The sequence below is a fragment of the Monodelphis domestica genome, chromosome 7 (assembly GCF_027887165.1).
Source record: "Monodelphis domestica isolate mMonDom1 chromosome 7, mMonDom1.pri, whole genome shotgun sequence".
Classification (NCBI taxonomy): Eukaryota; Metazoa; Chordata; class Mammalia; order Didelphimorphia; family Didelphidae; genus Monodelphis; species Monodelphis domestica.
This window is the reverse complement of record NC_077233.1, coordinates 77,812,861-77,946,713: the sequence shown is the minus strand read 5'-3', so window position 1 is coordinate 77,946,713 and position 133,853 is coordinate 77,812,861. Positions and strand designations below refer to the sequence as shown.

The following is a 133,853-nucleotide window of genomic DNA, read 5'->3' as shown; positions in this document are numbered from 1 at the left end:
TCTTTGCAATTTATAGTCTTTATCTACTAGGCAATACTACCTCTCAGTTTATACATATTTATGTGTAAGGTTTTCATATTAATCTAGAAATATATTTGAAAAGTTATGGGTGACAAAGGTTTGAAAACCTCAAAGAGTTGTAGGATGATGGCAACCTCAAAAGAAATATGAATTTAATTAATTAATTTAAAAAAGAAATATGGATGTTTAGAGAAGGGATAGGCTAGGGGAAGAAACAGATGAGTCCTTTTTTGTTCTATGTAGCTTATCTATCCTAATTACTTGCTAGTATTTAGAATGTTGGCAATAGGAAAGACCCAAATACAGCATTTTGGAAAACACGTCCTCCTCAAGAATATACAGAGATCGGATAACCAGATGGCTCAGTGGGTTGAAACCCAGGCCTCGAGATGGGAGGTCCTAGGTTTAAATCTGGTCTCAGATACTTTCTAACTATGTGACCTTGGGTAAGACACTTAACCCCCATTGCCTTGGCCCTTCCACTCTTCTGCATTGGAACCAAAACTTAGTATGGATCCTAAAACAGAAGGTAAGGATTAAAGAAGAAGAAGAAGAAGAAGAAGAAGAATATACACATATGTGGAAGTTGCACAATTATTTAGGACTTACTTTATTTGTAGGAATTCAATCATGCTCGTGTATGGGATTAATTACTATATAATTTTTCCCCTAAAACCTAATCTAGTATTCTGTAGCTAGGAAGTAGCTGTGCCTATCACCCTGGATCAAAGTCTATGTCATAGGAATATGAGCTCTAATAAGTCTTATGAAAGTGTAAAGGTTTTGATTATGGGATGTGACAGACTACATATCAGTTGTCTAAGGACCAATCAGCTAAATTTGGAAAGATTCATCATAGATCATCAGGTCTTCCTGTTTCCTGAACCCTTCTCTGCCCACCCCACTCTCCTCCATGTTTCCTGGCTCCCATTTGTGTAATGGGGATTAGAGTTGGAGTGGAAGGGGACCTCAAGAGTCATCATGTTAAATTCTCTCATTTTATCCCCAAAGAAATGGAATCCTAGAGAGGGATTACTTTACAGTTTTTGTTTTACTTCTGGCATCTAGCATAATGCCTTGTGTTTGTTGAATCGCGTGGAAATAAGTGGAAATAGAATTTTTATCGATGAAAGCATCAATTCTAAATGAAAAGTAATTCTAAAACTATTCTCTAAATAAAAGGTTCTAAACTATTATCTCTTATTTATGTTATGATAATGCTTCTCAGAGTAGCTCAAACATGTCAGTCTTCCCCCATTACCTTTATAATAACTAGCATTCCTATTTCTTTTCACTATCACTGTTTTTCTTGTTAGCTACCATCAAAAATATATTGATGTGTATATGGTATTTGTAACAGTTAAATTTAGTATGTCTACTAAAAGTATTATATTTTAGAGGTTTATTAAAGATTATTAGAAATCAAGGATAAAGAAAATGCAAAATAAGAAAGCACATGCCTAGGGGACATAGCCCATTCATAGCCACTTACATCTTCTTGCCTGCGTGCACTTAGAAGTGGAAGAAGAGAGCCCAAGTAGGCAGTACAGTCAGTTTAAATACAAATTTTGTTCTTGGGCCAGGTGGGGATCTCAGGTGAGATTATAGGGTATTCTGGGAAGTGCCAAGAACTTCTGGGGATTAAACTCCAGGGTTCAAATCTCAATTTTTACATTCCCCCCCCCTTTGATCGTTATTGGGAAGTTTCCCCACAAAAGGATCATGAAAACATAATCAAGATAATAAAGATTACAATAATTTGAGGATAAGAGGAAAAAAGAAGGAAACTAATAATTGCTAGATGCACTGAAAAAAAGCCAGTTAGGTGCAGTCCCCTTTGGCATGAAAGTATACATATAAATAAATGTTCAATCAACTACACCCAAAGTTCATTCTTGATCTTCTCGTGCAGCTTGTAGTCTGGAGACATCTTCATGGTGTTGTCTCCAAACAGTTTCTGGATCCCGAGAGGTAGCATGATCCTTAACCTAAAATTCTTCTCAAAAGGAATTTAAACTTTGCAATTTAAAATAATAATATTTTTGCATTCCCCCTTGAAGAGGGTGATTGAAAAACACAGGGATCATTTAGGGATGCATGGCTGAATTATGAGGTATATGAATCAATTGGCAAGAGAAATTAAAAAGACATCAGAAAAATACAAATAAAAAAGATAATTTCTGGATGAAAATATAGACTATCAAAGTCTTATGTGTACAAATTCTAAGTAAAGGAAAAATAAATCTATAACAGGTCCTTGAATCAGGGCCCAATTAAAATGATATAAGCAAGTAAGCATTAACCAATCAGTATCCAGGACTACATAAAGTTTGCCATACTATGAAAGACAGAAAAGGGACTAGATTATAGGATCCAGGTTAGGAGCCAAGTTTGGGATACTCTTCTGTAAGTATTTTCACAAAGAGTATAAATACAAAGAAGGCCTACGTCTTAATGTATGTTAAGCATCACAACCTTGAGTCTTCACACTAGGTTCAAGTCCTTTGTATTGGCTTAGAAGTATATCAATCCTTCCTGGATTGGTTTATATGTTGACCTGTGTGCTCTTTTGGCACAATTCAGGTTTAGCTTTGTGCTTCTTTGGCCCTGTGAAATGGCTCTTTTGTATATCTTGTCCTGGAATCAGACAGACTCATTAAGCAAATTCCCATAATTTTTTCTTTAAACATTTAGTGGCATCATTTTTATAGTCTCAAGCTTTTGGGGCATGCAATGACATTATAGCAAATGTACTTTAAACTTATATTACTGCAAAATCAAAAAAGGTAAAGAAAATATTAATACTGGTGACATGTGTTCCAAATATAAAAAGGAAAGAAAAAATAAAAAACAACTGAAATAGTATATTGCACATGCAAGAAAAATATAATGAAAGAGTTTTAAAAATAAAAATATAGCTTATAATCATTGACACACTGTGTCAGCTAAGAAAATATAGAATACAAGGCTTTCTCACCAATAATGAGATCAATTTCCTATTCATATCTGGCCATGATCCACTATGAGTACAAGCAAATGAATCTTACAAGGTAACAGTTTGTTTTTTTTATAAAGAACAGTAGTACAAATGTGTAGGTATCAATATCCCCAAAATTCTCAATAGCCCGATTAATTACAATAACAAACAAACCCACTATCATATTTCACATAAATTGCTATATAGCATTTTTAAAAGCCTATGAACTGATGGATATTTGTCACAACTTTTACTAACATAGCAAATCTTTCAACCTTGGTAAACATATTTTTAAACAAAGTAAAACTTATTTTTGGTTTTGAACATCATCAAGCATTCTAGATATCATTCTGGTGGAAGTAAAGTGAGATGAAGAGTTATAAATGAGAGATGCTCTTCTTTGGGGAGTGCTCCAGGGATACTATATGCCCTGGGATTAACTTCCCAGCTCCATGGTACCACATTTTTATAAATGTGGGAGGTGGGAATTATAATTTTATTTCACTTTAGCTACTAAAATGGACCTTGTCTCCTGTTAGGGGCAGGCAAAATGACCAGAGATTGTTAAGAAAAATTCTAAAAATCATGTCTAAAGGCCCCTTAAAATCAATTTGAAATATTTAGCTCATTAAATTTTCCAAAGGTTGTTATACAATTGTAGCAATGTTCTGATGGAGTCTATGTGACAATTTACAAAGTCAAAAATAGAAAAGTTGTTTTTATATGGGCTTACTCAATAATATTTGTTCAGTATAGTTATAGGAGAAAAGCAACAGAATATATCAGTAGTTAAAACTCAGTACATTAAAATGATTCAGTGTAACAGAATAGTATTGAATGTAGTAATATATGAACTTAAAACCACAAAATTAAATCTTAAACAATACAATCAGCAAAATGCAATAGAATACAGAAATTTTTATAAAACATTGGAGTCTGAAATACCTTAAACATATAACCTCTAGTCTCTTTAAAGGTCCTTGGGTTTTTTTTTTAGATTATCCATTTAGATGCCTATTGTCAGAGGGCAGAAAATTGGTAAGGGGTAGGCAATGGGAGTTAAATGACCTGCCCAGGGCCACACCGCCAGGAAGTGTCTGAGGCCAGATTTTAACCCAGGACCTCCCATCTCTAGGCCTGGCTCTCAATCCACTGAGCCACTAAACTGCTTCCCCATAGTGAGGGTGGGTGTTTGGAATCTCAATTTTGGCCAAAGAATTGCAGGGAGCTGAATTTTTCCCCTGAAGTAACAGAATCAGTACACTCAAAAGAGATCCTCTTAAAGCAGTCATGCTTATAACTTTCTGTTTGGAAAAGTCTCTTCCTTCTCCTCTCCCCCCACCCGGTACCCCTTCCCCCTTGCCACGTGGTGGCTAATTGTAGCCTAAGGAAAAATTACCCCCATTTTCACCAGCTGGCATTTGATCCTGAAGAAATTGGGTCTGCTACCAGCAGCCTGGGTCCTGGAGCTGGGCCTGGGCAGATGAGCCATCTGGGTCAGAGGCCAGAGTTGCTTGGGCTGGGGATCAGCTGGGCCAGGTGAGTGAGAGAGAGACTAGGAGCAGGAGCCAGGAGCCAGGAGCCAGGAGCCACGAGCCGGGAGCCAGGGTGGGCAGGTCTGGGACCAGGTGAGCACAATCTGGGTCCAGATTACAGGCAGGAGTGAGATGAGTCAAGAGGCTTGCTAAAAAGCCTTGGAGAAACATGGCTTAGAAATCATTATCTAGGCTATCTTTTTTTTTTTAATTGAGAGTTTTTCCCATTTGGTTGCCATTAACTGTAACAGTTAAATTTAGTATCTCTACTAAAAGTATTATATTTTTTTGAGGTTTATTAGAGATTATTAGAAATCACGGATAAAGAAAACACAAAATAAAGTGTGTGCCTAGGGCACACAACCCATTCTCAGCCACTTACATCTTGCCTGAATGTGCTTAGAAGCAGAAGAAGAGAGCCCAAGTAGGTGGTACAGTCAGTTTAAATACAAATTTTGTTCTCGGCCCAGGTGGGGATCTCAGGTGAGATTATAGGGCATTCTGGAAAGTGCCAAGGACTTCTGGGGATTGAAGTCTGGGATTCAAATCTCCATTTTTACATATTGAAAATATATTGATGATACAGAGTATATTCAAATTCTAAATGTGGAAAATGGGCAAACAGAAAACCTCATATTAACTTAATTTTCATATTCAAAATGAAAGGACAATTATTCATTGAGAAGAATCATTAAGAAGAGCCATAATCAGTAAAAATAATTAAGCCAAAAATCTGATGAATTAATTTTTTTCTAAACAGACAAGAATGGATAGCCTCAAATGTATTATGTAACTGTTTTCCTACAAGTTTATTGATAGTTAAATTAAAAAAAAGAAATTTGAAGATCATATATTCCAATTAATATTTGAATAGTTCATCCAACCATAATCTGTAGAGGTATAATAAAATGCAAACACATTATATCTATCCCTTGATAAAATAGAGCTATAGGATTTCATACATATAGCATTTATGTGGGATAAAATAGAATAAAAATTGCCCTAGAAACCATATATTTACTGCTGTAGTAATAGAATTGATGGCTGCAATAGGAGTGGTAACAGAGTGGCTAGGACTTCAGGAGGTCAATTCAACCTCAGAAAATAATTACAGTCCAGAATAAAGTCATTGCCACAAACATCTCCTCTCTCTCCCCTCCCCTGTCTCCTGTCTCATTTCTCTCTTTCTGCCTTCTCTCCCTCTCCATCTCTATATCTCTCTTTATTCTCTCGTTTTCTGTCTCTCTAGTCTGATTCTTTCTCTCTATATGTCTTTCCCTCCTTCTCTCGCTGTCTCTGTCTCTGTCTCTCCTTCCACAAAGGGACCTCATAGAATGAGAAAATTCTCATCTAGTCCAAGGTCCTTGTATGAATTAAAAAACAGAGCCCCAGAGAGATACTGTGATTTGTCCATCATCTGTGACCAAATCAGAAAAAAGAATCAATCTGTATGTATTAAGCACCTACGATATTCCAAAGATGCAAGTTCAGAGAATCAAACCATCCCTTTTGAGTCTTGGACCAGTATTCTTCGTGCTACATTATGCTACTCACATACAATAGGAATTGGAAAGGAAAAAGAATTTGTATATGAAATTTCCCTTCATAAGTCCACCTGCTGAAATACATTCAGCCTGCCAATGATTCTTATGCTATTTATTCTCTATTCATAATAATTATTATTATGATTATGTTATAAATAGGAATGAGGAAACAAGAATCACTGAACTGGTATTCACTATATAGATGAGAAATCAGCTTTTTAAAATGAAAAATCATTCTTTTCCCTAAGAAGATGTATAGTTCTATAATTCCGAAGCTGAAGTTACAGCAAAATAGGACAGAGATCTTTCTAACTGGTGAACCTGACAAATATATGAGATATTGTAGAAGGGATTCATGCTTCAGTTGAGGACTGAACCAGATGATCTTCTGGGTTTTTTTAACTCTATATTAAATGATTCTATGACAAAATGCAGAAATGAGGATATCTGCATCATGGTTTTGATGGAGACACACTGGTATATAGGAAAAAAAACCTTTATGCGAAACTCATATGTGCTTAATAAATTCTTAACTTGCTTATTAGATAATGAGATCTCTAACATATATTTGTAATCAAATTTTAATTTCTTAAAATCTCTCATATCGTCCCCTTCTCTCCACTCACAAAGCCAGTACCTTAATTCAAGTTCTCATAAACTTAACCCAGATTATTTAAATAAACTCCTATTTAATCTTCCTTTTAGCTGAGCCTTCCTTGACTACACTCATTCACCTCCAGGTTAATGCCCTCTTTCTTTAAATTTGCTGGTATTTACTTATGTATGTAACTGGCATCAGAGTTGGAGTGGAAAGGGACCCCTGGCACCATCAGGTTAAATTCTTCATTATATACCCAAGAAATGGAGATGATCCAAAGTCCCAAGGTTTGAGGCTTAGATATGCTGGAAGATGTGTGCTTTTAGGCAAGTTACTTTCTGAGATGCAGATCCTCATCCATAGAGTCGACATAATAACTTACATTACCTATCTCACATGTGGTTCCTGTGAATCAAATAACCTAATGTCTGCCCAACTATTCTCTAAACTGTAAAGTGCTATGCTAATTGTGCTACTGTAATGGCTGCTACTAGCAAACCATGTCTATGGATGCATGCAAAAATAGCCAATATAGAAAAAGCCTGAGAGCTTCAAGGTTATACAGGGTGATAAGGAGGAGGATTATAATTCAAAGGGCCATTAACAATCCATCTTTTTAGTTAGTCTGCTTAATTCTGTTACTGTCATCACGACTGAAATCCTGGAAATAGATCTTCCCTGCACCCATCTTTTTCATGTTGTATCAGGAAATCTGAATTACGAAGAAAACATTAAAATATTAGAATAGGATGGGAAAGTAAATTCAGCAGCAATGCAATATTTAATTAACTTGGGTATAGGAAGAAAAATGCATCAGGAGGAAATTTGCAATTGAGTCAATAAAGAACCCAAAATAGCACATTAAAAGGTTTTAAAATATTAAGAAATATGACTATAAGTAGACTTAATAAATTAGATTATGAATCAGAGAGCCCTTTTAGAAGAAATCTGACAAGATGACAAAATACAGAGGCAATTATTAATAAGGAAAAAAAAACCTTCTGAGGTAACAAACTTCATGGAAAAATTATTTCTATTATACTAGCCAGAGAGGTTCTGTCTATAAGATGCAAAAATATTGTGTATTTATTCAAGGTTGTAATTACATTTGGAAAAAAAGGAAGAGTTTAAGGGATTAATAAACTAATTTATCTCTGCAACATCTCGTGTCCATCCTTCCTTCTCCATTCACATATCCATTTACCATAATTCAAACCATCTCCAGCTCTTACCTGCACTACTGCAATAAGCTCAAACTGACCTCTATGTTTCAAATCTTTTCACTAACTAATACACCAACTGCTGAAGTAACATTATTCCTGTAGAACAAATGTGACCATGTTACCCTCTTGATTCAATAGTTCTCTGTTCTCTAGAATCAAATACAAACTCCTCCATTGGAGTCCCTGATCTAATATTGGAATTAAAATAAGCATTTGGGGTAATTAGGATCTTAGTAGCTAAGGCCAGGGTCACATTACCTTTAAAGCCAGCTGGAATCTGGAGCAGAGTTCCTGATAAGGAATTCTGAGAAACCTGAGAAGCTGTTGGTTTCCAACTGCCAGGACGCTCTTGGAGAGAATTTTACTCTAAGAGGAAGCGGGTTGTTTCTTCTTGGAAAACTGGGAAAACTGAGTGGCAGTTGAAAGAGGAAAGCAGGTTGAAGTGTCAGGAATGTTTGTGGAGAAGACCAACAAAAAGTGAAGGATAGTCTGTTTTTCCTCTTGGTGGCTGCAGAGATAAGTATGCCATCTGAGGCCTCCCAAAGCCTACTGAAGTCTGACCTAGGCCTAAAAAGCTGACAGTTGGCAGAGTGAACAACCAAACTGATTCACAGCTGGAAGAGATATACAGAGACAACAAACTTAATTATCTAAGAGAATTATAAATTAGTATAGTATATTTAGTATAGAACCTGGGTATTAGTGTTAGAATAAGGAGTTTTAAAGAGGCTTGGGGAAACTCGAGCAGGAAGATGATTCTTGTGAACCAGAGGGTTACGTTAAGTTTAGTTTCTTTTTAGATAAGGGAATAAATCATAAATCCTTTGTTAACCTTTCCTTTCCTACCTTAATCCTTTCAACAATTATTAAATAGTTTTTGTAAATCTGTCTTCAAGTAGTTTTACTCAGCCATAATCTGACTAGGCCTAACAGTTATACAGAGCCTTGGCTCACAACATCTGGCAGCCAACTGCCTTTTACAACAAAAACAGAGATAACAAAGATACTGTATCCCAATTTCCAGCTAACACTTGTTTCCCCAGTTTAGCAGACATTATTTACCTTTACCAAAATAGGCCTTGCTATTGCTCATACACAACATACTACATCTTGGGTAGTTCATTATTACTAATTTTATCATATATAAAAACACACATACATTTAAATCCCATGCATAAAAATATATAAATATGTTATATATATACATATATATAACATATTTTTATAAAAGCAATAGTCACTCTATTTATCTAACATATTAGTCACAGCCAAATCAAATTAATTTTAGTTAATGTAGGTCTGAGAGACTATAACAAAAATGTATTTCTGTACATTATTCCAAATCACTGCAACATTTACATCACATGTGCATACCCAGCATGAGTTTTGCAATTTGTTTCTTCCCTCATGGAAACCAGGAATAATTCAAATATGATCACTTCATAAATATAGCCTGTCATTTGAAGGTAGATTTCATAATCACTATTTAAAATATTCCCATAATCTTATTTTTAAATGGAAGTTCCTTTTAAAAATTATTTTGAGGGGGGGGCACCAAGGTAGCAAAAAAGGAACAAGGTCCCTCCTGATCTATCCCAAATTATTTTCCAAATGACTTTGATACTTATGCTTCCAAACAAATTCTAGAGCAGCAGAGTCCACAAAAAAGACAGGATGAAACAATTTTTCAGTCCAAAGCAACTTAGGGAGTCCAGAGTAAATGTCTACCATACCAAGGTGGGAGTAGAGACCTAATGGGGAGCCACATCAGGTCTCACCACAAGAATCCAGCATAAGCCTTGGGGTCAAAAAAAAAAAAAGAAATGGCTTCAGGATCTGTCAACACACTAATGACAAAGGGGTGAGAAAACTGGTCAACAAGAGATTCCTGGGGTCTCTTTGCTGGCTCATAGTGCAGGAACCAGTTGCATTGCTCATACATTGTTCCAGGTCACAGTCCTGGGTCACCATCATAAGGTGAGGAAGGGCATTAGCAGATCAGGGTTTGTGGACACAGGGGAGCAAGAGACCCTGGTTACAGAATGGAAATAAGTGCTTATGGTTGCTCACAGACTAGAGCACAATCCAGGAGAGTATTTAACATACTTTTCCTTAGATTTTAACTTTGGAAGAACTGAAAACTCATAGACCTCTGGAGTTACCTCTGAAAGCAGCTGCACAAAGACCCTGAATCTTCAGATAGTGCTTCTTTCACTACAGGAAATGAGCCCAATCTTAATCGTTTTTTAAAGTTAAAAGTCAAGAAAATGTATGGGGAAAGAGCAAACAAAAAAAAATAAAGTCAGTATAGAAAGTTATTTTGGTGATGAGGAAGAACAAAACAAAAATTCAGAAGACAACAAAGTCAAAACTACTACATCCAAAGCCTCAAAAAAAGTGTGAATTTGTCTCAAGTTTAAAAAGAATTTCTAGAGGAGCTCAAAAAGATTTTAAAAATAAATAAGAGAAGTAGAAGAAAAATTGGGGAAAGAAATGAGAGGCAAAAGAATCAAGTCAACACCTTGGTAAAGGAGGCACAAAAATACTGAAGAAAATAGTATTTTAAAAACAGAATAGATCAACTGGTAAAAAGAGGTACAAAAAATCTTCTGAAGAGAACTCCTTCAAAAGAAAACTGGTCAAATGGAAAGGGATATACAAAAATTGACTAAAGAGAAGAAATTCTTAAAAGACAGAATTGGCCACATTGAAAATGATGTATAAAAATTCACTAAAGAAAAGAATTCTTTTAAAAAGTTTAATTGTCCAAATAAGAAAAGGTGATATAAAAACTTACTAAAGAAAAAATAAATTAAGTCAGAATTAAGCAAGTGGGAGCTAATGTTCCGTGAAGCATCAAGAAATAATAAAAGAAAAAATTTAAAAATAATAGAAAAAATGTGAAATATCTCATTAGAAAAACAACTGATCTGGAAAACAGACCTAAGAGAGATAATGTAAAAATTATTGGACTACTTGAAAACCATGATCATAAAAAGAGCCTAAGCATCGTCTTTCAAGAAATTATCAAAGAAAAATGCTCTGATATTCTAGAATCAGAGGGTAAAATAAAAATTTAAAGAATTCACCAATCGCCTCTTGAAAGAGCTACAAAATGAAAACTCCCAGGAATATTATAGCCAAATACCAGAAGTCCCAGGTCAGAGAGGAAAATATTACAAGCAGACAAAAAAGAAGTAATTCAAATATTTTGGATCTGCAATTAGGAGATAAGGAAAGATTTAGCAGCTGCTACATTAAAGGATTAGAGGGCCGGTAATATAATATTCCAGAGTGCAAAAGAACTAAAAATGGAACTAAGAATCACATGTATCCCCTCCAGTAGCATTTCTCTCTCTCTCAGATGTATCTTTCAGTATCCTTTCTAATACAATTGGCAGTTATTATAACATCTCCCTCAGTATCCTTTCTATTATACTGCCCAATTGAAACTGAGTATGATCCTTCTGGGGTGGGGGTGGGGGAGCTGAGGAATGGGAGAGGGGAATGGGCATTCACTTTGTTCCAATTTGTATGTAAAATAAGGGAGTTGGACCAGATGATCACTAAATGGCTTCAGCTCAAATATTATATTTGAATCAATGTGCCATCACATGTGCATCATGTGCATGTGCATCACATGTGCATCACAATGTGCAATCAATGAATCAATATGCCATATTGCTCAAAGATTCTGCTAGTAGCCTATCTACCATTGCTATATTCTAAAAATATTGGGGATTTCCTTTGTTTGACTGGAAAAAAATTGAAGTTAGATAAAACTATTTTGTGTTGAACTATTCTAAAAAACAATCACTTACTCATATATTTCCATTCAAGTGTTTCTTTTTACCAGGCAAGTTATATCCAGTAAGATTTTTTGACATGAAAGCTTTTTAATATAATTGTTTAAATTTTTTAATATTCTTTTTTGTTTAATTTTGAGTTTTATATTCTCTCCTTACCTCAAAGAAAAGATGCAGGAAAACTGTCTCATCCCAAACTCAATAGGGAAGGAGGGCTAAATAAGGATTCCTTCCAAATGAGAACTCACTGACATCTAAACTCCACTGAGAAGGTAAGCAATTCAATATAGTTGTTAAAAGAAAATGAACAATGAATAGGACACATGCCCAATTAATTTTATTGTAGCTCTTGAGTTTTAAAAAATGAACTGTTAACTTTACTTTTTGCTTTTAAAAATAAAACCAACATAGCCAATATTCCATATACCTCCAAGTAATATGTACAATGTATCCTTATTCTTTTTTTTTTCTTGGTTACTTCTAGGCTTTGGATTTCCAGAAATATGATACTTCTGAGTTACCTATCTAAATAGCCTTTCTTGTTAGGAAAAGAAAAAGTGTCCTAAATTCAAGTTTCTTTTTTAAAAAATGGAACTGAAACAAAGATGCAGGAAAACAGCCTCATCCCAAACTCAATAGGGAAGGAAGGCTAAATAAGGATTTCTTCCAAATAAGAACTTACTGCCCTCTAAACTCCATTCTGGCTGTGAGATCCTCTGATTCTATGAAATGCTGGCTTCTTAAAATGCAGATTAGAGATTACATAACTTCCTATATTCCACTGAGCTTTGAAAATGTTAAAGAGAAATGTGGGGCATATTTGTTAAGAAAAAAAAGAAAGAATATTCTCAGAATAAGTACAACTCCATTTTGTAAAGATACCATTGAATTATCTACTATTACAAAGAAAAAAAGGAAGCAAGAAATAAATGTACATAGGTTAAAAATAATATTATCCAAACAGCACCTTCCACGGCATGATTCCATAGGTTGAATGCCTTGATATGTGCATTAACTTGTTCAAACAACTTGTGTCCTTTAGTATTAGTGCTAAATGAGTAATAACTAATGGTCATGTCAATAACTCAATTTCAGTTCAATGGTGAAAGTAATTTATAGTTTGGGAAATAGAATGTGCCTCTTCCTCTAATACATCTTACACCTATTTGATCTCACTAAGACCTAGCTTCCCCTGGACAATACTCCGTCCCTAGCTATCATCTCCAGTGCTGACATCTTCATTCATATTCACTCATTCTGGAAGAGAAGCTGGCATATTCTTTGATCTTCACAACCACTTGGAGATTCTTAATTTGCTTCCATCATTCAATCTCTCCATCTTTGAAATTCACTCTTTTAATTATTTTATGTGATTTAGAGCACTGTGGCTATTGAATATAGATCCCCAGGATCATTACTCCTCCTTTTTATGTTGACTCTCTTCCCCAATAATAGAGGACTTCATCATTCATACTAATGCTTACTCAAAACTACCTCAATATCCTCAAATCTTATAGCCTGTCCCTACATTCAACCTGAACCGCATTCAGTAATGGTCACAGCTTGAATCTCATCATTACCAATAAGTGTTCTTTTGCTTGATCAAAAACTTTGACATTCCTTTTATTATCATCATCATCAACCAACCCTATCTACTACTTTTCTTCTAATATTTTCAAACATGTCCATATTTCACCCATCCAAATATGGTAACTGACAAAGAGCAACTGGTGAATTACAAAGAAACAGTAATATTCACCATTTGAGAATATATATATATATATATATATATATATATATATATATATATATAAACAAAATTATTGATTCCTGAAATACCAAATTAAGTACTACAATATAGTGGGTCAGTCTCAATTTATAAATAGTATTTTGGCATCTGTATCTGGGAACCAGAATTAATAGAAGAAAAAACTGTACTTATTTTGGGTTGGAAGAAGAAGGAAAGTATTAAAATTCTTATGAATTCTAAGTTTCTCACTAAGCTTACTTGTCATTCATTTGTTTCTTAGTGGAAAAAATTTTAACATGTTCAATTTATAGTAACCTAAAGAAAAAAATTACTCTGCAAAAAAAAATTTGCAAAAAGAAAATGGGTTACTAAAACAAATTATATTTCCTTACCTAATGCAGTGCTACTTAATAAATTACTTGGAGACACATAATGGAATGTGAGTGTTCACTAGGTTATCTAAGCACTATTTCCTTTGGCATTAATGATTATAATATGACAGTGTTGTTTACATGAGTTATGCCCTTACTTAATGTAACGATAGCTTACCAAAACAATGTTACTGTTCTAATTAATTTGAATCACTCTTTTTCTCAGGCATTAAGGGTGGGTGATTTACCATGTTCTCCATTCTCCATCAGGTTTATCATGAAAACAAAACAAAACAAAAATTTTAGATCCATTGACCTATTTTCTGTTGTCCAATAAAACAAAATGCTTTTATTTGCTATCTCAGGAATGTTCTGAAGCAAGTGACCTTTCTCCACATTTTTAAGGTTAAATCCCATAGGAATATATACACAAACTTGAGGAGAAATGCCAAAATGATTGATTTATTGAAGCAGAAATTAGAATAGAAGGATTCTGCAATGTTTTTCATTATTCAACATGTCATTTGTTCTGGTATATTGTATAGTTAAAGAAAAACTAGAAAGTTATTCTTCCTAAGTACAGAAATGATGCATTCTGTGTATTTCTTCCTAATATCTTTCTAAATATTAATAATTATAACTTTTCCTTAGCAAAACTTTATGTCAATATTTTATTACTAAGCCTCGAAAATGGGATTTTGCAAAAAGAAACTTCAACGGCTTGTCAATTACAAAGATAGTATTTAGTGGTTATTACATGAGAGCTGATTACTGATTGCCAATATGGAACAAGTTCAGTTCTATTCAACAAACATTCATCCTGCAACTTTTATTTGCAAGGCATTCAGTCTTTGGAATTCAAAGATCAAAAAGGTTCCTATCCTCAAGGAACTTATAGTTTACTAGTGGAAATAACGTGTATATGAATAAGTAAATGTGAAATATTCCAGTAAAATTAAGGGAAAGTGTACTACTACTTTACAGAAGACAAGAAAGTTCTTGTGGCAGGAATAGCAATTGAGCTGAGCTTTAAAGCAAGTTAAGAATTCTAGAAGGCAGAGATGAGTTGGCAGTGCACTTGAGAAATAGGGATAAGGAGTCACTTATGAAGAGGAGAGAGATTTAATATAGTTACAGTTAACAGCTAGCTAAGCAGAAAGCATAATGGCTCAATTCCTACTTATTTCTGTTTTCTCTTAGCCATTAGTCTATGATCATGATCTTCAAATTTTTCAGTTTTTCAAATCTACCTTTTCAGGGTAGCAAATATTTTTAAGAGGAAACAAAGGAGCAGCGAGGTGGCACAATGGATAGAGGGTCAGGCCTTGCCCTTTTGTCTTAGAGTTGCTACTAAGATAGGAACTAAGGGTTTTAGATGGCAAGAGTTTCTGTGCTCAAGGGAGAATGGACTAGAAACCCAACTGAGATCAGTCCTCATCCCTAAGGGTTTACTATTGCCCTCACATGTCCTCCAACATTGGGGATCTAAGTAAATCGAAATTTGAGGAAATGTGTGCAACAGTAGAAATAGAAAAAGCCAATGTGTAAAGAGGGAAACCATAGACACACAAAATTAGGTTATGTGACAAGGCTTAAAAGACTAAAAGTTCAAGGTAAAAAGTCTGAGAATAATAGAAGCAGATAAATTAAGAAAAGAACCAAAACCATAAAGAATGAGCATAAAGTCAAAGGGAGATCAAAAACAAAATCAACAAGCATAATCTGAAGGAAAATAAAATAACATTTCTTATCCATAAGAATTCTTCAGACTATACAAAGATGATGGAAAAACAGCAAGAAAGTACAGAGCAGACCAAAAGAGAAATAAAAATGGCAAATGAAAATAATAGGAAAAAAACTGTCAGAAAGTGAGTCCCTTCATAATGCAAAATTTAAAAAGCAAAACAAAAAAAACAAATAAGGTACTGAACTTTGATGGCACAATGGAGAGTCTCTTTAGAGAAACAGAAGTTGAGAGAGAAAGCATCTTGAAAATAAATAAAAAAAGAAAAGAAAAATTAGCAAAGTAGACGCAAAAGACAACAATGTTAAACACTTATTCTAGAGGAAGAAGAGAAGGAGGAAGAGGAAAAGGAGGAGGTGGAGAGAGATGAGATGAGGTGTAGAAGTGCAAGCCTCAACAAGAGAATAGGGTTTAAAATCCTATTTAAACCTAAAGTTATGAGACAACTGGGGGTGTACTGTATTCAAAAGAATTGTACACCTGGGGCAAGGACTTACTTTCTTTTCTAGATGAAAAGCACTCATTCAAGCTACCCAAAGTTCAGGAAACAAACCCAATATGGAAGAAATTCACTGAGCTTGTTTCCCCCACCTATTCTTATGATTAGATGGGCTAAGATTCTGACTTTTCTATAAGGACTGTAATAAAAAACTCCTTTGGGATTTAAACTAGTGGTGACAGAACCTTCTTTTGTTTCAAAAGAGGGCTTGGTGCATATAAGTTTGAATATGTATCCCTACTCTAGGCTGTATTTACCTGGCAGTCAATGTTAGATGTCAACTGCATGCCACACAAGCTCAATGGGGAAAAGATGTAGGATAAGCAGTATGATTACAGCATCAGAAAATATCAATAATCCTATACCATCAAGGGTATGAGCTGCCATTCCATAATATATCCTGTCCATACATGTTTCTTACATTTGCTCCCCTACAAATATATCCTTCAACAGTTACTTGTTCCATTGATAGCATGTATTTTTTATGGGAGAATGTACTTTAGGTTTAGTGGAGAAAATGTTTTGTTGATATTTTTCTCATTATTAATAGTTGCTCCTAAAAAAATAACTCAACCATTACTGAGAAGAAATAAACACTGGAAAGAATATAACCATATATGAATACAATTAATGATTTTCTATGAAAGTCCAAAGAACCACAGAGAAATTAGGACGGACTTTAAATTTAATATGTAGTCTATTTTATTTCTATTCCTTTTTATTTGTTATTCAAAGGAATATATATTTGCACGAGAATCCCAAAGCAATTTTCACCTACCAGGTCAGTCAATTTTATCAAATAACAAAATTATTTGTTTAAAATTGACATTTGGTAGATTAAATTAATTTTTATTTTTAAGTGAATTGTATTGTTGGTTCAGATCCAATTTTGTCTGTATTTGCGAAGGCAGATAAAGGAAGAGGGAATAGCTAATATAGCAAAGAACAGAATTGGTAAATGAAGACATGAATCAAGACATTGTGCTGGACACAAAGAATACTGTTAAACTAATGTAAGCTGTAAATTTGTTTTTCACAATATTTATGTAGAGAATTTAACTTTTTGGCATGCATAAACAACCACATACATCAACCCTGTGAAATAGGTCATTATTGAGTCATTTTTAACAGTTGAGGGAATGAGACTACAAAGAGATGATGTGATTTTTTTCCTAAAAATGACAACTATTAGAGATAGAAAAGTCTTAGGTCCATTCTACATTAGCAAAATAGAGACATGTAATTCCACTGCATTAATAGAGTCACTTACTAAACATATATATATATATATATATATATATATATATATATATATATATATTTAAACCCTTTCTTTACATCTTGGAGTCAATATTATGTATTGGCTCCAAGGCAGAAGAGTGGTACGGGCTAGGCAATGGGGGTCAAGTGACTTGCCCAGGGTCACACAGCTGGGAAGTATCTGAGGCCAGATTTGAACCCAGGACCTCCCGTCTCTAGGCCTGACTCTCAATCCACTGAGCCACCCAACTGCCCCTTAAACATAAATATATTATGAAACCATTGCCACCCGATATTTAGCACACTAAGACCTGTAGTGACTATACTGGAATTGCCCTCAGTAAAATCCACTGTGTATAGTGCATACAGTTTCCTCCTATGTAATAAGGTTAGATTAATATAAATTACATGGGATACCTCTGAAACAATGAAGAAATCCTCAATGAAGAGAATGTATATGAAAAATGAAATAGTCTGAGACCCCAAATAGGGATTTCACATCAGAGTTTTGGAATTTGAGTTGTAAAGGATGAGCTCATCCAAATTAACCCTTTCATTGCACAGATAAAGAGACTAAAGGCCAGAAAGATGCAGGAATTTGCCCAAAGTTCACACAGTCAATAGGTGGCAGTACCAGGACAAAAATTCAGATCTTCTGAATTACAATTCATTTTTCATTCACAATGTTTTTGTGCCAAAATTTTTAAATCTTTTTAGTTTATTTTCATGAAAGGGATAAATGGAGAATATAACATATTCTAGTATATTTTTGAATCACAGTGATGCGGGACATGGTGTGGATACATTTTACCCTTAAGTCTAAAATAAATAAATTATATTAATAAATTGGGAACTTTGCCCTTTACAGTCTTAGTAGAGAATTTGCATTTCCATATTGAAACACTTGATTAAAATGATGACTCACATTCTTTTTTTAATAAACGTATTTTACTTATGCAAAGTACTGGATATATTTTAACTTTTAAAATTTATTAAAGTGTTAAGAAGCATAAAATAATGGTACTTTAGCATTTTGTTGCTCCAAATGTGTGGCTCCTGTTGCACTGAAGGCAGTGAATTCCAATGTGTGGGTTATAGGTTCCAGGGGTACAGATCACTGTAAATAAAGAATAACCTAATAAATAAAGGATCTCTAAAAAAGGTAATCTGTGTTGATATGATGTTATACTTAGAGAATTCTAGAGAATTAACTTTAAAATGAGCTGAAATAATTAACAATTTCACCAAAGTTACAGGATACAAAAAAACTGATATAACTTATCGGCATTTCTACATATTGTCAACAAAAGCCATCAGCAAGAGATAGAAAAAAATTCCAGTTAAATTAAAGTTAAATGATATAAAATACTTGGGAATCTACCTGCTAAGACAAACCCAGAAACTATATGAACTCTATAACAAAATATTTTTCATACTAATAATGTCAGCTCTAAACAATTAGAGTAATATTATATGTTTATGGAGAGGCTAGACAAGTATAATAAAAATGATAATTTTACCTAAATTAACTTATTCAGTGTCATACCAGTCAAATTGCCCAAAAATTATTTTATGGAGGTAGGGAAAATAATAACAGAATTCATTTGGGAGAACAAAGGTCATGAATATCAGGAGAATCAATGAAAAACAATGTGAAGGAAAGTAGCCTTGCAATCCTGGATCTAAGTGTGTTACAAAGCAATAATCATTAAAACAATCTGGTAATAATTAAGAAATAGAGTGATATATAAAGCAGTGGTCATCAAAACAATATGGTACTGGCTAAGAGACAGAAAGGAGGATCCCTGGAATAGACTTGGAGTAAGTGACCTCAGAAAGACAATCTATGATAAACCCAAAGATGCCAGCTTTTGGGACAAAATTTCACTATTTGACAAAAACTGCTGGGAAAATTGGAAGACAGTATTGGAGAGATTAGGTTTAGATCAATATCTAACACCCTACAACAAGATAAACTTAGAATTAGTGAATGACTTGAATATAAAGAAGGAAACTTTAAGTAAATTGGGTGAACACAGAATAGTATACTTGTCAGATCTTTGGGAAGGGAAAGATTTTAAGACCAAGCAACAGTTAAAAAAAATTACAAATTGTAAAATCAATAATTTTGACTACATCAAATTAAAAAGTTTTTTTTACAAACAAAAACAATGCAACCAAAATTAGATGGGAAGACACTAACTGGAGAAAAAATCTTCATAACAAAAACCCCTGACAAAGGTCTAATTACTCAAATGTATAAAGAGATAAATCAATTGTATAAAAAACCAAGTCATTTCCCAATTGATAAATGGGCAAGGGACATGAATAGGAAATTTTCAGATAAAAACCATTAATAAGCATATGAAAAAGTGTTCTAAATCTCTTATAATCAGAGAAATGAAAATCAAAACAACTCTGAGGTATCACCTCACACCCAGCAGATAACATGACAGCAAAGGAAAGTAATGACTGTTGGAGGGGGTGTGACAAAATTGAGACATTAATGCACTGCTGGCGGAGTTGTGAATTTGCTCCAACCATTCTGGAAGGCAGTTTGGAACTATGCCCAAAGGGTGATAAAAGACTGTCTGCCCTTTGATCCAGCCATAGCACTGCTGGGTTTGTACCCCAAAGAGATAATAAGGAAACAGACTTGTACAAGAATATTCATAGCTGCGCTCTTTGTGGTGGCAAAAAAATTGGAAAATGAGGGGATGCCCATCAATTGGGGAATGGCTGAACAAACTGTGGTATATGTTGTTGATGCAATACTTTTGTGCTCAAAGGAATAATAAAGTGGAGGAATTCCACGGAGACTGGAACAACCTCCAGGAATTGATGCAGAGTGAAAGGAGCAGAACCAGGAGAACATTATACACAGACTGATACACTGTGGTACAATCGAATGTAATGGACTTCTCCATTAGGGGCAGTGCAATGTCCCTGAACAATTCGGAGGGACTCATAAGAAAGGACACCATCCACATCCATAGTAAAAACTGTGGGAAAAGAAACACAGAAGAAAAACAACTGCTTGATTAAATGGGTTAATGGGGATATGATTGGGGATATAGACTCTAAATGATCACCCTAGTGCAAACATCAATAATATGGAAATAGGCTTTGATCAAGGACACATATAAAATCCAGTGGAATTGTGTGTCGGCTATGGGAGAGGGAAGGGAGAGGGGAGGGAAAGAATATGATTCTTGTGACCAAGGAAAAATATTCTAAATTTACTAATTAAATAAAATTTTCAAAAACAAAAGAATAAAAAACAAAATGCTAAAATAATAAATTTAATTAAGAAGAAAAAAGAAATAAAGTGATGAATCAGTGGAAAAGATTAGTTATACACACCTACTAATAAATGACCACAGTTATTTAGTGCTTGATAAATCAAGAGCTTTTGGAATAAGAACTATTTGACAAAAACTATTAGAAAAATTGAAAAATGCTATGGCAGAGTATGGAAAAAGATCATTATCTTCTACCATACCATACACGAAGATAAGTCAACATGGGTACATGATTAAGACATTAAAGGTGATACAAGCAAATTAAGGGGAAATGGAATAGTTTACATGGATGAGGGAAGAATTTAGGGTCAAATAAGACATAAAGAATATTATTGGATGCAAAATGGATAATTTTAATTATGTCAAATTTAAAAAGCAAACAAAACCAAGTTTAGAAGGAAAGTAGAAAGATACAGGAAATTGTTTATAGGAAATTCCTTTGATAAAAAATTTCAAATATGTAGAGAACTAAGTCAAATTTATAAAAATATAAGTCATTCTCCAATTGATAGTCAAAAGATAAGAACAGGCAGTTTTCCGATGAAGAAATCAAAGCCAACTTTGTCATATGAAAAAATACTCTAAATCACTCTTTGAGAAGTTCAAATTAAAGCATCTCTGAGGTACCACCTCATACATATCAGTAGGTATGGCAATATGACAAAGAAGGAAAATGACAAAAGTTGGGAAGGATGCAGGAAAATTGGCATACTATTCCATTGTTGGTATAGTTGTGATCTGATCCAACCAATTCTAGAGAGCAATTTGAAACTAAGATCAAAGGGATCTAAAACTCTGCATATGATTTGACTCACCAAAACCAATACTAAGTCTGTATCCCAAAGAGATCAAGAAGGAAAAAAAAAGTAAAAAATCAATTTATACAAAAATATTTATTGCACTCTTTTTTGTGGTAGCAAAGGGCTAGAAATTATGGGATTGTTCATTAACTGGGGAATGGCAAAACAAGTTGTGGTATATGATTTTGATGGAATATTATTGTGTTATAAGAAATTTTAAACAGAATGATTCTGGAAAAACTTACATGACCTAATTAAAATGAAGTGAGCTGAACCAGGGGTACATTGTACATTATGCCAGCAATATTCTTTGATAAAGAACTGAGAATGACTTATTCTCAGCAATGCAGTGAACCAAGAGTATGTTAGAGAGTCATGATGTAAAATGCCATCTGCCCTCCAAGTAAAAACTAAAGGACTATGAATGAAGACCAAAACATATGACATTATAATCTTATTTCTCCTTCCAATAAGTACTCTGAAAGTTGACTGTGATCTTGACTTCCATGTTAGTACAATAAATACTATTTCCATCTGAATGGCACTGATCAAAAAAAGGTTTTCACACATATGGGCACAGATTTGTATCCTCACAACTCTATGAAGTAGGTTGGGCAGGTCGTGTCATTCACATCTTATAGGTTAGTTAAGAAAGGTCCAGAGATGATCAAAATCAGGTGGGTACTTATTGGTAGAACCCAGGTTTGGTTTTTTGTCTTTCTTCTAGTGTTCTTTTTATTATGTAATGCTGGTTCTCAACCTGATAAAAGTTGCCTCTGGCCTTCCCATACAACTGATCCAATTAAAAAAAAATCTTTCATGAATTGCAGGGTAAGACGGAAAATAGTGACATTACTAAGAGACATCAGAGGGAAAAGAGGCAGACAGTAAATAGTGGGGGGAAATAAAGGGAAGAAAACCTTGAAATTATCCAAAATATCAGGAAAAAGAAAACCCAAAGACCTTGAACATAAGTAAGAACTTGAACAGGGAAGACATTAACAGCAGAAGGAAATGTGGTCCCCATTTCTATTAAATCAGTTCAGGCATCTATGAATAAATAGTGCAGAACAAGGAAAAACAATCATCACTTGAGGAAATAGAGCAACCTGTGAAATTTGAGGAGAACATGGAACCACAACTCACTATTTCAGAGTAATTTAAAAGGGAAATGAGAATAATGAGAGCAAAATTTTTGGCTTATAAACAAAAATAATGGGCAGAAGAGAAAAACCAGAATCTGTAATGACAAACCTGATAAACAAAAGAGAGAACAATAGATTGGGAATACAAATACATAGAAATGAAGGGCATTCTAGAGGAGAAGGGAAAAATAACATTAAAAGAAGTTATCTCCACTGGGCAATAAAAACATGCCATTTACAAAGATAGGATATATAGACAACCTAAAGATCATACATCTTCCACAGGAACATGATGGGACAAAAAACTTTAACACCATAATGATGGAAATAGTAGAAGAGAACTGCCCAGAACTTCTGAAAATAGAAAATGTATTATCAATTAAAAAGAATTCAAAGATCTCTTCCAAAAAATGTCCAAAGCTACAAACTCTAAGACAAACACATAGTGATTAAATGTAACAATACAATTGTATTGGACTGGAAAACAAGCAAACAACAACAAAAATAATAATCTGACCATAGAAAGCATGATGGTGGTAGGGAAGATAAAGAAAAACTCAGAATACAGCAAATACAAATCACTTATGCTCAATGCCTCAAAGATAATGTGCATTGATCTCAGGATCAAAAAGAATTACTAGGAGAGCTCAAAATGAATTTTAGAAATCAAGTAAGGAAAAGAAAAACTGGAAAAAGAAATGAGGATGGAAGAAAATGGGGGGGGGGAGTACAATAGCTTCATAAAGGAAGCACAAAGAAATACTGGGGGAAATAATGCCTTGAAAAAAAGAGTGAATGGAAAAAGATGTCCAAAAATTCACTGAAGAGAAGAACTTAAAAAGAAGAGTCAAATGTGAAAATGTACAAAAATTAAAGGAAGAAAATAACTTTTTATAAAGTATTATTTTCCAAGTAGAAAGGGAGAAAGATAGAAAATAGAAAAGTTCTGTTATGATTAAAATTATTTCCACAGGCTGGTTTTGGGAAGAATGTCTATTTACTGGGTGAGTATTTTAACCAATAAAGTAATAGGTCAGCAGCCCCTTTCAATGACCAAAGACCCCAAACTCCATTAAGTATATCTATAAATAGAGTTTTAGGAGCTTATTATTCAGCCCTTCTCTTGAATTCCAAGACATCTCTAATTGGAAAATAGCTAATTAGGAGGTGGTCCATCAAACTATCAACCCCTATGCTACCCTGTGATTAGGGTCAGATAGTCAGGAAGGGAATGCTTGTCTCACTTTTCTATTAAATAAATTTTGTTAAAAGGGAGACATTCATTGGGTTTCTTAAGTTCAAAGAAAATGTAAAAAGCAGTCTTTGATCTAGAACCCAGAAAGAGAAATATATGGTAAATCTCTGCAAACTACAACACTTATAGAGAAATTAATATAGTTTATGAAAAATGAATTCTCATAATCACCCCATTGTTTCCTGTGGAGGCTGGGCCTCAGTTTTCCCAACAAAGCACCACAAATATGATGAATACATGACAGACTTAATTATGATACTTGGGTGTTTCTTAACATGATGTTAAAATAATTTAATAAGCACACTGACAAATAGCAATTGGGGGCACTCCCCTTCTGGCACAAGTGTCTTACAAACAAACAAAATAATGGTGCATGGGAGAGGCATGAAAAGGGCAAGTGACCCAACTCCCACTGTCCAATCTGTAATGTCCAAGAACTCAGAATTTCATGATGCAGGTGCCTGATTCCTGAGGATATCTTCTTTGTTGTCAGCTAGAGTCATGCTGGTAGATCTGCTTTGTCCTGGTCCAGATCATCAATAGCATTTTTCTCTAAAATTTCTCAAAAAAATATATCTTTATAAAACTTAACAGTCACTAAATCACTAAAATTTTGTAGTGCCAGATGATGAGAGTTAACTCAAATCTTGGGATTCTAAAATTATTAATATAAAAGATATCTAATTATGAACCTCTGCACTAAGGAATTTACATTTCCTATACTTTTAGCTGTTTTTTATTTTTATCTGAACTAGGACTTGCTTTGGAAAACTGCCAATAACAGATTGAAAGGAAATGTAAAAGAATCTATGAGAATTTAACCTTTAGAGCTAGCTTGTATGGTAAAAAATTATATATGTGTGTGTGTGTATATATATATATATATAAAATATAAATGTATGTATATATATGATTTCTGCAACTTGGTATTAGAATGTTAAATGTCTTAAAAATTGGAAACACTCATATTTGATATATACTTGTCTTACCTTTCTACATTCTTAAAATTTTTTTTCACTTTATTTCACTACCATTATTTATTATAACTTATTATTTTGTATTATTTGTTATTATTATTTATTCACTTTAATCTTCTCAAACTTTAATTTTCTCAATCCCCTCTCAGGAGGATAAGATCTGTTAAGGATCTTGTCCTATATAAAAGCCTTAGGCAACAATGCTCTTTACAAACATGTGGCTTCCATGCCTAAGCTTGATGCCTGAACAAATTTACCCAAAAGATGTTTTACCTCATTATTATGACAAGAGTCTTGGAATTGGATTACTAAAAAGCTGGGCAAATTATTTTACTTTGTTTCAAATAAGTTGTCTATAGTGAAATAGAGTAAGTTTCTACCTATGCTCAAATAAACTAGATATTATATTTATATAGAGTAATGCTCTATCTTTCCCATAGCTTTGTGTAATCTGCTTGCATTTCAGAGTATATCCCATACACAAGTGAAGGTCTTACAACAAATAACAAGTGTTAAGTAGAATTAGATGTCACTTATAGATAACGAAAGATAGACTCTAAAATATTTTTTTCTAAGTAAATGCACAAAATTATTTTAACCCCAATCAGAAAAATGTCTCTGATGTAACCTTATCAAAGAGTGGAATTATATCCTAGTTTAGATGTTCACAGATCACTACCTAATTGTCTAATCATTCCTATCCTACTCTGAAATATTTGAAGGACTTTAAATAATTATTGATAGGTAACAAGCCCAAATACTTATCCATTTGATTATATTCAGACGAATGAAAAGAATTACAAATTCAGGTTTAATAGCTTTGATCTTACAAACTAATAGCTTAGATATTTTAGCGTTAGACTACTAGATAAACATTAATATTATATTCACATATTTAACTGATCAATTGTTCTGATTAAGAGATTTTGTGAGAGGAAGAAATAGGGTTATAATGAAAACAGCTTCAAAACTCATCCTTCAGGCCTATATGAATTCAAATATGAATTATAAAGGCTCATCATGAAGCCAGGGGGAATCACAAAGAGATTCTGATCCATTTAAGTGCCCTATTTCTCAAGATGGGGACCAAGTCAAGGGAATTCAACCTTCAGCTTCACAAGGTCATTCTCTTACCTTTCCCAGAAACAGACCTTGGACTGCAGGAACATATGGCACTTCCTTTAATGGTGGCCTTATGCAGGGTTACATATTGATATGTGAAATCAAAACTTAACAGTAGCTTAAAGTTCCCCAAAAAACCTTCTCCTCAAAAGCAAAATCTTAGTAAGTTACAGCTTAGGGTCAGAGTATTCCTATTTTTTCATGTCTTAATATCTATCGATCAGGGTATACAATGAGTATACAATGATCTGGCATAAGAATAGTTATAATGTAAACTTTCACAGTGAATAGTAGTTTCAAAAATGCAGAAATACTAAGAGCAACAATTAAACATAATCTTCCATAAAATTCCACTGTTTTTCACTCAATTCATGGTATAAAATAAGACTAAAGCCTTTTGAGAACAGTGACTATTGGATATTTTCCCTTAAACAAACATGTCATTTGCTATCCAGCTAATACACAAGATGCTAGTTACTTTAGTCAAATTAATCCATTTCAAAATAACTATCCAAACATGGTTATAAAAATCAGATCATAATCTTATTAAATCATTACATGAAAAAGATTTCATAACTCACAAGTAAATATTTCTGTGAGATAAATTCTTAATGACCCCCTCTGACAATAACTTTCCCTCTAATTATGGAGTGGCTATAATGGAGAAAGGGATAAAAAATTTTAAATTGATGTCATGAATTTTAAAAACCATTTTTATGAATATTCAATTTTAAAATGCCCCAATTCCCCATAACTTTATCCCTATTTTCTCTTAAGGAGCTAGATCAAGTTTTAGTCTCCACCCAAAAGGCCTAATCAATTTCTTCAGTGTCCACTGAAAGAGCTATTGCTAAGGAAAAACAAATAAACTGTAGCCCCATCACGCAAAATCAGGCTAGCTCAGTACAAAAGAAATTAGAATGAAAATTAAGAGGCCCAGGATATTTTAATCTAGGCAATTTGTGAACTTTTAAGAGGAACAAAACCATCTCAGACTAACTTCCTAACAAGAAGTTGGTCACTGTTTATGTTAAATATTCAATGAAGAATCTCTCTAGCTACTTGTCTCAGCACAGAAGAATTTTACAATTCTAGTTGCTTACTTAAACAGACTTCACTTTATTTTTTGAGGAAAGGGCAAAAAATAATAATTCTTAAGGATTCAAATACATGATAAATATTTAAATCGGCAAGATCCATATAATTGGCTGCATAATTTCTAACTTTAAAATCAACTCAAGTATGATTTTAATTCAATTTTTCAAAGTCCAATTGTGTTTCAATAAAAATCTCTTACTTTTCAGACCTCTCAATTCTCTTAATTCGAATTTTTAAAGAACATCAATTCAAAATTCACTATATAGAACATAGATCACAAGACACCTAGAGATTTTCTTTTTAAATCTAAGTTTTGTGCACACAAATTGCTGAAACCATTTAAATACACAGACCAGACAATTAAACAAGTTTGTTTACATACATAGACATATAACAGACAGCATAAGATTTTTTCATGACTAGACATTAATAAAAAAATTCTTTTTTCCCCATAATTTGTAATAACAGGAAGAGGCAAACTAACAAATTATCACATACTTTCTAACTTAAGCCTTATCTATTTCAAACATAAATAGCCAAGCGAGGATAAAATCTTCGCTGATGTTATAACAGATTTTATGTCTCTGTCCTGGAACCATGACCCCAGACTGGATAATTAGGTTAAAGAGCTGCCAGATGGCACCTTTTCCTGTTCCCAATGCTATTACAAGGATTCCTTGAGATCTCTTTCTAATTAAATATTCAGTCCTGTTATCATCCCTGGGTTCTGGACTTTTTCTGGTGCCATTACCACTGCCTACACAGATCTTTCCATATTCCTAAACTAACCTAAGCTTGAAAAAAATGATCCAGTGTGACTTTTTTCTTGACTGTGCTACTCAGAATTTAGTTTGGCACATTTAAAAAAATTGTTGTAGAGGAAATGTATTGGGAGAGCTCATCAAAAATGCTAGCATCATTCCACCATCTTGGTTCCACCTCCCTTTTGATACAATCTCAAAATAAACAAATCAGTGTCACCACTGGCTTCTGGCTTCCCATAAACTTCCACATCAAAGGCATGGACTGTCAGAGTCTTCATATTTGAACCCTCATCTCTACCTACAGTAGTCAGTGAATATTTCAAACTGAGTGGAGTTGGTTCCAATCAATGCTGAGAGACTGGAGGTGTTTGCAGGTCCGTATAAACAAGAATCGTTTTACTTCCTGAGTGACATCTACAAATTCTTTAGGGAAGGTGAGGCTTACACTGATGAAGCCCAAATATTACTCTTCACTCTAACCTTGGTTTTCTTTTTCAAGTGCCTTTCATAAAATCGCTGAAATGAAACTATTACTTAAGATCCATTGTTCAAGACAAAAGGACATTCTACAGCTTTAATTTTCACTGCTCCTTCTGAGTGTTACTTACAGTTTTGATGGGGAAACAAATCCACACACACACACACAACCCCCTGAATGATTGGTGATAAGATTTGGTGGAGTGTTCAGGAGCTGGGGTAGCAAGATGCTGACCCATTCTCATTTCCCCATGCCGATCTGGTAACTAATACCTATTTCTCCCTTTGTGCTCCTTCAGTATTTCATGACTATTCTAGTCAATATTTATACCTAAAAATATAACTACTTTTATTGGTTAAATTTCTCAAGGAAATGGAATTAGAACACATGTCCTCCTCTATTTTCTATTTCTCAAAGTGAATAGTTTCTTTGTGAAGGAGATGTTGGAACTGTTACAGTGCTGAAAATATAGATTTTTTTTTCTTTCAGGGAGGAGTTCTAGAATATATTACTCCATTTTAAAGGACTAATTCTATGATTTGATCACTTAACTGCCTATAACAGTTGAATCAATGGGTATTCTTGAACTATCCTTTCCACCAAGTAGACAGTTATGCCAAACCATTTATTATGGATAATGGATTTGATATGTGAGAGTCTGCAATGTTCTGGAGCATGACATAACCAGCATTAAGTCAAACAAACAGGAGGCTTCAGAGTATCTTATTATTTAAGAGGAATTTCCCTGTCTCATCCCAATTTGACTCAGAAATGGATTTTATATGAGAAATAAAGATACTTTTTGTTAAGTAGATACCTCCCTGTTTTATGCCTTTCATATTAAAAATCAGCAAGGAACTGAAAATATCTTTTTTTTAAATAAATCTTCTGAGAGATCTTGTGTTTTTAAATTTTTCATTGGAAAAACCTTACTGGAGGATAACTCTTATGGTGGCATTTCCAAATTAAAGATTTTTTGCTAGTAAATAATAAAAGCATGGTAGGTTCTGGCATTCTTTATATTTTTAAGTCAGTTGTCTAATTATAAATATATGAGCTAATATAGAATATTTATGAAGATTTGCCCGTTTTCTTTTCATACTTGATTGCATTAAAGATTATTCTCATAAAAATCTAAAATAAGTCATTCCCCAAAAGATAAGTGGTCAAAGAATAGGAACAAAAAATTCACAAAAGAATTGCAAATTGTTAACAATATATAAATGAAGCTCCAAATTGCTAAAAAGAAAAAATGGTTGGGTGGAACTGGGTGGCTCAGTGGATTAAGAGCAGGCTTAGAGACAGGATGTTCAGGGTTCAAATATGGCCTCAGACACTTCCAAACTGTGTGACTCTGGGCATGTCACTTAACCACCATTGCCTAGCCTTTGCCACTCTTCTGCCTTAGAACCAATACACATAAGTGATTCTAAGACAGAAGGTAAAGGTTTAAAAAAAAGGAAATCAAAACAACTCTGGGATTTCATCTCACACTGAGAATATTAGGATGACAAAAGAAGGGAATGGTTCACTTTGGAAGGTTATGAAAAATGAATGGAAATTTTGAACCTTGTACTTCATTCCCCAGAAGTCCTTGGTATTTCCCAGAATTCCCTATAATCTCTCCTGTGTCTCCACTTTGGCAAGATCATGTTATTGATATTTAACTGACAATAACACTTTCCATGCTCTCTCTTTCTTTGCAATGATGCAGCAAGTACTGCCAGTAAATAAGAACTCTCTTAGGTTAAAAAAAGTTAGTAAGCTCTAGCTGTCTTGTTGGACTACAATGAGCCAGCCATGTGGCAAGAAGGAATGAGTGTGTTGGCATCCTTCCTCTATGAACAAAGACCTACCTCCTTCTGTGATGAAGTAATGAGGGAGGAGTTGGGGTCTCTAAGGCCACTTCTTCAGTGGCTATTTACCAATCAGCCATGTCTTGGGATGTCCAGGGGAAGGACTGGGTAGTGAGGTCACAAGAGATACTACTGACCTATAGAAGAGCTCTTTTGCTTTCTTTTGCCCCACTCATGCTCTTGGGTCCCCATTCAGATTGTGGAGGGAGTCAATAGATTAGAGTGTATTGAGCAGCTGATTAATAAATTAAGTTAAAATTAATAAATAAAACCTCTCCAAGAATTTCAATTCTTACAGATGTCCAGACTTTGACTAGGGATTTTACTTCCCAGCTTATGCTTACAGGAAGGATTTCATTAATTTAAAATAAAAACACCATTTACACCAAAATATTTATAGTAGTACTTTTTGTGACAGCAAAGAACAGAAAACAAATATGTATCCATTAACTGGGGAATGGCTAAGTGGTATTCATGAATGCAATGGAATATTAATCAATGTGTTGTAGGAAACAAGAAGTATGATGACTATGAGGAAAAGACATGCACTGATGCAAGATGAAGAAAGAAGAGCTGAGAAAACAACATATACAATCTAACAAAATAAATGTAAATATAAACCATGACAAAACAATTGAAATAAAGTTTACAAAATTACAAACAAGCTTGACCTCAAAGAAGAGATATGATATGCAATATCCTTACACCTCTCCCCTATTCAGAAATGGAAGACAGAGATTTTGGAGATGTGGAACATTTTGTTGATTGTTTTAATGTATTGATTGATTTTGCTTAATTTTTTATTCCTCATCTTTTAAAAAACTGTCATTTCTTTAGGAAAGGAAGATAAACAGAAATTTAGATGATAATATTTTAAGTTAAATGTATTTTTAAATTTTCATAGTGACAGGAAAGAAGAAATATGGGTCAGCAATTATTCATGATCTCTGAATTATCTTTTTAAAATGTTACAATTTGTGACTTTTCCAAATTACCTGGTTTTCCCTCCTTTTCACATACCTTGCTATTCAATTCTTCTGGATTCTTAAAATTGTGTCATCTTCAGCATAGACCTAATCTGTGTATACTGCTGCTCTTCCCATCCTTGTTTATGTTAGTGAAATATCTACATCATCATGCAGGGCCTGTGATGTTTGAATTCAAATGTGATGGCAATATTGTCCTTTTTAGAGAAAATTACTTGTTAAAGGATCATTTGCATATATTTTCCAGTTTTCATGTTTGCCGTTCTTCTACTTTAATCCTTAACTGATCTCAAAATGATGCATCCTAACTGAATCTCTCACCAAGGTTTCTTTGCACAGTTATCCTCCCACTAATTTCTCCTCTCATATGAGGTGATACTCCCAACAATCTTCTGCTATTCTTTTTTGTAAGATCTGAAAAAAGGATTTATATTCTAAACTGTTTTTGCTTTCTTACCACTTAGCAAGAAGATTAAGGCAGTTTCTGAGTTCTTTTGGTCTATTCATTGTGGAAATAATTTATATTGGCAATACTCCCTTGGGAAAATGGTAATAGTCTGTGTCCATGTTTGCTCTTTCATCCATTATCTGTTTTTCACATTAAAGTTTGTTTTAAATATATCAGGTCATATCATAAGATAAATAATTAGCCTATTCTTTATTGTGGTGAAATTGAACCAGAAGCTAGTGCTACCTAAACTTTATATACAAAATTAAATCAAATGTATAACTATCTGTTGGCTAGGACTTCTTATTACATCTGATAGGGGCAATAAAGGAAATAAACCAAGATGTTGGGAACTTTAGGAAATAGAGTAAAGAAGAAAAGTAAAATGTGTAGTATAAGTGATGACATGTATTCACTACAACAAAGTGACTCCATCAAATTCTCAATCAAGGTAAAGTAAAAGGTAAGGTTCTAAATTGAGTGGGGATTGTTAGGGTACCACTATAGTATTCATTTCTATAGTAACCACCATGCTTCTCTATATCAGATAAGTGCACAAAGAGGTACACATATCAGTCTGGCCATATAAAACCAAGTCTGCCAAAAAACGTGGCAAATTTCCATGAATCTTTGACATTTTCCTCCTTACTTAGAAAAGAGCAATCCCTTGAAGTTACAAAGAAGTTGGTGACAATATTAATTAAAATTAAATTTCCTGACTTCTTTTCAATAATCACTCACTAAAAGACAAAAATCTATAATTAAAATTTCATGTTTATAACAATAAAACTGAAATGAACAAACTTGTATGACACCAGAAGAAAGCATCCACACATTAAGAATTATCCTTTCTTTCATGTTCTTTCATGTATCCTTTCACATGTTAAATGTTGAGTATGTATAAACCTATTTGATCCTGGGAAAGAAAAACCAGAAAGTTACTACAGTCTCAACTTACTTCTCACTGTTGAGATGGCAGCTAAGTGACAAAGTAATGTGAGCAATAGTTATTTATTATGACATTGAGCAGTAACTTAACTTTCAGACTCAGTATCCCCATCTGGAAATGGGAATAATAGTAGCACCTACGTCTGAGGGCTGTTGTGAGAATATAACATTGTACTTGTAAAGGGCTTTGCAAGCCTTAAATCTCTATATAAGCTAATATTGGTAATTACTGGAAATTATTGTTCTACGTCAATACTGTGTACATTAAAAAAAGTCTTACTAGCAACATTTTCAAAACAGAAAAATGGGGAAAATTAAAAACAGATCAAATGGGGAAAATGTTATCCCTGCTCTTCTAATCAAATGTGAGAGTTATATATGAAATGGAGAAGATGTGAATCTTTATAAATTGGAAAGGACAACACCCAGTAAAAATTTTAGTCACTATTTATGATGCTCATTTAAAGGTGATTTCTAATTGCTCTAGTTGTAAAAGAAATATTTTTATGGTACTATCTGTACTGTAATACAGTATAATCTGTATTTTTACAAAAATCTTGCTGGATACACTAATCTATGATTTGTCCGATCTCTGGTGATGGTTTTGTTTCAAATGATAAATATAGGGAAAAAAAGATTTGATAAGTATTTAATACAAAGGTTACTTTCCCTACAGTGACTACATAATTACATTAAAAAATAAAGGATTTCCATCTGATACTTCTGAAATCATCCAGAAGGTTTTAACAATTGACATCAACATAATAAATTGCTAAAGATAGGGGAAATCATATGTAATAATGTGTGTAGAATTTTTATATGCAAGTAACCTTTCTGCAACCAATCCTGGTCTGCCATCTAGGGGAAAGTTTAAAAATAATAAAGTAAATAGAAAACCCAGTGTTTACTTAACCTACTGCCGAGAAGTAAATATTCTTTACTCAATAAACATCAGTTGTCTCAATCTTCTTTATTGAGCATAAACTCCTAGTGTTGCACCTTCACTCTGCAAATAAAGTTATTTTCACAAAACTCTCCCTCATATATTTTATGTGCTCCTATCCAGAATGCCATTTCACACCTCAATGGATTTTAAGTGCACTTTGTATGTTAATTTGTTCTTGTGTCTAGTGTTATTATGGTCATATTTTCTACTATGTTCCAATTTAGAGGATTACTTAAATATCTTCTTGAGTAGTGTGTTCTCTTTTCAGTTTTTAGACTGCCACTACTTTGTACACAAAACAGCAAAGTACTCAATAAGCTCTGGTTTAAACAGGGAATTGCATGATACTTTAGCACATAGGCAAAGGAGTAAATCAATTAAGGAAAGTACAACTCTATGAAATTATTAACATTAATTGTTAAATATATGGAAGAAAGTTTAAAAAAAGGTTTATTAAGTGCATAACCTGTGAGTGTTGTGCTAGGTGCTCAGGATACATAGATATGGTCCAAACTCTGCTCTCAAAGAATTTAAAATTTAAAAAGAGAAAAAGACATATACTCAAAGGGCAATAACACATGGGATAGAAAAAGAAATGCAAAGGAAAGGTCCAGGAAAAATGCTTGGATGCATAGAATTAGGGGAGGATTCAGGAGGATACCATGGAAGAAATAGCCCCTGGCCTTTGTGAAGATTAAATTAACTCTCCCCTGTCCATGTTTGGATTTAATCACCAGAAGCGTATACACCCCACTCACACTTGAGTGGGGGAAGTCTGTGACCCATGTGTGTGATAGTGGGTGATGAATCAGAATTGACTGATTGCCCTCTGGGCAGTCCTAAGCAAAGTTTTAGTTGTAATTGGTACACGTAAAATGGAAGGAAGTCAAGGAAGTGACGAAAAATGCCAAGAACTTCCTGTGAGAGGTCTTTAGGTTTTTAGGTCTTTCATCATCAACTAGACCTTGGGGGAGTTCTGGCTGAGGACCTCAGGACTGCTTCTATTTTCTGTAGAACTACCATTTTCTGTAGAACTACCATGTGGAGTGAGTGAAAAAAGGCTGACTCCTTTCCTGGATTTTCTGAAGGGACTAGCCTCTGGAGAGGCCTATCCTCTTGAGAGACGCTCCCTGCATCCCCAGGTCCTTGGCTCAAGGCTGAGGCTCCTCCCACTAAGGACTAATTAGCCTTGCCTGGGTTGAGCCAGGGGCTGCAGTAAGATACTTAGTGTGTAGGTTAGATATTTTACCCTATCCTCTCTCTGATTTTCTTACTTTCATTCTTTCTCTATTTTATAAATTGCTAAAAAAATCATTTCTGAATTGATTAAAATTCCTGATGACCCTGCTCTTGAATAATCCAGTCCAACCTTTTATATTAACCCCTTATATTTCTAATCCTTTGCACCTTGAAGAAATAGAGAGATTTAACAAATATACTTTGTAGAGAAGAGTCTATTCCAGACAAGAGAGAGGGTGTATCCTAAGGCATGGATTGGGAAGAGATCAGAACAAGAAGAGGCAAGAGAATAATCTGGGATGGTAACAATAAAGGTATTTTAAATGGACCAGTCTTAGAGAACTCCTGGAAAATAGCTTACACTTTTGGAGGATCTTGGATGCGAAAAGGCAAATTTTATAATTTATTATAATATAAAAATCAAGAAGCAACTGATTTGTTGAGATAATGATGATGATGACAAAAATAACTGACACTTTATATAACACTAAGATATTCAAAGCACTTTATAATTGGTTCTCAAAATAATATTGTGAATTAGGTGTTACTATTTCCCCCATTTTACAAAGGAAACTGAGGTAGAAAGTGATCAAAAGACTTGTCCAGAGTCATACCACGAGCAAACATCTGAAGCAAGATCTGAACGTAAGTGTCATATAAATAAAGCTATTGTTCAGTCATTCAGTCATGTCCAAATCTTTGCATCCCCAAGAACCATGGCATGCCAATATTGCCCATGGGGTTTTCTTGGCAGGGATACTGGAGTGCTTTATCCTTCCCTGCTCAAATGGGCTAAGGCAAATACAGGGTAAGTGACTTACCCAAGGCCACTCAGCTAGTAAGTGTCTAAGATGGAATTTGGCCTCAGATCATCCTAATGCCAAGCCCAGTGTTCTAGCCACTTAGCCACTTAGCCGCCTCTGATTAAAGCTATACATTAGGATTATTAGGTAGTGTGATAAAGGAGGTCCTGAAGAGTAGGTGATGGCATGAAAAAGACTAGCAAGGACTATATTACAGCAAGGCAAGAAGAGCTCAGATCATAAACAAGGGTACTATTAACATGTGCTAATAATTCTATAAACCTAGAATAGCACTTGTCTGCTTAGCACGCCACAACAAACTTCTATACTTGCATTCAAAGGCCCTACCCAATGAAAGTCCAACCTACATATTCTATCACACTTCACATAATCAATCATTCACTTTAGTGGATCACTTTGCTTCATTTCTCCTGTACTGTCTCTTATCCGTTTCATGTTCATTCTTTCTTCTGCCAATGTTGCAACCCTGCTCTTTTCAGCCAAGTCTGTATTACCACTCTTTAAAGCCCAGCTCACTCCAACTTATCCTGGACATTTCTTAACAATTCTAACCCACACTCATTTCTCTCTTCCTTATTAAACACATAACTTATATGAATATCTTCTTCTTATAAATTATCATTTAAAATATTAGATGTAACTGGACACTTGACAATATACTGTTTTGTTCCTAATTATTTCAGATATGAATGCCATCTCCTCAACTTGATAATAAATTTCTTGTAGGCAGGGATCATATCTAAAAGAAAGAATCAGTGTTTTAGAGCTGAAAGATCTTAGCAATTTACATGGTTCTTTCTTCTTCACTCATATCCACCCTGGTACATGGTAACAGATATACAATACTACATTCCAAAACAATAGAATTAAATGTAATCATTCTGTGATGAACTGGAGAAATCATGATTCATAAATTTCTTTTGTGTTTATAAAGTGAAGCAGATAATATAATTTTACTTCTTAATTTTTATATTGCAAAATGAAGAGAAAATAGTAAAAATTGAATTATTTACATATTTCACATGGCAAGTGATCTAATTTGAAAGGACCATGCTTAAGATCTTTTAAAAATATACTGAACTTTTCTTATCCCAAAAAGTCAAGAAACAGGAGATAAATATTTTGTGAATCTACTAAATATTCATATTGTTTCAAGGACTTTAAATGCTCTTTATAGGTATGCTACATGATGAGACAATGTGGCAAATATATGGAAGCAAATGTTGAGATATCCTATATTTCTCATCTTATTTCTTACACCTTTTGATATATTAATTCAATTTTAAGTCATAGACTTAGTGTTAATGCATGAGGATAAGGTGACAAAAATGCATAGAATAATGTAACAAATAGCAGAAAGGCCTATCAAACACTATATCTCATAAAAAATAAACAAAGAAGTTCAATCAACAATTGGCCCTAAAGGAGAAAGAAATTACACAAAATGCTTGTAATTACTCTTCTTTAATAGTGATAATTTATTCAACAAATTAAAATTCAAGGCAATATTTCTTTAGATTATTCTAGGTACAAAACATTTAATGAGATATAAAGTGACATGCAAATATAAATCAAAATATAGCCTTGCTCTCATTGTGTTATTCTGTCATTTACAATTTTATCTGTTTTCCTGTGGCCCCATTAGAGTTTTCTTAGCAAAGATATAAGAGCAATATGCCATTTCCTTCTCCAGATTATTTTACAGATGAGAAAACTAAGATAAACAGACTTAAGTGATTTGCCCAAACTGACAGCAAGTGTGTGAGGTAAGATTTGAACTCAGGATGATAAATCTTCATGACTCTAGGCTTGGCACTGACTATCTTGCTGCAGCATCTTGCCTGCAAGGAGCTTTTATAGTATTTAAATCTCGTTATACTCATTTCACTGAAAAAGAACTGTATCTGAATTAAATAAGTGTTAAAATAATTATTTTGAATGAAAAGACATGTTTACAAATAAATAGAATATATTAGTAACTTTAAAAAGAATACTAAGTGCTAGAGGGGTTCAGAGAAAGGACAAATCACTACTGGATATGGGAAATAAGGTTTTATGTAGAAATAGTACTTCAGTTTATCAATGAAAGATGGATAGTTTTCCAACATGAAAAGGAAAAGAATTTAGGTACTGAGAATAGTGTAAGCAATGGCAGAGCAGGAAAACACAAACATGCTCAGGAAGCAATAAATAAATCAGTTTGTCCTGAAGGCAAATGGTATGAGACAAAGCTGGAAATGTAGGTTGGAATTAGATTGTAGAAGGTCTCACCTGACAAGGTTAGAATTTTAAACTCTTTGGCAGTTCACAAAGGACAACTAATGTTTTTTTTTTGAAGCAGTAACGCAATTAGAGCTAAGTTCTGGCTTTGGCATGTAATATGGAGTAGAAAGGGAAGAAAACTTATTGACAAACCTCTTTTCATTTCAGCAAAGAATGAACAATAATTTCCCAAGACAATTCTATATTATGTGGAATATGAAAGGTCAAATGCCTTTAAACTCACCTATACATCTATACATAAGCCACATCCATGCTTGGGAAATTGTACTTTTTAGCTTATAGAATCTAAAATCAGATAAAAGAATGATTCATACTTTCCATCTTAAAAGGAAAGGGAAAAGAAATACCAAAAGACAGTTGAAATGAGAGGACTGACTTTTTAAAATTCAAAGATAAAATTAAATAAAGGAATTCATTAAAACCAACGTGAATGAGTTTTGATTCTGTGTAGGTTAGGGAAGGTATCTTTCTTTTTTCTTTCTTCTTTTACTATTTTAATAGAAAAGAAGGAAGAATAGAAGCTCACATTTCAAGAAATACACAGGAGGAAAAAACTAAGGAAAGAACCAGTAGTAAAATCTATAGCCCAAGTGTCTAAATGCATATGCCCAAAGATTAGGTAACAAAGAAGTGGACTCAAGTGGACAATTTGGCTATCTAGTAATTGCTAACACTTGATGGGTTGATATACATGAATGGACTATGGCTCAGGACAAGTATACTTCAAAAGAAACTGAATAGAGGAAAGTGGAGTGAAATGGCATTTGTATATAAAGAAAATAGACTTCTGTGAGGGAATCTAGGAACCAGAAGGAGTAAACATGACAGAAAATATCTCAGGAAGGTTAAAGAAAAGAGAAACAAAACCATTTTTGTCCCATATGGACAAAAAGGGGAAACAGATTAGGACTTTTAGAAATATGTCATGTCTGACTGAGGCATGTTACAAGAGTGACAAAGGCCCTCAATTATCCACACATAGGCCAAAGCTATCTGCCAAATTTAGAGCAACTAATTTGCTTGATTTGCCTTAAGGATAATATAGTTATAAAAACTTACAGAACCAACAAAGGGAGATTCTGTTCTATCTGATTCTCACTGATAAAGAGAAACTAGTTGCTAGGGTAAAAATAAAGATTTGGGAGAAAAAAATGTACATTCCATCCTTGATTCATGATATAGAAGAGTAAGTCTTGGCATAGTCTGACATGCACCATAGACATAGGGGAAAGAAGAGTTCAGAAGAAAAATATATAGAATCTCCTGAACTAAAATGCATCAGAAGAAGTTAGCCCAAGAGGGATGGAAGATGAATCAAATTATAAAAACAAAAAAGGAAACAATGCTAATCAGGAGTAAAAGGCAATACTTGTTTGATATATATGTTGATCCAGAGGGAAATTGCAAGCTAATTTAGATTTTTAAAAGAAATAAAAAGAAGATAGAAGCAAAGCAAGGTAAAAGAAAATAACTATAAGAGCATGGTCTGGTCCTATAGAAGAGAGGGTCAGGAATGCCAAAACTCAGAATGAATGAGGCTGGGGAAGGAAGGTCAGGATTTCAAAAAAGGATTTTGTTTAGTTGTATTGAGAGAAAGAGAAGAATCAAAGATAGACCAAGACCTTGGCTTGGGCATGCACAAAAAAATGACAACTGACAAAGATAGAATGTATAGCTAGCATGACTCCATTTCTTTTGTGGGGTTTTTTTTCTGCAAAAGATGATGACATTTATGCTGGAAATAATAGAAAAATGACAAACTGGGAGTTGATAACCAAGATAACAAACAGTCAATGAGCAGCATCTGACTTCCTGAGAGAGTTCAGGTCACCTGGATCATCTAAACTACATCCAAAAGGCCTTAAAGAACTGGAAGATATGATTGTTAAGCCACTGTGAAATTTGAATATCATATAAAAGAGAAGAGTTACTACAAGATTGGAGGAAAATAAAATATCTAAATATTCCAAAAATAAGACAAAATGGACTACAAAATATAGTTTTGCAAAGTTGTCCTTTATTTATTCCTGGGGAAATTCTAGAATAAGTTATTAAAGAGGAAGCTGCCAATATTCAGAAAGTGAAAAGGTGATTACAAAGAAAATAGCTTCATTAAGAACAGATCAAGCAAAAATAATCTTGTTTCCACGTTGGGCAGGATTGTTGAACTAGAATATGCTATTGTTATAGTTTATTCAGATTTTAGCAAAAGCTTTAATAAAATATTTTATAATATGACCTTTTGTATGGCCAATATGACAATTTGTTAAATATGAAACAAGAAACACAAAATATCTCATGCTATTTTTGTGAAGATGGATAGGGATTAGATAGTATCAATGACTGATTCAAAATTAGCTCTAGAAGGATGGATTCAAAGAGTAGTTAACTATTCAACGTGGTGGAAAGACTCTAGTGTAACACCCTAAGAATCTGTGTTAACCATTTTATTAATAAAATATGGGGGTCAATTTCATTCAATTTACATATGACACAAAATTGGTTAACAAACTCGTGATCCAAAAGGATCTAAAGCATTGAGTTAAATAAGAGGAAATCCATTGGGGAGAAATATAAAGTCTTACTTTTGAGTACAAAAAAAATTCAATTTTAGAAACATAGATGTGGGAGACATAGATAGTCAAAGGTTGTTCTTAAAAAAAGATGTAAGGGTTTTAGTAGACTGAAAGATAAATATGAGTCTGTAGTAAAATATGACAGCCAAATAACCCCCAAAACTAATGTATTCCTGGGCTGCATTAAGAAATATAGGTTCAGGGCAGCTAGGTGGCTCAGTGGATTGAGATATGGGAGGTTCTGGGTTCAAATTTGACCTCAGATACTTCCTGGCTGTGTGACCCTGAAGACAATTAAGCCCCATTGCTTAATTGGAATCCATACAGAATATTGATTCCAAGACAGAAGGTAAGGGTTTTAAAAAAGAGAGATATAGTTTCATTGTTGGTGGAATTTTGAACTGATCCAAACATTCTGCAGGGCAATTTAGAACTATGAGCAAGGGGCTATAAAATTGTGCATACCCTTTGATCAGGTAATACTACCACCTTGTCTGTATCCCTAAGAGATAAAAAAGGAGAAAAGACCTACTTTTACAAAAAATATTCATAGCAGCTCTTTTTCAAGTGGCAAAGAATTGGAAACTAAAGGGATGTCCATCAATTGGGGAATGACTAAACAAATTGTGCTACATGTTGGTGATGGAATATTGTTGTGCTATAAGAAATGATAAGTGAATAATGCTTGGAAATGATCAAATAAAATATATTAAAAAAAGAAATGATAAGTAAGATGGTTTCAGAAAAAGCTGGAAAGATCTATAGGAACTAATGCGGAATGAAATAAGCAGAACTGGGAGAATATTGTACGCAGTAACTGAAATATTGTAGGATAATTATTTGTGAAAATGTGGCTATTCTCAGCAATGCAATGATCTGGTACAATCCTGAAAGACTTATGATGGGGAATGCTGTCTACTTGCAGAGGAAGAACTGTTGGAGTCAGACGGAGGAGGATCAAAGCATACTATCTTTCACATCAATATATTTCTGGTTTGATTTTGGAGTTTGGGTCATGTATGAGTGTGCTTTTAAAACAATGGTCAATATGGAAGTGAATTTTGCATGATGATAAACATAAATTTTTTTAAAAGATGTAGCTTCCAAAAATGGCAAACAAATACTCCCACTGTACTTTGCCCTTGTCAGACTTCATCTGGAGCATTGTGCTAAAATCTGAGTGCCAAAACTTGAGATTAATAATCTGACAAGTGTCCAAAGGACAGCAACAAGAATGGTTAAAGGCCTTGACTCCATGTCATATGAGTATTGGTGGAAGGAATTGAGCATGGCTGACATGAAGAAGAGAAGCCTTATGGGACACATGATATCTGACTTCAAATATATGAAGTGAAGGGTTGCCATGCACAAAAGGAACTTCCTTATGCGCAAAGTGTAAACCCAGGAATAATAGAAGATGCAAAGAGTAATAGGGTAATGGACAGATGCTGTAATTTAAGCTCAATATCAGGAGAACCTTCCTAAAAATTAGAGCTATCTAAAAAAGGAAAGGAGTTATAGAAGATATACATTCTATTTCTTTAGAGGTCTTTAAGAAGAGGCTGGTGTTATATACGGGAGAATCCTTTTTGTGTATGAATTTTGAAAAAGATAGCCACTGTGCTTCCTTCCAACTCTTAAATTCTCTGATTCCAAGTATAAATAACCTCAATTCTGTTACTGCATTCTTCTCCCACTCTGCCACTTCCATAGCCCCCTACTACCTATTATAACACCAAGATCAACTTTGATATCAATTCCATAATTTTCTTTCTCAAGTTTTCTCTTATCTCAAAATGTATAATTGCACTTAAGTAAAATATGTGATTAGCAGTTTGTGATTTTACACATAATTGTATGCATTTAAATGTTTTTTTGTTGGCAGTGGTTACTAAGCATGTAATTTTTTAAATTAAATAATTAATCAGTAAAAATGTGATTAAATGCCAATTTCAAATAAAAGAGGAAGTGTCATTATAATCTTAAAAAACTAAGAATATGCTATTTTAGTAACATGCAACTAATTACATACCACAACATTCAGGGCAATCTGGATGCATCAAAGCATTTATTCCATATCCTGGATTGCAACGATCAATCCCCACCATTTGCAGAGTACCTTCAATAAAGTATATCTCAGGAAGTGGCTCTGAACGCTTTCCCAGAACTTCTACTTGATGGACAAAAAACCTCTTGATGAGACTTTTAGCCTAAAAAATTAACCACATATAGATTTTTTAAAATTAATTGTATTTTACATCTAAAATAGAATTTGTTTGCAGTTTGGAAAAAAAAAGAAAAATTCACAGTGCAGTTTGTGTTTTTAGATGTTCCTATATAATGCTAAACATTTAATCATTATGTATGCTACACAGCCTCAGGACCCTCAACATTCTTTTATTTATCATTTATCAATTTTCATTCCTGTATCCCAAACTACTCTTCTTTAATTCACAGTTCCAATTCCATCCTAGCCCTCTTCTCCTTCTTTTGTACTTTGAGATAGAAATCATACAAGATCTTATTAAATTACTAACTTCAATGTATGTTCAATTAAATATATAAATATAGAGATATTTTGTTTTAATATCACTGAAATCTCTCTTTAAGAAAGAGAAATAGAAAGATCAAAATACTTTAGAATCTGACTATACTCCATAACACATAGTCCCTGCCAACTCTCTAAAAGAATTAAGAGAATTGTCTTGTTATATCCCTTTTGGTGGGACAAGCTTTTTCTTTGTAATCTTGGAACCTTTATTTCCATTGTTTGGGGATTAAAAAAAAAAAACTATTTACATTTTAGCCAGTGAGTATATATATATTTGGCTCTGCTTGCTTTGCTTTGCATCATTCTTTGATGCACTCATTACATTCACTGTTTCTTACAGCATAGTAAAGTGATAGCAAACCTTTCAGAGATGGGAGTGCCAGACCCCATCCCCACCCTACCCCCCCCCCCCCCCCCGACTAAGTGTCATGCTGCCCCCCACCAGAGACAACATGCAGTGCCCCTCCTTACCTTGCCCTACCTTACTTACTGGGGAGGGAGGAAGTGCTCCTATTGGGCTTCTTAGCACAGGGGAGGGTGAAGTGAGGAATGTCCTCAGCAAGTGTAGAGATGGGAAGTCCTAGGTTCAAATCTGGCCTCAGATACTTCCTAGCTGTGTGACCCTAGGCAAGTCACTTGACCCCCATTGCCTAGCCCTTATCACTCTTCTGCCTTGGAACCAATACAACGTATTGATTCTAAGATGGAAGGTAAGGGTTAAAAAAAAAGAATAAATCTTGGGAAGGTGTATGCTCTGCTTCTGTTGATTTTATTTAAATTATGATGTCTTAGTATTCAGGTTGTATATTCACTTTGAATTTATTACAGGATATAAGTCCCAGTTTGGGCACCAGAAATGCCATGGGCAAGGTCTGACTCCAGGGGTTCCCGACAGGTGGCGAACGATCAGTCAAAAAAAAAAAGATAATAACAAAGGGAAGACAGCTTAATCACTACGGCCATGGGACTGCTTTGCATCTGATAGCTGCTCCACTGTCCCCAGGCCTGGTGTTTATTTTTATACCCATTTTCTTGGCACACAGATACATTACCTAACGTACATGTCCAAAGAGAGATAATTGGAAAAGTGATACATTAACTTTTAACAAATCACTTGATTAACATTCTATAGTCTTATATTGTGATTAGAGAGAGCATACAAGATAAATTATTTCATCACAGGTGGCTTAATTTTCTCATTACCCTGTGAGAAGTTTTGAGCTTACAAACAATCAAGGAAAATTACTGATTGCTTTTAATAAAATGGAATAATTAATCAAAAGTTCTTAAAAGACAATTCAAGAATCATGTCATTGAGGTTGAGGAGTACTGGGAACACAATTCAGATTTAATTTTAGACTGATCATTTTTCAGGGTTTACTAGGGAGTTTCCCACCAGCGAATTACTGGTTTGTGAAGTCGAGTCACTGAGGCATATTGGTGTACCTGTATGTTTTGTATGGGCCTTTATGATTGATTTGTATGTGTTGACTTCATGAGAATAAGTTTCTGTGAGTGCAAAAGTTCTGGGCTTGGCTTGTAGCTGTGGTTTTACTGGGAATTATGTACCTAAGTAAAAGTTAAACCATGATAGTCTTTTGGGATAGGGTTTGAGGGTCTGATCATTTGGTGAAGTTTTAGAGAATTAGGGTAGAGGTATTTTGCTCTTGCATTATTCCTTCTGAGACTAGGGGGAATGGTAATCATGTCAAGGGGCATTGGTGAGGGAGGTCATGTGAGGGGGACTGAGTGGGCAATCACATCTTGCCAAGGGCCACTCTGTGACGTCCTTAGCTACCACGCATGACTCTGTCAAGGTGTTGTGGCCTGATGGCTCCCAGCAGGTCTAAGCCTAATTTCTGACAGATGCTTTTTAAGTTTTCCCACTAGTTTATGTTTTTATTTTTTAATCCAGTAGGATGATCTTTACCAAGTAATTCATGTTCTTGAGTTTATCAAACACAGTTATTAACTTTAATTATTTCTGATTCTTACTCTTTATTTAATCTATTCCAGTGACCTACTTTTTAAAAAATAAGTTTTTACTAATATCTTTCTAAAAACCATCATAGTTATCACTGTATTCTTCTGTATCTCCTTTCCAGTTGTCCTATATAACAAAGAGTATTTTTTAAAGGAGATAAAAAGAGAAAAATCAGCAGAATCAATCAATACTCTGAAAAGTCTGAAAAAGTGAAACAATCATCTTTTTGGTTGTTCTTTCCTTTGTAATGTAAATGCATGTAGACGAAGGAGGAAAGTGGTCAAATGGAAAAAAAAATCTTTGTATCAAATTCCTCTGATTTGGCATGCAGTCCTTATAAATAATTTACATATATAAAAAGTCATTCCACAAAAGATAAGTGGCCAAAGGATATAAACAAACTGTTTTCCTTTATAATCTTTGTGTATATTGTTTTCTTGGCTATTTATTTCACTTTGCATAAGTTCATATAGATCTTTCCATTATTCTCTTTATTCATAATATTTATTACTTCTTACAATATAATAATATTCCATTATATTAGTGTACCACAATTTATTTAGTTATTCTTCAGTCAATGTATGTCTACTTGGTTTCTAATTCTTTGCTATCATAAAAGGTGCTGCTATAAATATTTTGGAATATATAGGCATTTTCTTCTCATCAATGGCTTTCTTCAAGAATAAGCCTAGTTAAAGGCTCTCTGGGACAGTGTAGGAGCATTTTAGTCACTTTGATTGCATAATTCCAAATTTCTTTCTAAAATGGTTATACCTTTTATAATAAATTTCTCTGATAAAGGTCTCATTTCTCAAATATACAAAGAACAGAATCAAATTTATAAGAATATACAAGTCATTCCTCAACTGACAAATATAAAATATGACATGAATAAGCAGTTTTAAGAAGAAGAAATCAAGCTACCAATAGCTACGTGAAAAAAATGTTCTAAATCCCTCTTGGTTACAGAAATCCAAATTAAATAACTCTGGGGTAATACCTCACACCTCTCAGTTTGGCCAATATGATAGTAAAAGAAAATAATAAATGTTGGAGGGAATGTGGCAAACCTGGGAAAGTAATGCATTGTTGGCAGAGCTGTGAACTGACCCAACTAGTCTGGAGGGCAATTTGGAACTATGCCCAAAGGGCTGTAAAACAATGCATACTCTTTGCTCCAATAATACCACTACTAGATCTATATCCTGCAGAGATTTTAAAAAGTGGGGGGAGGCACATAGAGTGTAGGATATGATGCAAGGTACTCATCTTTACCTAATTTCTGCCAAGTTGCTTCCAGTGTTCCCAGTAGTGTTTTTTTTTTTTATCACATATAGAGTTTTTCTAGGTAATTTATGTTTTTCACTTTATCAAATATTGTATTACTTAGTTCCATTGTGGCTGATTTGCCTTTGTTTATTCTGTAGATATATTTTTAACCAATACCAGATAGTTTTAATGATTTCAATTCTCTAATACAGTTTGAGGTCTACAAGTGGTATTCTCCCTTCATCCACACTTCTTTCTATAATTTCCTTTGATGTTCTAGCTATTTTTTCAGATGAATTATATTATTTTATCAAGTCTATAAAATATGCCTCTGATAACTTGGTTGATAAAGTATTAAAATATAAATTAACTTTGGTAGCATTCTGATTTCTATTATATTGGCACAGCTTAGCCATGAGTTCTGAATATTCTTTCACATATTTTAATTTCTCTTCATTTCTATAAGGTCTACTTTGGAAATGATTCTTCACAAATCTTTTGTGTGCTTTGGAAGATTCAGTCCCAGAAATTTTATGTATTTTGTAGTCATTTGAAATGGGATTTTCCATTTCTGTTATTGTCTCTTGGATTTATTATTTTCATATAGAACTGCAGTTGATTTCTGAGGGTTTATTTTAAAGTTTGCAAATTTACTAAAGATAACAATTCTTTTGAGGGAAGCTAGGTGGCTCAGTGGATTGAGAGTCAGGCCCAGAGATGGGAAGTCCTGGGTTCAAATCTGACGTCAGACACATCCTAGCTGTGTAACCTTGGGCAGGTCACTGAAATCCCATTACCTAGCCCTTAGAGCTCTTCTGCCTTGGAACTAAAATACAGTATTGATTCTACTAAATCTTTATTGATTTCCTAGGATTTTCCAAGTATACAATCAAATCATCAGCATTAAGGATAGTTTTATATACTTTTTCATCTATCTTTATTACTTTAGTTTCTTCTTCATCTTATATTGCTAGCATTTCCAGAATTGTATCAAATAATTATAGGAAGAATCAGTTAATGATCTACTTTTCTATATTATTCAACATATGCCAAAAAGTTTTAATAACTGTTGTTTTATAACAGTCCAAGATCTAGAAATATTTTCTCATCATTCTTACCTTTTTTCATTTTTTCCCTTAATATTCTAGGTCTTTTGTTACTTTGAACAAATTTAATCTAGTTTTGCAAAACATCCCTAAATGATACTGTTTTATTATCTTGGCACAACCCAGGCATGTAGCTGAATATTTCTTCTGATATTTAAGTTATTCTAAGAAGGAGGCAACTCTTGAGCTGAGTCTTCAAAGGAGCCAGATATTCATACAAGTAGAGATGAGAAAGAACAGCATTTCAGATATGAGTTGACAGCCAGTTAAAGCAGGAAGTTGGAAGAGAGAATGCTGTATATGGAGAATGGCAAGCAAGCTATATAAGCATTTTGTGTGCTTTGGCACATTGATTTCCAAATGTTTTATGAATTTTGTAGTTATTGTGACTGGTGTTTCCATTTCTCATAGATTTTTTCCATTCCTCAGCAGACTTTAATATGGGGTATTATTTTATAATTTATGTGTGTTGATATGCATTTATGAGTTTTTTGTTCCTTAACTAGTTTTTGAGATGGCAGAAACAAACTTATCCTATATCTGATATGCACATTGCACGAGTTCCTTTTTCTAGAAAGGATGTTCTTCTCCATATATTTGGGAGATCTTAAGACTTGAGACATAGCTAAGCTTTTGTTTTAGGGAATTCCTTCAAATTTTACACGGCGGGGGGGGTAAAATAGAAAAGGTGGGAGAAAACTAGCAGAGAGAGAAAGAGAGAAAGAGAGAGAGAGAGAAAGAGAGAGAGAGAGAGAGAGAGATTTCTCTCTTACCTAATGTCATAGCATTTTATGCTCTTTGAATATTTGTGTGTGTACACACACACACACACATCTTATATCCTGGCCTTCTTACCATCACCATCCCTAATTCCCTGATGACTGAAAGAACAAACACCAACAATACTTCCCTATCATCTGAAGATCCTTAAAACCAAGCTTATGACTAAAAGATCTTTATCTCCTCCTCTAGAAGGTTCAGAGTTACCAACTCCCAGAGTGGAAAATCTCATCCTATGATATTTTAGTCCCTTTACTCTAATTCCCATTCAGTTGAGTGAAATTAATCCTCAGGTCTTTATCCCCCTTTTTCTTTCATCCCACTGTATCCTTAATATTTCTTGGAATGATGATTTTTAAAGTCTCCTTTCACCATTGGGCTCTTCTTTTTATAACCTTTACATTTTCCTGAACACAAAGAAATTTGGCTCTCTCTGCAAAAAAAGGCATAGTTATCCTCTCCAGTGTTAATTATTTCCATTCCTCAAATGCACTGGACACTAAGAGGGGGAACTGGCATATTCCTTGTTCTCCAGAGAAACTTCCTAATCTTCCTGCTGCCACTGTCACTCAATAAATTCTCATTCTTAACTCACCTCCATTCTTTGCAGAAACTGAGATCCAAAGGTGTGGAAAACAGCATAAAATGTCACATTTTAATATGATTTTTCTTCCCCTTTTGCTTCATTTAAAAATATTTATTATATTTGTTGCATATGGTTGGTTCTCTGGGAGAGGGAGGAATAAAAAAGGGGGGAAACCAGACAATATAAACAGAAAATATATCAATAAAATATATTTTTTAAAAAGCTGTCATCATTTGAAGTTCATTCTGACTATAGCAACTGGTCCTCCTGTGAACTGCCAAACAATATCCAGTTAACTGTAGTTCCTTTCTCAAGTTCAATCTATGTTTCAAAGTCTAAAAATCTCAAACTTGTGCCCATATAATATACATGATGTTTTCTTAATGATATTGAGCTCAATATTCACCTCAAAATCACAATCTATAGCTTTAGTCTAACTGAAATATCATATAGGAACCTCAATGATACCTAGAAGTTCAAATGTGACTCTTGGTTTGGGACCTGTGTGAGCTTATGAGTTTCATTTCCTTAGACTCTGTTTTGAGAATTCTGGTTTAAATACTTTTCTTTCTAAATTTTTACTACTCTGTGTAGTATCTAACGTGATGGATATGCATATACAGATTGCTGTTTCCATATTGAAAAGAATTTTGTTTTGATTTGCAAAACTTAAATACATTTTTGTCATCTTTCATTGTGTGTACCTCATCTTTGGCCAGGAATCCATGAATCCTTTATTTTAAGCCAAGATCTAGAAATCTATACTCATTCTCAGATATCTGCTTTTCTCATTAAAGAAGTGATGAAATGATCACTTGTGATCTTACTGTGTCATTCATATTTATGGCCAATGTCTCATAATCTGGAAATTAAATTTGTATTAAATTACCAGAAATGGATATAGTCATCATACTTGATAATGGTGGACATTCTCATTCACAACCTGGAAAATCAGCCCTGAAGAAGGCAGCAGACATCATCAGTATCATTATCATCAATATCATCATATTCATTATTGTCATCCTCACCATAATTATTCCAACAAATGTTTCTCCAGTACTTTGTGGCAAAAGAACTACAAACCACACACTTTTCTTCCTCTGATCCTTACTGGATGATCTCTTCCCTAATGGCATCTATGGATTCACATTAATCAAATAATCACCAAACAGGAATTATGTATTCATTAGATGCCAGAGAGATAGTGTGCTAAGTGATGGGGATACCAAGACAAAAGTGAGATAGTCTGAAATATCCTGAAATATACACTGAAAAAGTTTACATAATCATTTTACATCATCATACTTTATAGTAGAAGCATGCAAATTTCTCTTAAAAAGATCCAGCTTTGTGCTTGATATTTGTTACTTAGTTCTAAGTGTTCAGCGGTCTTTTCTCCTTTCTTCCTCTGTGTCCTATACTCTTATGCACTGACTTCCTGAAGCAAATTAGGAACCTTTTTAGATTCTCTTTCTTGTTTGTTTTCTTATTTTAATGTTTAAAGAAAACTATTTCCCCACACAATCAGAAGTGTGGAGACCCATCAAGAAAATCAACCTAAATTCTGACTTTGGAAACAATTATTTGGCCATGACCAACAAACATCATATAAACATTATGAAGAACCCTAATTCTCCATACTTTCTGGAATTTTCTTCAACTTTTTTAAATTCTTGCTATACTAACTTCCTAAAAGTACTGTCACCTCTAAATTTGCACTTTGATAGGTATATCCATTTTCTTGATCCTCTCCCTATTCCCATATCTCCTCCCTAAATTCTCTTTCTCAGGTTCTCCTCCTCCAGGATTTCTTCCCCTCCTTTTCAGTTCCTCATTTTGCTTATGAACTCCACATCCTCCAATAAATGAATCAATAATAAGCATCTATTAAGCACCTACTATGTACCAGGCATTTTGCTTGGCACTGGGGATACAAAGATAAAAGTGTAATAGTTCCAGACCTCAAAAAGAGTTATATTCTTTCCATAGAGCAACAATGTGGCCAGCCCATTAGAGCTGTTCTTTGGAGTAGAATCTGAATACTTTGCAGTTCAATAGAATGTATTTCAGTGTTTTGTACCTTTTCTTACCATGTGATCATTAGAATCTTCCTAAGATAATTCAATACACAGGAGTATGCACAAAATAAAAGGTAATGGTAGGAAAGAGGAGGCACTAACAGCTGGAAGAAGCCTCATGGAGGACGCGGAATTTGAAGAGTAATGAAGGATACTAGGGAGTCTAAGAGGTAGAAGTAAAGAGGAAGTACATTCTAATTATGGGGTATGGTTTGTACAAAAGCACAGAGATTAGAAGGGAATAGTATATGCCAAAATACCAGCACTATGCCAGAAATTTGAATCACTTCCATTTGAATTGTCTTAGGAAGATACTGATGATCATCTGGAAAGAAAAGGTACTATATCCTCATTTGATTGAACTGCAAAGTATTTAGATTCTACTGATTTAGATATTTAGATATTAGAAAACACAGCTCTGATGGGATGGCCACATTCAAATGCCAAACATATCTTTGCCTAAAAGATTATTTTATGGAGAACTCACACAAAGTAAGCATTCACACAAAGATCAGGCAACATGATACAAGAAGACTTTCAAGGTCTCTCCAAAAGAAATTCATTATTGATTGAGAGACATGGGAGATACTGACACAGCATAATCCATATCAAAGATCCCTGTATCCAAGAAAGCACTGTGCTTGCTCTATGACAAAAGGAGAATTAAAATAGCTAAAAAGAAACATGAGATATGCAAAATTATAGATATTTCTATCCCAAATGTTCATATAGGCAATTTGTGCCTAATCTGTGTTAGAGCCTTGAGCAGCCACCATACAATGACTTTGACATGCAGATTTCATCTTGGCCTTCTTCAAGTAAAGAAGGACACCAAACAACCAAGAAGCTCAAGAGGTAGGTTGAAATAAAATTGTAAAAAATATTTAGTTGTCAAACAGAGGAGATTAAATTTTATTATAGAGACAATAAAGAGTATGTTGAACAAGAAAAAACATTATGATTAAATCTGTGCATTAAGAATATAACTTTGGCAGCTCTATGGAAGATAAATGGGAATGGCTAGGATCTAGAGGGAGATCAATTAGTAAGCTACTGAAAAATATCCAAGAAAAAGATAATAAAGGTCTTAATCAAGATGGTATATGTATGGGGAAAAAAGGAACATGTGAGAAAGATGTCTATTAAATGCTGCCCACAAAGTTTCTATAATATCACTATTCTCCAATGTCCCTGTCCTACCCTCACACTACTAGCAATTCAGGGTACTAAATATATTCACAGAAATGAAAAGGCAAGATCAGTCTATGTTGATAGATCCTTTGCATAATATTATATAATCTAATAAAGTGAAAAGTATTTTGGCATAATAAAATAAAAACAGAAAAATTACTAAAATTATATTACTAAAAATGATGAACATAAAATGCAATCTTTTCTTAAATCCATAAACATGACCAAATAATTGCTTGTCATTTAGCAGATTTAGACAAAGTATGTTTTTAAATGGCATTTTTATTAAATCCTTTGCAAAATTGTGTAGAATAAAAAACTCTATAAGTATACTTATTAACTAAAAATTTGATTTAAACCTATCAAATTCACACAATGAGGTTCACAACTATTAAGCCAATAGTTAAGTATGCTTTTATTTAGAAACATTATAAGATCTCTTTCTTAATTTAGAATATTAAAAAGTATAGATTTTAGGTCACTTTACTTAGCCAGTAAAGATTTCATAGTAGAAAAGATTCAATTTTTAAAATTTATATATTTTATTTAGAGACTCTCATAACATTAAGAGTCTCTAACACCAGGATTACACATTTGTTCCAACTTTTTCCTCCCTTTCACATACCATACCTTATTTAGTCTGTTAGAAGAATCACAAGAAGAATCTGTGCATGCACCAGTTCCTTTTGTTCCCTTTTCTATGGCGATAACTGAAAGAATGTGTAACATTATATCAAGGGTCTAAAGAACCACTAATATGCATTAAAAGGGTATTTCAAATTTTAAAAAATAACACATATAGCATGCCTATGATGTTGCCTTCTTAACAACTAAGTTAACTATAATAAATCTTACCTCTATTGCCACACCACTGTTCATAAACAAGCATAAACAGGAATTTTGTTAGGGATATGTTAGACTATATACACTCAATACATTTAAGAATTAATCAACTTCACTGTAAGAATTACTCATAACAAACTGCTGATTTGAATAATTTGGGTGCAACAAAAACCCCAAGCTTTTTTGCTCAAATGCAGCATTTTTAGATTTAATCTTACAAATCATTTCAAGCTCCTGCTTCCTGTTTCCTTTCTGAAATTATTTCTCAGCAATCGCATCTGCCAGTTCTTTCAGGACCAAGAACTTAACTGTCTGGGGCAGCTGACAAGTTAGTTCAATGGAAGCTAGGTGCTCCTTTAATTTGCCTTTGTTGTAGATTAAGAGTAAAATTTGAATTTCTGATTTCATGGCTTAAAACAGGTTTGCAGCGAAAAACAGTTGCAAGTCTAATAAAAAGAACTTTAATTTGAAAAAAAAGTGAAGAATAAAGTGGCCTATACATAGCTATTAAGATAGAGATCACACTCAAAAACTTCCCAGCTGTGTGACCCTGGGCAAGTCACTTAACCCCCAATGCCTTCCTACTTTTCTGCCTTAGACTCAATACACTGTATTGACTCCAAGATGGAAGGTAAGGGTTTAAAAAAAAGATAGAGATCACAGAAGGTTATAAGAAAAGGAGTAACAGTTGAGATACTCAGAAGGACACAAGACAAAAAAAGTGCAAGAAATTAGACAGTAGTAAAATTCCTCCAAAAATTATGTACAAATGCACAAATTATAATAAATGAGCTTAATAAACTAGAGGAATCAAATTTGACCTCACAGGTACTACTAAAACTTGGTGGGATAAGACTCATGACTAGAATATGGTTCTAGTGAGCATAACATTCAAAAGAAGCAGGACTGGTAAAGGTGATGAAGATGGAGAATATGGTATGTCAAGAATATTCATTTAAAGAAAAGCAGGAAAAAGAGGGTAGAGGACAAAGACTATTGGAAAGAATTTATATGAATATCAACTAGAAAATTTTTTTTCACCACAATATATTATGGGACCATTAAAAAAGACAAAAATTAAGGAAATAGATCAAAATCCTAGCCCAGATAGATGATATCATCATAATGGCAGGAGGACCTTAAATTATCCAGACCCTTGATAGAACTATATGTTAAAAGTAGAATTAAATTTCTAATATCTTGTCTTAATGGTCATTTCCTTATTCAAAAGTTAGAGGAAGCAACCAGGAGAAATCCATTCTGAATGAAATTCTCTCAGGAGCAAGTAGTTTCATTATTGTTTTTTAGTCTTTTCACTGGTGTCTGACTCTTGGTAAAGATGCTGGAGTGGTTTATCATTTCCTTCTCCAGCTCATTTTACAGATGAAGAACTGAGGCAAATAGGGTTAAGTAACTTGCCCAGAGGCACATAGCTAGTGAGTATCTGCAGCCCCATTTGAATTCAGGAGATGAGTCTTCCTGACTCCAAAATTGGTGCCCTATCCACTATGTCACCTGGCTGAATGCAAAAAGACCCAGAAACCTTGGAGGGAAGTGATTATTTCATAGTAGTAATTTTTTTAAAAGGATAGATGTTTGACATGTACCTGAAATGGGGAGACAGATTTTAAATAATTCATTGAAAGAGTTAAACTTCTTTGGCTTAAAATTATATGGGAGAAATCCCTCTAGGATACTAAGTTCTAAAGACTCAAAGAGAAATACTTAGGGTAAAGAGAAAAAACAGAAATTGTCAAAATAAGTCAATGTGGATGCATTCACCTACTAGAGAGCTACCTGTGCATTTGTCTCCTCAAAGAACTATACTAAGTTTTATTTTTAAAAGACATATAGACCATATTCCCTAGAATCAGATGGCAACTATATGAACTTGACTCCATACTGTCAAAATAGTGTCAAGAGTACTAAAGTTCAGGGTGAAACAAGGAAGGCAAAAGAAGTTAAAGTTAAAGACAACAAAGAAATTAAAGAAGTTAAAGACAACAAAAACATATTCAGGGTTGTAAGCTACTAAAAGATGAGTTTGATAACTGACAAAAGAGAAAGAACAGAACTGGTAAACTATTTATCTTCTGATTATCTGACAGTGACTTACAGGGAACTGATGTACATGAACACCAAGTTGTTCTTAATATGAGTTACTCAAATCAAATAAATGATACCCTTGAGTTTTGAAATAACTGAGAGATGATTGCAGAATCATTGTTAAGAGGACTGGGGAAAATCATTTCAATAGAGATCTAAGGTAGAATTCTTCTAAGTTGAGTCTATGCAATCAGGGAGAAATCAAATGGAATGAATGAGGATGTGTACTGGTCCTATTCTATATAATACCTGTGGTCAGTGACCCAGACAAAGGGACAAATGACATGTTGATCAAATTTACAGATAGGAGGAAGGATAGCTACCACAATGGATGACAGTATCAAATTTCAAAATGATTTTGAAGGCTAGAACTTTAGGACAAATCTAAGAAAATAACATTGAATAGGGATAAATATTGAGTTTTTAAAAGTCAACTTCACAAACAAAAGATATGAGAGAGAGAACTACACAAAGATTTTTTTGAAAAAGTTCTGAGTTACTGGACTGTAATTTCTGTGTGAGTGCCATATGGCAACCCAGAAAAGCAAATACAATCAGGCTATAGTAAGAGAGGGTTTTGAGAATGAAAGAGTGGTAATCCTTCTGTGTGGTGTCCTGTGGGGAGGTCATATAAAGCATTATGTATAGTTTTGGAAGCACATGTTAGGAAAGATACTGATAAGCTGCAAAGCACGTGGAAGACAATTGGAAGTTTGAAGAGTTCATAGTACTGGCTGAAGGAAGTGAGTAATTTTAATAAGGAAAAGAGGAAAGATAAGATAGCTATCTTTAGTTTCTGAAGAGCTAGCATACAGAAGAGGGACTAGAAAATTTATTCTACTTGTACTTAGAAGGCAGAGATAGAAGCAGTAAGCAAAAGTTTCAGAGACATATTTAGATATAAGGGAAAATGCCCTCACAATTACAGCTTTTCAAAAATGGGATGTGTTACCTCAGGACTGAAGATCTCTAAACAAAGGCTGGACATGTTGGGCATGTTTTAATGGATTTTATTCAGATAAAGACTACTTAGGTTCCTTCCAGTTCTGAAATTCTGAGATTCTATGATAACTATTTAATCCTATCTCTCTCACTTTCCATGTGATCTTCCATGTTACCTAACATTGAACATATCTGGGCCTCGTTTCTCTCATCTGTCAAATAAGGAGGTCTGTACTTTTGCTATCTCTCTCACAAATGTGCCATTTTCTCCTCAGACATAGTCACCATTCTGGGGCAGGCTGATATCATCTCATGCCTGGATTTACTGTACAAGTTTTTCTTATACCAGTTCATTTTCCACTCAATTGTGAAAGTGATCTTGACAAAGTGTAGGTCTAACCAAGTCACACACTACTCAATAAGATCTAGTGGCTCCCTATCACTTCCAGGATCAAATATAAAATCCCTTCTCTGGCTTTTTCAGTCTTTCACTATCTATTCAGCTTTCTTAACCTTTGTGTAACCCTCCCCAGCCCTGCTCCATAAATCCCACAAACCAGTGACAGTGGTCTCTTTGATATTCCTTGAACAGGATGCTCTATCTATTGCTTTCATGCCTTTTCAATGACTGACCCTCATTCCTTCTGTAAGAAGTTTTTCCTAGTTCTGCTCAATGCTACTGCCTTCTCTCTGACACACTTTCAATTTACTCTGTATATATCTCATATATACATAGTTATCTATATGTTGTCTTCCCCTCCACCGATTAGGGTATTGAACTTTAAAGAATGCTTTTGTCTTTTCTTGTAACCCCAACACTTAGCACAGTTCCTGACACATATTACCCCTTGATAAACGCTTGATTAGATGACACTTATTGATTCAAAGATCTCTTCCTGCTGTCAATTTTTGATCCTGTATAAATGGACTTTGGGGATTTGAGAATGAGGGCTAATAGAAAATATAATGGATGCTAGAGATGAGGTATTAATGGAGTTGTAGGGTTTAAGGAAGCAAATATTGGTAGAGATTTGTCTTCCTTTCCTTCCATCTATTACTTTTTCCAAAACAAATTGAAATACTTCAAACATTCTTTCCAAATCCAAATTATCTTTCATCAGCATAGTGTTAGGCACAAAATAAGTATTTAATAAATGCTTTTTGATTGGGTCAAGCAGGACTTTGAGGCCTGCAAGAAGCTTCAGTAACATTCTATCAGTCTAGAAATGTAAGGAAAAAATAGAAGGGGAATTCCCAAGGTTTGACAACATGAAGGGAAAAAAAAAAGAGTTCCTGTGGGTTTTGGGTTGCCTGGGCAGAATGCCATTCCTTGAAATTGTTTCCATATTGGTAGACCTAAGTCATAAAATGCAAATGCACTGCATTAAAATGTTAAATTCTGCAACTTCAAAATTTTGTACTTATGAAATTGAGTAAATTGTTTCCTAAGCATGTTAGGAATCCTTAAAAAGATGAATAATATCTACCTGAAAATGTGAAGAACAATTCGTTTTGTATACCAGCTCTCTGCATTTTAACATGATGACATTCAGACTTGACTAATGTTACTTCACAGGAAAGATCTGCAATTAATTTACTCAAAATCTGAAGCAACTTCTTCTCAAAAGCTGTATTATAAATATTATTGCATGGTGCAGAATGATATCGAGCTGTGAACTCGTAGTAAAAATTAGAAGCTATATAAGCTGCAAAACAAATAAAACATAAGATTCATTGTATAGATAAAACAAAATTAGCATTTCCACTAAATAATTTATAGGTTCTAATTAGAATATTTAAATTATTTAAGATTCATTCAAAAACAAAAGTTCACTGTTTACATGTAAACAAAATTCTATATACAGGGTCTCCATCAAAAATCTTAGAGCAGTTTACATGTAACTATAATCATATGTGCATCATATGTATGTTTCCACATGCACTCAATATTGAGCTTAATAATGGCAAGGTCCCCCCACCTTTGACTCAGCAATACCACTACTAGGCCTATACCCCAAAAAAGAAGGAAATGGATCTATTTATACAAAAATATTTACAGTACCTCTTTCTGTGGTTGGTAAAGAATTGAAAATTGATAGAATGTCTAACAATAGGGAATGGCTGAATAAGTTGTGGTATATAACTGTGACAGAATATTATTATGCTATAGGTAATTACAAGCAGGATACTTCTAGAAAAACCTGAGAAGACTTATAGGAACTGAAACAAAGAGAGAAATGGGAAGAACCAAGAGAACATTCTATACAATAACAGCAATATTGTAAGATGATTACCTGTGAATGTCTTAGCTATTCTCAGCAATACAATGATCCAAGACAATTCCAAAGGACTCCTGATGAAAAATGCTATCCACCTGCAGAGAAGGAACCTGATGGAGTCTGAATGTAGACTAAAGCATACTTTTCTTTTTACTTTCTTTATTATTCTTGTTTGGAGGGATCTACATTTTCTTTTGCCACATGGCTAATATGGAAATGTTCCGCATGACTACACATGTGTCACCTCTATCAATTTGCTTGCCTTATCAACGAGGGGTAAGGGAAAGATGAAAGGGAGAGAATTTAGAATACCAAGTTTTTTTTTTTAAAAAAGATGTTAAATTTTTCTGTTTAAAGTAAAAGAAAAAATAGAATTGAGAAAAATAAATTTAATAAAAATTAAAAATCAATTTGAGAAAAAAATACAATTTTGCATTTTCATTTTTTTAAAAATGGAACAGCCCCTGAATAGTCAAAGGAAAATAGATTGTAAAACTGTAAGGAAACTTAAAAGTCATGCAATTCCAATTCATTTTCCAGATGGGAAAAACTGAGACTAAAAGAGATTAAATGGTTTATGCTAATTAATGGGGAAAGAAGGGGGAGAGAAAGAGTGTGTAGTGTGTGTGTGTGTGTGTGTGTGTGTGTGTGTGTGTGTGTGTGTGTTGGAACTATGTGTGTTTAGATAAAGATATATCTATATCTATATCATTATCTATATATATCTATATCTATATCACATGCCTGGAATTCTATCTTGCCTCATCTCCATCTACTTGCTTCCTTCAAAGATCCACTAAAATCCAACCTTCTACAGGAAGCATTTCCTGATCTCCTTACTTCTCTTGATTATCAAGTCTTGTTTGTATAAAGTTGTAAGCACAGCTTCTTTCCCATTAGACTGAGTTCTTTATTAGCCTTTCCTTGTATACCTGGCACTCTTAGCATATAGTACATGCATGATAAATGTTTGTGACTTATATGTGATATTTTCTTCTATGATTTGGCCAGTTCTACTTTTCATGGATTTTTTGTGCCTTTTTTCCACTTGACCAATTTTTGTTTTTAAGCTGTTATTTTCTTTTTGCATTACTTTCATTTCTTTTTTCCATTTTTCTTCCACCTCTCTTACTGATTTTTGAATTCTCTTTGAGCTTTTTCCAGTGCCTGAGACCAATCCCATTTTTCTTTGACGTTTTGCATGTGGTTGCTTTGATCTCATCATCCCATAAGAGCCTTGTTCTTCTTTGTCTCCATAAAATTTTTCTATAGTTAGGTGTTTCTTTTCCTGTTTGCTGTTTCCAAGCCTTTTTTTTTTGGCCTGTGGCCTGGAAGTTCTGAAAACTGCTGTTTTTGTCTCCTTTCCTGATGATTTTCAGGACTTCAACCACTGTAAGTGATTTTGCCTAAGGCTAGTTGCTTCACTGCAGGCTTAAAAGAGCCAAGTGCAATGGACTTTGGGGACTCTGTGTAGGCTGGTGCCTTCAAGGGGTAGATGTGAGGTGCTCTGTTGTTGACTTAAGCAGGGTTCCAAGATCCCAAAATTGGCCTATGCCCAGGCTCAGAATCTGGTACAGTAGGTGGGGGATGGTTGGCTCACACTCCTCTGTGTGTCGTTTTACTTCCTGTTCCTCTTAACCAGTGAAAATCAACTCACTGCCTACCCTTCAGGTTGTGTTCTGCTGGGGAGCCCCCTCACTCTGTCTCCTTCCTTGTTCTGTGGCTTTAGTCAATTTGAAGTGCTATTTTAAGACTGGTTTGAGAAGATTCTCTGAATGACTCCAGCTTTTGTTGCTACTAAGTCACCATGTTGGCTTTGCCCCTCACTCACATGTGATAGAGCCAGGATTTGCACCCTAATCCTCTAATTCTAAAATTATCACTGTTTTCACATCACCACATAAGGAAGACACTAAGGGATTAATTCGCAGAGTATTTGTATGACAGGAAGAAGTCAAAGGCATAGAAAAAATCAAAATATTAAAAAATTTAAACTAGTTGCATTACTGATGACAGAAGCATAATTTTAAAGTTATCACTCATGATAGTGTGGGGAAATAAAGGAAAAGTGACAAAAACAGCAGCTCTTAGGTTTTCTGACCATACTCATAGAAGAAAAAGATGCAGTGATTCTCAGCTTTAAAAACTTGTTTGGAAATGTTATGAAAGCAACTCAACATGCCCAATTAATAAATTTGAAAAGTCAAATATTTTTTGTTGGAACAATATTTTGAGGGTTTAAAGGTCAACTCGTTAGAAATCTCAACTGCAGGAAAAGTTCAGGGAGAATTTTTTTTTAAGTGTTATACTCAAGCCAGGGTTATATTGTATTCAAATAGATCCATAGTCTCATCAATTTAGGCATTCATTCCAATGTTGGAAAACACAACCAATTTCTATATGCCCATCCTGTATCTTGTATGATTTTTCCATGTACTCCCAAAAGTTTGCACCCAGTCTGTTGAAGATATTCCTTGCTTTCTTCTGATATGACAAGGATATTCAAGAGAGCACCTGGGCTGTATTCCTGTCATTCTTTGTCCTCTCCATGGAAAAAGGCCATTTTCCTTCCTATCACACATTTTTGTAATGTCATCTTTTTCTCTTGTTCTTGTTCAAAGTTTTTAATTGCTTATATGTTACATCTTGTTTATATCCATTATAGCCCACCCACTACCATCTGTATGATATTCATTTGTCATTGATTCAGAGACTTCTAAGTTCCATGTCTTATACTGACACAACAGTACTGGAAGAATATTTGTATTAAAAAGATGAGTTGCTGTTTCCAGGAAAACTTAGGGATCATTCAAGAAGTTTTAAAATCTCCTGAAGACAATCTAACCCACTCTCATTCTCACTCTGAAACCAATTCTTTGCCCATTTATATTCTATGCTCCAGATATACCTATATCTACATACATATATACAAAGATAAGTAGATATGCATACAAGTATACCTAAGTATACATACACACAGATGGACAAGCTCTATGGGTTCAACTGCACATTGAAACCCAAGAAACAAACATTCTTCATCCATTTGACCATCCTATGTAGATAATCTGGTTGAATTCTTTAAGTATTTACATATCTCTTTAAGGAAGTTCTGTATTATTCCAAGGCCTAATAATGTACTCAGCACAACGTCCAAAGCAAACAGGAGAATATGGAGGACCTCACCATTCACAAGTAATGCTGGATCTTCTCTAAAGCTGTTGGCACACATTTGACAAATATATATCTATTTTGTAGTCTGCACAAAGTTTATTTTCAGAGGGTCACTAACAAAAGGTTATTCCTATTGTTGGAGCTTTCAAGGATTCTTGAATAAAGATACTTTGTTGGAATGAAGTCTGTAAGCTGTTTCTTTGTTCTAGCAAATTAAATGCTTTTTCATAATCAAGAAACAATAAGCATAGTGGGATTTTCTAGTCACTACATCATTTGATTTCAAAATAGTAAAGATAAACTGTGAATCAGTACAACTATTTTAGAAAGCAATTTAGAATTAAGCAAATAAAGTGGCTAATTGCTACCACTACTAGGCTTTTACCCCAAGGAAGCCATTGAAAAGAATAAACTCTCCATATGCCAAAATATTTATAGCAGCATTTTTATGACAGCAAAGAATTAGAAAGAAAGTAGATGCCCATCAATTAAAGAACAGCTAAACAAATCATGAAACATACATTTAATGGAAAATTTCTATCATGCTATAAGAATAAATATGGTAAAAAAAGAAAATTAAAATATTCACATAATCTAAAGCAAAGAAGGCAGAGCCAAAGAAAAAGCATATATAATGACTACCACATTGTTAATAGAAAGAACTAAAAAAGAAAAAAAATGAATGTCACACATTTTCAGGGTTTTTTTTTTAAACCCTTACCTTCCTTCTTAGAGTCAATACTGTGAATTGGCTCCAAGGCAGAAGAGTGGTATGGGCTAGGCAATGAGGGCCAAGTGACTTGCCTAGGGTCACACAGCTGGGAAGTGTCTGAGGTCAAATTGGAACCTAGGACCTCCCATCTCTAGGCCTGGTTCTCAATCCACTGAGCCATCCAACTGCCCCCTTTTCAGGCTTTTTAAAGGTAATTTTCCTCTTCCTTTTTTTTTTTAGTCTTTTAAAAATGCTGACTTTTTGATTTTTAATTAAATTTAATTAATTTTAAAAATTAGTTTACAAGGGTAGCTAGGTGGCTCAGTAAATGAAGAGTCAAGCCTGGAGATGGCAAATCTGGCTTCAGACAATTCCTAGTTGTATGACCCTGGGCAAGTTCTTTAACCCCACTTGCCCAGTTCTTACTGTTCTCTACCTTGGAATTAACAATGTAGATTCTAAGACAAAAGGTACAAATTGTATTTTTTATAAAATAATTTTGCAAAATTACAAAGAATAAGCATGCCTCTAAAGAAGAGATATGAGAAGATAAATCCACTCTACTTTTTGCAGAGCTGGGAGGTCCATGAATGTTGTGAACTACAAATATTTTCAATCTTTTTATTTATCAGTTTGTTAAATTTTTCTCTTCTTTTTTCTTTAAAAATATTATTTGTTATATGAGGTGACTCTCTGTGGAGGAGGAGAGAGAAATACTGGGAGGAAATTTTGATCATGAAAAAATAGAAAGATATCAATAAAATTTTATTTTTAAAACACATGCCATACTGAAGAATATCACTAATAAAATCCTGCCTATCCCCTACTAACAGTCTCATTAAGATCCTATGTATATGGCAAAGCAGGCCTATTAAGTCTGACTACACACTAACAGATGATTCATGGATAATTCCCACATCAGTGACAGTATATCAAAATATAATCAAATTCATTTTTATTATGCCATTTCATGCTCACCATATTCAGCACCTATTTTTTTCTCAATTAAAATATTTATGATACAGAATCACAAGGCTACTATGTAATCTACAAGTCTTTGGCCTCTCTCATTCTTTCTTTCACACCCATACTTTCTGATATCACTCTCACCTATTTGTACTATACCTTTGAAATAAAGTCACCAAATATAATGTATGTAGATTTCATTTGGATCGTTTTAATGAATTCTTCGTATATTTCTCTATTTTATCCTCTGCAACCAATGTTTGTATATAAGCTGCAATTATTTTCATTGTGGACTTCTTCATAAATAACTTTATCATGAGTACTGGAATACAAGATTACCAAATGTCCCATGAAATAACGTTTCTTGTTGTATTCACGCATACTAGAAATCTGATTCTCTCAACTCCTTTCTTTGTCTCTCCTAAGTCAACCAACCAGTTATTAAACACGTATTAAATCCCTACTATATGCCAGGGACTTGCAATATCTATGAGCCAACCTTCCTACTTAGTTTCTACTTCCTTATTTCTTCTAGTTTCATTTACGGAAAGAATATCAAGGGTAATATTTTTTAGTTCCTTAAGGAATTTCTATTTTTATCACTAACAGGAATTTTAAATACATAAAATAAACATTTCAAATGATCAAGGTAAAGTTTATGGAGTCTAAAAATTGTGATTCTTAGTCTTCTGCAGCTTCTGTCATTCATACCAACTGCAGAAGCTGAAAGAGGCATCAAAGTTCTGAGGAGGAGCCATTTGGGACTTTCCATGGATAAGTAAATCGCCACGATGTGGCCAATGTACTGGCTATAAGATGAGCCTAGAAGCAATCTAAGTCTGTTGTCACAACTGTACTTGCAGCCTTTCTAGCATGGTAAAAGTGGCTTTCTGTCCAGGATTTGAGAATGTTGGGCTACCTCAATGAACAGAGCAATGGAGTTGGATTCTATGAATTGCATTAAAGGTTAGATTAATTAAGAATTATGGAATAAAGAGAAAGTTACTATAATTTTATTGAGCTCTTCATATTTCAATAAAATGTGCTCTGTCATACAATTTTATTTTCATAGAAAAATAATGATTTATATGCTTAACCTAATGCATGTTAATACATGTGTTCTAATGATGAGTTCTATATTTGTTTTCTTTTTTTTTTTTATTTTTATTTATTTATTTTTTTTTTTAATATATTTTATTTGATCATTTCCAAGCATTATTCGTTAAAGACATAGATCATTTTCTTTTCCTCCCCCCCACCCCCCATAGCCGACGCGTAAGTCCACTGGGCATTAGATGTTTTCTTGATTTGAACCCATTGCTTTGTTGATAGTATTTGCATTAGAGTGTTCATTTAAAGTCTGTCCTCTGTCATGTCCCCTCAACCTCTGTATTCAGGCAGTTGCTTTTTCTCGGTGTTTCCACTCCCATAGTTTATCCTTTGCTTATGAATGGTGTTTTTTTTTCTCCTGGATCCCTGAAAGTTGTTCAGGGACATTACACCGCCACTAATGGAGAAGTCCATTACGTTCGATTATACCACAGTGTATTAGTCTCTGTGTACAATGTTCTCCTGGTTCTGCTCCTCTCGCTCTGCATCACTTCCTGGAGGTTGTTCCAGTCTCCATGGAACTTCTCCACTTTATTATTCCTTTGAGCACAATAGTATTCCATCACCAACATATACCACAGTTTGTTCAGCCATTCCCCAATTGATGGGCATCCCCTCGTTTTCCAGTTTTGGGCCACCACAAAGAGCGCAGCTATGAATATTTTTGTACAAGTCTTTGTGTCCATTATCTCTTTGGGGAACAGACCCAGCAGTGCTATGGCTGGGTCAAAGGGTAGATATTCTTTTGTCGCCCTTTGGGCATAGTTCCAAATTGCCCTCCAGAATGGTTGGATCAGTTCACAACTCCACCAGCAATGAATTAATGTCCCTACTTTGCCACATCCCCTCCAGCATTCATTACTTTCCTTTGCTGTTATGTTAGCCAATCTGCTAGGTGTGAGGTGATACCTCAGAGTTGTTTTGATTTGCATCTCTCTGATTATAAGAGATGTAGAACACTTCTTCATGTGCTTGTTAATAGTTTTGATTTCTTTATCTGAGAACTGCCTATCCATGTCCCTTGCCCATTTATCAATTGGAGAATGGCTTGATTTTTTGTACAATTGATTTAGCTCATTATAAATATGAGTAATTAAACCTTTGTCAGAGGTTTCTATGAAGATTTTTTCCCAATTTGTTGTTTCCCTTCTGATTTTAGTTATATTGGTTTTGTTTGTACAAAAGCTTTTTAGTTTGATGTAGTCAAAATTATTTATTTTACATTTTGTGATTCTTTCTATATCTTGCTTGGTTTTAAAGCCTTTCCCCTCCCAAAGGTCTGACATGTATACTATTCTGTGTTTACCCAATTTACTTATGGTTTCCTTCTTTATGTTTAAGTCACTCACCCATTTTGAATTTATCTTGGTGTAGGGTGTGAGGTGTTGATCTATTCCTAGTCTCTCCCACACTGTCTTCCAATTTTCCCAGCAGTTTTTATCGAATAGTGGATTTTTGTCCCAAAAGCTGGGATCTTTGGGTTTATCGTATACTGTCTTGCTGAGGTCGTTTTCCCCCAGTCTATTCCACTGATCTTCCTTTCTGTTTCTTAGCCAGTACCAAATTGTTTTGATGACTGCTGCTTTGTAATATAGTTTGAGGTCTGGGACTGCAAGGCCCCCATCATATGTGTTTTTTTCCATTATTTCCCTGGATATCCTTGATCTTTTGTTCTTCCAAATGAACTTTGTTATGGTTTTTTCTAAATCAGTGAAGAAGTATTTTGGTAGTTCAATGGGTATGGCACTAAATAGATAAATAAGTTTGGGTAGGATGGTCATTTTTATTATATTGGCTCGTCCTATCCATGAGCAGTTAATGTTTTTCCAATTGTTCAAGTCTAGTTTTAGTTGTGTGGCGAGTGTTTTGTAGTTGTGTTCATATAGTTCCTGTGTTTGTCTTGGGAGATAGATTCCTAGGTATTTTATTTTGTCTAAGGTGATTTTGAATGGGATTTCTCTTTCTAGTTCTTGCTGCTGAGCTGTGTTGGAGATATATAGAAAAGCTGATGATTTATGTGGGTTTATTTTGTATCCTGCAACTTTGCTAAAGTTGTTGATTATTTCAATTAGCTTTTTGGTTGAATCTCTAGGATTCTTTAAATAGACCATCATGTCATCCGCAAAGAGTGATAACTTGGTCTCCTCCTTGCCTATTCTGATGCCTTCAATTTCTTTATCTTCTCTAATTGCTACTGCTAGTGTTTCTAGTACAATGTCAAATAGTAGAGGTGATAATGGGCATCCTTGTTTCACTCCTGATCTTATTGGGAATGCATCTAGTTTATCCCCATTGCAGATGATATTAGCTGTTGGTTTTAGATATATACTGTTTATTATTTTTAGGAATGACCCTTCTATTCCTATGCTTTCTAGTGTTTTTAATAGGAATGGATGTTGTATTTTATCAAAGGCTTTTTCTGCATCTATTGAGATAATCATGTGGTTCTTGCTAGTTTGCTTGTTGATGTGGTTAATTATGTGGATGGTTTTCCTAATGTTGAACCAGCCCTGCATCCCTGGTATGAATCCTACTTGATCATGGTGAATGATCCTTCTGATCACTTGCTGGAGTCTTTTTGCTAGTATCCTATTTAAAATTTTTGCATCTATATTCATTAGGGAGATTGGTCTATAGTTTTCTTTCTCTGTTTTTGACCTGCCTGGTTTTGGAATCAGTACCATGTTTGTGTCGTAAAAGGAGTTTGGTAGAACTCCCTCTTTGCTTATTATGTCAAATAGTTTGTATAGTATTGGGGTTAACTGTTCTCTGAATGTTTGATAGAATTCACAGGTGAATCCATCAGGCCCTGGGGATTTTTTCTTAGGAAATTCTTTGATGGCTTGATGGATTTCAATTTCTGATATGGGATTATTTAAGAATTCTATTTCCTCTTCTGTTAGTCTAGGCAGTTTGTATTTTTGTATATATTCATCCATTTCTCCTAAATTGGTGTATTTATTGCCATATAATTGGGCAAAGTAATTTCTAATGATTGCCTTAATTTCCTCCTCATTGGAGGTGCTGTCCCCCTTTTCATCTTTAATGCTGTGAATTTGCTTTTCTTCCTTCCTTTTTTTAATTAGATTGACCAATACTTTGTCTATTTTGTTTGTTTTTTCAAAGTACCAGCTTCTTGTCTTATTTATTAAATCAATAGTTCTATCACTTTCGATTTTATTAATTTCTCCCTTAATTTTTAGGATTTCAAATTTGGTTTTCTGCTGGGGGTTTTTAATTTGATCGCTTTCGAGTTTTTTCAATTGCATTTCCAATTGATTGATCTCTGCTCTCCCTTGTTTGTTAATATGAGCTTTCAGGGATATGAATTTGCCTCTGATTACCGCTTTGGCTGCATCCCAAAAGGTTTGAAAGGATGTTTCGCCATTGTCATTTTCCTTGATGAAATTATTAATTGTTTCTATGATTTCTTCTTTAGCTAAACGGTTTTGGAGTATCATATTGTTTAATTTCCAATTGGTTTTAGATTTGGTTTTCCATGTACCATTACTAATCATTATTTTTATTGCCTTGTGATCTGAGAAGGCTGCATTCATTATTTCTGCTTTTTTGCATTTGTGTGCTATGTTTCTGTGACCTAATGTATGGTCAATTTTTGTGAATGTGCCATGTGGTGCTGAGAAGAAGGTGTATTCCTTTTTATCCCTATTTATTTTTCTCCATATGTCTATTAATTCTAATTTTTCTAAGATTTCATTCACTTCTTTTACCTCTTTCTTATTTATTTTTTGATTTGATTTATCTAAATTTGATAATGGTTGGTTTAAGTCTCCCACTAGTATGGTTTTATTGTCTATTTCTTCCTTCAATTCTCCTAGTTTCTCCATTAGAAATTTGGGTGCTATATTATTTGGTGCATACATGTTGATTAATGATATTTCCTCATTGTCTAGAGTCCCTTTTAACAAAATATAATTACCTTCCCTATCCCTTTTGATCAGGTCTATTTTTGCATTGACTTTATCAGATATCATGATTACCACTCCTGCCTTCTTTCTATCAGTTGAGGCCCAGAAGGTCTTACTCCATCCTTTAATTCTGACCTTGTGGGTGTCAACCCGCCTCATGTGTGTTTCTTGAAGACAACATATGGTAGGGTTTTGGATTCTAATCCATTCAGCTATTCGTCTACGTTTTATGGGTGAGTTCATCCCATTCACGTTCAAAGTTATGATTGTCATTTGTGGACTCCCTGGCATTTTGATTGCCTTCCCTAATTCTAACCTTTTCTTCTTCGGCTCTACCTTTTAGTCCAGTGATTTACTTTGAATCAGTCCCCCTTGTCCCCTCCCTTGATGTTTCCCTTTTTAGTCCCTCCCTTTTTGTTCCCTCCCCCTCCCCCCTCTCTTTCCCTCCCTTTTTGTTCTCCCTCTCCCCCTCCCCCCCTTGGTTTTCCCTTTTCCTTACCCTTGTTGGGTAAGATAGAATTCAAGATCCCAATGGATCTGGATGTTTTTCCCTCTCAGAGTTGATTTCCCTGAGATTGAGGTTTAAGTAAACCCCCCCCCCCCCTCTTCCTCTCCTTCTTATAGGAGTTTTCTTCCCCTCCCCTTCCCCTGTGAATCTTTGTGTGAGAACCATTATTCTATTTGGTCTTTCTTTACCCCCTATTTATACATTACATTTTCCCCACATATTAGTATACATAGATTGATATAAATGTAGTCCTTATAGAAGAGAGTTTGAGTAAAAGAAGATAACATTTTTCCCCTTTCCTTAATATTTACCTTTTCAGGTATTCCTTGCTCTTTGATTTTCGGTATCAAACTTTCCACAGAGCTCTGGTCTTTTCTTTGCAAAAAGTTGGAAGTCTTCTATTTTGTTGAATGCCCATACTTTCCCTTGGAAGTATATAGTCAGTTTTGCTGGGTAGCTGATTCTTGGTTGGAGACCCAGCTCTCTTGCCTTTCTGAAGATCATGTTCCATGCCTTACGATCATTCAGCGTAGAACTTGCAAGGTCTTGTGTGACCCTGATTGGCATTCCTTTATATCTAAATTGTCTTTTTCTGGCTTCCTGTAGGATTTTTTCTTTTGTTTGATAGCTTTGGAATTTGGCAATTACATTCCTGGGAGTTGTCTTTTGGGGGTTTAGTGTAGAAGGTGTTCTGTGAGCTCTGTCAGTGGATGTATTGCCCCCTTGTTCTAGAATCTCTGGGCAATTTTCTTTGATTATATCTTGTATCACCATGTCCAGTTTGGTGTTTATTTCTGGCTTTTCTGGGAGTCCAATTATTCTTAAATTTTCTCTTCTCCCCCTGTTTTCCAGATCTATCACCTTGTCGGTGAGATATTTTATGTTCTCTTCTAATTTCTTGGTGTTTTGGCTTTGCTTTATTAGTTCTTGCTTTAAAGCCTGGTTTTCTTTTACAGTTTGGTCAAACTGGTTTTGTAGATGCGTGAATTTCTTTTGCATCATTTCCCACTTTTCCTCCCAGAGGGCTTCCATCTTTTTGGTCCTTTCTGATTCAAATTCTTCATGTGTTTGTGGAGAGTTTCTATTTCCTTTGGAAGATTTTGGAGAATTTTCTTGTATATCTTCTTCTATCTGCTCTGTATTTTGTATTTTGGCTCCATAGAATGTGTCCAGAGTCGCCCCTTTCTTCTTATTTTTCTTGTATTTTGGGGCTTCTGTGCTTCTGTAGGGTTTGTCATCTCTGAACGTGGAGGATTGGCTTTTCTTGTCTTTGTCTGGTGATCAGAGGCTTTAGTCCTGGGCAGATGTTGGTTCTATGAGCGTTCCCTGGGTTAAACTGAATATGCCTCACTGGAACTGGAATGGAAGGGTCGGACCACGAGGCCACACTCTCCCCCTGGCTCGATTTCCGGAAGTTGCCTTCAGAATCCCTGGCCGTGAGGCTGTTTCGTTGGCCTGCGGGGGGATGGGCTGCCGCTTCCCCAAGCTCCGAGAGCACAGACTTTCACTGAGACTTGGATAGCAGGATCCAGCCCGTGAGGCTGTCTTGCCCGCCCTGAGGGTTGCTGTTGTTTTGACCAGCTCTCTGCAGCGGAGGCCCCAGGCAGTAACTTTCACCCGGACCGACCGGCTCTCTGCAGTGGAAGCCCCAGGCAGTAACTTTCACCCGGACTGGGACTTGGGTAGAAGACCCTGAGGGTTGTTGTTCCTCAGACCCTGCTCTCTGAGCCCGGCGCGGCTGCCGCTTCCGGGAGCCTTGGACTCTGCGCTCCTACCCCTGAGGTCCGAGGGATCTCGGGTTCTGGCTTTTAAGGGGAGCCGTACCTTTTGAACCGGGTCCAGGTCCAGGAAGAGGGTTCCCAGGGTCTGTGCTGTTGATCGTTTTGAATTTCGGCGCCTTAGGAGCTTCTAGTTTGAGATTGGTCGGGAAGGGTTTTCCGGAGATCTGAACTTCAGCTTTCTCTAAGCCGCCATCTTAACCGGAAGTCTATATTTGTTTTCTTAACAAATAGACAAGTGAAACAAAAGATGCTATCCTCTAGTTTAAAAAGACCAGGGAACACATGTTGAATCACAATATCTTAATCAAGGCATTTCTATTCACCAGTAGTAACATACTCAAATTATAGAGCTATGAAGGAAATGAAGGTCTATGAAGGAAAAAAAAACACCTTCACAATGAACCTAAATGTGAAAACTGCACTTCATAAAAATGCTTTTCTAAAAATAAATATTATCCAAGTGAATTTCACAAAGCAATGTTTTGTGTAAATAGATTCTTGGCACTGGAAATTGAACTTTGGTTGTATTTTTGGCAGATGGATCTTGAAAGTTAGATCTTCATATCCATAATTCCTACCACAACTGTCCAGGGATACCTAGAGGATACCTTAGTGTACAGGGATTATTATTACTACACAGTTAAACTATATATCTCACTAAACACTTTATCCAAATTCTCAAAATATAATAATCCAATTGCTGAGCAAATGTTACTTGTTTAATGTCATTTCTTAATATTCAGTATTATGTTTTCCATTTGTTTAATTAGAGTACTATTATTAGCTGAGCCAGAAAGGAAGATACTGGGATTTAGTGTGCTATAGGGTTAGATAACCTTTGTTAAAAAAAATTAAAGAAATTAAACAGTTTAAAGGGAAAAAATTGAAGGCAAAAAAGAAATGTTCTTCTTACCATATATAGTGTATTCTAGTTGAACAGTTTTTTCCATGTCTTCTACTGTAAGTTTATATGAAAGGGAGCAAGTATAAACTCCACTCATATCTTTTTTGAAGTTATAGAATATAAGGCTTCCTGTTGTTGTTATTTTTAGATAGGAGTTTTCTAATAAAGAAATAAAATACAGTTCTTAATCACTGAATTTTATTCTCGATTCTTAGGATATATTACTTTAAAGTAAAATTCCAACCAAATCAAAACTGTCAACATTCAACTACAAAGATTTTATCACTGGAGTGGTTACCAGAAGGTAAAAGAAGGGGAGGGACTAAGTATGAGGTATATCATATAAGAGGATCTAGTTTCTAGGAAAAGTCCTCTCAGTGCAATTAATAGCCAAGCAGCTCTTTGGATATTAGAGGAAACGATCAATTAAATCAAGTGTTTAATAAGCTCCTATTATTTGCTAAGAAAATCAAAGATATAATCCCTGTCCTAAACAAATTTGTAGCCTAGTTGGAAAAAATATATGTACATTTAAAAGTTATTAAACAACATAGTCAAATTTACAATATAAAAGAAATACCTTCCTAACCACAAGGGCAATACAATGATGGAATGGCTTATCTCATGGGATAGTAAATTCTTGCCACAGCAGATTTTCATAGAGGCTAGATGACACAGGGTTGTTATAAAAAAGGATTTCCATATTTTGAGGGAGCAAGGGTTTTATAATCTATAAAGCTTCTTCCAAATCTACATAATCACTATATTGAACTTCAATATTGAAATCTGTAACACTGCTTAAATATTCTTCTTAGATAAGAAAATGCTTACCTATCTGTTTAATATACCACACCCAAAATTTAAACTTAGAATTCATCAAAAATGATACTCAGAAAATATTGTGATTCTCCTTTTTAAATTATGTCTTCAATAATAATTTTTAACAGAAATATCAAAGCTTAGGAGGTAGAAAGTCAGCCTTAGAATCAAGAAAACATGGGTTCAATTCCTGCCTCTGACACATACTAGCTTTTGGATCACTAGGTCAAGTAAACCTCTCAAAGTTACAAAAAACTCCCTAAGACTATAAGCTGCTATATATACATATATATATATATATATATGTACATATATATGCTCTCTCTATAGAGAGAGAGAGCACACACTTATAGGCTATACAAGTTGCATATATTCATTGGTAGAAAAAGTTTCCTCCATGGGAATTTACTCTAAAGTGAAATCACTTATCTACAGGGGACACACACAAGAAAGTTAAAATTCCTTTCAAATCAAACAGGAATAGATAATATCTCCAGTATGTAGATACAAATGTTACAGTTGAAGCCTAAATATATGTAAGATTTCTATAAAGAGAAGAAAACATTGACAGTTTAAAAGAATTTCTGAACATTGGTACACCAAGAATTTTTTCTCCTGGTGGAAGGAGATAAAGAGGAAGAAATTTTTCTGCTGGACTCTTTGGACTGGTTAAGTTGATCAAGGCCATGAATGTAAAGAGTAAAAACTGCTTAAAACACTTTTTTTTTTGCTGTTTTATACATATGTTTACATTCTAATATTATTTTGGAAACCTCTCTCTAAATAATACAATATTTCTCTCAAAAGTTGATTGATACACCAAATTATGAGTTTAGGTTGGATTTTTAAACCTTATTTTTCTACTTAAAACAGCATTTTTTAACCTACCTGAAAGATAAATAGAAAATCTAATATATAAAATAAGTTCTTTTCATTACAACTAATACAACAGAAAAAGTTTAAAACTATTTAGTAATTTTGAACTTAACAGTTTCAACTGTAAACATGTTAAGAAGTAGAGTTGATTTACCTACTCAGAATTTTCAAGTGAAAGTTGAACTGTGCTTGCTAGTCTTAACCTACTTTTCTTACTGATTTACAAGTTGATTATTGAGGCTCTTATTGAGAGTCTACCATAGACTAAGCTCTGGGCTAGATGCACTGGGAAACTACTACTATCTGATGATTCCTTAATTTCTTTTGCCATATCTAATGTCTAGGAATAAAATATTGTAAGAAAACTTCTAAAGATTTTATCTTTAGTATTAAAGAGTAGTAAAGAAAGAGATTCTAAGACTGGCTATAGGCCAATAGTTGGTATAGGAATGGTTAATTCCCAGTATGAAGCATCTGGTGAGTAGAAGCAAGGAAGTGAGGATTTAATATTCCTAGAATTTGCAAAATAAGTATTTCAGAATCAGGGTCTAGGATCAAAAGGTCCTAAAAATTGTTTAAAAGGAGAAAAAAGAAAACTGACTTAGAAGAATATTGACCACCCAGGCATATCAAAGAAATGTAGGATACATTTTTTGGTGGTTGTTAGGTTTTGGTTTCAGTTTTTGATATCAATTTAAGTTGGTCATAGTGGGTAATTTTTAAGAGATTATATTTTCACAAGATTTTTATTTAAAAATTCTCTATCAATATTCATTAGTGATATTAGTATATATAGTTCTCATTTTACTTTTTGCTTTCCTAGTTTAGATATTAGGACTTTGTTAAAAAAAAAAACAGTAGAATGAATTATTTTCTTCAAATAATCTGTGTCGCACAGGTATTAACATTTAATAATATTCATCTATAAATGCTCAGACTAGGTTGTTCTCCCATTGACTCCATTTCTTAATTATTTTATAGTGTTCAATTGCAGTTTCAGAGATTTGTTGCTCTTTTTTCACACTGTTAATTTAGCTATTTTATACTTTTGTAGGTAGTGTTCCATTTTAAAAAATATCAGTTTTGCTGGCATTTAATTTGTGCAGTGGGTTCAGATAATTATTTTTATTTCTTTTTTTGTTTGCTGTGATTTCTCCTTGGTTTTTATCCTGTTAATTTTATATTATTCACTCTTCTTTTAATCAAATTTACTGAAATTTACTCTGCTCTAAGTCCTTTGAAACACCAACTTCATTTTGTTTATCATTATCTTTTTGTTTTCCGTTGAACTGACTTCTCTTTCAATTTTCAAAATACTCTCTTTTGTGATTATTGTATATATGTTGGCAATCTCATTTTTAATAGCATACTTGGTTAATCATTTCTTGCTTTTCCTATTTTAATGATGTATTTTTAAAAGAAATCATTTTTTCAATCACTGAATTGCTTTAATTGCATTCCTTAAATTTTGTAATTTTGTTTCAGGATTTTTCTATTTGATGTAAATGTCCTTTCTATACTTGTTCTTTGATACATTCATTATTCGGGAAGTCACTCAAGTCTGCCACCATGATGTACAAAATCTTACTTTAATATGAAAAAGGGGAAAAATACCAAAAATTTTAATTAGAGTAATATACCACTGGCATCATTAACTATTTTTCAAACATGTGAACTTAAACAATTTAGAAGCACCAACACATTTGTTTTAAGAGATAGACTCCCTTCATAACAACTTCTAGCACAATGCCTTAAGCATAATAATTTTGGCAAATGTTTATTGAACAAAATATTCTAGGCATAATAAAAAATTTATCTTAGTGACTCAGGGTCATCAGTATAAATACTGATAATGGTATCATGCTACTACATTCTAAGGATTTGAATACAAGATTTCCAGTTTATCTGACAGGAACTTTAACTTGCTAACTAAGTAGGACCCCAGGGCCATGAAGGCAACAGGAGCAAGTGTTGTGAAGTGCTTAGAACTTGGTCAGACATTGAAGATGTCAAGGTCATCCGCTGCTTCCTGGACCACTGCTAGTCATCCTGACTTTTGTCTTGCCACTGGACTTGAAACAGCTCTCGAGAGAAAAGTGAGGCTGATGGCTTTGCACAACTCTGCCTCACAAATCTAGTTCAAGGCTTAGGTCAAAACATCAATCTATGATACAAACAATAATATATACTATAAATGAATGATGGCCTCAAAAGAGTTCAGGTATGTAGGGTTCTTGCTCCATCACTAAACAGCTAGAGCTTTACCTATCTGATATCTAATATCTGCTAAAAAATTTTGTCTTTTCTTTATAGGCTTTGAGTTGGAAATTCTGATAAGATCTACAAAAATTGTGACTAAAATTATTAGTCTTTGAAGATATTGAGAAGCTTTTTTTATTTGTAGGGTATTTATATACATATGTTTATATATACACATACATATATAAGATATATACATACATACACAGAGAAGATACTTTAAGAATTCTTTTGCTTACTTCCTAGTTCATAAGTAGATTCCAAGTAGTTGAGGTTGCAAGAGAAATGTTCTCTACTACATAAGTGATATATCCAACTAAAATTTTTCCTCTTATCTAGAAAAAAATCTACATTTTGATACTCTCAAATTACTTTACAGTATCTTTGCCAACTCATCCCATAAATGACTCCTGTTTTTTACTGGAACTATGGATTTACTGACTTAAGAAAGTTACTCTACCAATGCCTAAAGTATTAAGCAGTTAGGTGACTAATTCAGGGTCACAACCTGAACATGACAAGAACAGTAATTGAACCCAGATTTTGATTCTGAGGCCAGCTGTCTATCAACTGTGCCATACTGCTTTGGAATGCCTATTTAATTGTGCTGGGATGGGGGAGAGGGAGCTATAGAGCTAGGTCCTAACTAGTGTGAATAATGAATCCTACGAAATGGTCACATTAATTGAATTCACACTGGGTTAGAAACAACTACAATATTTTACATAATTATAATTTCAAATAGTGTGACTCTACATTCAACCATTTCACAATTCTGATATTTGTACTCATTATGATCCTGCTGACTAATATAATATACATACTCATATTCACTAATAAAAAATTCAAAGGTGAAATGTATATATATATGTATATTTACATGTATATAGTATTAACAGTATTTTTACTTTAAATTTTTCTAGCTATTGTTATTGAGAATAAAAACAAAATTTGTTATTTTGGTATTCCCCTTGGTAACTTCTTAAAAATTTTCTATCTATGAGCAGGTAGAATACATATTTATCTCAACAATAGGCTCACATCAAGGCTAGAGTTTATGATTTATTCTCTAGAACTATAAAGATTTGTTAAAAATTAACCAAAAAAGAATTCTTAAAATAACAAGATAATTTCAGTAACATGCTAAAATTAAAAGTCATTTCTTACCTTTTCTTGTTTTATGAGATGCTACAAATCCAGACTGATTGGTTATCCTATAGATGACCTGTCGGCAAAGGTATCCAATCAGAGGATTTAGCTGTAGAGTATATATTTATACCAGCCCACAAATTCATTTGTGCCTCATTGTGTATCTTTAAAAATGGTGAAGGATGTTGAGAGCTACTTTTAAAATATACAAATCACACTCCCCAAATAAATTTAGTTCTTGAACAATAAATTCATTTTTAAGAGCTTTTGTGGTAAGGAACATCTAGTCAAATAAAACTAATTATCAAGGGAAATCAGAATGGCCAAAAATTAAACACGTAGCCATTTTTGGAATACAAGAATCATCAAACCAGATCAGAGCATTACATTAATCCAAATCAGAACCAAAGTCTGATAATTTTAAGACTGTGAAAAACATGTCAAGAATCTAGTTTCTCATGCCTTATTTTTCATGGTAGAAATTTCTTCCACATTTGATTATAGTCTAATTAATTTATAAATCTGTTTACATGCTACCAAATTTGATATCATTATTTGCAAAATACTGATATTTTATTAGATATCCACAAACCCTAATTTAAGCACATAATATACAAAAGCTATTTTATTGTTGTTGAATCATTTTTCAGTTTTATCTGACTCTTTGTGACCCCATTCAGGGTACTATTGGTAATTATACTATTGTATTTTGTCATTTCCTTCTCCCGTTCATTTTACAGATAGGGAAACTGAAGCAAACAGAGTGGAGTGAGTCAGTAGCCCAGAGTTTCACTCCAAGTAAGTATCTAAGGCCGGATTTGAACTCAAGAAGATGAGTCTTCCTAACTCTAGGCTTGTGATTCTACCTTACTGTGCCACCAACATAAGCTATATCTATTAACAAATAAACCATAAATAGAAAATTAAATTACATAAAACTGAATTATATTAGCCATAAACTATTATTTACCAAGAAAACTATAAAAAATTTGCATTGACTTTATAAGTCAGTTCTTATGCTAATACTTCAAATAGATCTGTGATTTTATTGATACAGGTATTCCTTGCATTGGTGCAGACTGCAGCAACTCATATTTTTCCTTAATTTTTGTCCATGCTCTCACATATTTTCTACAGATGGATCTTCCCAATGCTCTTGAGACCATTCTTCAGGTCTTTTTACAATTTGTAGGGTAAGAGGGAAAAGGGGCTTAATTTTTAAAGGGTTGGACTTAATTATTTAAGAGTGTAGTCGCCAGGAATTTAATTAATTCCAAAGAGATTTATTTACAAAATATAGAAAGAAGAAGAAAATCAGAGAGAGGATAGGGTAGGATATCTAGCCTAGGCACTAAGTAATTTACTCCCAGCCCCTCTGGGCAGGGAGAATTAGTTCCAACCGGCCCAGGAAGTGTCTCCAAGAGGAAAGGTCTTTCCTGAGGCCAGTCTCTTCAGAGAAAAGACAGCAATTAAGAGTCAGCTATTTCACTCACCACGTGTCAGTCCAGTAAGCAAATCCTTCTGCCCCTCTTCACCAGTCTCAACTCAAAAGCATGAAGAATTGCTATCCAGCAGAAGTGTAAGTCCAAGTTGAACTCTGCTCCAAGAATTCCCCAGACTCTGTGTAGCACTCTCTCTTTTAGAGGCATTTTCTCTTGCATCACTTCCTGTGCCTTTCATAATTTTACATCTACCAATCACAGTTGATGCTCTGCTCTAGGACTGCCCAGAAGGCATTCAGTCGATTTCAATTCATCATCCACTATTGCACACGTGGGTCAAAGACCTCCCACTTCATGATTAAGTGGGATATTTGGACTTTTGGTGATTAGATCTAAAATGGACAGATCTTCATACTTAACTTTTAAGTAGGGTATTTATACTTATGGGGATTAAAATCTAAAAATAGACATGAGTTACAATTTAAATCTGTACAATCAGGGAAGAGCTAAGTACCTTCATTGTTACAATCAGGAGAGGGCCAAATTTCATCTTCATAGTAGGTATGGGTGTAATATTTGAGCTTCTTTTACATGACTGATTCTCCTTTTCTGAGCTTCTTCTGCATAAGTCTGCACTAGCATAATACAATAACCTACTTTTGCTCACCATGTATGCTATCCTTTGTCCTTTGGGTCACCAGCAAATGTGATTATTTGGAGGCTGTGGTATTTTAAGATTCATTCATAAAGCTTCACTCAAAAAAGATTAATATTAGCAAAATGAGTTTTTGAGCAAGGGAACAGCTTAGCAATATTAAATGCTATATAAGAATTCTACTTTGAGGCCTTGGCATGAAATTAAAGTGTTCCTGTGTTCTAAAAAGATATGCCAACAAAGTATAAATTCTGGCAGTTTCTACCATCTAAAAGAGTTTCTATTACAGTTCTAGCAACTGAATGAGACTGCCATCCATAAACCAAACCAGCTAAGAAGAGAGATTTTGTTTACCAAGAAAGAGGACACTGTGATAAACTACTTTAGTAATGACAAGCTATGAAACAAAGGAAAAAGATGGTCCTTGGACCAGTGTGGTATCCTTCCCTTTCCACACTGATCCAAGTGGTAGAGTAGAAAAAAGGGATAAATATGGAAGAGAGTACTAGAGATCGCATAGTTCACATAATTGCCATCAGAGTAAATACTTCAACTTTGTTCTTTGAAATGAACATTTCTGTTTGAGAAAGAATAAAAATCATTTCACCAATAAACCTAACTGGAAAAGAAAGACTAGACTAAGATGACCTCAAATACAGTTTCTTATGAAAAATATGTTTAAGTAAACATTTTCAAGTATAAATTACTCTATACAAAAAATAAGAAATATGAACTGTAGATCATTTCTGAAAGTGATTTGAAAGAGAAATAAAACTCAGAGCACTCAGGCAATTGATATTCTACCCAGAATTGTAGCAACTCCTTTCTATAGTCCCAGTCACTTCAACAAATATGGATTTGCTGAATGTATACCGACGTGCAAAACACCAGGGTAACTTACGAGAGTAAAATAAGGAATGTGAAAATCCAGTTTGTCCCTTTTTGTGCTCATTTAAAGGAGAAGCAGAAATTTTCTAGCCTATAGGAAAGGATACAGCTTCATGAAATAAATGGATTTTGAAATGAGCATTTGAAAAACAGGAAGGAATTGAAGAGGTAGATTTGAGCAATGGGAATAGAGAAGTAGTACATTTAAGCAAACCATATTTTTGTGGAAATAACATTGACAAAGGCATAAAGGTAGGAAACTATGGGGTAAATTTAGAAAATAACATATTGTCCTGTTGGGTTATAATAAAAGATGTATAAAAGAAAACAGTGAATGAGAAAATTGGAAAAGTAGTTTTGGGGTCAAATCACAGAAAGCCTTGACCTAACTAAATAAAAGACTCAGAAATGCCAAAAGAATTGACCACTTTTGCAACATCAAAGCTTCTCTATCCTATTTTACTGATATTTTTCTGCTCTCCATCCTTGCTCTTCCTACTTGCTAACTAGTCTGCATAATTAAAGCAAGGCAAATATCTAGTAAAGTCAAAGATAGCATACCTATGTCAAAGCAAACAAAAAGAGTATATCAATGAATATACCAATTTCAAAATACCTATAGATGAAGGGATCATGGCTTAAACTTTGCTTAATATACATCAATAAGTCCAATAAGAATGGTATTGACTTCCTCTATATTAATGCAACCCAAAAGAAATATTAATATATTGAAGTCCTCATCTTCAGTCCTTTATCAAGAGATCCCAAAAGCTCTGTCCAAAGGGGTCACTAGTTCTTTCAGAACATATACTTAAAAACTCCAAGTAATAAAGCCAGAAGTAGCTTGTGCTTGTTATTATTTATGACATCTGATCAAGTTTGGAAACGGTTAGTAACAGAAGACTACTCATCAGACAATCAAAATATTTGAAACTACCTACTAAATCATGAAAATTTCCTCAATTAAAAAAGAGAGGGATCCTCTTACCTATATCACAGAGTTGTTGGATCAAATGAAATATTTTTAAAGCACTTACTTTTAATATTTTAATATTAATAATAATTTTAATATTTAACATTTTAATTTATTTATTTAACATAATAATTAATAAATGCTTGTTCCCTTTCTTCAGGGTAACAAACTTTACTATATCAATATATTTGGTTTCAAGTGCTTTTACAATCCTTCCCCTACTAGTTTAGACAAAGACTATCCAATAGAATACAGTTTATACACCTTAAAGAAAACTTTTTAAATGCTTTTAGTTAAAAGGAATCTTCTGATGACACTTCAGGAGTCTGAAAAAACCTAAGCAATTCTTCCTACTCCTAGAATGCAAATGTCAAAATCTTAACCAATCCCATACCAACAGCAAGGTTATTTAGAAATATATGTAAAAAAAAAGAAAAAAATCAGTTCTGAAGACATAATATTAGAAGTTTAGATTATCCAGTCCATAACACATTCTATTCAATGCTATCAAAAAATCTCTACATAGTGAATATGCTGGGTGATATGAGAGATAGGAGACTTAAAAGAGGTAGAACAACAATCTAAAGAAAGGATCAGGTCAACCCCACTCACCTTTCTTTGAGCTTTGTCTTAATTTTTCAGCCTGTCCTACTTCTACATCAGCAGACTTCTCCCCTGGAGATGCTTCTTCCTCTAGAAACCTCATCATCAGACTGGCAAATTTCTACCCAGAACCACCATCTGTTGAAATGCCCAGGCCAGCCGTACTCACAGCTTTCTCAGCTCTGCTCCTAACTCTACAGACTTTTCTACCTTTTCCTTGAGCAGCTTCTTTCACTATAGCTTTTTAGTTGCCTTTTATGAGTTGTTTTCCTTTATAAGAATGTAGGCTTCTTAAAGTTAAGAACTCTTTGTATTCCCAACTTGTAGTCAGTGTTTAATGATAAATGTTTATCTATCTGTAAATCTATTTAAGAGTGGATAAGAGGCTTACAATCTAACTGGGAAAATAGTACAGACATGAAATAATGGTGGTTGTTCAGTCACTTTTCAGACATGTCTGATTCTTTTGTGATCCCATTTGAGTCTAGCCAGCTATGTGGCAGCCTCTACAATAGCCTATTCTTCCATCCTGACATGCTTCCTTCTCTTTGTTTTTTTTTGTTGTTATTTTCTTGGTATTCTTGACTTTTTGCTCCTCCTCATGAATTATCTTTTCTAGTTCTATAAGATATTAATTTGCTAGTTTGAATGGTATAGCACTGAATAGTAAATTAATTTAGGTTTTATTTTATTTTTACTCTGTTAGCTTGGCCTACCCATGAACAAAAAGTTTCTCCAGTTACGTGTACCTGTATTTTGGCAAAGTGGTTCACAGTTAGATTCGTACAGTACCTGGGTGAGTAATGGAATACATTCCCATATATTTGATAGCTTCTATATTTATAATAAATAGAATTTTTCTTTCTAATTCTTCTTGCTGGATTCTGTTGATCAAGTATAGGAATGTTGATGATTTATAGCCATTTATTTTATATCTTGTAACTTTATTGAAGTTACTATTTCAATTTTTGACACTCCAGGTTTCTAAATACACATCAGCTATAAAAAAGGATTATTTTATTTTTACCTATACATATTTTCTCCATTTATCTTTCATGTCTAATGCTAAAGCTAGTTTCTAGCACTGTTACTTTAGTAATTATACTAAGCATCCTTGCTTTACCTCTGATCTAATTAGAGACACCTCTAACTTTTCTCATATATATGTATATGTTTGTTCTAGTCATTTAGATAAATACTATTTATACTATGTTAAAGAAAGGTTCTCTTTTCCTATAATTTCTAGAGTTTTTAATAAAAATGAGTGTTTTTTAAAAAGCTTTTAGCACCTATTGAAATACTCAGTTTTATTATTTATATTAACAAGGTTTATTATATGTATAGTATTCTTTATGTTAAATGGCATTTTTAGTATAAAGGTAACCTTGTCATAGTGCACAATCTCTTTAATATGTTGTTTGGGCCTAATCATTTTTTTCAAAAAAAACTTTTTGCTTCCATGTTCATTATCAATATTGATCTATATTTTTCTCTGTTTTATCTTTTCCTTGTTTGGGTAAAAAATTTCGCTTTAGGTATGATCTCACATAACACAGAAAGAGATTGGAAGGGTATCTTCTCTTCTTATTACTGCAAAAGGTTTTATGTAGTATTATAATTATTCATTATATATTTTATAGAATACATCTGTGAATACATTTGATCCTAGAGGTTTTTTCTTGGGGATCTCATTTTTAGCTTGATTTTCCCCTAATATTATGTTATTTAAGTAGCCTCTTTGTTTTTGTTTAATCTGGATTTTAAAAAATTTTTGTTATGTATTCATCTAGTTCCTCTGAGTTAACCAGACTTTTTAGCATATACCTGGGCAAATCAGTTTAATAATTTCCTCTATTTTGTCAGTTGTTTTCTTTTTTCATTTTTGAAACAACTTGGTTTCCCTCTCTCTTTTAAACATCTATGCTTCTTGATTATTAAAAAATACCTCCTGTTTTAATGTATCAATTTAATGGCTCTTTTGCTTTCAAATTTTTGATTTCTTATCCTTATTTATTTTTATTTCGTTTGGGATTTCTGATTTATTTTTTAATCTTTTTTAATTGCTTGCCCAATTCATTGACTTATTCTTTTTTTTTCTTTTGTTAATGAGAGAGTTTAGAGTTACAAAATATCTCCTTAGAACTGTAAGATAGTCCCCTCTTCAAGGGACTCACTCTCAGCTCTGCTTGGATGCTTCATCTTGTCACAGGGCTCTAGGACTTCTCCTAACATAGGTTCCACCTCAGCTCCTTCCCCTCTGGTTCTAAGCTTCCATCACAAACTTCATCACAAAATCTTGTGTAGGGCCTTTCTCCTTCTGTTTGATTGGGGCCACTAGGACTTACCTGCATTTTACCTGTATTGTCCTATATCTTATTGGGCGTGGCCCAGGCTCAGGCTGCTTCTGGGAATGTCCCAAGGCTACTACTACCTCATCAGTTGGGCTTAAGCCACCAGTCATTGGTATAGGGAAGGTTGGGTGGTTGGGCCTGGGAAACTTGGAGTTCAGGCCTGGATTTTTTGAGATCATCTCAAATTTAGAGTGAGCTCCACACTCTGCACATGTCTCTCCCAAGCCTCCATAGAGCTGCAGATGTCTATTTATGGATATATGGATTAGGTGGGAGAATAAAGATGATTCTTTCTAAGCCCAGTGGAAGACTGCTTTTGAGAGATGACATGCTGCTATCTTCTCACAAACCTTCAATTCCTTTTGGATAAATTTGTTTTAGTCTTTCAAATGTGACATTTTTTCCATTATAGTGAAAATATAAGCAAAATAGAAGTTGGATAGTTCTGTTTTCTGCCTGTTAAGAATAAACTAGAATCAGATTTCTCTTCTATCTAACATTCCATGTACTAAAGACAAAAGCCATTTTTGGTATCCATCTTTCCCAAAGTCTCAACTCTGGCTGAATTTTAGCCTTTTTTAACCCTCCTCACTGTTAAAGGTCAATGCCACCTTTTGTGGCATATTAGGAAGTAAAATAAAAGAGGAAGCAGATGATCTTGGTCTGTGTCCTGTCTCCACCAGTTATTTGACCTAGGGCAAGTCACATATCCTCTGATCCTATTTCTTCACATGTAAACTGGAGACAGTCCTTATATTACTTGACTGATAGGAGCCTTTTGGAAATAAAATCTTCTACATAGACATGTGTATAACCATCAAGCACTGTGATAATTTTTTTGTAATACTATTTACATCTTTTGTACATATACCTTTAAAATCAGACTTTCATCTGAAGTCAAATCAATTTCTAAATGCCTTTTCCTTTTCTTCCTTATTAGGATATTCACAACTATATTGTCAAATGTTTATTTTATCATAGGTTCTTAAGGTACATACTGAGTTCTCTTCCCTTTTGGTAAAGATCATAGAATCATACTTATAACTTCTCAGAAGGGAATTTTTGAAATATGCTTTCTTAAAAAAGAAGAGTTGCCTAAATTTCCTGCGTCTGCCTGTACTTCAAATTCCTCTTTTAGGCCATCATGAACTCTAACAAAACATGATTAGTTTTCCTAAGGTTCCTCTCACTTTCCCTCCATCAACTAGTTCTTCCTCATTAGGCAAAATTAAGTCCAGAGTAACTTTTCCATTCATTGCTTCCTCAACTTCTAAAAGATGAAATATTAAAGAGTCAGGAGTTTATTAGATAAAATGCTTTCAGTTAAACAGTGCTTCTGGCGGGTAGGAGTTGGAAGTCAATGCAATTCTTTCAATACTTCTTTATCTTAACCCATGTTGAACAGAAGAGGGATAAGCACAATTTCTGGGGATAACATTTGTCATCTATATTAATCAACAAGTATAATATTTATCTTATCAGAAATTCAAAATACTTCTCTTCCATCATTAGGGGTCATTCTATAGTATAATCCCAAAATGATATTGCTTCTGTTTTTTCTCTCTTTTCACACTCTCACAAGATACTCTCTACACTATGATTATCCCTGTCTGTATCCTCAGTGGCACATAATAGATGCTTAATAATTTTTTGTTCAATTTACTTGGATTCATTTGAAATGAATTGAACTGGATTGAACCTGTCTCTTATTTCAACTCTACTTATTATAAATAAAATATATCCTGCAACTTCAAATTCTAGATCTAAATCTTAACTCAGCAAGTTTTAATGACATCTCAAATTATATTAATCTCATTACATTAAATCTGTTTTATTATTAGTTCCTCTTCCTATCTTCTTTAATATATGTGTGTATGTCTCAGTACTATTTATGACCTTTTTCCTATTTATTTTCTCTTGTGATCAGTAAATATATGTTTATACTAATGGCTTTAATTTTCAATGAATGTTTTACGAATTAGTATTGTTAAGGTACACTGACTACATAAAATTGTGATACAGTTATTTATTATGTAAAGCATAATTATACATATATTTCATATTATATTGTACATATTACTACATTTTATCTATTTATACATATACATATTTCTCTATCTATATATTATATGTAAAATAATATGTAATACATAAAATAATGTAAAGTAATTTTTCATAAGCACTGCTTTGACTATGTGACTGTTAAAACTATCCAATGATTTTCTAACACAATTATTATCCAATATAAATGTAACTTCACTACCTCCATAGCTCCTGATTAGTTTAATTAAATCCTATTCATAAATTATTTTTCACTATACCATTTCCTGACTAATCCATTTCAGTCTAGCCAGCTATGTTGTAGTCCTCTACAATAGCCTATTCTTCCAGCCTGACCTCCTTTCCCAAATCTTTGTGTTCTCCACAATCTTCTGCATACAAAATAACTTCCTCTTTTTTAACCTGACAAAGTACATCATTCTCCACTTTAAATTGCAGTACAAGACAACTTCCAAGAAGCTACTTTTTTCAGTTACTCATATTTATGGAAATTTACTTGAACTAATATGTATCTATTTCTTAAAGTTATATATTTATTTTTCAGAAAAGTTTTCTCAAATAGATTATAAAATCCCAGTTAGTTTATAAACATTTACTGAGTACCTACTATGTGCCAGGCTAAATGCTGAGAATCCAAAAGAGGCAAAAGACAGTCTTTGTTCTTAAGGAGTTCATAATCTAATGGGAGAGACAATATGAAAATAACTATCTATGATCAAACACTATTCAGGATAAATTGGAAATAATCAACTGATGAAAAGTACTAGAATTAAGAGGAGTGAAGGAAAGGTTTAGTTTAGAAAGTGAGATTCTAGCTGGAGTCTAAAAGCCAGGGAAATCAGGAGTTAGTGTTGAAGGAGAGTATTACAGGCATGTGTAATAGCCAGCAATCATGGCCAGAACCAAGAAATGGGAGTCTTGTTCAAGGAACAGACAGGCCAGAGTCACTGGACTGAAAAGACACATGGTTGGGGGAGTGTAAAATGCAAGAAGGCTGGAAAAGTGCAAAGGATAGGGGATAAGGTAGGCTATGGAGAGCCATAAAACAGAGGATCCCAAATAGATCTCATTTATCCCCCAATATGTACTTCAAACATTTATCTAAATGCAATTTATGCCTCAATACCTAGTCAGAATCAAACTCAAGCATCCAATTATTGCACTGCTCATAAGTATGTCTTATTACAATATATGACCTTCAATCATAGAATAATTATTGCTCCCCAACACAAACATTCTAATCCCCACTGAGCTCATACTATACTTCTCATCCTCCATGTTCTTCTCTATGATCCTTAATCCAGACTATATACTACAGGTCAATTTAAAATTTGAAGTCTTTTGAAGAATTCTTCTCTTTTTCTTCCAATCATAATTCCCTTAACCTATGTCCATTTAATATTCACTGCTTCTCACAATGGTTTTCTAATAATTTCATTTGTTATATATCCTTTCCCTAGTAAATTGTTAAAACTGAATTCCTTTATTCATGTCTTCCAAAGCATCTAGCACAAATGTTACACTGTATTATGGAAGAACTCAAAAAATGTTTGATGAATAAATCAAGGAAATCTAGATTAATACAGTCTTTTCAAGTTATTTTTTCCATTTTCAGTAATAATTCATATTATTATAAGGTAGTGGAGAAAGATTATATCTATAGCTAAAAATAAAGAGCCTTAAAATCAGAGTAATCATTTTCCTCATCTATTAAGAACAGAAAATAACCATTATTTGTTATAAGGAGTAAATGAGATGATTTACATAAAGTGCCATACAAATACTTCACCATATTACATGCTTATGTTTGTAGTGAATGGTGATCACAATTCCTCCATAATACAGATCTATGTGGAGTGGCTGATATGTATGACAAGAACACTTAATCATAGATATTTAATATCTTAGGGGTATAAGAATCTCTAATTTTAATAAAACACAACAACCTGAATTACCTTTTTTAGTTGTAATTTCATGCAGTAACAAACTTGATATTTTAAAATACTGATTTTCTTTTAGGAATTTGTGTATTTCTAATAGAGAAAAACATGATTCCTCTGAACCTGGAAAAAGGTACTTTTCACAATTAAATTTCTGCTCATTTGGGGGAAGTTAACTATTTGATTACTACTTTTTGAGGTGGAAATAACTCTAACAACTAAAAGTAATCTACTGTCACTAAATATTTTAACATGACAGATACTGTTTAGTTTCTGATATGAAAAATCTTAACTACAAAACATAAGCTAAAGAACAGGATAAAAGCTTTTTCATTCCTGTAAAGTGTTGTACATATAGCAATGTAAAATTAAAAGAATGCTATGATGCCCTAAGGAGATAGGAGCCTTTTATGGGAAAAAAACAAATAATCTAAATACAGGGTACAGTACTAGATATTGTAGGGGAGATGGGGAACATACAAACAAAAATAAGATATAGTCTTGTGTGGGATAAGATTCAGTATGGAATTCTCAGAGTAATATTTGGAATGTAACCCCAATTTTCAAAACCCCTTAGTATTACTATTCCTTAGATTAAAACTAGCCCCCACCCCACAAAATTTCTAGTTTTCCTGACATATTTTCAAAAACCTTGAGAAGGGTTTATCTGTAGCCTGGGAGGAATGCCAACTATGAGATAGGCTGAAAGAGAAAAGAACAGCGAGTTTCAATTGTATCTTTACTTCCTAGGCTGAAAAACCCATGATAGTCACCTGTTTTGTTTTGTTTTGTTTTTTATCATGGGGGTCTTTAGGGGTATGTAATGTTGAAAATCATGCACTCAAGAGTGTGAACATTACAACCCTCCTCACCCCCCTACTCGACCCCCGCCATGGAATTGGACTAAGGGAAAGAGGAGAATCTTGATTGAGATTATTATAAAATTCTATGCTTGTACTTAGAAGGAGAGATGACATTTTTGCTCCAAGCAAGCAGCTTGTGTGGGCAGAATCGTTTTCCTTCCCCTCCCCCTCCAACCCTTACAGGGTATCTACTGTTTTCTCCAAATAAAGCCACTTTTTCTCTGCCAGCATCTTATCAAGTTAAGAGTGATTTCTGGGGGTGCAAGCTCCCCCAAAATTCCATTCCACAAAGTCACAAACCTAAGGCAGCTTCTAGTCTAGTAGGGAGAATGAGATGAATACCTAAACAAATATAATAAATTGGAATCTAATAGATATCTAATTGACAGCATAAAGAGCTATGAAATAAGATTGTTACTCAAGTGGCTACTGAGGGGAAAGGTTATGTCTTTCTCAGCTTTGTATTTCTCAGAAAGATTTGTAGGTAGCAGGCAGTTAACACTTCTTAAAAGAATGGATTTAATGAACAATGGTCTGATCTGGTATATAGCACATTTTTCAGTGCCTGTGACATTTTATACTCTAAGAATTCCAACTCTAATGTATAGAATTATGAGTCTCTGTAGTTATGTAAGAATGTGAACTAACCTTTTTATTTCTCAAAACAAATGTTTGCTGTGATTTTAGCACACATTTAACATATGTTGCTTTTCTCTCTTGTTTTCCTTCATTAAAGATAATAAGATAAACTTACAGGTAAGAAGAAATGTTTATCCTTAGGCACAATCTCACAATGCCAACAGGGTAAGAAAAAAAGTGGTGAATAGAGCAGTAAAAATAAAACCTCATCCACAGAGGCAATGAGATGATGATTGGATGCTTCTGCCAACAGGTCATAAGGAGCACAACACATCAATCTGGATTTGTGGCAGGCCTGAACACAAAAACAGTTATGTTAATTTGGATTTCTTTACATGGTAAATAAAATATTTTTATTTTTTACCAAATGAGAAGCAAAAGCAAAATACATTTTAAGAATTACAATAGAGAATGAGAAAGAATTTAGAAAATAATTTGTAAAAAACAAATATTAATAACTATAGAAACACTTTATATTAATTATATTTATTTGTTTAAATTGGTAATATTTTATCTATCATCCAGGTATGGCTCAAATACATTCTTTATGTGTATAGGCAACATTTAATGCAATTTTTCATTCAGTTAAGCAAATATTTAAATAGTGTCTATAATATACAAAGTATTCTAAAAAGTGCCCCTCATACAGAGATGAATGAAGACATAATTCCTTGCCTCAAGAAACTTATCAATGAATGGTGGAAATGTAGGGGTTGTACGAAGGAGGGGAAAAGACATTAAAGAAAAAACTACCAGAAGGCAGAATGTTAGGTGAAAAGAAAACATCCTGATAAAACTGCTACAAGAAATATGAGAAAGCACTGATTACTTTCAAATGAGAATAATTAGAAAAAAATCTCCATTAAGGAGGTAGTTGGACCTTGAAGGAGGGAAAAATCTGTCCAAGGCTTTGGGGATGGTGTGAACAAAGGAAAAGGCACAGGCAAGGGCAGAAATGAAAAGGATACAGTGATATATTTGGCTGTAGTGTGTAGACTGTGATGAGAGGGAATAAGAAAATGCCAGAAAGAAGTTGAAGCAAGAATTATGGAGAGACAAAAATGAGAAGTTATATTTCACTAAATCAGTGATAAGGAGATACTAAAAAGTATCTAAGTAGAAGAATAATGTAATCAGTGTTGCATACATTAGGAAGATTAGCAGGACAGAAGTAAATGATGTAGTACTGAAGAAGCAAAGAGGCTTGAGGAAAGAGCAGTTAGAAGACAACTAGAGACTAGTTGAAGAATGATAAAGGCTCTAACTAGGGTAATTGAAGTGGGAGTCTCAAGGAATAAATTTAAGAACTGCTGAGGCAGTAGGATCTATTATACTTAACAACTAAAAGAATATAGTATGAGAGGGGAAAAAGTAAAAGTTGAATGCAAGATTTTGAGCACAGGTTTTGAGCAAGGTAAGGCAATAATAGCATCGACAAAAATAGAACAGGGAGGAAGAATGGCAAGTTGTGGAGGAAAGATGATTAGATTGCTTCTGACTAAACTGAGTGTTGCATGTCAGGAGGTGAAGATACCCAACAGACATTATGAATTAAAGAACTGGTATTTTGGGCAAAGGCCAAAAGAAGCAGTATAAATTTGGCATCATTGGTAATAACTAAAATCACTGAAGAATCAGAAGAATATAAGAATTTATTAAATGCTTACTATGTAGTATGGACCATATTAAATGTGATGAGTTAAAAAACAAACAGAAAAGGTCCCTGTCTACAAGAAAAGCTGAAGGAAAACCAAGGCCAAGAAGAACATTAGAAACAGATCCTCTTTTAATCCATATTTAATGTCTATGAAGTAGAAGATAATCTGGTGAAAGGAAATAGCCTATTTTAGAAGTCAGAAAAAGGGAGAGTTATCAAGGAGAAGGTGATGCAGCAGTATTAAAGACTGAAAGTCAAATAGGAGGGCTGAAAAAAGTTACAAGTCTTAACAATAAAAAGATTATCTGCTATCTTGGAGAAACTACAATAAAATCTTAAGGATAAAATTAAGATTAGACTACAAGAAAATGAGGATGAATAGATGGCACAGTTGAGGCAGCAAGCATAAATTATCCCTTCTAAAAGTTTGATAAAGAAAAAAAGAAAGGATGATAATTTGAGAAAGTAGTGAGATCAAAGGAAAAACTTTTGGAGATAGATCTGAATATGATTTTAAGCAGAAGTGAAGAAGGTAGCAGAGAAAAATAGATTGAAGATATAAAACATAAAAGGATAGCAAATGGAAAAAGGAAACAGAGGAATAAGCTACTTAATCAAAGTAACTTAAAGATATTAATATATAATCAATGTGAGACCACAGGGTGAAGAATTCATTCTTAAAAGCGTAATTTTAATACTTAGAAATACTTTAATACTTAGAAATACTTCAGTGAATAATAAAAATTAAAAGGACAAATATAATAGTATTTATGTTCAAAATCTCATCCAATAAAATATTTTAGAACAATCTATAAAAGTGATTATGAATTGATTCTCTAATGGTTTACTGGATGTGCCTACTCAAGTAAGATAAAATTCTATATGAATACTTATTTCTAAATATATATTTACTTTTCTTTAGACACCAAAGAACAAATCTGCTTCTCAAAATATGTAAAATTGTCAAAGAAAGAGGACACAAAATAATCTTAGCTAGATAAGTAAACTGAATATTTCAATCAATATGGAAAGAATTTCCTTTGGAATATTTAAAGGTCATTAACTCTCTCATATGGCTCAGTGATTTATGCTCTGTCTTCATTTCCTTACTTCAAATTCACCCTTCTTAGGAAATAGTTGCTAAAATCCTATACTCTAAATTCTTTAAAAATTCATACAAAAATTAAATGAAAACATGAAGCTAAAGGATAAATTCACTTATGAGGCACATGCTATAACCTTCCCTACTGAGCGCATTAAGCATGACTCATATATAAAAACTACAAAATCTTACCTGAGACAGTTTTACCACTTGGTCCAATCCAGTGGAAAACTGGGTCTATCAACTCTAAATTGCGCAGCCTTTTGTCTATGCATAGTAAATGAGGACTGACGTGATTCACCTTGACATATATTTTGACTGAAATATAATATTCAAGAATGTCAATTATATTTCTACATTAATGAATTTTTTCCATAATACATATATTATTAGCATTATAAAACTTCCCCTCATAAAAACAAAGATGTTAGATTTCATAGTCTTTTAAAATTACTTTAATTCCATAATAATTGCCCTTATTTCTAGGAAGAGAAAAATATGATTTAATTTTGGGTTATAAATTTTAAAAAGTAATTTAACTAAGTAGAGATTTATTTCCTTTTTCCACTAATTTCCTTCAATGTTTCTAATAAATTTGTCTATTATTCAAAAATAATTTGACTTACCTACCATCATGTTTTTTTTAAAGGAGAATTTCTTTAATTAGAAATTACAACACAGATTAAGATATTCCTGTCTCAGCTTTGTTGTTATTCCATTTGTAAATACTATTTATAAACTGAAGGGAATTCCTGATATTGAAAAGCAAATAAAAAACGCTCATGGGTAACAAAGTATAAGAAAACAATTTGTGAGGAAATATAGCCAAAAAGTAATGCCCACAAAGGCACTTTGCTTCTTTAGTTATAAAAAAAGGATTATTTTCAACTTATACAATTGGATTCCTTATGAGCTGAAGAAAGTTTAGAAATCATCTTGTCATTTTTAAGGCTCATAGATGATTTTCCTATTGATCGGGACACAAGATTATAGGTTGAGAGCTAGTTGGGCCCTTTGAGATTATATTGTCCTGTAGGCTAACCTCATTTTACAGATGAGGAAACCAAGGTTCAGAGACTGTGATTAATTTGCCTAAGGTTAAATGGTTAACAATGTCCTTAGAGAGAAGATATATATGTGTGTGTGTGTGTGTGTATATATATATATATATATATAGTCTTTCTCCCTCCATGTTCTAATTGTGAACAACGAATACCACAGATCATTTTTATAACGTTCTCATTTTGAATTGAGATTCAAAAATTTAAATGGCTTGCCCAAAGTCATATAAAAACAGGGTAATAAGCAGCTAATATATATTTATATGTATTTAGAAATTACAAGTTAACTTCCCTTATTGAAATATGAACACCTCTAGGGAAAGAACAAAGTTTTTCTTTCTTCTCATCCCTAGTGCTTAGTAGTCAACTGACTCACTTGCTTTTATTTCCCAGGACAATCCTCTTTCCCTAATACCCTACTGCCTCCTATATAACACATTCTGATTAAATTTATTTTTGGGTTGCCTCTTCAGAAAGCTTCAAGGCTCTTACTTTCCTCTATGGAACATATATTGAACTCTCTTAAGCATTTTTATGATATGATTTTTCTACCATTTACCCCAAAGGGACAATCAACATTTTAGAAGCAATGTGTCTAGACTTTGCTCTAACTATAGATTCTCCATGCCAGAAATACATCTTAATGTTAAGAATCACAATCGACCAAGCCATCAATGAATTCTCCAAGAAAAAATCCCCAGGGCCAGATGGATTCACAAGTGAATTCTACTAAGCATTAAAAGGATTAAAAGAATTAATACCAATATACTATATAAACTTTTTGGAAAAATAGGGCCAGGAGAAGTCCTACCAAATTCCCTTCATGATACATACATACACATATATATATATGATGCTGATGGCATATCCCTAAATAAAGAAGAGCAAAAACAACAAAAACAAAGAAAGAAAACCATAGACCAATTTCCCAAATGAATATTGATGCAAAAATGTAAATAAAATCCTAGCAAGAAAATGACAGTAATATATCACAAAGATCATTCACAATGACCAGGTGGGATTTGTACCAGGAATACAGAGTTGGTTCAATATTAGGAAAACTATCAGCATAACTGATCATATCAATAATAAAACCAATAGAAATCAAATGATTATCTCAACAGATGAAGGAAAAGCTTTTGACAAAATACAACAACCATTTGTATGTTTATAAAGATAGATAGCATAGGAATAAGTAGAGCTTTCCTTAAAATGATAAGTAGTATTTATCTAAAAGCATCAGCAAGCACAATTTATAATGGGGACAAGCTAGAAGTCTTCCTAATAAGATCAGGAGAGAAGTAAAATGCACATTATCACCATTATTATTTAATATATTATTCTAGAAATGCTACCTATAAAAATAAGAGAGGAAAAAGAAATTGAAGGAATTAGAATGGGCAGTGAGGAAACAAAACTATCACTCTTTGCAGATGATATGATGGTATACTTAGAGAATCTTAGAGACTAAACTAGATATTAGCTGAAATAATTAACAACTTCATCAAAGTTGTAAGATATAAAATAAATCCATGTAAATTATCAGCATTTCTACATATTATCAATAAAACCCTGCAACAAGAGATAAAAAGAAATTCCATTTTAGTTAACTATAGATAATATAAAATACTTGGAAATCTACCTGCCAAGATAAAGCCAGGACTAAATGAACACAATTACAAAAATTTTCACAAAATAAAGTCAGATCTAAACAACTAGAAAATACTAAGTGCTTGTCGGTAGGCTGTCATGTAATAAAAATGGCTGTTCTACCTAAATGAATCAACTTATTCAATAGCATATCAACCTAACTGCCCAAAAGAATATTTTCTAAAACTAGAAAAAATAACAAAATTCATCTTGAAGAACAAAAGGTCAAGAATATCAATTGAATCAATGAAAAAAAATTTTGAAGGACAGAAGTTTAGTAATACCAGATTTCAAATTGCATTATAAAGCAGTAATCAACAAAACAGTCTGGTACTGGCTAAGAAAAAGAATGGTAGATCAGTGGAGTAGATTAGATGCACACTATCTAACAATATGTAACTACAGTAATTTAGTGTCTGATAAATGAAAAGATCCAAGTTTTGGGAACAAAAACTCACTATTTGACAAATACTGTTTGGAAAGCTTGAAAATGACATGGTAGGGCCTAGAGAGAGGCAAAACCTCAAACTATATAACAAGGTAAGTCAACATGGGTACCTGGCTATAGGTAAAACAAAGCTATGGGAAGAATCTCTGGCCATTTGAGTTGAGTTTCAGCACAGATCTTCCCCATCACACAAATACGAAGTCAAAATGACCCCCCTAAGCAAGCCAAGCCCTCAGAACTCTTTTGGGCCTTCCCCCTCAGCTCCTAGTAGTTCAGAGAGAACTGAACTTCCTATGGTTACTTTACTATAGCTAATAAATACTACAAACATACAATGAACAATATAAACCTAGCTGGCTCTGCCAAAACTGTTATAGTGGGATTTGTTAGGGGAAAGAACAAGAAGGAAAAATATAAATAATCAGGTTTATTTTGGGGAAGGTTGAGAGGGGAAGAGGGAAAAGGGTAAGGAAAATTATTATAATTAATCCCAAAACTAATTTCTATTTTAAACCTAACTTATCTAAGCTAAATACATTGTTTCCCCAACACAAATCTCACAAATGTAGTCCAATACAAGAGCCAAGATGTTCAGATGAAACTGTCCAAAGCAGGTCCAGTAGAGAAGTGGGTCTTTAGTTCTCTGTCCGGCTGCCAGCAGCCAGTTCAAGAAGGATCCCTCTCTCTTCAGCTGGTATCACCAAAAGGCCAGAAACCTGGTAGATAGATGGAAAAACCTCCAATCTCCAAAACCTTCTCCAGGAGAGAGAGTGTCTTACAAGTTGGAAACTTGGAATCTTCACCCAGATCTGACCCAGGCTCCCATGAGACCCTCCATCACATATCCCTGTCAATCACTTGGAAGTTCACATTGCAAAGCCCTTTTGCATTCTTCCTTTTCCTATTACAATATGAATAAGCAATTTTCAGATGAAGAAATCAAAATCAAAACTATCTACAGTCATATGAAAAAATGCTCTAAATAACTCTTAATTAGAGAAATGCAAATAAAAACAGCTCTGAGGTACCACTTTACAGCTATCAGATTGGCCAATATAACAGAAAAGGAAAATGATAAATGTTGGAGGGGATATGGAAAAATTGAGAGACTGACAATAGAATTGCGATCTGATCTAAACACTCTAGAGAACAATATGAAAGTATGCCAAAAGGGCTCTAAAACTGTGCTTACCCTTTAATCCAGCAATACCACTGCTAGATCTGTATCCCAAAGAGATCCCCCAAAAAGGAGAAATGAATCTATTTGTACAAAAATATTTATAGCAGTTCTTTTTTGTGGTAGTCAAGACTTGAAAATTGAGGCAATGTCCATCAATTAGGGCTAACAATAATAATAGCTAACAACATAAATGGTTGAAATGAATACTATTGTACTATAAGAAATTATACATAGGATGATTTCAGAAAAACTTGTACTTAAATGAACTGATGCAAAGTGAAGTATGCAGAACTTGAAGAACAAAGTATATAATAATAGCAAGATTGTTTGATAGACAAGTGTGAATGACCTAAAAAAAAAATAGCAATAGTCATCCAAGATGAACTCAAAGACTCATGATGAAAAATGCCATCCATCTCCAAAGAAAGAACTGATAAAAGTCTGAATGCAGACCAAAATATTTCACTTTCCTTTTTTTTGTTCAAGATCTCTTCCACAAAGTAACTAATATGGAAAGATGTTTTACATGGTTGTACATGTAAAACATATATCAGATTGCTTAATGTCTGAAAAGGGAAAGGGGGAGGAGGGGAGAAGGGGATTTGGAATTTATTAAAAAATGTTAAAAATTATTTTTATTGTTAATTGAGGAAAAAATAAAATACTAAATAAAAAAGAATAATAGTCATTCCCTTGAGTCTCCAAGAAAAAAAAAAATTACTCCTAAGAACCTCTGGTCTCAATAGTGTCACAGCTGAAGCTGTCTAAATGGCTTCTTTCAACTTTGACAAAGCATGTAGATGTTCTTTAGTTAATTTCAAAGGTTCTTTAACTTCTTTCTTTGTCAAGTCAGTAAAACACTTGGAAGTATGGGAACGCCCTATGATATACTGTCTTAAGAAACCAGCAACCTCTAGAAATGCCCTGAGTTGTTTCTTGGTACTAGGGATGCCTCGCTTCTGTATATCTGTTATCCTTTTACTTGAAATTTTCCTGGATCCCACTTCCAGAATAAATCTGAGATAGTCAACTTTTGGAAGTACCCACTGAATTTTCTTCTTAGAGAATTTATCCTCTCTTATAAAACTCTATTAATAAATTCCTTGGATCTTACAAGCATGTCTTTGCGTCAGGTAATGCTAGCAATAAATCATCTACATAGGATACCAGCTTGCTGTGTTTGAAAGTGATGTTAGCTAGATCTCTTTGAAGAAGCCTAGCAAAATATAGAGGCCGACTCAACATCCTTGAACCAACCTAGTATAACAGGGTTGATTGTGTCCCCATTGGAAAGAGAAAATGTTTTGAGAGTCAGGGTGCAATGGTATGGTGAAATATGCATTGCTTAGATCTACCACTGTGTAACACCAGGCATCTGGTGGTATCTGTGTGACAATATAATTTGGTGAAGGTGTCATACTATATGACTTTTTTATAAAGTTGTTCACTGCCCTAAGATCCTGTACAAATCTCTAGCATTGTGTCCTGTCTGCATTCAACTTGTTTTTCTTAATAGCCAAAATTGGACTATTAAATTCAGACACTGTAGGTCTTAAAAATGTCTTGTTCCAGTAAGCTGTTTATAATTGGTGTTATGTCTTCTCTTTTCAATTTGTATTGAGGAATCTTAGGAGTTACATAATCCCTGACTTCTATCTTTACCAGTGCCACTGATTTTATTCTACCCACATCATTCTGATCTTTTGGAATATCATCAGGTATCTCATATAATGATGTTAACTTTTGAATTTGCTCAGGTTTTTCTTCCAATTGCTCCAGATATAGCAATGGGTAATGTTTTAGAGAATGTTTGGGCAAATGCAGGTATATATTTCCAGAATGTTCGCATTGCAGGGTTGCCCTGATCTTACATAAAAAATCCCATCCTAAAAAGTTATCTGGACTTCCAGGGATCAACAGGAATGCATGATCAATGGTGAGAGGACCTAGCTTAACCATTGTGCTTTTATGTTCAGGGACCTGTTGTATTTCTCCCATAGCTCTAGCCACTGAAGTCATGGTCCCTATAGTGGTATCTCCTGGAAATGTCTTTAGGACTGATTTTGAAGCACCAGTATCCACAAGAAATTTGTATTGTTTCTTCCCCACCTTAATCCATAGATATGGTTCTAGTCTTTGGGTAGCTATTGAATCAATTGCTAATGTTTAATCTTTGTAATGCACTGTTATCTTCTGCCATTTGTATAGTTGAACCAGTTAAATCTTCTTGGCTTAAATCATTTCCTAATTGATCTTCATTTAAATTTGACTGTATCTTTTGACTAAATATTCCTCCTTCACTGGAATATGAATTTAAACCATAGTTACCTATAAGTTCATAGAGTTTAACTTGTTCAGACCTCCCTCCTCCATTTAGAATGTTCGCTTCATGGAAGTTTCTTGAACCCTTGGCCATCATGGCAGTTGTTGTGCCCTCCATTCTATCTGTATTTTCAAATCTAATTGCTGTTACACTTCCAATACATTGAATATGATCATCAATATCAACTGAATTTTCAGCTCTATCTTCTTTTAGATTTGAAATTGTCAAGTTATTTAATGTAGGATGAAAAATTTCAGCATCTGGGTTCAAGCTAGATATTTTTTCTAAGGAAGTCTGTCCCAAATAGCTTTTTGAAGTTTTAATAGGTTCAAGTGGGGTTTTATCTTTGTCTATGAGTTTATGTGCCCTGTTTATAGCTCCTGTAATTGTATCTGATATAGTAACCTCAGTTTGTGCCTTCATTTGATCATTATATTGCAGGGAATTGAAATTTTGTTTTACTGTTTCATTCAACAGCTCATGATCATGTTTATGTGAGTTTTCATGAATTCTTTTTCTCTTCAATTCAGTCCCTGTACCCACTTTACACTGAAAAAAAAGTTTTCTAGATGTTTTTATCTGTTCTTTGCTGTTTTCCTAACTGATTACTATGCCCTTTCTGACTGAGTCTCCAATATCAGCTTATATCTGTGCTATTGGACTTTTAATATCTTTATCTAATTCTGTACTTGTCTCTGATTTTCACTCAATATTTGATTTGTTATCATAACTTCTCACAGACCCAATAAATTCACTTTTATGTTCTACCCACGTATTTTCTTTTTTCTTTATGTTTTTGTTTCACTCCTGCCAGTCCCTTATTACTTGTCACATCCTGCAATTCCTTTCGGTCATCCCCTTGTTTATTACTAAGTATCTTAAATTCCTGTCATAAATTGTGTCTACCTTTTAATACCACATCTGCATATTTTGGTTTAGCACCTGACTTTATGGCTATTTTCATGGCTTCAAGGTCTAGTGCCTTCTCCTTCAGTTTTTAGCTGGCAATGCTGGCAACAAGAATTTGTTTTTGATATATAATAAGTTTTTCCTTATGTATTTTTGTTAAGTTCATATTTTTCTTTAAATAATAATCCTTGATCAGGTGACCAACTTTGTGACAAAGGAAACATTTCCTTGTTTCTTTCTGGCCCCTATGCTGTTGGTATGAGAGTCTAGAATAGGTTTTTATGGTTGGCAAATTTTTTATTTGCTCAATCACCTTTTGCTTAAGTGACTCCTCTGTATTTTGTAACTTTTGTTTTAACTCATTTATTTCTGACTGTTGTTCTTTTTGACTATCCCATAAGTATGTCACTGCATCCCTAAGCTCAGTCAATGTGATGTTGTCATTTTGGGGGAAATAGTTTCTAAAAAAAAATTTTAAATGCAAGTTGCAGCCCCTGAGGAACTGTCTCCTCACATGTGCCACAGACTCTTCTGAATCTTGGTCTATTCCCATTATGGATTCTGCTGTTTCTGATAATCAATGTAGCTGGCAGGATATTCTGTGCTTTCTTGGGTCAACTTGTCAAATTTACTCCAAGCATTTGGCTTAGAGCAGAATGCTTTTATGGCTTGCAGAAGATCTCTGCATTTTCTTAAGTAAGCCATACTGGTAGGATTTTCAAAGCCAAAATCTTCTCTTTGTTCTTAAGTGGGCCAGCTGGTTAGAGAATGGTCTTTCCTGGTTTTCTTAACAAACTGCCTATGCTCATGAGGGCTAAATCATTTGGGCAGGAGAAAATCCAAGTCCTGGAAATCAGGTTCAAAAAATTTAAAGGCCCTCTTCAGGTCCTTCAACGCACAGTAGGGTTCACTGAGAAATTTTGGGAACCTACGTTTGTTAGAATCAAGTTTTTGGGTGGAAAACTGTTTTTGGATATTTGAATGAACCACACCAGTAGAGTCAGATATCTTTGCTATGTCTCTCAGAGATAGTACCTTTTCAGCATTAGTATCTTCCTTGATATTTTCCTCAGCCCCTTTTTTGTCCTTTTCTTTGGGTTTCTTATCTTTCTCCTTAATATCTTTGTCCATAAGCCCTGTATTCTTTTGCCCACTCCCCTCCTTAGCCTGATCTTGCCCTTGCTTTTGTAAAAACTCCTCACATGTCTTCTTAACCATCTGCTCAAGGTTAGTGTCTACCACCAGAATCTGAGCTGCCTTTTTTGGTGTAACAAACTTAACAATATTCTTGATGTAAGTGAAAGTTTGGATTGCAGTCATGATGAAAACATACACTTGAGTAATGACCTGCCATACCACTGTATCAGTAGTAAGTGGTATAGATGTTATGAAAGCCGTGGTGTTTGATATTAAGCCTATAGTGTCCATGACTATGGTAGTCACAGCACTATACAAGATGGTATACACCCAATAGCAAGAAATGGCAGACAGCAATAATAATCCACAGATAATTTGCAGCAGCAGCTTCTTTCTTTTTTTTTTTTTCACTGTTTTTCTCGGTCTAGGAAGGGTAAGACCATTTCCGGGCTTCCAATTGTAATAGATGCTCCCTTTAAGATATTTATGGTAGTAGATATGAGTTGGAGCAATAGCACCAGGAAATTAGAGGAAAGGCCAGGATCTGCACTCCTTCCCTCCCACCTCACTTCCTGTTCATCTCACAGTTGATCTTAACCAGCTCTCCAAAGATGGTAAGTTATTAGCAGTTTCAAAAGACTAATTTCACACTAAAACTCTTTTCTGAAAAAGGGGTTTATTCTTGAATAAGGGAATTAGGGAGGTGGGAGAAGGAAAGGGAATATCAGGTCTCCCTAACCTCCTATAAAATTCAATATGGGGGAAATGAAATGAATTGTCTAAGAGAGGATATTATTGATGAACACTGAAAAGGCTCTTCAGAGCTAAGCTGTTCATCAGAGCGAAATTCCACTTTTTTCAATATTGAGTCAATGAATAGTCAGGAATCCAGGGCAAGTCTGTCTATCAGTCTTCTTCCCCGGTCTCCCAAGGCAGAAGTGATTTTCTTCAGCTGCTGGCTTTTCAACTGCTTTCTCCTCAAAATTTTTTTCTTCTTTCTCTCCTTGATTGACAGTCCATTCAACATTCCGTTTCCTTGTATTTGTTTGCCAGTCTCACTGGTGTTATAATCTCTTCCTCAAAATACTAAAGTCTCAAAACCAGAACAAAATGGGTCAATATGAGACAAAAACAGGGTTGAAGTCAAAAGTCTCCTCCCCCAACAAATACACATAATGTAAGCTTCTATTCATACCTATTGGCAACATGTCATATTGTGTTCCATTTTTAAGAAGCAAAAATATTTAACCAAGTAAAAATATTAATTCAGATATATATGAATATATATTGTACATACATGTAGTTGCTAGAGCTTAAAAAAAAGCTTCAAAAGGAACGACAAAAATAAGAAATAATATGTGACAAGTCAGACAGCCCCTTCTTAAGCTTAAGTTTTATCAACTTTAAAAATAAGGTAGTTGAATTAGATGATTTCTAAGGTTTCTTCAGAGCAACATAACAAGTAAAGGGACTTCTGGAGCCATCTAATCCAACTCCAACCTGGATAAGAACACTTTCTACAAAATATCCAACAAGTAGTTAATCAGGCTTTGCTTAAAAACCTCAAGAAAAGAGAAACTGGCTACTTGCTGTGGTCATTCCAACATGGAACAGCACTATTAAAACATTTTCCTTATATTAAGCCCAATTGTGTGACTATAACTTCTACCTAGTACTCCTAGTTCAGTTGTTTGAGATTAGATCTAATGTCTCTGAAATTACAAGCATTAAAACACACACTATCTCTTCCGTACACACTCACCACATGCACACACACACACACACACACACACACACAAAAGCAACTTCTCTAAATTTAACATCTACAGTTCCTTTAACCATTCTTCCTTTGGCGTGACCTTAAGATTTTTCACAAGCTATCTGTTCACCTCTAGTCATCCTCCAGAGCTAAACAATATTTCAAATATCTGCCCTAGGAAGAGAATAATTATACTATGACCCACATGATTTTGGAGACTCAAACTTTAACATTCATAATTAGATTTTTTGGTTGTGATGCCAAACCCTCTTCTCTCTTGAAATCCACTAAAAATCTCTGATCTTTATCAGAGGAATTAATGACTAGCCATTCCTCTCCTATCTTGTACCTGGGAAGCTGTTCTTTTGATTCCAAGTGTCACATCACATTTGTCCCTATGAACTTTCATCTTACTGGGTTCAAGTCATAATTCTAATCCTTCAAAATGTTTTTGTGGATAGTGACTCTGTTAACCAATATATTAGCAATCTCTTAACTTTTAGTCATCTAAGAAATTTGAAGTACTAAGCAATGAGAATCTATACCTTGGAAAAACCCAGTAGATTAAAGTCAGGAAAAAAGGTCAAAGTAGTACAGTACTAATATGAAGCTTGAAAAGGCAGAAAGAGAAAAAGGTACCAAATATTTTGGCAAAAATCATAGTCCAAGTAATTAAATAAATCTATTATGTCACACAAAAAGAAGTTTGAAGGATCATAAATGGTTGGAAAGTTGAACTTAAACATTCATTATTTCAAAAGAAGCTTACTTTTAACAATCAAAAATAAAATATGTAAATACATTTAAAAGTTGTTCCCACTAGTTCTCTTAATCTCATTAAAATTAAATATTGTGGATATCCAAATAAAACATCATTTGGGATTTGTTAAATTAATTCAAATTTGAGATTAAATAGATCCCTAATTTTTATATGAGAACTGAAGCATGTGTCCCTTAAGTGCTCAAATTAACTTTAAGAAAGTATTAATTGCCCAGATGCTACACATATGTACATATAGCAAGCAAGGTTGAACTGGAATGTACACCACCATATGGTAAAAATAGTCCTGACAACTTGAAGAGTCTACTTTCTAATTTCAGAGGCTAAAATTATCTTTAATTATACATATTCATATTACTTTCTCAAAAGCATAGATTATTTATTATTTCATTTATGAATACCTGGAGCATTTGTTGATCCTACTATTTTCACTATGTCTGTATTCCCAGTGGCCTGTCTTGAGAGCCGTTCAGAATAGGAATATCCAACTTCAAAAGAAATTCACAGTGATTTAAGTGAGAGCAGAAAAGATAGATCAAGTTGTCTAAATTAAATTATTACTATATTTTATATCAGTTGTTAAATTACAAAGTAGCACTGAAACTATTAGTGTTTGTGGTAAGAAGACATTATCAAATATTTGTACTTCCAGCAATCATTTATTAAAGCATTTGCCACATGCAAATGACTGTGCTAGGCATATATAATGATATTAAATGGTCTTTTTAATTCAGATGACTATTATTTAATATCAAATATTTTATGTATATTTTTAAAACTTAATAAATTCCCACTTGTGTGCACAACACAGTACTTGTCATGAGAAAAGACAAACTACATTTTAATATTATTAATATAAAGAAAAATAAAGAAACATTTCTAACATAGATACTTCAAGCCTTACTATAATATACTACCCTTGCAATTTACAGAAAAGAGTATCTAGACATAGAAGAAATCTGAGAAATCATTTACTCTAAACTGCTCATTTTGTTGTTGAGAAAACAGAGGCCCCAGGAGTTAAGTGACTTGTGTGTGTTCACACAAGTACCAACAAATATAACCAGGCTTCAAAACCAGAGCTCCTAATTTGAAATAGTGTCTTCCCCTCTACATTAGACTGACTAATTACCTTATAACATCTTAGATGGAAACTTAGATTCCTCAGGGATTTAAATAATTAAACTCCTTTTAAAGTAGTCTCCCTCTGCCCATATAGAAAAGCTTTACAAAGAGATTTTTTTATAGGTGAATATAATAGATGGGGTTAGTAATTTCTCAAGAAATAATATTAGTTTGCATTTAGATAGTGCTTCAAGGTCTTCAAAGCACTTTACAAATATATCATTTTTATACTCACAATGGCCTTGTAAAATAGTCACTATTACTTCCATTTTACAGATAAGGAAACAGAAGATGAGGGAAATTAAATGACTTGCCCAGGGTTATATAGTGAAAAAATGTCAAAGGCTGGATTTGAATTTAGGTCTTTCCTGACTTCAAGTTCAGCACTCTATGAACTGTGCCATCTAACTATCCCCTAAGTTCCCAAAATAAAGACTTAAAAATAAAATATATCAATCCTCAAAAATACAGTTTATTAAAACTTGAAAAAATCTGGAATCACCATGTTTTTTTAAAAAATCATCAACAAACATTTATAAAATTTCTAATATGTTCATTGCACTGTACTAAGCACTCAGATTACAAAAACAAAGAAATATGTATTTTTTAAGATGTCTATGAAAAGGAATTCTTTCTCTGATTGTAGACACCAAAGAGTTTCAGAGCCTCTTTTTCACTTCCACTCCTCCCCAAAAGTGCTATATCAGTTGAATCTGCATAAATCTCCCAGGTCAGTGTCAATTATCATGTGGTAGAGAACCCAGTTTACCAACAAATAGATTAGGGCTAAGGAATGGAGAAGAGAGCAAGAAGTAAATTGAGGGTAATTTCATGAATTTCTGCATCTGCTAAAATCTTCATAACTAATTGTTTTGCAAACGTGTGCCTTTGGATAAAAGAGCATATATATGCATGGATAAATCAGAACAACAGATCAGTCCTTCTTCCCCAGGTGAACTTAGTAGCCACTGAACCACTCATTCCTGATTCAGATCAATTATGGTCATTCTACACAAAAGAAACCATTGCCACAGAAACCAGATTTCTAATCAAATTAGTCTATGGCTGATCCATCCTTCTCTCCTGTTACTAATAAATATCTACCTATAATTCCCATCAAAGACCTCTTCCTCTTGCCAATTTTTTCCTATACTTTCAACTCAATCCAGTTTGGTCCTACCTCTTCTTAATTCCTATTTCCTTTGCCTTCATCTTCTAATATGCCCCCAGGAACCCTGAGTTAACAAACTCTCCATCATCACTTCCCCTTATATTCTTCTCACCAAGCTGGCATTCACAAAAACACGGATTACTTCATAACTCATCCCTTACCAACCTTTCTGGCACTTCCTCCTTGTTCTCTCATTCCCCTCTATCTCTCTCACACACACACACACCCCCCTTGGCTTTTTCTAGATCCTCTCTTTGTAAACTCTACTGCTTTACTCCATCCATCTCTTCTATCCCAGGGCATCAGAAACTGACTGAGAAGATCATAGATTTTAGAGCAGTTATGGGGAATCTTTTGAAACTTTTTAGACTCCATGCCATGCCCCACCCAATATCCCCCAGAGTGTGTGCCAGTGCCCACCCCCAACTGCATGCTCCACCCCCCTGGCCACCTACATTGTTAGGATACCAGGGTGTACATTTAGAGGAATTCACCCTCATCCCCTTCCTGGAGGTGACTGGGTTCCCAGGGCAATTTCTCCACAGTGCATGAGTCATGTTAAAAGGAAAAGGGTGAGTGATCCAACCCTTATCAAAGCACTCATATCAGAAGGGGGTCCTGAGGAACCTCTCCATCCTGAATGAGCATCAAGGGGGGGAAAGAGGGGAGGCTGTTCTGGGAGTATTCAGTAAACATGAAAGGCAGCCCTGTGAGAAAGCAGGGGTCCTTCTCTAAGGTATCCCACAGGGGGGCAGCTAGAACAGAGTGGATCGAATTTCTGGAGACCTCAGGCCTTTGAAGCACTGCAATCAGGATGGAGGGGCAGGTATTTTCTTTGATTTGTGGGTGTTTCTTGCATACCCAACACTCTGAAGGACCAGTTTAGCTACTGTTTCCCCAATTGAATTAGGGAATTATCTGCCCAGATAATTCTGGGTATACATAGTTCAAAACCCAAGAAAAGACCCAGAATGTGAGAGGAATAGTCATGGGATCAGGAGGTTTAGAGTTAAAGCAATAGGTATCCACAGGAGGGATGAAGATAACAAAGAGAGGGGGTGAGGACTACTTATTCCAGAGTGTCCCCAGCTTTTTGTTTTGTTTTGTTTTTCTGCTGTGAAAGAGATATTTGAGGTCTTCCAGGGGCTCATAGGAATAGGTGTCCCCACCTCCTCTTCTGCCGCCTGTTTCTGGGGAGATACAGGGTTTAATGTGAGAGACATGAGTCCCTGTATTCTGCCATTCCAGTTTTACAGCAGTGGGAGTGGATAGGATGGGGACCCTCCTATTGAGGTGTTAGCTGGTTGGATTCCCTCAATTTGGGCTGGGTGTAGAACTTCCTCTCCATTCTTCTTAGAAGGATTAGGAAAGATCTGATTAGCATATTCCCTTAGGGCTTGGTGAATGGGGCTCAGCCCTAGATTTCCTCAAGGGGGTATTTTAATTAGGATCAGTTCAATCCGGAGGGCCTGGACCCAATCAAGAGCAGTACCTGTTCTATTCATCTAGTAAGGGTGTCCACAAAGACTTTGTACCTTTTTCAGGGTGATTGGTGGGTAGAAGCAATCACCAATTTGAGGTAGGTTACCAGAGACTGGGGGTGGGGGTGGAGGGGCTGGCCAAACCCTAGGACCAAGCTCAGCTCAGCTGTCTTCAACCCCTGCAACAGAGATGAGCAGCTAGAATGCCCCACCTCCTGTGTTTGGAGGCTAGGCCAGCCTCCCAGTCAACCAACATGTCATCTTTGGCAGGTGTGACATGGGTTTGCCATCATGGTTTTAGAGCAAGAAGAGACATTAGAAGCCACTGAACTCAAACTCTTCACTTTACCTATGAGGAAATAAGGCACAGAAAGACTAAATGCCTTGCCTAGGCTCACAGACTTGGTATATTTATCAGAATTCAAATGTTTGGCTTTCTAAACTCAAAGCTAAGGTCCTATGCACTCTATAGTGCTGTGTCCCACAATCTCTTCTTAGACTCAGGCCATCATTTTCAGTAAGATTTCAGCATTCACATTCATGACCCTCTGAACATCCAAGTCTCTGGTTTTTATCAACCTCCTTAATTCCCAGGACTACAAAGCTCACTTCTATCACCAAAGGTGTGGTCAATCTGCATCTCACCACCATCCAAATTATTCTACCCCCAAATTCATTAATTCTGAAATTCTCTCTGATTACAATCTCTTATTCTTCTTTCTCTTCCTCAGCTTCCTTTTTCTGACATCTTCTACTCACTCTATCCTTTCTTGTTTTGGTCTCACCTAACTATAGGGTCTAGACTAAATCTATCTCCTTCAACAAGAGTCCTGCTCTTTGAATTGCTGCATCTTTGTCATTTCATTGTTCATATATTGCCAATCCCCCATGATTTCCATTTTCTGCCTTCACCAATTCTCCTCCCAAAAGTGAGATGCTGCTGTTTAGCATTTGGATCCACTCACAAGTTACCATTAACCTCACCCACACTGATATACAGCAATCCCCTATTCATCTTTTAATAACTCTATCACATTCCTGTAACAGTTTTACGGTTCCAAACCTTCTCAGGTGTACTAAGGCTCTAATTCTCTCTTTCCTCAGTATATCTCTGTTCCTATTGAACACCCCCTCCACGCATTCAAAGTTATATATCCTTTAATCCACACTTTACAACCTCTTCCCTTCTTAACCTCCTTTGCTCTAACATGAGCAGAAACAGACTTCACCTGTTGGAAGGCTCAATCCCTTCCCACCTTCTTTGAAACCTTGTGCTCACAAGCTCTCTTCATCTTCAATCTACTGACTTCTTCCTGAGAACTATATTCTCTTGTCTTCACTCTTCCAAATAAACCTTCCATCAGCCTTGCCATCACCTCAGATTAAAGTCCTTTATCTCTCATTCCTCTAACTGTGCACTCCTAGGAAGTCAACAGTCAGGGCCTTGGCTTCTTCCATCCTGACTCCCTGGAGTGTATGGAGTGTTCAGGGAGGACCGACACCTCAGGAGTGCAGGCTTACTGGGTCCTTTTCAGGGCTGCTCTTCCACCTTTGGTGTCTTCCTGTCACCCAGCTCTCCTCTGTGGCTCCAAGAAACTATGGTACACACAGTCACCATATCATGGTAAAACCATGTTGGCAGACAAACTAAACTAGGTGAAGGGTAACCACAGACCTCAAACCTATCTGTGCTCAAATTTGAGTTTTCTTTATGCTCTGTTCTAGATTTTTTTTTTACATTCTATACCCTATGATCTAATTCTTGAGAATATGTTTAATTTTCATTAATTGCATAATTAATGCATAAATGACTCAACATTAATCTCCTTCATGAACAATTCCAATAAGGTAATCTTTTCCACCTGAATGTGCCACCTAATGTTCTACAAGCCTCTCTCCATCATAGCCTTTCAAAACCATACAGGAACTGAAAGGAAATCTAGATATTCCTAAATACTCTATCTAGATAGCTCTGATTAAAAGCTATGGGGAATGATTTTTGTCCATATACAACATTTGAACACAAGATATTTTATTTAGTATACCTCTCTTCTTACTATGCCTTAATTGGCATTCTGTCATGTTTTCAATGCCTCCTTCAATTCATATAATCATAAACGTATAACCAGAAGGACCCTTGAAATTCATCTAATCCAATTCTTTCCTTTTACAAATGAAGAAACAATTCCATAAAGATTAAGTGACTTGTTTAAGGGCATATAGATAGTAAACAGCAAACTGGAAATCATACCAAGATCATTTACTGCCAAATCCATCACTCTTTACCCACCCTTGCCATACAGTCACTGACATAGCACTCTATCTTAATGACTACCTGGCCTTACCCTTTTTTGAGTAAAAGTTAGCTTAATGAACATGTTGTTTATGCTTGTTCTTACCAAGTTCTTACCAAGATTCTACTAGTCTTTATCTCTTGGCAATAACTAGTTATTCTTCATTTTCTTTTTTCCCCTTTCTTTCCCTCTATTCTATTTTCTGAAAAACCAGTCACCAATCTTTCCCCAAACAAAAGTTTGGGAGAGAAAAAGAATAGCGCTTACTGATTATTTTAAGTCATCATTGTTATTATCAGATTTTGTGCTGTTGGACATATACCAATTCTTGACTGCTCCCTAATTATTTTAATTTTTAGCCAAAATAAACCAATGGCCTCAACAAACTTGACATGTTCAAAACTTAAAAGTCATCATTTCCACAAAAACCTGGCATGAGAACTTCATCATCCTCCCTGTCTCCAAGATTCATATTGCTTCCCTCATAAACAACATCCAATCCATAGCAAATTCACTATCCATTCCACCTCCAAAACATTTCTCACATGTGTCTTCTCTTCATTTCCACTGACATGATCCTAATTTAGGAATAGTATAACCAGCATTAGCCTTGGAGTCACAGGGCTTAGATTCAAATCCCACTTCTGACACTTGACTTATGTGAAACCTTGAACAAGTCAGAATCTCCTCAGTTTCCTCAACTTTAAAATGAGGAGGCTGGACCAGATGTCTTCTAAGGCGCCTTGAAGTCCCAGATCTACTCCCATCCCACTTGGTATCCTTTGGCTTGAGTCCCTCCCCTCATCCTCCAGATAGCTGTCAAAATCATCTAAGGCAAAGCCTTGATTATGTCACTTTTTTTGCTCAAAATCCTTTAATGATTCCCTAGAAACTTTAGTATAAAATACAAATTCCTCATATTGCCATTCAAGAGCTTTCACAACTGAAGTCCAATTTACTCCAATTGTTTTACATTACTCTCATGCTGTTATAAGCAAACTAGACAAGAGGGCTCTCACCAACTTTGAATTTGAAAAGGTCAATCCCAAATGCAGGGAATGTATATATTCTTCATTGCTCTTTAGATACTTATCTTCCTTCAAGACTCTGTTCCAATACCAACTTCCTCCATTATTATTCCTCCCAACTGCAGTCTACTTGCCTCCTCAAATATTCTTAATGCAATTTGTCTCCTCTCTTCTTTTACCCTTTCATTTCTCAACACTGACAATAAATATCCTTTCCCTCTCCACTCACACCCAGAATAAAAGTTCCCAGGAGAAAGGAGATAGGTTCTTTTGTCTTAGTATCCCCATTATTTAGCATAGGACTTAGTTAGTAAATGTTTAGTGAATTGAACACATCTATCTCAATACTAGAGAATAACAAACTCAATACCTTAAAAATGCAAGGTCATCTTGATATGACAAAAAGAGTATATTAAATGACACTCATAAAATATAAAGATTTGGTCACATGCCTTCTCAAAATTTTTCTGTAATTTCTAATACCCAAGAAATCAATTTAAACACAAACTCAATACATAATGAAACATAATTTATAACTCTTGACAGAGGTTGATTTTGCTTAGCTGTTTTTCTTTGTTAGAAGGGAGGTTCAATTATCAATGTGAGGGGGAAGTAATATCCTTAAATGAATGAGATATAAAAACAAAAGACAGCAATAAAATTCATTCAAAAATAATAGCAACAATATGTGCAGAGGGGATCATATCCCCTCCCCCTCCTGAGTAGCCTAACCTATCCATCAACATTCCTCACATAACAGTTATACCAGGTTTGAGTCAATTACCAGCTGTACATCAATAAAAGGAAGGGGGCAGGTCTTTTCTGGGCTTTTGCCTTCTTGGACAGACATGGGGCTGGAGAGAGAGGTGGGGAGAGAGAAAGATAAATGGAGGCTAGGACATGTGGTTTGAGATCTTAGAGCAAGGCAGTGAGATTTAACTTTAGTCTTATCTACCCTTTCTATTAATAAACTTTATAAAATATATATCTGGGTAGAAATATTAATTTAATTCCTACAGATAATGATGATGATGATAAATTCAATAAACATTTATTAAGCCCAAACTATTAACAACACCTAGTATTCATTCATTCATTCCAGTCTAAGTTCTTTCCCCATCTTGCCTAACAGCAACCATCTTCTGATTTATAATCATTTTCAGCCAAGCACTCTAATCTGGCTAGACAATTCTATATACTATTCCTTCTCTAGAATCCAACCTTTGCAAAGCTATCTCCCATGCCTAGAAGTCTGCTAGCTTTCCTCCAAAAATAAATTACTTCCTATCATGTCTTCTCAGCTCACCCAAAATCTATGTTCATTAGTTACTCTCCTACATTGACCCAGGTTTACCAATGTGTCTTTATTTTGTAAAGAAAAGTTTTAAGTTCCTTTGGAGAAAAAAAAATTTAAGGATAAGAAATGTGCTGCCTCCTGGAATCCAAAGACTGAATTCCTTGTGGAACATGCCTTAGAGATGCCTGTGGCGACTACACACTGCTCCAAGAGTTCCTGAGCAAAAAACCGAATGTGTAGAACTAAATTTTGGGGGTTGAATACATTTGTTCATATGTACTTTGTTGTACCAAGGGGGACTGCCCCCTAATTGGTTTTGTTCTTGATTCCCTTTTGTTTCCTCATTCCCAAGTTGTTTTATTTTCCCTGTGTAAAATTACATGTACCTTAGTTAATTATGTTTAAAATGATCCATTGGAGAGACTGGGCAGGGGTGAGGAGGTTTAAGTTAAGGATTATGGGCTGATTTTAGGGGTGAGGACTCCTTTTACCTAGAGTGGGAAGAGTTGGGGCTTTTTTGTTTTGTTTTGTTTTGCTGAAAGGGAGTATAGGAAACTGGGTTGGGTATTTTTTGGAACAAGACTTAGGAAAGAGAACCAGTACTCCCCCTGGAAAGGGAACATGGGTCCCCCTCCGTTGGGTTGGGGTTTGGGGCAGGAAATTTAAAGCTTACCAGTAGCAGGAACAGCAAGCAGCAGAGAGAGTAGTAGTTAGCAGGAACAGCCTCTGTGAGGGAGAGACCCAACTACCCAGTTCTCCTGGTGGGCAGGTGTAGGCAATGAGCCTGAGAAGGCTCTGAAGGAAGAGGGGAGAGGAAAAACCACAGCAGGAGAAGAAATCTGGTTCCTCTAGTTCTGGCATCCCTCTGTGGTCTCCAAAAATTTGTAGGAGTAAAAATGAATAAATCCTCCTTGTATTTAAAAATATATAGGATTTTTAATAATAAATCAAAAGAGAGGAAAAAGAAAAAAGGTTCTTTCAGTTAAGTGAGCAGAGCAAAGAGAGTCAAAGACTCACACCTGCAGCACTTTACCAAAAGTCCAAGCTCCAAAAGAAGAGCCCCACAGCATGGATCTCAGCCAAATTTATCTCTTAAGCATCCTTACATAAAATGAGGACATAACTTAAAAAGATGCTGGGAATGTAGCTCAGGTGTTGCAAACTTTCCATCTGCACACCAACCTCCCCCAAATGTTCAATTATACCCAAACACTTCATTTTAAACATGTGGTGTAGTGGATTGAATGCTAGGCCTGGAATCATGAGAATTTGTCCCTTGACAAATCTGTGTGACCTTTGAAAGTTACTTATCTGCTCTAAACTTCAATTTCCCAAGTGGAGAAAACAGTATCTGTAGTAACTACTTCCTAGGATTATGAAGATGGAAAGAGATGTTAAAATATTTTGTAAACCTAAATGTGCAAAATAAATGTCAGCTATATTTTTATTGGTCTTATATTAGCTTCAATTTCCTCAATGGGGAAAACAATGTCTATAACACCAACTTTGATGGGTTTTGAGTCTTCAAGACCAGAGTCCAAATCCTCCCTTTTACTATCTGTGTGACTTTGGGCAATTTGTTTAACTTCTTTACCTTAGTTTCCTCATCTGTAATATGGGAATAATAATAGCATCTCCCTCACAGGGTCCTTGTGAGGATCAAGTGAGGGAAGGCATGCAAACCTTAAAGTGCCATATAAATAAACTAGGATGTTATATGTTAAATACTTTTAAAACTTCCAAGGACTACATAAATATATTATTCCAAAGTATGTCTTGTCTATTTATTGCTTTTTTATATCTTATATAGAGCCTCATTTATCTATTTTATAGAGAGAATTAAGAGAAGTGGCCAAGTCTAATGAAAAATACTCCCCAACATTGAACCCACTGCCAAAAACACTTCAATAATTATTTGTTTCCTAAAGTTTTCATAAGAACTGAAAGAGACCATGAAGACTATCATTGTATCATATTTAACCCTTTATTTCCCCCAACCTAGTGCCATCTGATGACAATAGGAGTATAAAAAATGTTTAATGGAGATGCCAATGTACTTAAGACCATAAAATAGTTTAAAGAATGGACAGTGGGTAGGATAATCAATTAGGATGCTGTCATACAGTATACACCACATAAATATGGAGAATCTGCATTCGTGAGCAACAAGTCTTAGTAACTTACATTTGGAAATGAGAAGGAAGGGAAGGAAAAACACAAAGAGGTTTTGAATATAGGTAACTAGGTTAATGGTGGTGTCAATTATAGAATAGAGAAATCCAAAGAAAGCCATTTATGAATATGTTTACTTGGTGATGAAGAAATTATATAAATAACACTAATATGTGGTCAAGAAAGATGGATGGTTTTGATACTAATAGTGGAAGAGCCACCATTGGATTTTTGTTTATCTTTGGTTCATAAGGATATGGGAGCACCTATTATTTCTTTATTATATTATATATGATATATATTATATAAATATTATAATTTATCATTTCTATCTAACCACTCTGAATCTATATTTCTACCAGATGACTACTTCTCTCACCGGAACTAATGTTTCTATTTTAAATAAACTCCTTAAAAGTATTTTAGTGGTAGAACAGTAGAATGCCAGGACTGGTGTAAGGCAGATTGGTCTTCCCAAATTCAATTATGGCCTCAGACACTTACTATCTGTGAGACCCTGAGCAAGTCACTTAACCTTGTTTGCTTCAGTTTTCTCATCTGTAAAATGAGATAGAGAAGGAAATGACAAAATACTCCAGTATCTCTGCCAAGAAAACTCCATATGAGGCCACAAAAAGTCACACACAATTGAAAACGATTGAACATAACAACAACAGTATTTTAGTAATATGCTTTTGTAGTCTTTTTTGTAAAAATTTGTCTACAGAATAAGACAAGAAATAATACAGATGGATACTTCTCAGTTAAAAGATACCTTTCGAATTAAAAGGCAAAGCATTTAAATTTAAACCTCTTTATTTACTGAAATATACAATGAGTATTTCTAAATTATTTGGATTATTTTCCATCCTAGAAACTAGAGAAATGGTTCCAAACCAATAGAAAGGCATCAGTTTAAGAGTTTAAAGTGAGAGTCAAGACCACCAAAACATATTTTGTCAACAAAACTCCTGCTGTATACACCTTAAACCTATAGATGGCAGTCTCGTATCATTAATGTTTTTAAGATAGCAAGGTGTCAAATGTTAAATACAATATTTTATTAAACCAAAATGTCTATATAGCCAGATGTGAGCAAAATTTAAGAATCTAACTTAAGAACTGCATAGCAAAGAAAGCAAATCAAACCTATTCTAGTCTTAATCTCTTCTTCCTTCCCAAATGTATAGTGAGAAGTAAATTCAACAAACATTTATTAAAAGTTTTACTATGTTCTAGGCACTAGGAATACAATGGTAAAAAAAAGAATCTCTGCCCCCAAGAAATGTACATTCTATTGGGGGAAACAAAATATAATCACATAAGTATAGTAGGGAAATTATGGGAGAGAAGGGGCTACTACCACAACTAGAGGCACAAGGGATTAGGAGGTGGTACCCAAGTTGATCCTTAAAGAAAGACAAGGATTTGGGGAGATGGAGATGTGGAAAAACGATATGGTTTTAATAGGCTTGTGCATATTGACCCAAACAATTGACCGACTATCAAATTCAGGAAATGTTTAATAATAGAGCTTGGCAGAAATGTATGGTTCCTGAATTGTACAAAACAGGCCTGAAAAATAGCAGGAACAAGAACATGAAGAATCTTACAAGTCAAAATAAGGAGTTTGTATTTTATTCAGTTAACAATGAGAAGTCAACTTCTTAACAAGTAATAATCACTTTGCAAAAATTATTTTGGAAACTAAGTAGAAAATGATGAGGAAAAGAGAGACCAGAAGCAGAGAAAAACCATTTAAGAGGATATTATAGTATTGTAGCAGGGAGGTGATGAGGACCTGAACTGCAATAGTAGACATATAAATAGAAAGGAAGAAATAGAACAGTTGTAAAAGATAGTACAGAAGTAGACAGCTGACAAGATTTGGAAAATAATCTTATAGATCAGTAAAAGGGATGACTCAAAAAAGACTCCAAACTGGTGGTGACTAAGTGGCCCAGTGGACTGAAAGCAAGAGAGGGAGATGGGAGGTTCTGGGTTCAAATTTGACCTCAGATACTTCCTAGTTGAATGACCCTGAGAAAGTCACTTAACCCTACTTACCTTTCTTATGGGTCTTCTGCCTTGGAACCAATCCACAGTATTGATTCCAAAATGGAAGGTAAGGTTTTTTTAAAAAGAAAAGAGGATTCTAAGGTTATAAAACTGGGTTTCTGGGAGGATGCTATTACCCTCATGAAAACAGGAAAGTTGGAAGACTGGCAGATTTTGAGGTTACAAGAAATTATGAATACCATTTTGGAAGGTTTAAGTTTAAGATATCTAGCATATATCTCGTAGGACACCCATGATTAGCATTCAGGAGAATGATTAATGCTAGCTATATGGATGTGAGAATCACATAGAGAGAAGGCATTTGAGTCACCAGGAGGTGACAGTGAAACTTCTAAGTGAAATCTAATTGTATGAGTGACTGAATAATCAATATATGTTCAAAAGAACATAAATTCCAACAATTATATAGCTGAGTTGTTATACAAGAGATGGATAAAACATAGAAATCTACTTTGGGAAAGTTTTTTTAAAGCATTATAGATCACAGATTTAGATCTGGAAGGGAACTTAGAAATCAAGTCCAAACCACTCATTTCACAAATGATAAAACCCAGGCCCAGATAGGTCCCAGTGACTTGCCTACATGTTACACTAGAAAAAGTCTTATGAAACATTCAAATAAATTTTGATGACTCCAAGTCTGGCACTCTATCTATGCCTCCTAGCTACCCCTTCACTTAAGTATTAGTACTATTAAGTTTAACACAAAATTTTAGTATGCATAAGAAAATGGTATTCTCATAAACTGATAGATTTATAGTTGAAAGAAATCTTAGCAACCAATCAAATCTAACTCCCCCTGATAGCTTAAGTAACTTGGAAAAAAAAACTAAAAGATCAGCTTAATTTTCCTCTTTAAAAAATATTATTTTATTGGTAATGGTTATTTTCTTAAAATTAAGGAAAATACTGGACTTTGCAAAAATAATTAACTCACATTTAGAGTCCTTTAAGGTTTACAAAGGTTATATATACATTTGGTAACTCTATTACACAAAAGATGACAAACTTTAAGGCAGAATAAACTTCAGAGGCCATGTAGGTCAAAATTGGACTCTCTTTACAAATGAGAAAACTGAGGCCTAAGTAGTCAAACAGATACAGAGCAGGAAGGATTCGAACTCCAGGGACAGACACTCCAGGTCCAGCACACATTCCCTTGCCCCACACTACCTTTGAACACAAACTAAGAATTAGTTGCTCAGACCAAGCAGGTCTGGATCCACCATCGCCCCAGAACGTTCCCCTAGAGGCTCATGCCTTCCCAATTCCCTCCATCTTTTCTTGATTTCTCCCTGCCTGGTCCGCCCGCTCCTCCCCTCGCCCCACACTTCTCTTTCCCTCCTGGACTGCCTTCCTCCTCCCAGGGACTTGACTGTCTCTCACGGAGCCAAAGGGACGATTTGTAGGGAGTTCCTTACTTGAAGGGGGCTTTTGGAGAAGCAAGAAGAAGAGGAGAAGGGAAAAGGGAGGAAAGAACTGGGAGCCGTAGTCCCGATTTCGCCACAACCAGACCCGAGGGGCATTCTCCATCCCAGCAGCACCTACTACTAGCCCATGCCCGAGGACATCGTTACTATGGAGCTCGAACGCCGCCTCGCAACTTGTTTGCGACTGCGCCCATGGAATGCACAGTGCGCAGGCGCTAGGAGCGGGAGGGGGCGTGGCCTCTGCAAAACTAAAGGTGGGATGGAGACGGAATAAGGGACTAAATTCCTGCAAGAGAAAGTAAAGGGTAAGGGGGAGAGCAGAAGTAGGAGAATTGTCCTTTGCAGAGGGAAGGGCCTGTTCCAAAAACTAAACAAAGGAGAAATGGGGAAGAGGTGGGAGGGATTTGGAAGTGGGTAAGCTTCTCAATGGGCCATATCACTCACATAATGGAATCACCTTTAAGGGATAACGAAAAAAAAAAAGAAAGTGGCATTGTTTTGATGAACTGCCTAAACGTAATCACGTTAGGAAGATAGAAATTAGTAAGTATCTATTAAGTACCTAATATTTGTCAGGCATGGTGCTAAGCCCAATGGTCAAAATATAAAACCCAACACCCCCCCCCCCCCAAATAAATTTCCTGTTCTCCAGGAACTCACAACTTAATGGGGAGATGGCAGGAGAGGATGGACAAGAAACAACTATGTACAAATGTGATATATATATATATATATATATATATATATAGATATATATATATATAGATGTATGTATTGTATACATATATACATAAATGTATATATATGTACAAGTTATGTACAAATAAATATGTACAAGAAATAGGCACATAAAATATATATGATACATGGAAATTGGGGTAGTATCAAAGGGTAGGCACTAAGATTAAAAGGGACTGGGATAGGCTTCTTGCAAAAGGTGGAGTTTTTTAGCTGAAACTGAAAAATTGAGGGAAGCTAGAAAGCAGAGATAAGGAGGGAGAAAAATCCAGGCAGTGGGGAAGACAGTGAAATCTGAGTCTGTAGATGAATCACTTGAGGGGAGTAATAGAGGTCAGTATCACTGGATCTTAAGAGTACTTGGAGAGAATAAAGTAGAAGATTGGAAAAGCAGAAAGGCAAGGGATTATGAATGGTTTTGAAAGCTAAACAAAGGATTTTATATTTGATCCTGGCGATGATAAGGAGCCACTGGAGTTCAATAAACTGAAGTTTATTGAATAGTGGAGTGACTTGGTCTGATCTGTACTTTAGAAACTTCCATTTGTCAGCTGAGTGGAGGATGGACAGAAGTGGAAAGAGACTTGAGGCGGGGGAAAGGCCAACAGGTTACTGCAATAATTTAGACATGAGGTGATTGAAGGGCTACATCAGGGTGATGGCAGTGTTTGAGGAGTAAGGAGACATATTAGAGAATAATAGTGTAGCAGTCCACCCCTAGCTATGGGGAAGTGAAACAGTTAGTATGTACAGAGTGGCTTAGAAGAGAGCATGCTCAGTCTTGAGCATGGCTGGGAAAGCCTCTGACCCTTGACCCCAGCTTCCCCCAGGTTAGGCAGGAAAACAGGTTTCTTTGTGCTCACCTGGCTAAGAGAAACCACACCTATACCTTGTCATTAACCAGTGATAATCATCCCTATGTATTGTGTATATTTGCATATCAAAGAGATTAAATACTGGGCCACAGCAAGCTCCGCCCTCTCTTTCTCTTAGATCTCAGCTCTCACTGATGCCTGTCCTTGCTGGCGCTTGCCCTCTGGCCAAGCTCCATCTTTGATTCCTTTCCTTATCTACTTCTCCCACCTGGGACCTGGCCTTTGGCCAGGCACTTTCTTCCCTCTATCATGTCTCCGACCTGTGTGGTATTAAATTTGGATCTTTGGATGGGTATAAGCCTTCTGAGTAGTCCACTGATCGGAGTTATTGCTGTGGCTCCTTGATAATTAATAAGGCCTGGATTTCTGACTCATTCCTGCCACCTCATATCTCTAACTTGGCTCCACCATCCCCCTCGAGGCATCCAGAACTTCTATCCTTCCTCTATCTTCCTACCTTGAGGCTTCTCGAGGGTTCGAGGAAGCTTCAAATAGAAAGGTAAGAACAGAAGTCCTTGGCACTTCCCAGAATTCCCTATAATCTCACCTGAGTGTGAGAATACAATTTTTATTTAAAGGGCTCTCTGACTCCCAAGAACGGCTCTTCTTGCCCTTCTAAGCATACGCGGCTCTCTACCTGGCATACAAGATGTAGAATAAGTGGCTGTGAATGGGCTAATGTGCCCTAGGCATGTGTTTTCTTATTTTGTATTTCTTTATCCTTGATTTCTAATAATCTTTAATAAACCTCTAAAAATATAATACTTTTAGTAGAGAAACTAATTTAACTCTTACATAGGTGAAAGGGTAATCATAGTTTTATGGACTTTTGGGCATGGTTCTAAACCACTGACTGGAATGGTTGTTTCAGTTCACAACTCCATCAACAGTGTATTAGTGTCCCAATTTTACCACTACCCTACTAACGTTTATCATTTTCCTTTTTTTTTTGTCATATAAACTAGTCTGAGAGGTGTGAGTTGGTATCTCAGAGTTGTTTTAACTTGCATTTCTCTAATAGTGATTTGGAGTATTTTTTCATATGACTAAAAAGAATTTTAATATTGTCATTTGAGAGCTGCCTATTTATATCTTTTGGCCATTTGTCAATTGGGGAATTACATTCTTATATATTTGATTCAGTTCTCTCTATATTTGAGAAATGAGATTTTTCATCAGAGACACTTGTTATAAAATATTTTTTCCCAGTTTGTTGTTTTCCTTCTAATCTTGGTTGCATTGGTTATGTTTATGTAAAACCTTTTACATTTAATATAGTAAAAGTTACCTATTTTGCATGTAAAATTCCCTATGTATTGTTTGGTCATAAATTCTTCCTTCATCCAAAGGCCTGATTGGGTACACTGTTTTGTACTCCCCCAATTCATGGTTTACTGAGGGCTTCCTAACATGCAGGTTCAAGTTGTACCCACAAGCTTGGTAGCATGGCCACTTAAGGAGGGTATAAGGATGTGACTACAGAAAACTTATCTGTAACTACTATGAATGTCACAGGTTGGCTCCCTACATCTACTTTGACCATAGGCTCATGGGGGTGGTAAGAGTCTGGTCTGTCCGAGTCAGAGTCAGTTGGGGAGAGATTCTTGGGCTCAAGGAAATACTGCCCTCTGTTACCAGGGGAGGCCTTCCAGATTGGACACTCATTCTTCCAAAGGCCAAATCCCTTACAGAAGATGCACTGGTTATGGCCCAGTTTTGGCTTTTGCCCCCCACCTTGGGTTCCCCTACTTTGAGACAGGTCCTACCTGCAGCTGCCAGGAGCACTGCTTAATGCTTTTCACATTTTCAAGCCTCCTTTTCTGTTACCTTGTCATGGTTTCAGAACACCTTGTCAGCAATCTTGAGAAGTTGGTTGATATTCATGCTCACAAAGTCTTCCATCTTCTGAATCTTTTTCCAAATGTCAGAGGTTGATTGGGAGAGGAAAGCTGTATTAACCAGCCTCTGGTTTTCAGGGTTTCCAGGTCCAACAGGGTATAAAGAGAGTAAGCCTCATAAATTCTCTCAAGGAAGTTGCCTGGAGTCTTATGCTCCTTCTGAACAATGGTTTGTTCATGTTTGTAGGGTGCCTCCCTCCTTTCCTAATTTCCTAATCCCTCAGAGCAGCTTTTTCAAGGGGGCTGCCCACCCATCCTCATTATTAAAATCCTATTCAGAGGGATCAGCTGGTGGCTCAGTGGATAGATTGAGAGCCAGGCCTAGAGATGGGAAGTCCTAGGTTCAAATATGGCCTTAGACCCTTCCTAGCTGTGCAGCCCTGGGCAAGTCACTTAACCCCCATTGCCTACACCTTACCACTCTTCTGCCTTGGAATCAATACTTAGTATTGATTCTAAGACATAAGGTAAGGGGAAGGAAGGAAGGAAGGAAGGAAGGAAGGAAGGAAGGAAGGAAGGAAGGAAGGAAGGAAGGAAGGAAGGAAGGAAGGAAGGAAGGAAGGAAGGAAGGAAGGAAGGAAGGAAAAGAAAATTCTAATCAGGAAGTATCTGTGACTGTGTCCCAGACCCAAGCCTCAGGATTATTATTTCCACCAGAGCCTGGCTGGGAGCCCATTTCTGAACTTCAGCCACAATCCAGCACTCCTCAGTATTGAAAAGGGTAAGGGGGAGCTTCCTGCAGTCATTCCAGGTGGGCCTGTATGTCTCAAAGATGGATTCTATGAGATCTATCCTGGCTTGGGGCTTCTCAGAGTACGAGTAGGTGTGGTGATTCCAATTCAGCAGGTCAGTGGTAGAAAATGGAACTTAGTATAGAACTGGTCTGCCTGGTTGGACAGTCCCATCATCCCCTATCAGGACTGGGCCTTGAGTTTCAAGGAGGGGCATCTGGAGGACAGAGTCACTAGGAGCAATGTGTGTTCCCTGCCAGCCCAAGTACTTGGTACAAGAGGAATGTTGCTTAATTTTTAACCACAGGAAGACAAATAAGGGAAACTAAGTCTCCAAGCCAAAAAGAAATAGGTGTATTGAATGATGGCCTGTCTCACAATAAAACTGGACTTCTGGTCAAGATCAAAAGACTCCATGCCATGTGAGAGGACTTCTTTTATACCTCCAAGAAAATCACAATTTATGAAATAATCCCAAACAGTGATAAAAATAGAGAGATGTGGATTGGTTGAAGTAATCAGGAAATACTTCTCATTGGTAGAAGTCAACTTGATAGGCAAGGGAGCTGTGGAGGAGCTTGAACGCTACTTTCTAAGCCTGATGATGTCAAGGATGAAGTATCCTAAGATGACCAGGGTAAGGAGAAGGTGCCAGGCCCCCAAGCAGGGCAAAAGCCTAATGATGGTATATACTAGGGTGTATACAAAGGTGAAGGAGTATCACCAGGCTTCTAACCAAGGCAAAAGCCTCCATGCTAATGAAGATGCAGTCACAAGCTCAAGACCATGATTGCTGAGGGAGCATGATATAGCAAGTTAAAGGCTGTAAGAGTTAAAATTAAATTATGACGCTGCTAGTAGCTTTAATAACTTTATTAAATCAAAGTGGTGATAGTAAAGAGAGGGAAAAGTAGGAAAGAGGTAGAGAGCAGCTCAGATTACTGCTCTATTTGCTGCCATGATGGATTGAAGCTCACCATGGACAAGAGTTCCTTCAGGTTCCCAGCTCCATCTGCAAGACCCTCCTTTCCTTTTGGGTATGACCTTATTAGCAGTTTTCTCTACTCACTAGCTCTTTCACGTCACATCTCAGGAACCAACCATAGTTTCTTGATTTTCTTGGCACTGCCTGGGGAGAGCAGAGCCTGTGGGATCAGTTTCTCACCTAGTTGGTTTCAACTTCCTTTCTCTAAGGGTTTGTCTATACTTGCAAGTCTCGGTGGTAAATGACCTTCAGGTCATCGAGAGGTGACACAACAAAGCTACATTAATAGAGAGAGAAGTTCTCTTCCCCAAGGCTAAGGCTAAAACTGTGGCCCATGTTAACATTCAATAACTATATTCAACAGTTATCTTACTTTGAAACTTATTTAAAAATAATCACAAAAGATCTACTAAAATTATCAGTTATGCTAACATTACTTACCTATCTTAGAATTTATAATTAACTCAATACTACTGCTAACATTAAAATCTGATCTTCATATAAGGGGGGTAGTAGGGGATTTTTCACTCACAGGAGACTGGCCCTGGTGGGGCAGATGGCTGAGGACAGGGGGCTGGCAGTGGCAGGGGTGCTGGGCCTGGTGAAACTGAAGGTAGAGGGGTGTCCAAGACTTCTGGCTCCAGCCACTGGAGGTATAGCAGAGGGGAACGATATGAGAGCAGCAGCAGGCATTGTTCTGGGTCATCTGGGAGTATGGGTAGAGACAGAGGTGGCAGTGGGGATTCCTCTGCACGTTCTGAGGAAGAAGAAGCTGCCTTTCTCTCTGAGGGGAAGCTGAAAGGGAACTGCTTCCAAACGCTCTTCATCTTCCATTTTCCCCTACACAGACAAGGCTCCATAGGGGCTTAGTGATCACAATATAGAGCCAAGAATCGATATATGGGAATCAGGATGTCTGGGGGTACTGTCACCACATGCCAGGCAGCCCTCACCAATTCCAGGTCTAGGGGCCCCTCAGGGAGCCAGCCTACCCCAAAAGTTGGCCATTCCAACTCACACAGAGTGTGTAAGCGACCTGGGGTCATCTTAAGCCCATCTTGGCCAGAAAAGCCCTGCTTAAAGTTCTGGAGCATACAAGAGAGCACAGTTGGATTTGAGGAAGTTTCACCCATTGTGAACAATGGTGAGGACAGATAAAGGTGGGGAGCCCCATTACTGGAACCACTCAGATGCCTTCCTGCTTGTGTCCCTCTCGGGAACTTAGGTCCCATTTAGCTAAGAGCACCCCAGTAGTCATTGGGGTTAGCAAACGCACTCTTATGCTGTATGTCGGTACCAAGAATTAGGGTGGGTCCCACTCAGACCTCATAGCCCAAGCTATGTGGGGCCAAACGACCAGGCACACACAAACACTTCATCCAGTTTCCTGGCAAGCCCCTTGCAGGATGTTGGAGACACATACTCAGTGCTTAAAGTGTGCTCATTCACTCATCAAACACACACAATCAGACTGAGGTTAAAGCATTCCCATCCCATAACAATCCATTCCAAACCAAAACTATGGGCTGGGAGGTGATTGAGTTCCCCATCCACCCAGGGGGGTGGGCTGGACCTCTAGGCCCTTAAATTTCCTTTCCCTGCACCAGTGAGCCTGGAGTCTACAGCTTCCATCTATCTATATGGGGCCCTGTTTGGTCCACTCTGAGCAGGTCTCCAGGGCCAAGTCCGAGAGATTTCCCCACAACTGGCAGGCTGGCACCAATCCTATCTGGCAAAGCCCCTACTGAGACTAGCCAGGGCAGACGACATAACAACTGGTGACAGCAATGGGCCCAAGTCAGTGTGCTTTCCTGGCTGATGTACCAAATACTATGGCAGAGGAAAGACACTGACCCCCAGAATTGTTGGAAGAGCGTTTTTTACATGTGAGCTTAAGCTAAGCCCAGAATAGCTTTAGAAAATGACATATAGGTTATACATACGTGATGGGGCTCTGGCATAGGGAGGGAGAATGATCAAAGCAAGAAATCAGAGTAAAGACAGCTGGTGATTGATGATAGCTGACTAGACATTCAAGGCTATATGACCAGACTTACCCAAGGTCGGAAACAGAGTCAGGAGCAGGAGGAGATGGACCTGGGATTCTAGACCAGGAAACAGTCAAAGAAAGGGACAGGAAAAGGGAGATATATGTGATGAGAGCTTGCTTGTAGATTATTTTTGAGAATATAAAGAAATGCTGATGATTGGTGTGGATTTATTTTATATCCTGCAATTCTGCTAAAGTTATTAATTGTTTTGATTAGTTTTTTAATTGATTTTCTAAGCATATCATCATAACACCTGCAAAGATTGATAGCTTTATTTCCTTATTACCTATTCTAATTCTGCCCATTTCTCTTATTGCTATAACTCATATATCTAATACAATATTGAATAGTAGTGGTGATAATGATCATCCTTGCTTCACTCCTGATCTCACTGAAAAGGCTTCTGACTCATCCCCATTATGTTTACAAATGGTCAATTCATTCCTTTTTTTTTTTTATAAGGAGAAAGCAATGAGGCTTAAAGTGTGCTTTACACATCATTGTCAACATAATTACTTGGAACAAATGAAATTCTCTGGAGGCCATATATGTTAAATTTAAGTTAATTTATTAATTGGCCACTCAAGATTTCTAAATAGCCAATGGACTGCCTTACAGTTCAAATAAGATGCTAAAAGAATGTGCACAGCTAGGCAGGAAAGCTACTAAGCAGCTAGGCCAGATGAGCAAAGAGAGTGAGACTTCTTGGCACACAAGCCAGTATATATCCCTTCTGATGTCATCATCTGATCTCTCCCTAGGACATCTCTAATTAGAAAACAGGTATGCAAGAAGTAGCCTCAGAGACCTCAGCAACTCCCTCACTGCTTCATCCCAGGAAGAGGCAGGTCTCAGGAGGATGCCAACACGGGGTTGCCTTCTCATCATGTGGCTGGACCATCATGGCAGTTAGAGCTGACTAACATTGCCTAAGAGAATTCCTGTTTACAGAAAAATAAGGACCCCAAGCCAGACCAGTGAGATGCCTTTAATCCTGTTATCTTTAACAAAAACAAAAGACCTAGACAAAAGAAGGGAGGACCCTACATGGGGGAGAGACTGAGGTTTAAAATTAAAGGGTTTTAGGGGGAGGTTGGGGGCACAAAAGAGAAAATTACTTCCAAATTCAATATTAATTTTCTATATACTCAATGAAGAGGAAACATCCAGACATATTTGAGACTAAAATAAACTGAAGATCTTCTGTCAACAAGAAGAGCAAATGGGAACAGACAGGGGAAAGGGAGAGATAGTTCTTATGCCATCAGTAGGAGGGCAGATTCAAGTCTCTCCAAGCCACGGCGCAGCGTGAGATCAAGAAGATGCAAGACCGATGGTGGGAAAAAAAGGCAGAAGAAATCCAGCGGTTTGCTGATATGAAAAACTACAAACAATTTTTCAGTGCCCTCAAGACTGTCTATGGGCCATCAAAACCCACCACCACTCCCTTGCTATCCTCTGACAGTGACACTCTCATAAAAGATAAAAAAGGCATCAGCAACAGGTGGAACGAACACTTCAGTCAGCTTCTCAACCGACCCTCGTCAGTCGACCAAAGCACCCTTGACCAGATCCCCCAAAACGCTCCATTGAACAACTTGATGTCCCTCCTTCAATAGAGGAAGTCCAAAAAGCCATCAAACAAATGAGTGCAGGCAAGGCACCCGGTAAAGACGGGATCCCAACCGAGGTGTACAAGACCTTAAAGGGAAAGGCGCTCCAGGCATTCCACATAGTGCTGACCAGCATACGGGAAGAGGAAGACATGCCCCCAGAACTCAGAGATGCCTCCATTGTAGCCCTATACAAGAACAAAGGCTCACGAGCAGCCTGTGACAACTATAGAGGCATCTCACTACTCTCCACTGCCGGAAAGATCCTCGCCTTTGTTATACTCAACAGACTCCTGTCATCTGTTTCAGAGCAGAACCTGCTTGAATCACAATGTGGCTTCCGACCAGATCGCAGCACCATCAACATGGTCTTCACGGTGAGGCAAATGCAGGAAAAATGCCTTGAGCAGAACCTGAGTCTCTACATTGTCTTCATAGACCTGACAAAGGCATTCGACACAGTGAACAGGGACACATTGTGGATGATCCTCAGCAAGCTCGGTTGCCCAGCAAAATCTGTCAAACTGATCCAGCTCTTTCATGTCGACATGACAGGGGAAGTCCTATCTGGTGGAGAGACTTCCGATCTCTTCAACATCTCCAATGGCGTGAAACAAGACTGTGTCCTCACTCTAGTACTATTCAACCTATTTTTCACCCAAGTATTATGACATGGTGTGATGGATCTAGACCTGGGCGTCTACATCAAATACCGACTGGATGGCTCACTATTCGACCTTCGCCGCCTGACTTGAAAAACAAAGACAACAGAGAGACTCATCCTGGAAGCTCTCTTTGCAGATGCTCTCATGGCCCACCAAGAAAATCATCTCCAAACCATTGTGGACAGATTCTCCACCACAACAAAACTGTTTGGCCTGACTATCAGCCTCAGCAAAACAGAGGTGCTATTCCAACCTGCACCAGGGAGGCCAACTAACCAGCCATATATTACAATTGACAGCACGCAGCTTTCTAACGTCAACACTTGCAAGTACCTGGGCAGCACCATCGCCAACAAAGGGTCCCTAGACCACGAGATTAATGCCAGGATCCAAAAGGCCAGCCAGGCACTTGGGCGGCTGCGCTGCAAAGTCCTCCAACACAGAGGTGTAAGCACTGCGACGAAGCTCAAAGTGTATAATGCAGTGGTCCTCAGCTCGCTCCTGTACGGTTGCGAGACATGGACACTGTACCGGAAGCACATGAAACAGCTGGAGCAATTCCACCAACGCTCTCTCTGGTCAATCATGAGGATCCGATGGTAGGACCAAATCACCAACCAGGAAGTCCTCGACAGAGCCAACTCTGCCAGCATCGAAGTCCTGGTCCTCAAAACCCAGCTACGATGGTCTAGACACGTCATCCACATGGACCCACAGCGAATACCAAGACAGGTATTCTATGGTGAACTGTCAGCTGGACTCAGGAAACAAGGCCGACCAAAGAAAAGATTCAAGGATCAGCTAAAGTCCAACTTGAAGTGGGCTGGCATCACACCAAAGCAACTAGAACTCGCTGCCTCTTTCAGAAGCAGCTGGCGAACCCACATTAACCATGCCGCCACCACCTTTGAAGATGAGCGACGTCGACGTCTTGCCGCTGCGTGTGAACGCCGACACCAGGCCACAACCGCACCTCCCGTAACAACTGGTGTCCCATGCCCCATGTGCCACAAACTCTGCGCCTCAGCCTTTGGACTTCAAAGCCACATGAGGGTACACCGTAGATGAAACTGCACAAAGACAATAGTCATTCTCGATCACCGAGAGACTACTATGTATATATAGTAGGAGGAAACCCTACAAAATCTCCTCTAGGGCAGGACCCAGACAAAATTTCTTCATAACTCTCTAGAAATCTCCCATAATGATTCATTCATGTTTGTCATTTGAAGGGAAGGAATGTTAACTGTGGAGATTAAACTATATCATGTTAAAATATAATATGGTATAACTGAATGTTTTAATAATAATAATGTAGAGAATGATTGTCAGGAATCCCTGCTAAGTCCAGCCCCAGAGGCCTATGGCTCCCACTCCAAAATTCTGGAAAGCTCTGATGAGACTGACAATTCCCAACTAGATAGTCTCACTTTCATTTTCCTTCACAGCTAATAACTCCTAATTCCTTCTCCCAGGTTGGGCATCCCAACCTCTTCAGGAATTCCTTACTAGGAAGACAGTTTTTCTCCTCTTGGCAGGGACTTAGTTCCTTTGCATGCTTAACTTTTCTCTCTCAATAAATTCCCCTAATTTTAACATATTTTTCTTTTAAATTATTTTTTTAAGTTAGCAGGGGATTTTTCCAATATTTCTGCTATTCTACACTAATAAAATAATTTTATTTTTCATTGAATCCATTTATTTTCCACATTTTCAAATATTTACACCATCATTTTATCCTGTGACTTCTAAAACTCTCTCATTACCATCATTATTCCATCTCAGACATTATTTTTACTAATTTCATTTATTTTTTCAATTTATAAATTAGCATTTATCAAGCACATATATGTGCCAACCACTTTAAAAGGGAGGCAAAGAAGCAAAAGGCAGTTTCTGCTCTCAAAGAGCTTACAGTCTGTTTGGGAATAGAACATGAAAATAAATATGTACTAAGCAAGCTATATATAGGATAAATGGGAAATAACAGACTGAGGACATTAAAAGTAAGCAGGATTAGGGAAGATTTCCAATAAAGATGAGATTTTAGTTCTCACTTAAAGGAAATCAGGGAGATCATTACATAAAGTAGAAAAGGGAAAGAATTCTAAGAATGGAGGACAACCAGAGAACAGTCCCAGAGCCAAGAGATGGAGTTTCTTTTTAAGGAACAGCCAAGAAGTCAGTGTCACTGGATCATGGAGTACATGTCTGACAGTAAGGTATAAGAAGCCTGGAAAAAGTAAGAGGGAACTAGGTTATTAAGGGCTTCAGATACCAGAACTTATTTTATTTGATCTGTTGAATGCCATCAGAGGAGCTACCTGACCCTGACCCCATGGCTAGAATAGGTTCAAACCAATTGGAGCCCTTATCTATTCCTGGGCCCTTGCAGTTCTTCTGACTTTTTGTTACCACTCCCCAAGCCTCCTCAGCCATTTTGTAAAACAATTTAATTTTCTCTCTTTAGGCCCCTCACAAGCACTCTTCCCAGTTGAAATGTGTCTTAAACCTGCCTCTTCTGTCCCTCTGGGGCCCTCCAGTATCTCACAGGTCTACATAAATCTTGCACTGTAATTTGTGAAGATGGGATTAACTCTCCTTAGATTTAATCTTTATTAATTAATTTAATTAATAAAATAATGGATTAAATAATTAAGTTAAATTAAATTCTTTATTATTTATTTAAAATTATTTAAAATTAATTTAATTTTTAAAATTTAAAATTTGTTTATTTAATTTAAAAATTTTTAAATTTTAAATTATTTAAAAATAATTAAATTAAAATTTAAATAAAAATAATTTAAAAATTAATAAAATTAATTAATAAATAAAATTAATTTAATAATTAGATTTAATCACCAGAAGCATATACAACCCACTTATCCTTAAGTATGGGGAGGTCTGTGACCCACCTGTGCTATAGTAGGTGACAAATCAAAATTGAATGACTGCTTCCTAAGCAAAGCTATAGCTACAATGGGTCCATGTAAAGTGGAAGGAAGGCACAGGAAGTGACTAAAGGAAGGGTCTTTAAAAGTAGGAGAAACTTCCTGTGACCAGGTCTTTTACCTTCAAACTTGACCTTGAAGGAGCTCCACCCTGGGACCTCAGACTGCTCTTGGATTTTCCCTTAGAACTACCACATGGGTGAATGGAAAGGCTGACTCCTTTTCCTTGCTTTTCTAGAGGTACTAGCCTCCATAGAGGCCCCTCATCTTGGAGTAAGCCTCATGACTAGAACCCTTGTTTAATTTACCTCTAGGCCCCCCCTTGCTGGGGCCTCTGAAGCCCTGCCTGGTTAGGAATGGGCCAGAGTAATTATCTACTCTCTCTCTTATTTCCTTACTTTCACTCTTTCTGCTTTTGTAAATAAACTACCATAAAAAGTCATCCTGACTTGAGTAATATAGTTTCAGTGACCATATTTTTATACATTTAGTCCCACCTTTTTATTTTAACCCTTATAAATTCCCTTGCCTGGATTAAAGACCCTTATTGCTACTTTGGTAGCCCTCCTTATTTTAGGTTGACAGATCTGAGGCAATCAGAAGCCCCTAGAGTTTATTGAGTGGGGGAGGGAAGAGAATGATATGGTCAGATTGTATTTTAGGAAAATTGTTTTAGTGGCTGAATAGAGGATGGATTAGAGTGGATAGATACTTGAGGCAGACAGACCCCCAGCAGCAGTCCAGGTATAAGGTATAAATAAGGGCCTGTGCTAGAGGTGTGGCAATGTTGTTACATAGGTGAAATCAATCTTGGCAACAGAGTGGATGTGGGAGAAGAGAGAGTGAGGAGGGGATAACTCCTGGTGGTAAATCTCAAAGATTGGAAGGATGGCTCTCTCTTCTCTTTGTATTAAATTTTTAAAGAAGACCAATAACATCACAAAGTTCAGATAAAAAAGTGAGTGAGGGATAATGTCTTTATTTGAGCATGAACTGGATTTCAGTGAGTCAAAGTCGTCCTGCATCCTGTAGTGGCAGGACAAAAGTCAAAATGCCGGGTGATGGCCCAGCTTGCTGTGGATGACTTGGTGTCTTTGATGTCTGACCAAGATCTAAGCACTCCACAGCACCTGCTTCAGCTACCTTCATGGACACTGGAAAAATTATTCTCATCCACCCATTCAGCTGACAGAAGTTTTCACATACTTAGGGGTAGACATCCCATAACTCACAGGTGGTTTTGAGACCTGTCAGATTACCCTCATTCTAGTTTAGCCTATCTACTAAAATGGTTTTACTAGAGTATGGACTTTAGCTTTTCTGTGATCTCTCACACTTCCATTTTTTCTGAATTTCACTACTTCCATTCTCCTTTCTAGATCAGTGTGACAAGAAGGTATGTCTCAAGCCAAGCCCTACAAAATTATTTTCAGGAGTAATCAGGATTGAATGTCATTTAGGATAAGCAAGAAAATAAATCTTTAAATGAGTTAAGAAAGCATTATTGGAAGACAGTATGGGATAAATGAGGTTTGGATCAACATCTCACATCCTACACCAAGATAAACACAGAATGGGCGAATGCCCTGAATATAAAGAAGGAAACTATAAGCAAATTAGATGAACACAGAATAGTATACATATCAGATCTTTGGGAAAGGAAAGACTTTAAAACCAAACAAGACCTAGAAAAAAAATCACAAAATGTAAAATCAATAATTTTGATTATATCAAATTAAAAAGTTTTACAAACAAAATGAATGCATCCAAAATTAGAAGGGAAGCAACAAATTGGGAAACAATCTTCATTACAAAAACCTCTGACAGACTTCCGGTTAAGATGGCGGCTTAGAGAAAGCTGAAGTTCAGATCTCCGGAAAACCCTTCCCGACCAATCTCAAACTAGAAGCTCCTAAGGCGCCGAAATTCAAAACGATCAACAGCACAGACCCTGGGAACCCTCCTCCTGGACCTGGACCCGGTTCAAAAGGTACGGCTCCCCATAAAAGCCAGAACCCGAGATCCCTCGGACCTCAGGGGTAGGAGCGCAGAGTCCAAGGCTCCCGGAAGCGGCAGCCGCGCCGGGCTCAGAGAGCAGGGTCTGAGGAACAACAACCCTCAGGGTCTTCTACCCAAGTCCCAGTCCGGGTGAAAGTTACTGCCTGGGGCCTCCGCTGCAAAGAGCTGGTCGGTCCGGGTGAAAGTTACTGCCTGGGGCCTCCGCTGCAGAGAGCTGGTCAAAACAACAGCAACCCTCAGGGCGGGCAAGACAGCCTCACGGGCTGGATCCTGCTATCCAAGTCTCAGTGAAAGTCTGTGCTCTCGGAGCTTGGGGAAGCGGCAGCCCATCCCCCCGCAGGCCGACGAAACAGCCTCACGGCCAGGGATTCTGAAGGCAACTTCCGGAAATCGAGCCAGGGGGAGAGTGTGGCCTCGTGGTCCGACCCTTCCATTCCAGTTCCAGTGAGGCATATTCAGTTTAACCCAGGGAACGCTCATAGAACCAACATCTGCCCAGGACTAAAGCCTCTGATCACCAGACAAAGACAAGAAAAGCCAATCCTCCACGTTCAGAGATGACAAACTCCACAGAAGCACAGAAGCCCCAAAATACCAAGAAAAATAAGAAGAAAGGGGCGACTCTGGACACATTCTATGGAGCCAAAATACAAAATACAGAGCAGATAGAAGAAGATATACAAGAAAATTCTCCAAAATCTTCCAAAGGAAATAGAAACTCTCCACAAACCCATGAAGAATTTGAATCAGAAAGGACCAAAAAGATGGAAGCCCTCTGGGAGGAAAAGTGGGAAATGATGCAAAAGAAATTCACGCATCTACAAAACCAGTTTGACCAAACTGTAAAAGAAAACCAGGCTTTAAAGCAAGAACTAATAAAGCAAAGCCAAAACACCAAGAAATTAGAAGAGAACATAAAATATCTCACCGACAAGGTGATAGATCTGGAAAACAGGGGGAGAAGAGAAAATTTAAGAATAATTGGACTCCCAGAAAAGCCAGAAATAAACACCAAACTGGACATGGTGATACAAGATATAATCAAAGAAAATTGCCCAGAGATTCTAGAACAAGGGGGCAATACATCCACTGACAGAGCTCACAGAACACCTTCTACACTAAACCCCCAAAAGACAACTCCCAGGAATGTAATTGCCAAATTCCAAAGCTATCAAACAAAAGAAAAAATCCTACAGGAAGCCAGAAAAAGACAATTTAGATATAAAGGAATGCCAATCAGGGTCACACAAGACCTTGCAAGTTCTACGCTGAATGATCATAAGGCATGGAACATGATCTTCAGAAAGGCAAGAGAGCTGGGTCTCCAAACAAGAATCAACTACCCAGCAAAACTGACTATATACTTCCAAGGGAAAGTATGGGCATTCAACAAAATAGAAGACTTCCAACTTTTTGCAAAGAAAAGACCAGAGCTCTGTGGAAAGTTTGATACCGAAAATCAAAGAGCAAGGAATACCTGAAAAGGTAAATATTAAGGAAAGGGGAAAAATGTTATCTTCTTTTACTCAAACTCTCTTCTATAAGGACTACATTTATATCAACCTATGTATACTAATATGTGGGGAAAATGTAATGTATAAATAGGGGGTAAAGAAAGACCAAATAGAATAATGGTTCTCACACAAAGATTCATAGGGGAAGGGGAGGGGAAGAAAACTCCTATAAGAAGGAGAGGAAGAGAGGGGGGGGTTTACTTAAACCTCAATCTCAGGGAAATCAACTCTGAGAGGGAAAAACATCCAGATCCATTGGGATCTTGAATTCTATCTTACCCAACAAGGGTAAGGAGAAGGGAAAACCAAGGGGGGGAGGGGGAGAGGGAGAACAAAAAGGGAGGGAAAGAGAGGGGGGAGGGGGAGGGAACAAAAAGGGAGGGACTAAAAAGGGAAACATCAAGGGAGGGGACAAGGGGGACTGATTCAAAGTAAATCACTGGACTAAAAGGTAGAGCCGAAGAAGAAAAGGTTAGAATTAGGGAGGGCAATCAAAATGCCAGGGAGTCCACAAATGACAATCATAACTTTGAACGTGAATGGGATGAACTCACCCATAAAACGTAGACGAATAGCAGAATGGATTAGAATCCAAAACCCTACCATATGTTGTCTTCAAGAAACACACATGAGGCGGGTTGACACCCACAAGGTCAGAATTAAAGGATGGAGTAAGACCTTCTGGGCCTCAACTGATAGAAAGAAGGCAGGAGTGGTAATCATGATATCTGATAAAGCCAATGCAAAAATAGACCTGATCAAAAGGGATAGGGAAGGTAATTATATTTTGTTAAAAGGGACTCTAGACAATGAGGAAATATCATTAATCAACATGTATGCACCAAATAATATAGCACCCAAATTTCTAATGGAGAAACTAGGAGAATTGAAGGAAGAAATAGACAATAAAACCATACTAGTGGGAGACTTAAACCAACCATTATCAAATTTAGATAAATCAAATCAAAAAATAAATAAGAAAGAGGTAAAAGAAGTGAATGAAATCTTAGAAAAATTAGAATTAATAGACATATGGAGAA

The 133,853-nt window shown here is 35.4% G+C and overlaps 1 protein-coding gene across 1 annotated transcript; it reads right to left on the bottom strand.

Annotated features, from left to right (window-relative positions):
• Positions 1-17,909: 17,909 nt before the first annotated feature.
• Positions 17,910-122,706, bottom strand: ZPBP (zona pellucida binding protein). Its single transcript, XM_016424563.2, has 9 exons — positions 122,533-122,706; positions 116,765-117,059; positions 103,098-103,184; positions 91,641-91,766; positions 71,181-71,330; positions 57,299-57,517; positions 52,551-52,630; positions 42,408-42,585; positions 17,910-18,445 (listed from the first exon to the last, which is right to left on the bottom strand). Exons 1-9 carry the CDS (start codon positions 122,704-122,706, stop codon positions 18,354-18,356), a joined length of 1,401 nt encoding a protein of 466 aa, XP_016280049.2. The 3' UTR covers positions 17,910-18,353.
• Positions 122,707-133,853: the final 11,147 nt, after the last annotated feature.

What these genes read in the sequence shown, in the direction of transcription:
- ZPBP (XM_016424563.2), bottom strand. Translation starts at nt 122,706, where the DNA reads ATGACCCAGAACAATGCCTGCTGCTGCTCTCATATCGTTCCCCTCTGC. An exon ending in CCCACCAGGGCCAGTCTCCT is followed by an intron (nt 117,060 to 122,532) that starts GTGAGTGAAAAA and finishes TTTCTCTTGCAG; the next exon opens with GAATTTAGTCCCTTATTCCG. An exon ending in CTTCTAACAGACTAAATAAG is followed by an intron (nt 42,586 to 52,550) that starts GTATGGTATGTG and finishes TTAATTTTTTAG; the next exon opens with GCTAAAAGTCTCATCAAGAG.